The sequence below is a fragment of the Lampris incognitus genome, chromosome 3 (genome assembly GCF_029633865.1).
Source record: "Lampris incognitus isolate fLamInc1 chromosome 3, fLamInc1.hap2, whole genome shotgun sequence".
Classification (NCBI taxonomy): domain Eukaryota; kingdom Metazoa; phylum Chordata; class Actinopteri; order Lampriformes; family Lampridae; genus Lampris; species Lampris incognitus.
In genome coordinates this window covers 58,589,951-58,734,129 of record NC_079213.1, presented here as the reverse complement: position 1 = coordinate 58,734,129, position 144,179 = coordinate 58,589,951, and the positions used below count along the sequence as shown (strand labels likewise).

Sequence of the window (144,179 nt, the reverse complement as noted above, 5' to 3'; positions counted from 1 at the left end):
ACTATAAAGAGACATCACCCTAAAGAGACATCACTATAAAGAGACATCACCATAAATCGACATTACTATAAAGAGACGTCACTTTAAAGAGACATCACTATAAAGAGACGTCACTTTAAAGAGACATCACTATAAAGGACAAAAACAGCAAAACTAGCATGACGAGACCTTGTGTTTTATCTGTGAGGAAATGCCCGGCCACCAGACAGAGGCGTTTGCCCTCTCTCGACATTTTATGAGGCCCTGATATTCATCATGAATCCTATCAAGAATGTCTGTCCTCAATGTCTCAGGTAGCGCTATTCGACATTCCCTAGTAACCATTCCCTTATACTCTGAAAGTTCACTTTTCATTGGAAAATACTCTCTTATGTTACCTGGGACTTTACTCCCGTGTCCAGGCCACCCTGACCTGATGTGTCTGATCAACGTCTGTAGCGTCTCATCCGATGCTGTGGCTGCTCTGATGCTGGCCAGCTTCTGTGGAGTAGCAGGCATGTTCTCAATGACAAGCTCCGATGTAGCAGTCCACATCTGAGTGTGTGTCCCTCTCGTTCTCCATGTGGCGCACAGGGCTCCTTGACAGTGTGTCTGCCACAACCAGTGTCTTTCCAGGTGCATACTCAGCTATGGGTTTAAACCTCATGAGCCGCATAAGAAGTCTCTGGCACTGTAATGGAACATTGTCTAAGTCATTGCTGTTCATTAGTGGGACAAAGGGCTTGTGGTCTGTCACTAGTTTGAAACTCTCGAGGCCATAGAGGTATTTTTCAAACCGCTCGCAGGCCCAAACACACGCCAAACACTCTTTTTCGATCTGCGCGTATCTGGTTTCCACGTCAGTCAATCTCCTGGAGCAGTATGCTACTGGCTTCCAGTCTTCCCCATGGAGCTGCAGTAGCACGCCACCGATCCCATACCTACTTGCATCAGCTGAGAGTGCGGTGGGTTTGTTGACGTCGTAGAATGTCAACACAGGCGATGTCATCAGCAGCTCTTTAAGCCTCTCAAATGCTCCCTGTTGAGCTGGTCCCCAGGTCCATGCTGTCCTGGACCTTAGCAGCTCATACAGTGGCTGGCCCACTGTGGATAGGTTTGGCACATATTTACCGAGATAGTTCACCGTGCCAAGGACTCGTTTCAGGTCCTGCACACTCTGGTGTGGTAAGCTCTCAGATAGCCTCCACTTTGGCTGGATCTGGTCGCACGCCGGAGGCATCGATCACATGTCCCAGGAAGTGAAGCTGTTTCTGCCTCAGCATACACTTTTCCTTGTTTAGCTTAAGTCCAGCGGACTCGACTCTCTCCAGGACTTTCTGAAGCCAAAGGTCGTGTTCGTCCTTGTCCTTTCCGTACACGACTATGTCGTCCATGTACACAGCTGCCCCTTGTCGGCCGTGCAGTGTCTCTGTCATCTTTCTTTGAAATATCTCTGGTGCACTCGTTATTCCAAACGGTAAGTGTCGGAAACAGTACCTGGCGAATGGAGTGATGAACGTCGTCAGCCTGGCACTGTCGCTGTGCAAAGGGATCTGGAAAAATCGTCGAAGCTGGAGAACACCATTGCTCCGCTCAGCTTGGCTATGATCTCCTCCGGTGTAGGTAAGATGAATCTCTCTCTCTTGACCTGTTTATTCAGTTTTTTTAGATCCACGCAAATTCGCACTTTTCAGGACGGGCACCATACGGGCACACCAATCTATCGGCTCTGTTACCTCCTCTATAATGCCGTTCTCCTCCATCCGGCGCAGCTCCTCTCTAACCTTGTGCATTAGCGGTATTGGGACTCTGCGCGCTGTGTGCACTGCATACGGTGTGGCATTGTCCTTTAACTGTATCTTTACAGGCTCGGTCTTGAGAGTGCCATGCTCTCCAAATGCATTATGGACCTCCTCGACTCACTTCACAAGGCCCATCTCTGCTGCAGTGGAACGGCTGAGTAAGTTATTGACACTCTGCCCTCTGATAACATACACTGGGAACGAGTATGACTTGCCCTTGTACATGGTGCACGCTTGAAATTGCCCTTGACAATTCAATTGACCCCCTGGACTGCATAGTGAAATGCTGGTCTGCTTTCGTTCTCTCTCTGGAATTAGCATATTGAAAGTCTCTTCACACATAACACTAGCGTCTGCTCCAGTATCAATCTTAAACTCCACTGGTGTTGCGCCAATGAGAAGCTGCACTGTCCATTTTTCATCACTCAAGTTTGCATTCACGGATCCCAAAAAGTATGCATTCTGCTCATCAGTCTTTGTAACTTCACTCACCGATTTGCTCTTACACATTCTCTCCCAATGTCCATTTTTGTTGCATGCTGATTTGAACGCTGGGCATCTTTCCTGTTTTTTGTGTTGCATGGGAAATGCATTTATACAAAGAACAAAGAAAACAGCACAAACAAAGAAAGAATAGCACAAAGAAAGACGGTTCCCTTCGTATATGCTTAGACCCCAAAAGCTTAATGCCAGCCTTAGGAGATGCCCACACAAGATTCCTACTGTGGAGGAACTGAACCCGAAGTTTGCAAATGCAAAAGTATTCAGCAAACTTGATGCAAAAGCTGGATATTGGTCAATACACCTAGAGGAAGAGTCACAACTGCTAACCACATTCCGAACTCCATTTGGTAGATACTGCTGGAAATGTTTGCCATTTGGTCTCAGTGTCTCTCAAGATCTCTTCCATGCAAAGATGGACCAAATCCGGTAGGGGCTCGACGGTGTCGTCAGCATAGCCGATGATATTGCAGTCTACGGAGCGAGCGAAGAGGAGCATGACAGGAACCTGACCAACCTGATGGAGAGAGCAGCCAAGACGGGTATTGTGTTCAACAGTGACAAGTGCACAATCAAACAGACAAGCATCTCATTCTTTGGCAACCTGTATACAGACAAAGGTATCAAACCTGACTCAGCCAAAATCAGGGACATCCAGAAAATGCCGACACCCCAGAACAAAGATGAACTGAGCAGATTCTTGAGGATGCTGACCTACCTGTCGCCCTACATCCCACAGTTCGCAGACAAAGCACACACACCGAGGGCGCTGCTGAAAGGTGACGTGCCTTGGACGTGGGACACTGACCACCAAAAGAGCTTTGAGGACCTGAAATCAGTTATCACCGAACATGACTGCCTGAAGTACTATGATCCAAGCACACCTCTGACACTTGAGGTCGATGCATCACAGTAAGGACTGGGCGTGGCATTAGTGCAGAACAACAGACCCATAGCTTTTGGCTCAAAGACACTGGACGATTGCCAATCCAGGTACAGCAACATAGAGCGAGAAATGCTGGCCATAGTCTATGGAATGCAGCGATACCATACCTACCTGTATGGGAAGTCATTCATTGTAGTTACAGACCACAAACCCCTCGTTACCATATGCACAAAGCCACTGCATGCCGCCTCGCCACGGCTTCAGCGAATGCTGATAAACACACAAGGATACAACTACGAGGTCACGCATCGACCAGGAAACCAGATGGTCCTGGCAGACACTCTCAGCCGACTACCCAACCCTGAGAACAACAGCAACATCGAGCTGGACTAGCGCATTGACGGAATAGAGGCAGAAGTCGAGGATCCAGAGATGCTCACTGTTGCAATGATAAACTTCTCTCCCAAGAAACAGGACGCACTCCGCACGGAAACCACCATGGACCCCAGACTCAATGCATTGAAAGAGCTGATCCACCGGGGATGGCCAGACAACATCAAATATCTACCAAGACAACTACGTGAGTACTGCGCCAGTATTGGTTGTGGTTGCTATAGTTACCAAGCCTCCCTTCCGGTCTGCCTGCGTTGCAGTCTGGGTTGTTCTTCCTGTTTCAACTAAATGGCTGCTGCCGCACGTTTCCATCTGCGTTGTGTGATTCATTGATGTCGTCTCTCATTACTGGCGTGGTGGCAGCGCTTACCAGACTTACGTCCCGAGGACTGATATTTACCGAACTAATCGCGGTAGCCCTTCCAAGGGAATCACAGGGTAGTTACGTCTACCACCAGACGCAGCTGGGCTAGCTCAGACACAGTTGTGCTAGCTAAGTGGGCAGCATGGCGACACACGGAGCACCGAAGCAGTGGTGTTTAACAAAGACCGAGACGGTGAACTCTTTTGAGAACTGGCGTCAGAACCTGCTTTATATACTGTCGCTCGACGCCGGGTTTGCCCCCTTCCTGCACGATGGCGTGAGTGGGAGAAGAAGTCTAAAACGTCCCCTGTCCGGGGTTTCACAGACGACGGTGAAGATATTCCCTCGCCCCAACGTCGCAATAAAGAACAGAAGGTAACCATGTTAGAGCTAATGTTGGGACAGATAGCCAATTATTGTCCTGTAATCTCTCGTCACAGCATAGTCAGGCACTCCACATCTATTGACGGCATATGGCAAGCTATTCGTTTACATTACGGCTTTCAGTGCACCGGGGCTGTGTCTGAACTCCCCAAGTCAAAGCAATCCATCCCTGTCCGGACAAGGAGGTCATGTCCCCTTTGTAAATGTGCCGGCAGGCCTGATAATCACTTCCTCAGCAAATGTTCCTTTCTGCCCCCCAAAGATGAAATGTACATGGCAAAGTTGCGTCAGGTTTTGGGAGAGCAGGTCGAGACTGATGATGAGGTAGAGGAGTGCGTTAGTGGGGAGCCAGCGCCATCTAGTTGTGTGAAACGTGTAAAACAGTCCTCTTACCTCGATGCCTTCCATGAACACTGCCCTGTGCATCTCACCGTTGATAGTGGGGCAACAGGCAACATGATGAGGGCCTCATGCGCGACCAGGCTGGGCGTCACCGTCACAGGAAGTACGCAGTCCGCATTCCAAGCAGCTGGCTCGTACCTTTTGAAAGTATTGGGAGAGACACGGACACACTTCCAGAGAGATGGCCATGACCTCTATTTTGAGGGCCTCGTCGTTGAGAATCTCGACTCTGACATCCTGGCTGGAATTCCCTTTATGGAAAAGAACGACGTCTCCGTCAGACCAGCCAAACACCACATCTGCTTGGGCGAGGATATATACCGCTACGGCACCCTCCAAACACCGATGGACAGGCATGCCGTACGGCGCGCACACGTGCTCCGGATAAATCTACTGTGTGGCCAGGGGAGTACATCGAGCTCGAGCTGCCTCCTGAGCTGTGCAATGTGGACAGTGAGCTGGCAGTTGAACCACACATCGATGCCTCATGTGACCAGTCTGACACACAGCAGTGGCCTGCCCCAACTTTGCTACGGGGTGAGTCCAGGAAGACCCGTGTTCCAAATCTCACTGGCGAGTCGCAGCTGGTCCAGAAAAGCCACTACCTATGCCGTGTCTGCGCTACATATGTCCCGTCACTCAGTGACGCCGCCGTGCCAGCTGATCCCCCCCAAACCAGCACCGACGACCATGTCAGCCTTGTCCTCTGACCTTGTCGCTCTGGACCCAGATAACATCATGCCTGCTGACATCAGAGATGAGTTCCGCGCCCTGCGTAGAGAGTTTGATGTAGTGTTTGATTCCCACTTTGAAGGATATAATGATGCTGTGGGTCCGTTCCAGGCCAGGGTGAACATGGGACCTGTCCTACCTCTGCCCTTCACCAACAGGTCGGCCTGGCTTGCCATACAGGTCGGGTGCTCTGACCTCAGACGGACCCGCGCTCACCTCCGTCAGGGTACGCGTCCATCCATGAAGCTGACTAACATTCGTGATGTGAATTGTTACCTGAACGTCACCACAGTGGCTAAGGACGGCCTCCTAGTTGTTCGCCGGCACACACCCCTCGCAGCCTCAACGGACTGCATCGTTGTGCCTCAGTCTGTCCTCGATGGCCTACTGACCTCTCCCCATATCAAGCTCGATCACCCCACCAGCACCCAGTTGAAGACAGGTGTGCAACGCTACTTCTACGCGTTGGATATGGACTCTGCTGTGCAACATGTCTCCAGCGGCTGCCACCAGCGTGCAGCTCTGAAGAAAGCCCCTGCGTTCGTATCTGACCAGTCTACAAGTGACCCTCCGGAAGTCGTCGGGTCTTCTTTCGCAGCTGATGTGTTCAGGCGGGACCGCCAGTTCATTCTGATTGTCCAGGAGTGTGTCACGTCTTTCACGCTGTCTTGTCTCATCGACGACGAGCACAGAGACACTCTCGGGGACGCTTTAACCCGCTTATGTATGGGTCTGTGCCCTCTCAACGGCCCCTTTGCTGTGATCAGGACTGACCCTGCCCCTGGTTTTCCTGCATTGGCAGGGGATGGGGCCCTCGCTATGCACAAACTAGTTGTTGAGGTGGGCAACGCCAAGAATGTCAATAAGAACCCAGTCACGGAGAAGGCTGTTCAAGAGATTCAGGGGGAGAATCTTCGTCTCGAGCCTAACTATAGGGCTGTTACTCCCCTGTTACCCTCTGTCACTATGGCCAACCTGAACAGTCGTGTTAGGTCGCGTGGGTTGTCTGCCCGTGAAATGCTGCTTCAGCTTGACCAGTTCTCCCATAGGCAGTTGCCTGTGGTCGACCAGGACCTCATCTTGAAACAACACTCGGAGCATGTCACCAACCATCCGTACAGCATGAAGTCAAAGGTGCCCTCTGGTCGTGTGGCCGTGCCTCCCGCCATTCGACCTGGTGAACTGATGTACCGGTATGGTGACCGGAATAAGTCAAAGGCCCGTGACAGGTACCTCATCACGAGCGTGGATGGTTCATGGTGCAATATCCAGACGTTCACGGGGTCTCAACTCCGTCGCACCTCCTACAGGGTCAGGCTGGGTGACTGCTACAAAGTGGAAGATCCCTCTACAGCCTCTCAACCCCTCGCGGACGATTTCGCGTCTGATGAGGACTTGGACAACCCTGCCCCGCACTGCCCTGGCATACCACCAGCCATTGCCGAGCCCCCACCTGCACCTTGCCTGCCTTGTGATAACGATATGAGGCTGGGGGATGAGACTGTTCCTCCCGTCGAGGTCGAGCCTGGGGGGAGCTCCCCTGGCGAGTGTGTGCCTGCTCTTGCACCTGATGCTGCACCTCGATGCATTTAGAGGACTTTGAACTTTAGGCCAGTTGTTTGTGTGTACTGGTGATAATGTTTTGTCTTACCTTACAGGTCTAGTTATATAGCCTGAGCTGTGATGTTGCCTGGTGTTCTGTGGTGTTATTGTTGTACTGTGTGAAGGGGGGGGTCTTTCTTTTGGAAAAAAAGGGGTGACGCCAGTATTGGTTGTGGTTGCTATAGTTACCAAGCCTCCCTTCCGGTCTGCCTGCGTTGCAGTCTGGGTTGTTCTTCCTGTTTCAACTAAATGGCTGCTGCCGCACGTTTCCATCTGCGTTGTGTGATTCGTTGATGTCGTCTCTCATTACTGGCGCTGGTCATTCAGAGATGAGCTCGCAGTTGAAGCAGGAGTCATATTCAAAGGCAGACAGGTGCTCATCACAGACTCCATGACTGATTCTATACTCGAACAGCTGCATGTAGGACACCAGGGCATCGAAAAGACACGGCGACTGGCGAGAGAAAGTGTGTACTGGATCAGAATGAACGATGACATCGGAAGAGTCTGCAGGTCATGTAGCATATGCGTGGAACATCAGGATGCAAATCCAAAGCAACCTCTCAACCCACACAACACACCGTCAAAACCGTGGCATTCCCTAGCTTCTGATCTATTCGAGATCGATGGACATCAGTATTTACTGATTGTGGACAGATATTCTAAGTTCCCTCTAGTGGATGAAATGCCCATGCCTGTGTCCAGCCGGGCAGTTGCACAAAAAATGGAAATATACATGTCTCTTTTTGGAAGGCCTGACAAGATACTTACAGATAATGGACCCCAGTACACAGGGCACGCGTTCCAGAAATTCACGGCTGACTGGGGAATCAGGCACGTGACAAGCTCACCCCACTATCCAAAAAGCAGTGGATTCATTGAGAGGCATGTGCGACACATCAAATCCATTGTGAAGAAAACCATGAGACAAGGAGGTAACATACAAGTGGCCTTACTACAGGTCAGAGCAACACCCATTGATAGTAAACTACCATCACCAGCAGAACTGATCTTCGGAAGGCCAGTCACCACCCTGCTGCCGAGTCGAGGGGACTCAGGCAAGGAGGAAAACCGACTCCACCTGAAGCAGAGAACAGCAGACGTGAAGGAACATCATGACCGCAGCAGCGGCAGAGAACTACCTCCACTCGGTCCCGGACAGCACGTATCTGTCCTAAACAAGGAAAAAGGGACTTGTTATCCAGCCACCATCGTACAAAAGTGCGATGAGCCAAGGAGCTACATTGTGCAAACATCAAATGGGAACAAACTCAGACGTGGCAGGAGCCACCTGCGGGAAATTCACCACCCCCATGCACTGAGGAGCGCAAGAACCCGCTTCACAGAACCTCAACAGGACACTCATGCAGCTGGAACTTCTTCCAGCCAAACCTGTGAAACACACAAGACAGTACGCACAAGATATGGAAGAGCTGTTTCCAAACCAGCTCACTACAAGGACTATGAGTAGAGACAATCACACACAAAAGGAGGACTCTGAATATGTTTATTGTTTTGTGAGATGGACAATTCTGAGTTGTGTTGTCTTAAAAAAAAAGAGAAGGCAACCTCTGTAATGATTGTACCATGTTGATCAATGATTGTACCACATTGGAATTGTCTGATATGTTGGATTATATAACCGAATGTTCTTGAGTGTTTTGATACTGGAAAAATTGAGAAGTGTTGTTGAATGCACTAGTTGACTGCTACATAGTGATGTTTACACTGATTGATCAGACCTTACATTCTGCACAATTCTGACAAGTGTTATTCGAATGTATGTTATTGCATGCAGTTCTGTCAAGGATGTTTTATTTACATTGTCTGAAGCCAGCAGGACATTCCAGCTAAACAGGGGGGTGTAGTGATATAATATTATGTATAGCCACTGGAACTACACTAGGTGTTATGTACTACCCGGACTGTTATTATGATTACACCACTACCATGCATCGTTATTACGTCTGCCTACTGAGCCACGAATAACCTTAGTTCTATAACCCGGTGTGGTCATTGATTCTCTAGCAATACTACCCCAAGTATTACTTCATATCCGTGTTGATATTCCGCTCCTCATTAGTTGAGCACTCAACACCATTGACGGTTTCGGAAAAAAACGATTTATATATATATATGTGACCCATATGACATATAGGGCTACTAATAGTCATTGATTTAGAGGTGTAGTGACATGCCGCTCCTTCAGGGGCGCACTATGCAACTCGCTAGGGTAGAGACTGCTACACGCAGTCGTCATTTTCTTTTCTCTTGTCTTTTTGTGTTCATCCTGGAAATTGTGCTCTTGAACCGACGACTGAATGTCATTATACATAGCCTCAGAAAGTTAGAGTATTGACATGTTTTGATTGTGAAGAGTGTTATGTATAATCAGAATCTCATCTGTGAGCTTACGAGACGAAGGCCTGTCGAGTTTTAAGTATTGGGAACTCCGGTGAGGTAAAGCAGGGTTTTGTGCTAGCTTATTGCTAACCACTGAAGGGAAAAGATATCGCTGGATCATCATATAGCTGTTAAGATACTCTTCATAAAACCAGTCGGGGTTATAAGAATGTCTAATGTTTGAATAGCCCGTACTTTAGTACGTGTTGTATCATAGTTATGAGAATGTTAATGTTTGAATAGCCCGTACTTTGGTACGTATTGTATCATTGTGTCATGTTGAATGTTTTAGAAGATAGCTCACGCCAGTAGTTAGCGAGTGCTAAGCGCTAGCTTAGTCAGTGAAGCATTTGGGAAATTGTGTTGCGTTAGAGATGCGTGGCACTTACCCTGTTGACGTTAAAGCCATTCGGTTTAAGTGGTTAGCGCACTTAAATGGTTTGTATTGAGGCTACACTGTGACTGCACTGATTTTGTGTAACAGAATTATATATGTGTAGTGATTAAGTAATGATATTGCAGTTCATATACATGTTAATGGAAAGCATATTGCAAGATGCTCTGAATGAAAAGAAATTAATGAGATCTCATGTTAGAAACAGATACAGAATGGAATACTTACTATTCTGCACTATTTGTGTAGACTGGTTTTTTGAGCTACCAGATAGAATTTGGAAGATTGTGACGGTGAGCCCAGCCAGTGAGACTATGGACGATCATAGAAGCGGTGACCTACCGTAGGATCTGTCCCAGGAATGTATGACAAGCCTGAATCATTCATCCAGACACCAGATAAGAACTCTCACACACCAGCCTATTTCCTCTACCAGGGTAGAAATAGTCATCGTTGAAGTATATTCAATACACTCACAGATCAGGAACTGAACTCTTGGACCAACACATACACTCAAGGACAAGGAACTGAACTGTTCTTTCATGTCAAACTGCTAACACTCATTGAGGGTTGTGATTTGACCAAGGTTTTCTTTGGTTTATTATTTTATTTACTTTAAAGAGCTCTATTTTGTTTTATTTCAATTCTTTTATGTAAAAGTCAGCGTTGTGTATATTTTGCTGTTGTGAGGCAATAAAATTGTCAACTGTTCAACAACACATCAACTCCTCTCGTGAGTTAGTTAAGGCAAACCCCTCACCGAACCTAGTTAGATGTTAGCGCATTTACTGCTACCCCTAGTTTGCACTGGAGGCGCTACACAAAACTTGGCGAGCCAGCCAGGAGTGGTTTTGAGCTCCTTGTTATGTGAAAGTTGAGCAGTTTGACACTTTTGTTGCATTCTATCTGTGATCACTGACACCAGCTACCTAGGTTTATTTTTTGGTAATAAGAAAGCCTAAAATATGGCTGTAATTCAATCTGAAAATGTTAAAGTGCCTAATTCTGTCCTAGTTGGAGGCTTGACTGGTGATGAGGTAGACAATGACGTTATGGAGTACTTAGGAGAGTTTGGGTCTATTGAAAGGATAATTAAAGTAACCAGTTCTGAAGCCCAGTTTAAAGATACAGCCATAGTAGAATTCACATCAGGTGAACCCATTCAGTTTCTTCAGGATACCTTGCCCTGCAAAAGACCCAGCCGTAAACCAAATGTTGTCCATCACATTCAGCTTCTGTCTGACCTTTATGGTGCTGACAAAAGTTCAAGCTTAACCCATTCTTACTTAGCCAAACTGCAGGGTATTGCTAAACTAAGTGGAGCAGACTTTGAGAAGCTTCTGCTAAATGAACTGGCTAGAATTCAGAAGTCTTCCAAAAACCATGACACAACTGAACCAGACGTATTAGTAGTTAGCCAGGAACCACAGCCTGCTAGCAATACAGCCGAAGTTGAGCCAACAGCTGACAAAAGTCAAAGTCCTATAAAAATAGGCACTGATTCGACTCATGACCATGACTCACTCCCATTCACTTTGGAGGCACAGGCATCACCCTTACCTAAGAAACAAGTCCTCTACTTACCACCTGACCAGCTCACCACTCCTGAGGTCCACAAAGTAGTGTTTGAGCATGTCGTTAAGTACAGTGAAATCTCTTCCTATTATCATGGCCATGCCAAGCTTAGGCCTTTCTCAGGGAAAATCCCATGCCCACATTCTGAGTCTGATTATGACACTTGGCACAATAATGTTGAGTTCCTTCTCACAGATGCCACTGTGTCTGGCAAACTTACTGTCAGGAAAATAGTTGAGAGCCTTCATCCGCCCGCTGCCAACATTGTTAAGCATCTTGGGCCTAAAGGACACCCTCATGACTATCTTAGCCTACTGGACTCAGCGTATGGCATTGTTGATGACGTAGATTAGCTTTTTGCAGAATTCCTGAACACTAATCAGAACTCGGGTGAAAGGCTTCTAGCTATTTACAGCGATTGCAGACAGCCCTGAGTAAAGTTGTTAAAAGTGGAGGCATTGCAGCTAGTGACTCAGAGCGTCAGCTGCTTAAACAGTTCTGTAGAGGTTGCTGGAATAATAGCTTAATTACCAGCCTCAAGCTTGAGCAGAAGAAGAATGAACCACCCCCGTTCTCTGAGTTGCTACTTCTGGTACGCACCGAGGAGGGCCGGCAAGCTGCTAAGTCCACTCGAATGAAACAGCACTTGGGGTTAGAGATGTAACGGTATGAAAATTTCATATCATGATTATAGGACAAAAATTATCACGGTTATCAGTATTATCGCGGTATTGTTAAAATGTGCTGAAAATGTTCAAAAAGTACTGATGCACACACAGAGATCATTTCACCAAGTTTTATTTTGAAAACCACAAATAAAATTAGCAGCACTATGCACTTTGTTTGCATAAACATTAAAATAATATAAATAAATAAAATAATAACATTCCTTACGTAAACAAATGAAAAAAACCATACAAATGTGCATTAAAGATGTCACCATGTGGCCATGAGAGGTGTGATGAGAACTACAGTGCCCAGCATGCTGTGTACGTAAGAGGAGGGGCACGCAAATCCAGGTTCTGTAGAGAACCTAGGTTCTATGAGCTACGGAGTAGTGCTATATTTACATATTGCCCTCTGACCTCGCCTCTGGCGACGCTAGGCTCTGAAATTCACCGCTCATGCGACAGCATCCCCTAAGCCCCGCCCACAACTGCACTTGACATGCGTCACCACATCACTCGTCAGTTCGACCCACCAAGGCCTCCTTCAAGGGACCTCAGCAAGCGAGCAGGAAAATATAGCACTACTCCGTAGCTCATAGAACCTAGGTTCTCTACAGAACCAGGAGTTCTATTATCGTTACTCCGTAGTGCTATATTTACATATTGCCCCAACTACGGAGTAGCGGCGGACTAATGCCCCTCGCCTGCCACCCGCGCTGAGGACAATAAGGGGAACAACACCTCACACCCAGTACTCAAATCCCCCCTTTGGTCGGCTAGTATATCGTAGAGGGGAGGCTCGCATAAGGGGGCGGGAAAAAAGAGAAAAGGGAACGTAACCGTTCCAACTTTCCATATACATATGCACATAGGCTATATCCTATATATAATATTCTTTTTTTTTTTTAAAGAACTATGTACAAACGTCCGCGCTCCCGACGGGAGATACTTACGTATGGCCGGAGCGCATTACGCATCAGTGCGCCTCGCTGTGCCAAGCACAGCACCGGTCACTGTCATAGCAGACTGGTCAGTTAAATAATGATTAATGAACGAATGTGTCGAAGACCACATTGCCGTTGACATAATAGACTCCATCGCCACACCAGCATAGAGAGCCACCGAAGCGGCTGTGCCCCTCGTGCAGTGCGCTTTAAACCTGGGTACTCCTCTACCAGCCCCCACCTAGGCTCGGGAGATCCCGGAGCAAATCCAATGAGAAAGCCTCTGGCTAGACAGCGCCTCTCCTTTCCTGCCCGTCGCCCCGTAGCAGACAAGGACCTGTTTAGTCTTTCTGAAAGGACCAGTGCGCTCCAGGTACACCCGTAGCGCACGACCCGGGCAGAGGAGATGGAGCCTCCTCTCCTCCTCCGAAGAGGGAGAGGGATAAAAGGCCGACAACACCAATGGCACCCGCTGGTAACGCGCGGTGACATGTTTCGGACGAAACGACGGATTCGGGTAGACTACTCACCTTTGAACTGTCCGCGGCAAATTCGATGCCCTCCGTGGAGAGCGCGCACAGTTCGCTGACCCTACCCAAAGACACCAGGGCCAGCAGGAGCGCCACCTTGGCCAACAGCCACTTAACGTCAGCCGATTCCAAAGGCTCGAATGGCGCAGAACACAACGCCGACAGAACCGGGGATAAATCCCAAGTGGCCGTGCGGTCGTTCCGAACACCCTGCCTGTTCCTCACCCCCTTGAGGAACGCCACCATACGGGGGTGAGAGAAGACAGTGTCGCCACCCAGCCTAGGCATAAAGGCTGAGATCGCTGCCAAGTACCCCTTGATCGTTTCGTAGGCTAAATTGTCAGTCGATCTCTTGTATTCCAAGAACCCCGCAACGTGGGCCAAGGATGCAGACAGAGGTTGCACGCCCTCTCCCACGCACCACCTAGCAAAAACTCTCCACTTGGAGTCGTATTGCGCCGATGTGCTCGGAGCGCGCGCGGCTTGTATAGTGGCCACCGTGGCCTCATCAAAGCCCTCCTCTCTCAGCCTGGCCCTCTCAAAGCCAGGCCGCCAGTTGGAACCCCGCTAGAAGGGGCTCCTGTTGGATAATCCCGTCTGCCTGCGTCAGAGCGTCCAGCCACATCGGGAGGAGGAACTGTGGCGCGCGCACCAATGGAAACCATGTTCGGAAACCAGGGCGCGCCTGGGTTGTTGGGAGCCACCAGGATCACCGACGCGCCCGTGCATCTGATCCGTTCCACCACCGCCGGTATCAGACCCAGAGGGGGAAAAGCATAGAGCAGCTCGCGTGGCCACGGCTCGATGCCCAGCGCATTCACCCCCATAGGCGGGTTGTCGCTCGGGCAGAGCGACTACCATCGTGCGCATTTGGCGTTCCTCTTGGACGCAAACAAGTCCACCTGCGCCACTCCGAACCTCGCCCAGATCATCTCCACGATAAGAGGATTGAGGGACCAGTTGTCCCAGCTGGGCCCGCCGCGCGACATGATGTCCGCTGCCTCGTTCTGGCTGCCAGGCACATGAACTGCCCGAATGGACTGCGCGTTCTGAGGCACCCAACTCCACAGGTCATAGGCTAATGCACGGCACGCAGCGGACCGCGTCCCGCCCTGCCTGTTGATATACGCCACCGTAGTGGTACTGTCCGACCTGACCAGAATGTGTCGATGTCGTAGGAGAGGAGCGAAATGACGCACCGCCAACAGCACTGCCTCCAGCTCCAGCGCGTTGATGTGCGCATTGTGACTCATGGGCCATACTCCACTGATTGTGCCGTGGCCACAGATCGCACCCCAACCTCCCAGGGATGCGTCCGTGAATAGAATCACCTCCTCCGATCTGGGACCGAGGGGAACCCCAACCCTGCATCTGCAGGCCTCTGCCCAGTGATCCAGGTCCAAGCTCACCCTCTCCGGGACCACTAACCTGTGCCGTTGGCGCAGTCGGCGGAACCAACCCTCTCGAATAAGCCAACACTGGAGTCTCCTCATAAAAAGCAGACCCAGAGGCACCACCTGGTGAGCAGAGGACATGATGCCCAGGAGCCGACGCAGTTGACCTACTGTCACCGACCGGCCCGGGGCAAAACTGGCAAGAAGGTCCTCTAACCCCTGCCACCGCTCCTCCGAGACGGAAGCCAGCATCCTCCCTGAGTCCAACGCTAATCCCAGATAGGTGGTTTCGCGTGACGGCCAGGGAGCGCTCTTCTTCCAGTTTACCGTGAGACCCAGGTCTGACAGGTGCGAGACCAGGCGACTCGTGCGTTCCATAGCCAGCCGGTGATCTGGGGCTATCAGAAGCAGATCGTCCAAGTAGTAGGCTATAACGTAACCCTGGGCGAATAGCGGAGTGAGAGCCGCCTTGACGCACATCGAAAAGACCCGTGGGGCCAAACTGTAGCCGAACGGGAGGACTTGGTACTCGTAACACGTTCCCTGAAACGCGAACCTGAGATATTTCCAGTGATGGCCCACTATCGGGACATGGAAATATGCGTCCTTGAGGTCCACAGATGTGAACCAGGCTCCGCTCGATATCATGGCTAGGAGCTGGGGGACCGTCAGCATGTGGAATGATTCTTTGCGCACCCAAGTATTGAACCATTTCAGATCTAGAATCGGCCGCATGCCCCCCGATTTCTTGGGCACGAGGAAATATCTCGAATAAACCCCTATTTCCTCTGTGCCTCTCTCCACCACCTGTATCGCGTCTTTGGACAGCATCTCCAATATTTCCTGCCGCAACACCTCTGCTCCGGCAGGTGAATGGATCAGCGTCTGACGTATGCCCGTGTAAGGGGGAGGACCCTGCTCGAACCGAATCTCGTGCCCATGCCTGACGGTCCGGAGGATCCACTCTGGTACACCCGGCAGCGCCTGCCAGCGTGCGTAATGGGGAGACAGAGGGCGCGTGACGCGTTGTGTCTGGCTGTCGAGAAATAGGCTGTATCGCTGCCATTCCGGTCCAACCTCCGAGCTCTCCACGGAAGTGTTGAGAGGCTCCCAAGGCGGACCGCGTCCCATATGGGGAGCGAATATGTACAGGATTTTGCCCAACAGAAGGTGGGAGCGCGGAAAAATCAGCATCAGCATGCGCGCGCCCAGCACCCTCTCCGACTGGCCACAGACAGCGAGTCATGCGCTCCGGTAACCCTGCTTTACGCACGGGAAAACCCAGCGCGTAACTCTGGACGCCTGTCCGATGGGATAAACTAATTTCATTCCCATCTGACAGCTCATGATTATCCGAGACAGGCATAGATACAGAGTTAAACAACCCATAACCTTGTGTACGGTTTGAAACACAACTGATCTCAGCGGTATAATTCACATAGCCTACACCCTGTGAAGCTAGTGAACCCGTTGCCATATCTGGAACATCTTCGTTTCTTCTGACTTGCTTGCAGAGTCCGGTGGCATGTGACACAACATTACTCACTACACCATGTGCGTGTGGAATAAAAGTAGCATCGACATCACCAACATTATATGACAGACCACCCACCGTAGAATAATCTACAGACGAGGAACACAAAGGATAAAATGCAGAACTGAAATCTTTATTCATCAACATGTTCCCCTCATTGCATGGTAAAACCTTGCCACCAGTGGCCATAACATCAATACCTGCAATGTTCGAACAGGGGGTGTGGGGGTCTGTCGCGCACCGTCAGCAGCTGCGCGGATCTCCCGAGCTAGCACCCCTGGTCTGGTGCTCGTACTTCCGCTTCACGTCAGGCTGAGGACCACCCGCGCCGCCTCCGCCAGCGTGGTGAGACTGACTGTGAGCCCCAGGGGCTGGCGCGGGGCCAGCCGACTGGCTCTTGTCGTAGTTCTTGCGGCGCTTCGAGGCTCCACCTCGCCCCCCCTGCGGCTGGGGCTTCGGAGAGCCTTGAGCGCGTGCCGGAGGCTGCGCGGGACCCTTCTCTTTGAAGGTCTTAGCCAGCAGCTCCGCGTTGGCCAGGTCGTGACGGATCTTTTCCAGTGCTGACTCATCCACACCGAAAAGGCCGTCCGTGTTGATGGGGAGCTTGCGGATCATCTTAACGACCCCGTCCTCCAAGCGACAGTCCTTCGTCCAGAACTCGCGCCTCAGCAGGACTGAGGAGGACAGAGCCGCACCCAGGTTCACCGCGGCATCACGGAAGAACGTGCCGATGATCTGAGAAGCCCTCCAAGCCTCGTCCAGGCGTGAGGCATCGGTGTCGTCATCCCCCCGGCTCTCACTGTCCACCGCCCGCGCCAGATGACCAGCTGCCAGACCAGCTGCCAGACCAGCTGTGGAGATGGCCGCTGCGGGGCGGAGAACACCGAACCAGATTTGGCGCGCGTGGTCATCCATGGACGCTATGTCTGGCGAGGGATGTTTGATCTTCATCGCCGCCTCCTTGCTCTCCGGTTCGCGTAGCTTACCAGGGTAGAGCCGGGGAAAAAGAAATTTCTCCACAGTGGGGGGCGGCATAGAAGCAGGAGACCAGCCGGCAACCGTCAGGTGGCTCTTGGTGTTCACTTTAACAGTGGAGCGCACCTTCTCTAGTTCCGGCCATGTGGCTTTGATGGACTCCGTGATGGGGGGGAAGGGCGGAATGTGCTTATGGTCTTGCGCACCTCCACCGAGGCAGAGAACGCCTGATCCATTCCGGGCGTCACCGAGGCATGGACTGGGGCAGCCCTTGTGTTCCCCGTCGAAGCCAAGGCCCTCTCGAGGAAAAAAGGGAAAAAGTCGTCGAACTTTGCCTCCTCCTCGGACCCTTCCTCAGGGACTTGGTAGGAGCAAGATCCGCCATCTTGAGTAGCAGCCTGCGGAACCGCCGGCGGGCACATGTGGTCCTGGCTCCCAGGGAGCACAGCAGAAACCAACGAGCCCGGCCGGGGAGGGATCTCGAACACACCGGCACCAACCTGAGTGGAAAAGGCGTGTGAAACCCAGCTCGTCCGTCGATTGAGCGGCCATGAAGCGCACACCATGCATGGTGGCGCCTCTAGGCTAGCTGCAGTCTCCCGAACATGAGCCATGCTAGGATGGTCGCTGCAAAAAGGATGGAAATCGCCAGCGTCCTTCTTCCTGTGGCAACAACTGTAAAACTCGGCGAAAAGAACATCAACGTTGTGGAGTTAGAAAACAACGAGACAGGAGACGTGAGAGTAGACGTAGTCGAGGTAGTTTACTAGCTCCAACTTTACATGTCATATATTCGACAACGACACTGAACTCTCTGCTCCGGAAGCGGAAGTGCATTCTCTCTTAGGTGAATGTCTCTAGTTATATAGATGTGGGTCACCACACAGGCCCCCCCAGAATTCACCTACACAAAACAATGCAAAACAGCAAAAGCGCAACTCATGAACATAAAAATAGACTGTACAACAGAACAGTCAATGACATAGTGCAAAGTCACGGGGAAAACAAGTGACGAGTCGGGGGGTGGACCCTGCGGCCATAACGGCTGCGCTTCACAGGAGGGGAAACAGATGGGGCCGAAACCCGGGCCATAGGCGGGGCCGAAGCAGGAACAGAGGCAGGTGCCGGGGCCGACCTAGGAGGGCGTCCCCGCCGCGGGGGTAGGGCCAATTGCATTGGCTCCCCAATGTCCAAGTGAGCAGGCTTGAGACGGTCTATAGCGACCCGCTCCGGCCTGCCCCCCATGTCCACCACAAAGTTCTTATCCCCCGCCTCCAGGACGCGGAAGGGCCCGTCGTATGGGGGCTGCAGCGGGGACCGATGGCTGTCGTGCCTAATGAAGACGTACCTCGCCGATGGCAGATCCTTGGGGACGTAGGACCGGGGGAGGCAGTGTTGAGACATCGGAACGGGAGCGAAGGCACCGGCAGCGCTCCGGGACGCACTGAGGTGAGAGGCGGCCGACCAGGGAGTCGTAGCATCCGGAAGAAACTCCCCCGGAACTCGCAGGGGCTGGCCATACACCAGCTCAGCGGAGGAGGTCTGGAGGTCTTCCTTCGGGGCCGAACGCAGGCCGAGCATGACCCATGGGAGCCGGTCCATCCAGTCGCAGCCAGTGAGGCTTGCTCGCAAAGCGGCTTTCATGTCCCGATGGAACCGCTCACAAAGTCCGTTGCTCTGCGGGTTGTACGCCGTAGTGCGGTGGATCTTCATCCCCAGGTGCTCAGCGACCGCCGTCCAGAGCTCCGAGGTAAACTGGGAGCCCCGGTCGCTCGTGATGTCACCCGGTGTGCCGAAACGGGCCACCCAGCAGCCGATGAACGCCCGTGCTACCTCTGCTGCCGTCGTGGAGGACAAGGGAATAGCCTCTGGCCACCTGGTGGCCCTGTCCACAATAGTGAGGAGGAACGTATAACCACGGGAGGGGGGCAGGGGACCCACCAGGTCAACATTGACGTGGTCAAACCGCCTCTCTGGAACCACAAACGGCGCCAAAGGGGCCTTGGTATGGCGGTGCACCTTGGCGCGTTGGCACGCCACACAAGAGCCGGCCCAGGCTCTAACATCCTTACGGAGCCCAGGCCAAACAAACTTGACGCTCACCAATTTGGTCGAGGCCTTCACTCCCGGGTGGGAAAGGCCGTGGACGGTGTCGAAAACTCGGCGCCGCCAGGAAGTAGGCACCAGGGGGCGCGGTTGACCGGTGGAGATGTCACAGAGGAGGGTGGTGTTGGCCGCGTCGAACGTCACGTCCTCCAGCCGTAGCGCCGTAGGGGTCGACCGGTAGTCTTGAACGGTCGCGTCCTTGGCTTGGTCCGCTGCCATAGCGGCGTAGTCGAGTCCCAAGTGAACGGCGTTAACAACCGCCCGTGAAAGGCAGTCGGCGACGGAGTTATCCTTGCCCGACACGTGTTGTATGTCCGTGGTAAACTCGGAAACCGCCGCGAGATGACGCTGCTGACGCCCAGACCACGGTTCTGAGGTTTTGGCCATACAGAACGTCAGCGGTTTGTGGTCCACGAAAGCGGTGAACTGTCGGCCCTCCAATAGGAACCTAAAGTGTCTGGTTGCGAGGAAGAGACCCAGTAGTTCCCTATCAAAGGTGCTGTATTTGCGCTCGCTCTCACGGAGTTGTTTACTGAAGAACGCCAACGGCTGCCAGCCCCCCCCCCACCCACTGCTCACACACGGCCCCCACGGCGTAGTCGGAGGCATCCGTTGTAAGGGCTATGGGGGCGGCAGGCGACGGGTGAGCTAGCAGCGCAGCGTTGGCCAGCGCGGTCTTGGCGGCCACAAAAGCCTCGTCCATCCCCGAAGACCAGTCCAGCTCGTCCTTAGACTTCTTACCCCGCAGGGCCTCATACAGGGGACGCATGATGTGGGCGGCACGGGGCAGGAAACGGTTATAAAAGTTCACCATGCCCAGGAATTCCTGCAGCGACTGTACAGTGCGGGGGCGGGGGAACATGGTGACAGCCTCAACCCTGGCAGGGAGGGGAACGGCCCCCTGTGGAGTGATGTGGTGCCCGAGGAAGGTGATGGACGACTCCCCGAACTGACACTTAGCTGGGTTGATGATGAGGCCGTGTTCGCTGAGCCTGTCAAACAGCTGTCTGAGGTGCGTCATGTGTTCCTCCGCCGACGCGCTGGCCACGAGGATGTCGTCTAAGTACACAAACAAAAATGGCATGTCACGGAGCACAGAATCCATAAGGCGCTGAAACGTCTGCGCTGCCCCTTTAAGGCCGAAAGGCATACGTAAAAACTCAAAGAGCCCAAAGGGTGTGATGACAGCCGTTTTTGGGACATCCAGTGGGTGGACCGGCACTTGGTGATACCCCCGCACTAAGTCGATTTTGGAATAGATGGCAGCGCCCGCCAGGTGGGTAGAGAAATCTTGTATGTGCGGTATGGGGTACCGGTCGGGGGTCGTGGCATTGTTTAGGCGACGGTAGTCCCCGCACGGGCGCCAACCCCCGTTGGCCTTAGTAACCATGTGAAGAGGGGAAGCCCACGGGCTGTCAGAACGGCGGACAATGCCGAGGCGCTCCATAGTCGAAAACTCCTCCCTGGCTATTGCGAGCTTGGCCGAGTCGAGGCGTCGGGCCCGGGCGTAAACTGGGGGCCCCACTGTGGTGATATGATGTTCCACGCCGTGCTTGGCCACCGCCGAGGAGAAGGTGGGTGTGGTCAGCTCGGGGAAATTTGCGAGCAGGCGTTGGTATGGATCCCCGGTGGAGAGTGTGTTAGCGAGGCACAGCGCTCCAGCGCCCCCAAGCGTGCAGGGGTATGACGCAAAAGAGACGGCATCAATCACGCGACAGTTTTTAACATCCACCAGCAGGTTGAAAGCACAGAGGAAATCCGCACCTAGGAGCGGGGTGGATACAGCAGCCATCACAAAGTCCCAGCCGAAACGTCGGCCGCCAAAACACACGTCCACATGTCTGATACCGTACGTCCGAATGGACGTGCCGTTGGCGGCGTCCATCTGGGGGCCGTGACTGTCGGTCATCGTGTCCACAGCTTGTGCTGGTAGTATGCTGCGTTGAGCGCCAGAGTCAACCAGCAGCCGCCGGCCCGACAAGGAGTCTCTGATGAACAACAGCTTGCAGTCACGGCCGGCGCCCATAGCCGTTAACGAGCGCCGGCCTTGGCGTTTCCCTGAACCCTGTAACTGCAGGGTTTGCGACACCGTTTTGCTTTTGCCCCAAACCTGGCATGGTAATAACAGAGCCCGTCGTCAGGTTGGCGGCGGGCTGTCACCGCAGCCGCGGTGTCCATATAGTCGTACACAGGTGGTGGTGGGGCGGTCTGGTGGGGTAGCAGGGCATGCACAAACTGTTGCCGGTTGGCCAGGAAAACCCTGTCTGCTTCAGCAGCCAGAGAACGGTAGTCCTTGGAGGCGGCGAGAGGAGAACTGGCCAGTGCTGTGCGTACAGGTGCGGGGAGCTGCCTCAGAAAAATGTGTGTGAAAAGAAAGGCCGGATCAGCCGATCCCAGCACAGACAGCATTTTTTCCATTAAATCAGACGGTTTGCCGTCGCCGAGGCCATTCGGGGACAGTAAACGGTCTGCCTTCTCCAGCTCCGACAGTTCAAATAGTTTCAGGAGGAATGTCTTTATAGCATCGTACTTGCCAGCAGCTGGCGGAGCTTCCAACAGCGTCATTGCTCGCGCCGTTGTCGATGCGTCTAACGCCGCCACTACGTGGAAGTACTGCGTTGCATCCTGCGTTATCCCTCTCAGCTGGAACTGGGCTTCCACATGTTGAAACCACGGCCGTGGATTATGCTGCCAAAAGTCGGGTAGCTTCACAGTAGCGGTGTAAATGCTAGCGTTAGCAATAGCCATGTTGTTAGCACCGGCGTCGTCGTTGTCAAACATACTCGTATTAGTTGTTCGATCACGTCGGGGTCACCAATGTGGAGTTAGAAAACAACGAGACAGGAGACGTGAGAGTAGACGTAGTCGAGGTAGTTTACTAGCTCCAACTTTACATGTCATATATTCGACAACGACACTGAACTCTCTGCTCCGGAAGCGGAAGTGCATTCTCTCTTAGGTGAATGTCTCTAGTTATATAGATGTGGGTCACCACACAGTCAACGTTAACACCAGCCATAGTGACGGAGAAAACCGCACTATCGTCAAAATAGAGAAAATAGCTAATCTAGCTAGCAATGAAGAAAAAACCCGCAACAGAGCTCAACGCGACACGTCTTCCCTTGGAGGAGGCTCTAGTCGAACTGACGAGTGACGTGGTGACGCATGTCAAGTGCAGTTGTGGGCGGGGCTTAGGGGATGCTGTCGCATGAGCGGTGAATTTCAGAGCCTAGCGTCGCCAGAGGCGAGGTCAGAGGGCAATATGTAAATATAGCACTACGGAGTAGCGATAATAGAACCATATGTTTTAGCGCGGTTCTGTACTGGGGCATTCTGGGGATTGTCCGGGTCGAGGACTGGAAGCAGATGGCTGAATAAAGCACGTTATTAATCGCGACTCCCTTGCCTGTCGTTTATGCACATGACATGGTGTCAGAAGATCTTCGAATCCACTTACCTCAATAATCGGGAACGGAGTTGGTCCGGTGAGACGAGGAATGGCAAAATTGAATCCCCCCCGAGGCATTTGATTTCACGCAACCGGCGACATGGCCGATTTGGATTCAGAGGTTTTCCCGGTTTCGACTAGCAACCAAGCTAAATGCGGAGGATGGTGAGATCCAAGTCAATTCCTTGATATACGTAATGGGGAAAGATGCAGAAGCTTTTTTTAATTCGTTTACGTTCGAAGAGGCTTCTCACGCTAACGATTATGACAGGGTGGTCAGTAAGTTCAACGAGCATTTCGTACCACGGAGAAATGTAATCCACGAACGAGCATGTTTTCACCAGCGCTCGCAGAGAGCTGGAGAGACTGTCGAGGCCTTTGTGAGGAGTTTATATGAGTTGGCAGAACACTGCGAGTTCGGGGTATTAAAGGAAGTGCATATTCGTGATAGAGTTGTGATCGGAGTTGCTGACCGAGACGTGTCACTGAAGTTGCAGATGGAAGATGAACTCACGCTAGGAAAAGCGGTGCAAATGGCCCGTCAGTTCGAACTGGTTAAACAGCAGAATGCGGAAGGAATTACAGCTCAACTGAATGCAGTTAGCAAAGCACAGGGCGCCAATGCCAACCGCGACCGCAGTAACGCTAGCAACCACTACAATAAGGGTGACGGAAACGCACAGCGGCCCAAAACAGCCTGCCCCCGATGTAATCGCGTGCACAGGCAGCAGCAGGAATGCCCTGCACGCAACAGGCGTTGCAGGAAATGCGACAAGCTGGGACATTTTGCTGCCGTATGCAAAACCAGAGACGCGAGGGAGGTCGTTTACCAGGATGATGCTTATGAGGGCGAAGCGGAAAGTGAAAGCCGCCCCTACTTCCTCGGTTGCATAGAGGGGATGGATTTTGAGAAAAAGTGGCAAGTGGAGTTACCGATCTGCGGCAAGTTGGTTAATTTTAAAATCGATACGGGGGCGGACATCACTACCATGTCACAGACTGCATATAGGTCACTGCCTGAACGGCCACAGCTGGTTAAAACATCAATCGACCTGAGAAGGCCATGGGGAGCACTGCAGTGTGCGGGGAAATTTGTGGCGTGCACGGAGAGACGGGGGAAGATGCACAAAATTGGGATTTTTGTGATAAAAGGGCCAAATGCCAACAATCTATTGAGTCGCAGAGCTGCATGTGAAATGGGCCTAGTTTTTAGAACAGATCAGGTCAGTGAAGATATTTTCGGGGACATTGGATTGCTTAATTGTGAACCTGTCATGATTGAGCTTAAGCCCAATATACCGCCTTATGCCTTCAGCACGCCACGCAGGGTCCCTTTCCCTCTCATGCCAAAGGTGGACGACGAGCTGCAACGCATGCAGTCCTTGGGGATCATCACAGAAGTGACCGAGCCCACAGAGTGGTGCGCATCCATGGTGCCCGTAGTCAAAAAGAACGGCAAGATACGGATCTGTGTGGACCTAAAGCGGTTAAACCAGGCTGTTAAGCGCGAGCGGTTTATGCTTCCCACGCTGGAGGACATTATGCCCAAGTTAGCAGGGGCAGGGGTTTTTACAACGTTAGACGCATCGTCTGGCTTCTGGCAAATTCCGCTAGATCCCAGATGTGTAAAACTAACCACTTTCATTACTCCCAGAGGCCGGTTCTGTTTCCAGCGGCTCCCGTTCGGCATCACATCGGCACCGGAGATCTTCCAGAGGGAAATGTGCATTCTGCTGAGAGACTTCAAGGGCACGGTCGTCGTCATGGATGACATACTCGTGTACGGCAAGGACCAGGACGAGCACGATAGAAACTTGGAGGCGGTACTGCAGACAATCAAATCATCGGGGCTGAAGCTCAACCGGGAGAAATGCTGCTTCAGCAGGAGGGGGTTGCAATATTTCGGGCACATCATCAGCAAAGACGGCATCAAACCCGATCCAGGCAAGGTGAAGGCCATCTCAGACATGCAGAGCCCCGAGAATGTCCCTCAGGTGAGACAGTGGCTGGGTATGGTAAATTATCTGGGGAGGTTTCTACCCGAACTGTCATCAGTGCTACACCCGGTGAGTGAGCTGCTGAAGAAAGACGCAGAGTGGCAGTGGGGGGAGCCCCAACAGCAAGCCTTCACCAAGGTAAAAGCAATGTTGTCTTCCACTCCTGCCCTGGCATACTATGATGTAGCAAGGCCCACGATTGTGAGCGCGGATGCTAGTAGTTACGGGCTTGGGGCAGCACTGTTGCAGGTTTAGGGGGACAAAGTTCAGCCTGTTGCCTTCTGCTCCAGAACTCTCACAGATGCAGAGAAGAGATACTCTCAGTTAGAGAAGGAATGCCTTGCAGGGGTGTGGGCCTGTGAGTGGTTTTCCCGCTATCTGTTAGGCTTAGCTGAGTTTAGCTTACAGACAGACCACAAGCCCCTGGCCCCCCTCATTAATGCATATGATCTGGACAAAGTGCCGCTGAGATGCCAGCGGCTTCTAATTCGTCTAATGCGTTTTAACCCCAGAGCAGTGTATGTTCCAGGTTCACAGCTGGTGGTGGCCGACGCCCTTTCCAGGAACCCACTCCAGGACGGCTGCGGGGCAGACACAGACAGGGATATGCGTGCGCATGTCGAAGCTGTGATCGAAACCAAACTGGTGTCGAGCACGAAGCTGGACATGTTAAAGCAGGCCACGCGTCAGGACGACACAATGCAGAGGGTGATCGGGTACACCAGAGAGGGATGGCCGAGGCACGTGCCCTTTTATCTGCATGACTACCACGCTGCGAGGGCATCGCTGTCCGAGGCAGACGGGCTGCTCCTGTACCAAGACAGGATTGTAATTCCCCCCGTGTATCAGGAAGACATCCTACAACGGATTCACGAAGGGCACCAAGGCCTTACAAAGTGTCGTGAAAGAGCCAGGATGTCTGTCTGGTGGCCCAGCATCGGATCGGACATTTACCGGAAAGTTACACAGTGCACATTCTGCCAAATCAATAAGCCCTCACAATACAAAGAGCCCCTACGTACAACACCACTGCTGCCCGGCCCATGGCACAAGATTGGGGCAGACCTTTGCGAGCAGGATGGAAACAACTACCTGGTGGTGGTTGATTATTATTCCAGGGACATTGAGATCGCCCAGCTACGGACCACCTCCAGTCTACAGGTGATTGAGCAGCTGAAAGGTATGTTTGCACGATGGGGCATCCCTGGGGAACTCATTAGTGACAATGCCACACAGTTTACGTCAGCCGAATTTAGGCAGTTTTGTAGGAACTATGATTTCTGCCACACAACCTGCAGCCCCCACTTCTCCCAGGCAAATGGAGCTGCCAAAAGGGCCGTCGGGACGGCCAAAAGAATTTTGCGGCAGCCTGACCCTCACCTAGCGCTGATGTGCTACCGCGCCACACCAATTGCTGCCACAGGTGCGAGCCCCGCGCAGCTCATGACCGGCCGCCAGATCCGGACCAACATGCCTGTGCTGGAGAGGAAACTCCAGCCACAGCTCTTCAACCACAAGGAGGTGGAGAAGAATGACAGAAGGGCAAAAGAGGTTTATAAGTTTTTCTTCAACAGAAGACACTCTGCACGTGCCCTAACCGAACTGCACTCAGGTGAGAGGGTACGAGTCAAACTAGACGGGCAAAAGGGGTGGAACATGCCCGCAGTCGTGGTGAATCCCTCAGGGGAACCACACTCCCACACGGTGCGTACAGAAGACGGGGCTGTCTTCAGACGGAACCACAGGCACTTGCAATCCGTGCCTGCCCCTGCAACTGTTGCAACCCAACCAGCCAGAGACAGCAATGACTTGCAGCAGGAACAACTCAGCCCACCGGTCGCCACCTCATCGGGCACTCCCACGGAGCCCGACGTGCCAGCAAGGCCCTCTGGGTTCACCATCACCTCCAGTGGCAGAGTTGTAAAACCCCCAAAGCGGTATGATGTTTAGATACTGAGTGAGCAATGGGGCAGAATAATCCCCACACTCAGTCGAAGGGCTGGGCAGTCTACCCCACCCTTCAGGTTAATTTTTGAATTTTGAAGTGCATGTCTTCATTGTTAGCTGGTTATGCTGTTAATTAGCAAATTGCTAATATGGTATTGCTGTTGCTATGTTTTATAATCTAGCAATGTTATTGTTTCCATTGGAACATACATGCTCTTTAAAAGGAGGGAGATGTGATGAGAACTACAGTGCCCAGCATGCTGTGTACGTAAGAGGAGGGGCACGCAACCATATGTTTTAGCGCGGTTCTGTACTGGGGCATTCTGGGGATTGTCCGGGTCGGGGACTGGAAGCAGATGGCTGAATAAAGCACGTTATTAATCGCGACTCCCTTGCCTGTCGTTTATGCACATGACAAGAGGTAACTGCACTTTTGCACATTGCAAATAAGAAAACGGCAACCAAAAAGACATTTCTTCCCATTTTAACAAGTTTTGGATATAATCTGCATTGGGAATGCTGTTTTAGTATAGATAAGCATATGAAACAGTTTTATTTAGCTCAGTGCTCATGTTGAACATTAGGGCTACTGTCACTTTAAGAAGATCGAAAATTTCTGTGTACGTGATCCAGGAAGCGTCTAGATTTGTGAGCGTTGAGTCGGCGGTGATTTTGGAGACTGAAGCTATACAGTTTTCTTACCGTAGCCGTAGTAATAATGTGGCAGTAATAGCCAGCCTTAGTTATAGTTTAGGAAATTATTATTTGATTACTCCTGTATGAAGATTTCGCTGTGGAACCGGAATAAATTTTCGTTTTGTTATCTTTTTACACCGGAGTCCTGTGGGGTTTTTTTCCTTGCTTTTCCTTAAGAACGTACTACGCACGAGTAGCTAACTTTAGCCAGTGGAACGGACCGTCGGCCCTCACAAAGAGTAAAGCCCAATTTATACTCCAAATGTCGGCTAGCAGACAGATGTCTCGACAATTTTGACGTCATGAGACACTTTTTGTGTCTCCCAGGGCTGTCGTGTACACGACATATTTTCTTATGTCGCAGACTCGCGCACATTATGTCGCTTAGCTGTGATTGGATAGTTGGATTGAAGGGACGAGGTGTTCGATTGTTGCCATGGTTTTGCTTGACAGCGTTGTTTACATTACGCGCGCTCATTCATAAAAAGAACACTTGCTACTGTTTACAACACAGCGCGTGACGCGAAACGTTTCCATAGATACCAGGCGACAGTCAGCGACATTGCGACAAGCATAAATGCAACAACTCGAGAGACACTTTTTTGTCTGCCGGGAGACATTTGTCTGCTAGCCGACATTTGGAGCATAAATTAGGTTTAAGGGTGAATCCCAATTCCTTTCTTAACCCTCAAGCTCAACCCGCAGTCTTACTAGCCCTCAAAACCATGTGTTAAGGGATATCTTGCGACTTAGAAATGGGACACCCATTAAATGCAGTTACGTCATCAAAAGTCGTCCATTACCGTCGACATAAAATGACGCTGTGTTTTGGCAAAGCAACAGAACCAGCAACAATGCCGTCTGCAGCTGAAGTGATTTCTTTTGCGTGGGCTTAAATCATTTTCATATCCAAACAGTATTTTGTGTTTTCTTCTATATCATGGTAATGTTTCTACTAGCTATGTGAGAATCTAGTAAGATTACATAAGAACACTCACAATCTGTTACACTCAAACTTTTTATTAAAAAAAGAAAATTTATCAAAAAATACGATATATATATAAAATTGAATAAACAATGTAAACAAACATATTTATATATATATTAAAAAATAGTGGCAAAAAATGGTTGAGAAAATGTAATTGGTCCTCTAGAAACTTCTCATTGGAGGCCCTGAAATGAATCAGGGCCCGCGTTGCCTCTGTGGTCCCTGAAATGAAACAGGGACATCAGTTTCTTTAGGGTTTTTTGTTCACTGTTAAGACTGCCAATGTAATCATAACCCACAAAAGCAGCTATCATCAATTCAACATTGTCCTATACCAGACTTTATCACATTAGTATAGCTGTAAAATAATAACGAGGCAAGAGACGAGCACCGTACGTTTTCAACTCCTTTCTTTTTATCGCACTTCTTCATCACCCTCAGCACCGTACTACACTCAGCAACAATCATTAGGCTACTGCGCCCTCTGGTGGCGTGGTGGTATTGCAATGCATGAACAATGAATGAACCGACTACACAACATATTCCCCCTCTCTTAAGAAGCTTACCCGTACATGAAAATACTATGTCCCATGTCACAGACATCAGTAGAACAATAACTCAAGTGCTATCAGCATCAACACAACTTCCCACAATAGAAATGTTATAATAACCATCAACCACAATAACCATGAACCACAGTTCCACTGTAATATTACTGTAAATAAAATATAGCAGGAAATTTTGAACCTGTAACCCCAAAAATGTTAATCAGTGCAACATAGGCACTTTCAATCACAAGGCACTAAAATCACAGTAACCTGGTATCAATCAAAATCAGTGCAAAACAAACATTTCTTTTTTTTTCTTAGTCACAGCATTGTTTTTTTTCACATTTTAGTATCAACAGTATTTTTTTTTCACATTTTTACATCCACTTATTCTCTCCTCATTTCTCACCGTCCATTGGACTAACTAGTGTTCATAGTCCTTCAGCCAAGCAGGCTCCTTTCTTACTCTCACAGGTCTGTCCATGACCCCAGTGCCAACTGGTTGTTGGGGCGGCTCAGGTTGTCGGGCCGACTCCGGCAATGGAGCAGGGTTGGCAACTGGCTCTGGATCGGATTCCCTGTTTGTTCCGCTTTCAGGGACCAGAGAGAGGTGGGCAGCGTTCCATGTACGCCCATCCTCTAGCACATAAGCACTTGAACCAGCTTTGCGCATCACTCAGGTAGGTCTCTTGAAACTTAGACAGTCCCTTTTTCACATGGAAAGGTTTCCTCACTCTGACTAAGCTTCCCTCTTTGATCTTAGGCACACGTGCTCCCCTTTTCTTGTCAGCTTAGGTTTTCGATGCCTCCTGTTTGGCAGCAACCCGACTGCGTAGTTGTTCCTCCGACAGTGGGTCAGGTTTTCGTGCAGGGCCAATGTTCACTTTGGTGCGCATCAGTCGGTTGTACATGAGTTCATACGGTGACACCCCGGTGGTGCCATGTGGGGTAGCACGGTAGGTGGACAAGAAATCCTGTACGTATGGCTTCCATGGCCTTCTCTCCTGCTCGGCAGAGAGTAGTGTTTCTTTGAGAACGCGGTTCCAGCGCTCCACGGCTCCATTCGCTTGTGGATAGTAAAGAGACACTCTACTGTGTTTAATGTCTCTCGCTGCAAGGTAGTCTGCAAACTCGGTAGAGGTGAATTGTGTTCCATTGTCACTCACCAGTTCGATAGGATTTCCAAACCGGGAGAACACAGCAGACAGGAAGGTAGTGATTGCAGCGGTAGTGATAGTTGAAGTGAAAGCGACCTCTGGCCACTTTGTGTAGTAGTCAGTCAGCGTCACAGCAAAGCGACAGTCCCAAGTAGCTGACTCGAACGGTCCCACTATGTCTATCCCCACTTTCTGCCATGGGGCATCCGGGAGTGGGATGGGCTGGAGAGGAGCAGAATGCGTCTTGGCACTTTTATCATTCATCTGGCACGATCCACATGAGCGGATAGTCTCCTGCACACACATGTCCATACCGGGCCACCAGTATAAGTCCCGTAGCCTCTGTTTGGTGCGGACCACCCCTTGGTGTGTCTCGTGTGCCAAGTCCACCAGCTGCTTCCGTAGGGCAACTGGCACAAGTCGTCGGTGAGGCCCCCTGTAAATAACCCATCCTGTATTGACAGTTCATTTCTCGTGACGAAATATGGTTTGAGCTCATCTGGTAGGGACTTAGCTGTCTTAGGTCAGCCCCTGTTTATCTGTGCTCTAAGAGCTGTGAGCTCAGGGCACGCCTCACATGCCTCCGTAAAGTCTTTTACTGAAAGAGCTTTCAGTTCTGTGTCCAACAGAGCAACAAGCTCCGGCTCGGTCACTGGCTCTGTATCCTCATCTGCAGGGAGGGGCAACCGGGAAAAGCAGTCGGCCGCCTGGTTTTGTGAGCCAGGACGGTACTCCACGTCGTATGTAAAGCACAGTAGTCTCGCAGACCAACGCGCAATACGCATCCCTGCACGGCCCAGGCCTTTTGTTGCAAGTAGTGTGGTCAAAGCCTGGTGGTCCGTGCGTAGTGTAACCCTAGTACCCCATAAGAAGGTCCTCCATTTTTCAGCAGCCCACATGCAGGCCAACGCCTCCTTTTCAACAATGGAGTACTTGCGTTCAGCGGGGTTAAGTGTGCGTGAGGCACATGCAACTGTACGTTCTGTCCCATCCGGGTGTAGTTGTGTCAGTACGGCCCCCAAGCCATAATCGAATGCGTCCGTAGACACGTAGGTGGGGAGGCTGGGGTCGAAGACAGACAGCGCTGGGTTGTTTACAATACGGTCCTTCACCACCTCGAAGCTCTCCTGAGCTGCTGAAGTCCACTGAAATGTGTCCTCACGCAGACATGCTCGCATAGGCTCCAAGAGCGACGCGTAGTTGTTTACGAACTTCTGGTACCACGCCGTGAGCCCTAGAAATGAGCGAAGTGTTGTAGCATCACTTGGCACTGGAGCCTCTGTAATGGCTCTGACGTGCTCGGTGAGTGGCTGCAGGCCCTGGGCAGAGATCGTGTGCCCAAGGAACCGCAGGCTGGACCGGTTAAACTGGCATTTTTCCTCATTTAGTTGGAGGCCGGCGCCCCTGATAGCGGCGAGCACCTCCTGCAGGTTGCAGTCGTGGTCCTCCTTGACCTTGCCATACACTATGACATCGTCCAAGTAGTACTGGACCCCCTTGAGGCCTTTAAGTACGAGCGACATCATCTTGGAGAACGCACTTGGAGCGGAGCACAGCCCGTATGGGACCCGTTTGAACCTGAAAAGTCCGTCGTGCGTTATGAATGCGGTTAAGTCCCGGCTTTCCGGCACTAAAAGGACTTGATGATATGCGTTTGTGAGATCTATGGAAGAATATACAGTAGCACCACTCATCTCGGAGAACAAGTCATCCATGTGTGGAAGTGGGTAACTGTCCATCACTATAGCCTTGTTAGACTCACGTAAGTCCACGCACAGTCTCACCGCACCGTTCTTCCGTCGCGTGACCACGATGGGTGAAACCCATGGAGATGCATCAATCCTCTCTATCACGTCCATTTCTAACAGTCTCTCAAGTTCTGTGGAGACAGCTTGTCTCACGGAGAGGGGAAGTCTCCTCAGCTTCTGTTGGACGGGCTGTACTGCTTCATGCCCTCCTTCACTTTAACACGATGGACAAAACCCTTGGCTAAGCCCAGTTTCACTGGTCCAGTTTTAACCTCTGTCACTGGAGCCGCAGTTGAGAGCACAGTATTATTTACTATAGAAAGTCTCAGTGCCCTGAATAAGTCCATCCCCAAGACAGCGGTACCTGTCTTTTTCACAATGTATAGTGTAGCCGGAACTGTAGTATCTTCGTGTTGCACTGTAGCTGATAGACAGCCTATTACTGGGATGTCTGACTTTGTATATGACACTAACTTAACCTCTGGTTCTGTCAGGGGCACATCGCTGAAATGCTCTCTGTAGACGGGTTCAGGAATGATGGACACAGCGGCGCCTGTATCCACCACTAGCTCCACTGGGCAAGAAGTTGACTTGGCATTAATAGTCACTTCACATGATATTTTCTGAGCTGGTTGGGTTGCATTAATTCCCAGCACTTGCACAACAACTTCACCTACTTTTTTGGTAGACTTTTCACCTGACCTTTCAGAAGATTTACAAACTTCGGCAAAATGACCTACTTTATTGCATTTCCGACAAGTCATTTTCAGGGCAGGGCAGTCTGGAGCATTTGCAAGATGAGTAGACGACCCACACCTAAAACAGCATCTGTCCTGTCTTGGAGTGGCGTTTGCAGGCTCTGCAGAGCGGTTGTATTTCCCTTTATTTTCGAATGGACGTTTAGGCTTCGCCGTTACAGCTTGCACGGGAACCTGGGACTCTGAACCTAGCGTGCGCGCATACCCGATGGCAGCTTCCGCCTGGCATGCAATCTGGAGTGTTTTTTCAAGTGTCAAATTTGCATCTGCTTGTCCTAGCAGTCTCTCGCGTATCTTTGCACAATGGATATGCTCGATGATCTGGTCACGTATCATTTCGTCTCTACTGTTGTCAAACCCACATGTTGTGGCAAGCTCGCGCAGCTCGGCAACGTACTCTGTAATGGACTCCTGCGGTGTCTGTATTCTCTGTCTGAACTTATGACGTTCCACCACAACATTTATGGCTGGGTTGAAGTGTGCACGCAGTGCCATCATTGCTTCTTTGTAAGTCCTACCTGCATTTGCAAGTGTATAAAACACACGCTGGCCCTCTGTACCCAGACAATGTAAAAGAAGTGCACGTAACCTCGTGTCTGGCCAGTCATCACCATCCGCATCAATGGCTAGCAGATCGTTCTCGAACATCCTAGCCCACATGTCGAACGGAATTGCAGGTTGTCCGGCACACGGCAGAAATAAAGCAGGTAAGGGCACAGCTGCAGTCGCCATTTCTCGTCGCCAATTTGTCCTATACTAGACTTTATCACATTAGTATAGCTGTAAAATAATAACGAGGCAAGAGACGAGCGCCGTACGTTTTCAACTCCTTTCTTTTTATCTCACTTCTTCATCACCCTCAGCACCATACTACACTCAGCAACAATCATTAGGCTACTGCGCCCTCTGGTGGCGTGGTGGTATTGCAATGCATGAACAATGAATGAACCGACTACACAACAAACATTATTGATGCATGGGTTCAAAAGTTTATGAAATTGTTGTGGGCTACCTGTAATGTATTAGTTACATTATTAGTTTTTTTCTGTAGCTTATAAGTTGGTTGAGTTCGTTATGAGTTGATATTCAACCAAATAACCTGTATAAATACCGCAATATTCAGCAGAAAGCCACCGCATAACACGGCCTTTTGTTAACGTTAAAGCGAAACAACAGCTGTAACTATCGTTAGATATCAATCTCTACGGCTAGAGGAGACGCCGCTAGCTCGGTCACCTTATAAAAATGTCGGTGCAAACATTTCATGTAGGCTGTATCTTGATAAAACAACTTCATAACTACATTAACACAGAGAAAAATGACTTCTGTAACACGAGGATAGCACTAAATCGCGTGTCCGCACCCGGCACGGATATCGTAAAAATAAATGTTATGCTACACAGAGGTATATAATCCATAACATGACATTAAACTAAGATAATACAGTGGTTTTCGTAATTTTTAGATCTCTATTAACAAAGAAAATACTTAGATTTATAGCTCGCCTTCTTGCCGGTGTTCGCCGCCAGCTTTGAATGTTGATACGCAAGGCATTGTGGGATAGCACTTACTTGCCGAGGGAGGTGCTGGGAAATCTTAAAATTGAGGGATACAGCCCTCAATCTTGTCCCTCAATTTAACACTCTGAGAATTGGGACAGCACTAGCACTTCGCGGGAGCGCGCATTTTTGAGACTGAGGGATAAGATTGAGGGTTAAGATAGGAATTGGGATTCACCCTAAGTCTGAAGTGTGGTCGTATTTTGGTTTTTATAAGAGTGCTGAGGGAAAATTGATCGAAGATGGTTACCCTGTCTGCAGAACATGCAAAAAGAAAATCGCTGCGACAAGATTAGAGGCAACACCTCTAATCTTATGAGTCATCTCCGTGACCACCATCCACAACTTTACAGCGAATGCAAGGTAAGTTAACTTTTAGCTGAATGCATGATGTGGGGACTTCGGAATGGGGGAAAATATCATGGTTTGCATGTCTAACTTGCTAATAGCTTGTCAATAATGTAAACTTGAGCTTTCATGTTACCAAACGCCTCTAGTAGGCAAAAAAAATCTCCCGAGCGCCGTCACTTCCTGTGCCTTCCATGTTTCATTGAGGCAAAACAAACCCACGTTGCATGCTGCGCCTGCGCGCCTGCGTCTGAGAGACTATGCTGGACAGTATTTACCGTTTTTCAAAGCGCGGTAATCAAACACGGTTTTAACGATAATTAAAATTTGAAACGGTAATACTAACCGTCGGGAATTTTACCGTGGTTAATCATTAAACCGGTAACCGTTACATCCCTACTTGGGGTTTCCCAAAACCAAAGCCCAGGCAAATTCTCTTACAGTGGAGGAGTATGCCACTGATGACATGGACATAGCGACTGCTGCAGATGGGGCATCTTCCATTAATGCACGTAAGATAGAAAAGCAACTTGCTAAGTTACAAGTACAAATGGCTTCTCTGAAAGCAACCCTGAGTATTGGTTCAAGCCAGACCCCTGCTAAGCCAAGTAAGAAATTAAAGGCTAAAACCAAGGCCCCTACTGAGGAAAATCCCTTATGCCCAGGCGGGTCAAAACTCGCAAAGAAGCCCCGCCCAGGATATTGTTTTAAGTGCAGTGAGGATGGCTATATTGTGCCTTCCTGCAGTAATGAGACAAATGCTAAACTGGTTGAGACAAAGCGTAAGGAGTTTAAACAAAGACAGCAGGCCTGGGAGGAACAAAATGAGCTTGGTTTAAACTGAGTGCAGTTCCTGAGGAGGGACTGTCAGGAACTGAAACTAAGAATGAATGTCCCAAAGCGAAACTTCAGACTAAAGCATCAATTAGCTCACAAGGCAGAATGTCAACCCAAACTACCTAAAGGCCTTGTAGGACAGACATGTATAGCTAATGTCACTGTGTCAGGAGTTAACTGTAATTGTCTCCTCGACACTGGGTCTCAAGTGACCACTGTATCTGCTTTTTTCTACGACAGAAATCTGTCAGAGCACCACATTCAACCCATCGATGGCCTGGATATTGAAGGTGCTAATGGCCAAAATGTTCCATACTTAGGATATGTACCTCTTATCCTTAAATTTCCAAAGACTTTTGTTGAGTCTGAGCCTGAAGTTTCTACTTTAGCGTTAGTAGTCCCAGACTTGCGCTCTCACTGTGACCTACCTGTACTGATTGGAACAAATGCACTTAACGTCTTGTATAATGAACACTGTCATGGCAAAAAGCCAAGTGACTTGTCTCCTGTCTATGGCTATAGACAGATTCTTTATACACTTAAGCTCAGGAAAAAGGTGAGCTCCACAGGGAGAGTGGGCATAATGACTCTTAAAGGTCAAGTCCAGCAAGTGATACCTGCTCAAGGTAGAGTTCTTCTTGAGGGTTATGTCAAGGCTAATGCCACCAGCGAGTGCGCCATTGTCTAACAGCCAACAACATCTGCCTTGCCTGGTGGAATCCTTGTAGAGTGTTGTCTTGTCACTTTGCCCAAGTAGCATTCCCATAAGTTGCATTGCCATAACACTCCCCTCAAACTGTGTCATTGCAGAGCTTCATACTCCCAAAGATATCTGGGACAACTTACCTGCTTCCAACAGAAACGTTGACACCGTGAAGTGTTGTAATGTCACTTCTCAGTCAGTCAGTGAACATACCAAGTCAGATCTAACATTTGATTTTGGTTATTCTCATCTCCAAGAATAGTGGAAGGATAGGATAACTCAAGAGTCTACGTGCTTATGCTGGTGTTTTTGCCCAACATGACCTGGATTTTGGGCATGCATCCAAAGTGAAACGTCATATAAACCTAAAAGACGAAACACCCTTCAAGCAAATGTCCAGACCAATTCACCCAAATGATTATGAAGCTCCGAGGAAGCATCTGCGAACCCTCCTGGATGCAGGACTGATTCGTGAATCAGAGTCCCCTTACTCTTCACCAATCGTGGTGGTTCGAAAAAAGAATGGAGAAGTCCGCCTTTGCATCGATTATCGCAAGTTAAATGCACTGACGATACGAGACGCATATGCACTTCTCAACCTGGAGGAGGCTTTTTCGGCTCTTGCCGGATCCAAATGGTTCTCCGTAATGGATCTCAAGTCTGGTTATTACCAACTTGAGATGGAGAAGTGTGATAAGCCCAAGACTGGTTTTGTGTGTCCTCTGGGGTTTTATGAGTCCAATCGCATGCCTCAGGACATCACCAATGCCCCCAGTACCTTCCAACGGTTAATGGAAAATGTATGGGCAGTCTTAATCTGAAGGAAGTACTGGTTTTCTTGGATGATGTCATAGTCTTTTCAAGTACATTAGAGGAGCATGAAACCAAGCTTTTATGTCCTCCAGCAATTGAGAGAGAATGGCTTGAAACTTCCCCCAGCAAAATGTCGCTTCTTCCAGAGCTCAGTGCGCTATTTGGGGCATATTGTTTCCAGCAGAGGGGTAGAGACCGACCCTGAGAAAAAAAAATCAGTGCCCTTAGCACCTGGCCAAGGCCTCAAACTCTCAGTGAGCTTAAGTCCTTCTTAGGCTTTGCAGGATATTACCGCCGGTTTGTCAGGGACTTTTCTAAGATAGTCAAACCCTTGAATGATCTTACCAGAGACTATCCACCTTATAAGAAGGGTAGAAAAGCAACACCTTGCCCGGGGGGGGGGGGTATTTCAACCTGAAAGAACCCTTTGCGAACTGATGGACACCTGCTTGCCAAGAAGCTTTTGAGACTATCATAGAAAAACTCACTTCCTCACCAGTGCTTGGATTCGCGAATCCCAAACTACTGTACGTTCTCCACACAGACGCAAGCACTACTTGTTTAGGGGCTGCCCTGTACCAAGAACAAGATGGCGAGATGCGAGTTATTGCCTATGCAAGCAGAGGTCTTTCCCCCAGTAAAAAGCGGTACCCGGCCCACAAGCTGGAATTTCTAGCCCTGAAATGGGCCATTGTGGAGAAATTTCAAGACTATCTCTATGGAAACACATTCACGGTTGTTACGGATAAAAATCCATTGACATACATTCTGAAGTCAGCTAAACTTGATGCTGCCAGTTATCGCTGGTTAGCAGCCCTCTCCACCTTTGACTTTAACATCAAGTATTGTGCTGGAACATGCAACCAAGACGCTGATGGCCTATCAAGGCAGCCTCATGACACCCTGGATGACGACCATGATGCTCTCGAGGAAAGAGAGCGAATGAAACAATTTGCTTCTCACCACCAGTCTTCACCATCTGTCTCTTCCAATCAGCAAGAGCTACCCGCTGACACAGTTAAGGCCTTGTATCACTGTCATCTCTTGGATGAAGCCGACAACAACCTGCCCTCTATCACCTTGGTAGAATCCCGTGCCTTTCATGCTGATGCGATGCCAGACGCGTATGGAGATGAGGGACCAGGTTGTTCCACCATACCTGCCTACAGTGAGGCAATACTCCAACATCATCAAAGGTCTGACCCAGTCATTGGACATGTTTTCAATCTATTGAAGACAGGAGATGAAGCAAATCCCAATCTCGATCCTGAGTCTTCAGAGCTCAAGTTGATGCTGAAAGAATGGAAACGGTTGGAATTGAGAGATGGTCTTCTCTATAGAACTCGTCGATCTGAGGATGACATCGCTTACCAGTTCGTGGTCCCCAAGTCTCCAAGGTCCACCATTCTCACATGCCCTTATGAGGATATTGGGCATATGGGTTTGGAGAGAACCCTTGACTTAGTTAGGTCAAGATTTTATTGGCCTAAGGTGGCAGCAGATGTAGAGAAAAAGATCAAGTCATGTGGATGCTGTGTCAGGAGGAAAACCCCACCTGAAAAATCCACACCGCTTGTAAATATCCAAACAACTCTTCCCATGGAACTGGTATGCATGGACTATTTATCACTGGAGCCTGACAGTCATAACACAAAAGATATCTTGGTTATAACTGATCACTTTACCAAGTATGCAGTTGCCATACCCACCAAAGATCAGAAGGCTACAACAGTTGCGAAGTGCCTTTGGGAGCAGTATTTAGTGCATTACGACTTTCCAGAACGTCTACTTAGTGATCAAGGCAGGGACTTTGAGTCTCAACTCATTGAGGAGCTCTGCACTCTAGCGGGTATCACCAAAGTGCGCACTAGTCCCTATCACCCACGGGGAAATCCGGTTGAACGGTTCAATCAAACACTTCTTGGCATGTTAGGAACCTTGAGCGACAAGAAGAAAAGTCACTGGCGTGACTACGTAAAGCCATTAACCCATGCTTACAACTGCACCAAGAATGAGGTCACCGGGTTCAGTCCATATGAGTTAATGTTTGGGCGTCAGCCTAGGTTACTAGTGGACATTGCGTTCTGCTTGTCTGTTAAAGATGGTGCACCTAAATCCCACTTCCACTATGTGAGAAACCTGAAAGCACGACTCGAGGAGAGTTACCAGATTGCGCGCAAGAATTCGCAAAAGGTTGCTGAACGAAACAAACGCCGCTTTGACAGGGCAGTAAGAGAGTCAACACTAGAGGAAGGTGATCAAGTGTTGGTAAGAAATCTGCGGTTGCAAAACAAACACAAGCTTGCGGATAAGTGGGAATCCACAGTGTACAAAGTCCTGGAAAGTATGGGAGACCTACCTGTGTACAAAGTACAGCCCATACATGGAGATGGTCCTATCCGAACCTTACATAGGGACCTCTTACTCCCTTGTGGTGACTTATCTGAAGCAGAGGAAATTGAACAAGACGAGCCAAAGGCCCGCAGGCCAAGAACCAGGCGTGGTCCACCTCAGCCTCTAGAGGAGCACTCTGAGTCTGAGGATGACTAACCTTTCTTTCCCACCCAGCTGTCTGTCCTTCCTGAGGAAAGATTCATTCATGTGTATGAAATTCCAAGGACACAGAAACCCACTGTAACGCAAACAGCGGATGGTAAATGCTCACCAGCTCTGCCAATGACCTCCCATCCTCAGAACGAATCTCATGTTGGTCATTCTGTGATGCCAGCTGAACCTGTTCAGACGCCCCCTGGTATGGTTGAAGGACAGACGCCAGCCACTAGGTATGAGCAATCCCCTACTGGACAGGATACAACTTCACTTGGCATGATAAATGAAATTCCAGCCATTGCTGACGATGAATATGACACATCTCCTGTTAATCTGGAGGATCCTGAAGATGACAATGCTGTTGAGGAAGTTCAGCAAAATACTGACATGAATGATGAACCAACCTGTAAGACAACTGATAAAGGAAAGGAAAGTGAAGATGTGGCACATGAAGAAACAAATGATTCTACACTTAAATCTGAGAGGTCACGACGGCCACCCAGCCGTTTTCACTGATGAAACCAAGATTGAACTCTTTGGCCTGAATGCCAAACGTCACGTCTGGAGGAAACCAGGCACCTCTCATCACCTTGCTAATACCATCCCTACAGTGAAGCATGGTTGTGGCAGCATCATGCTGTGGGGATGTTCTTCAGCGGCAGGAACTGGGAGACTAGTCAGGATCAAGGGAAAGATGAATGGAGCAAAGTACAGAGAGATCCTTGATGAAAACCTGCTCCAGAGCGCTCAGGACCTCAGACTGGGGCGAAGGTTTACCTTTCAACAAGACAACGACCCTAAGCACACAGCCAAGACAACAAAGGAGTGGCTTCGGGACAAGTCTGTGAATGTCCTTGATTGGCCCAGCCAGAGCCAAGACTCGAACACCATTGAACATCTCTGGAAAGACCTGAAAATAGCTGCACAGCGACGCTCCCCATCTAACCTTACAGAGCTCGAGAGGATCTGCAGAGAAGAACGGGAGAAATACCCCAAATATAGGTGTGCCAAGCTTGTAGCTTCATACCCAAGAAGACTTGAAGCTGTAATCGCTAGGGGCGATCTGTTGTGAGGCAATAAAATTGTCAACTGTTCAACTACACATAAACTCCTCTCGTGAGTTAGTTAAGGCAAACCCCTCATCAAACCTAGTTAGATGTTAGCGCCTTTACTGCTACCCCTAGTTTGCACTGGAGGCGCTACATATATATATAATTAGTTGTATATATAGAACACCGGGGTCATGTATTGGATCAATTTAATACGAAGATTTCTGAATTATAACAAAAATATAATGATAGTGATTTTTATTTGTGGTGACTTTAACATTGATTTGCTGAGATCAAGTGATCATATGAAGACTACAGAATTTGTTAATATGATGTTTAGTTTGAGTTTCTATCCGTTAATAGTAAAACCTAGCAGAATGACAAAGGAAAGTGCAACTTTGATTGACAATAAATATTTTTACAAATGTAACTGATGGAAAGATAAAAAGTGGTGTATTAGTGGCCGGTGAAAGTAATCCTTTGCCTGTCTTCACACTGTTAGAAAGTAACAAGTTAAAATTAGGGGCAAATAGGCAAACTAACAATTGATTAGAATAAAACCACCAAGGCAGTTATGGCTCTTAAGGGAGAACTTTTGGCTCATGACTGGCAGGCATTTAATGTAGAGGACACTAATGATTCATGTGATGCATTTTTGGACACATTCTTGACAATTTATGACCAGCATTGTCCACTGAAAGAGTACAGACAAAATTCTAAAAAGAGGGGAAAACCATGGTTCACAAAGGGGTTTGAAAAAGCTTGTACAAAGAATATTAGGCCCTTCAGGGAATTTATGAAACATCGAACAAAGGAAAAGGAGGACAAGTACAAAAATATAAAAACAGATTAACATTTATTATGAGATCACAACAAAAAGACTATTATAATCAGCTGCTGCAAAAGCATAAATATAATATTAAGGCTACCTGGAGTGTGCTTAGTGACATGATTCAAAATGGTAGGAAAAGGAATTTCCCATCATATTTTGTAAAAAAAAATTATAATTCAGTTATTGAAATATAGAGGGAATTGTAAATTAGTTTAATTATTTTTCTTAATGTAGGCCCAAATTTGGCAAAGGAAATGAACCTTCCTACAGATGAAGACAGTAATGTTGGTTTTGATGTTGGATTTGACAACAGAATTTCAGTGTTCCTGGGTGGAGTCTGTGAGAGTGATGTTGTCGAAGTGGTTAGCAAGTTTAAGAATAAAAAATCCACTGATGGTTATAGTATTGATATGTCACTAACAAAAGACTGTGTCCTCGAACTATTTACTTATACATGTAATAAATCTTTTCTAACAGGTATTTTTCCTGATAAAATGAAAATGATTAAGGTGGTTCCAGTCTATAAAAATGGTGACAAACATGTTGTATCAAACTATAGACCTGTGGCTTTACTACCTCAATTCTCTAAAATACTTGAAAAATTGTTTGTAAATAGACTTGATGACTTTATTGACAAATATGAGTTATTGAGGGACCATCAATATGGGTTTAGGAGTAATCGATAGACATCTTTAGCAGTGATGGATTTTGTAGAAAATATAGCAACAGCAGTAGATAAGAAACAAAACACTAGGTGTTTTTATTGATTGATGTAAAGCATTTGACACAGTCCATCATTCCTTACTCTTGAAGAAAGTGGAACGCTATGGTATAAGAGGTGTCACACAATGCTGGTTAAGAAGGTATTTAAATAATAGGTTTCAATATGTGAACATTGAAAACACTGAATCACATCTAAGAAGAGTAACTTGTGGTGTTCCACAAGGTTCAGTATTGGGACCTAAGTTGTTTATACTTTATTTAAATGATGTCTGTGAATGTTCTCATTCATCCAGATCATGGTTATCCAAAGGAGTTGAATCAAGTGCAACTGGACTTGGTATATATCCGTGAAACTTTATTTAAATGATATTTCTATGGTATCTAATATGTTGAAATTTGTTACGTTTGCCGATGATACAAATTTAGTTTGTTCTGGGGAGGATATGAAAGAATTGCTGAAAACAGAGGGGGAATTGAGAATGTTAAAAATGGTTTGATATCAATAAGTTATCACTAAATGAAAATAAAACAAAATGTTCGGTGATTTTAGGGTTAATCGTGAAATAGAACTGAAGTTAAATGGAGTTGACATTGAAAAAGTATTTGAATCAAAACTCTTGGGATTGATTATAGATCATAAACTCTGTTGGAAGCCACATATAGAATATGTTAAACAGAAATTATCTAAATCTATTGCTATTCTTTACAAAACAAGGTGTCTGCTGATAGTAAATCTGTGTGTATATTGTGTTGTTCATTGATAACGTCATATCTGTCATACTGTGTTGAGGTTTGGGGAAATGTTTATAAAACACATATAGATCTTGTAATTAAACATCAGAAAAGAGCTATTAGAATAACAAATAAAGCTTGTTACCATGAATCTACTAATCCGTTATTAATACGGCCCTGCACCTTAAATTCTTAAGATATTGTGTATTTAAAAACATTGGAAATACTTTATGGGGGTAGAAGCCTTCCTGTTTGTATCCAACAACTTTTTAAACTGAGAGAAGGAAACTATCATTTAAGAGGGGTGTGTATTTCTGAAACATGTAAAGTGAGAAGCAGTGTAAAATATAGATGTGTGTCAGTCAAGCTATGGAGTGATCTTCACGAGGAGCTGAAATTGTGCAGCTCGCTGTTGAGTTTCAGAAAATCTTTAAAATGTAAAATAATTATGGATTACCACTTAGTATAACATTTTCTTTTTTTTTCTTCCTTGTGTAACTCTGATATTCCAGGGCAACTGAAGGCTGTATAGGACAGGCAACAACTAGCCTCGGGCTTCAGCCTGTTCCTTTTTCGGTCATTGATTGAGTTTTGTTTGTTGTTGTTATCGTCCCTTGGTCTGGTGAGGGTGCAACAATTAGTGTACCAGGTAACAGTGAGGTGAGGGTACAACACAGTGAGACATAAACGTATAAATATAATAAAATATAAATATTTATTCACACCATGACAGGACAAGGGAACCGAACGGGTGCCAAAACAACAAACTACTAACGAAAGCACCCCCCCCCCCCCGGCAGTGCTGAAAAGCAGCAAGTCTAAAGACAGAGGGTGGCAACCGCTCCTAACCTAGTGTGTCTAACAGAGGTAAGCTGCGTGATGGGGTGTTTGCCCATGGGCATCTTACCTTGATCCCCTTGCCCAAAAGAACTAAACAACTAAACGCTAAACATAACTCAAAATAGTCAAAATGCAAACAACTGAAAACGGGCCAGACATTACAAAACACAAATTAGCTACGGAGACAAAGACATCAACACAAAGTAACTACAACACACAAACTAAACTAGCTGGCCGGGGAACTGAAGACATGTGGGGGTTTAAATGGGAGACTGCACAGCTGATGGAAATTGGATGATTTGTTGACGGTTGATTAGGCGATGAGGACCACCTGGTGGATACCTGAATGTAGAGCGAGAGTTAAATATAAAAAGGCAACACAAAACAACTATACGGACACGGACACACCCGTGGCCGTAACAGTTGTGGATTGATGTAAATATGTACCACGATGTTTTGTCTTCTTCTTTTTTTTGTCTGTCGCATATGAACACAAATGTTTGACCGAATTCATTCATTCATTCAGTAAAGCCATTTTATGGAACAACAAAGACCTGACAATAAGGAACAAATCTATTTTCAAACGCATCTCCTCTGATTTGGACTTATCTGATAAAGATTTGAACCATCTCTCGTATGATACATTCCTAAGAACCTAGCGGTTTCCTGTACGATCCATTCAGTTAATGAAATACCACTTATTATGAGGTAATGTCAGAATGGACTCTGACCTCATTATAGAGGGTAGTCCATTTCTTGAGAGAAAATGCATCAATAAGTTCATATGAAATGCTCGCCATGCAAAAAGGAAATGTTCTCCCAGAGGAACATTCTTGTGGAACGATTTAATTTATGAAATTGATCGGAAGAAAGCTTGGTTATTGCCACATACATTTTGTATCTCTACTACTACTACTACTACTACTACTACTACTACTACTACTACTACTATGCTGAATATGGAGCTGCCAGGGAAGAGGAAAAGAGGAAGGCCAAAGAGGAGGTTTACGGATGTGGTGGGGGAGGACATGCAGGTCGCTGGTGTGACAGAGGAAGATGCAGAGGACAGGAAAAGATGGAAACGGATGGTCCGCTGTAGCGACCCCTAACAGGAGCAGCTGGAAGTAGCAGCAGCAGTAGTAGGAGTAGTACTACTACTACTACTTTTGGCTGCTCCTGTAAGACTTAGACTGCTTTTGTGGCACCAATTCACCCACCTGACCACCATATGGACACAAGACCCCCCACATGGAGCGAGGTGGAGAGGACGGTAAAGCAGGCAAGATCGATGTCAGCTCCTGGGCCCAATGGTATCCAGTATAGACTCTATAAGAACACTCCCGGAGTCCTGAAATACCTCTGGAAGCTGATGAAAGTGGCATGGCAGAAAAGAGTCATACCCAGGGCATGGCGAAGAGCAGGAGGCATTCTGATCCCCAAGGAAAAGAACTCTTCCTGCATCAGCCAGTTTCGCCAGATCAGCCTTCTTAATGTAGAGGGAAAGATATTTTTTAGTGTGATTGCCCAAAGGCTCTCCACATTCCTGCAAAGAAACAACTTTGTTGATACATCAGTGCAGAAAGCCGGGATCCATGGCTTCTCAGGATGTCTGGAGCATGCTAATATCATCTGGCACCAGATACAAGCTGCCAAGAAAGAACGGAGAGACCTGCACGTGGTTTTCTTAGACCTTGCCAACGCTTTTGGATCAGTTCCTAACAAGATCCTGTGGACGGCGTTTGGTTTTTCCCATGTCCCCAAAAATATCACAGAGTTGGTCAAGACCTATTTTCAGGATCTCCAGTTCTGTGTCACAACACAGAACACCACCACCACTTGGCAACATCTGGAAATAGGCATTATGGCGGGCTGCACTATTTCCCCCCTGGCATTCATCATGGCAATGGAGCTTGTCATCCGTGCATCCCGATGGGTGGTGGGAGGCGAAAGGTCCAGGAATGGCCTGCGTCTTCCACCAATCCGGGCGTACATGGATGACTTGACCACCATAGCAACAACAAAACCATGCACCAGGCGCCTGCTGCAGAAACTCCAGGAGAACATCAAGTGGGCACGAATGGAGTTTAAACCAAGCAAATCTCGCAGCATCTCCATTGTCAAAGGCCAACTAGTAGATGAACGGTTCTTCACCAGTGATCAACCAATCCCCACGGTCCGGGAGAAGCCCATCAAGAGCCTCGGACGGTGGTACAATGCAGACCTCAAAGACACCCAGCAACTGGAGCAACTTCGCCAGGATACAATCAGTGACCTCAGGCAAATCAACAACACTGCACTGCCCGGGAAGTTGAAGCTTTGGTGCTTTCAGTTTGGGCTGCTACCCCGACTCATGTGGCCAATAACTATGTACGAAGTCTCACTATCTCATGCCAATCGCTTGGAGAGGCTAGTGAACTCGCAGGTGAGGAAGTGGCTTGGACTGCCAAGGTGCCTCAGCAGTGTTGGACTCTACGGCAATGGAGCCCTCGCACTGCCAATTTCCAGCCTGGTTGAGGAATTCAAATGTGCCAAAGTGAGGCTGGACATGTCCCTCACAGAATCCCGAGACCCAATAGTGAGAGGAGTTGCTCCAACCCTAGCAACAGGGAAGAAATGGACCCCGGCTGCAGCTGTACTGGAGGCGAAATCTGCCCTCCGCCACCGAGACGTAGTAGGCCATGTTCAACAAGGCAGAGGCGGCCTTGGCCTGGGAATAAAAACATCTACCTGGCAAAAGGCGACTACTACCGAACGGCGAACTATGGTGGTTGAGGAGGTCCGCCGACAGGAAGAAGCAGCCAGATGTGCTAAAGCCGTAGCACAAGCCAAACAGGGTCGCTGGATGAGGTGGGAGGGTGTTGAAAAGAGGAAACTCACATGGAGTGAGCTCTGGAGCATGGAATCAAACAGGCTGAGTTTCATCATCAAGGCCACATATGATGTCCTGCCCTCTCCCACAAATCTAAATCTCTGGTTTGGAGAGAATCCATCTTGCTCCCTGTGTACAGCCCCAGCAACCCTCAAGCATATCTTGGTTGGCTGCAAGGCCAGCCTTACCCAAGGCAGATACACCTGGCGACACAATCAGGTGCTCAGGTGCTTGGCAGCTGAACTCGATTGCAAGAGGGTTTCCATCAATGCCCAACCCTTCAACAACCAGGAAGGGCCCCGGCGTTTCCCAGCTTTCATTCGAGAGGGGGATGAACTGAAGGCCAACCCTTCACTTCCCAACTTAGGCTCACTAAACTCAGCCAGGGATTGGGAAATGCGAGTGGACTTAGGCCAGAAGCTCATCTTCCCGACAGAGATCGCAACAACCACCTTGCGACCAGACCTCGTCCTCTGGTCCAACGCTAACCAGCTCGCTTACATCATTGAGCTCACAGTCCCCTGGGAGGATGCAGTCGATGAAGCGTACGAGCGTAAGAAGCTGCGGTACGCCAACCTAGCAGCCGAAGCAGAGGACAGAGGCTGGAAGGTGAAGGTGCGCCCTGTGGAGGTGGGTTGTAGGGGCTTTGTTGCCAGCTCCACAGCAAAACTCCTGAGGGAACTAGGAGTCAGGGGGCAGGCCCACAGGAGAGTGATCAAAGAGCTAGCCAACACTGCTGAGAGGACTAGCCACTGGATCTGGCTCAAAAGGAGAGACGCCGTCTGGGCTGCCAGGGTGAACAGCTAACCACAGGTCATACACCCAGGACCGATCAACCTGTGGTGGGCCTGCCTCAGCGGAGGGTGTCTTGTGATAAAAGGCCGAAACACCCTGTGATGCTGAGGTACACAACTGATGATGTGTCCTGGTGGTGGCAATGTCACCTTGGCAGACATCTCCAGTTTGATCTCCACTGAATCTGTTGCAGTGCAAACACTAGGGATTTTAACAACCAGTCCTTTTTTTGAATCTTATTGTCATTGCCTCATATGCATGTCTCCTACATACCAGGGAATGAAATTACGTTTCACAAGGACCTCAGTGCCACATAAAAACCAAAAACACAATAAATATTAAAAACAAAAAGTGCATAAAAACAAGAATTACTTCATAGACCTAAACACCACAAGCACACCTGACACAGACAGCGAGTAAGATGGTCAAAAAGTCATTTTGTGGAAGGTCTGAGTGTTCAGGCTGTTGAAGAACCTCACAGCCTGAGGAATGAACCTGTTGCATAGTTTGGTGGAGGCAGCACGGATGCTCCAGTAACTCCTGCCAGAGGGTAGGAGGGTGAAGTGGATGTGGGAAGGGTGAAGTGGATGTAGGAAGGGTGGGAGGGTTCCTTCACGATGCTGAGAGCCTTCTGGGTGCACCGTGCATCATAGATGGCCTCGATGGACGGGAGAGCAGTTCCTATGATCTTTCCAGCCGTCTTCACTATCCGCTGTAGGGACTTACAGTCGAGGGCCTTGCAGTTCCCATGCCAGACAGTGATACAACTGGTCAGGATGCTCTCTATGGTGCCTCTGTAGAATGTGATGAGGATGGATGGGGGGAGACTCGCCTTCTTCAGATGCCGCAGGAAGTGAAGAAATCTTATCTTCACCTCTGCCACCTCCAGCTCCACCTCCTGTCTTTTCATCAGTGCCACTGTCTCCAAACCATATAACATAGCTGGTCTCACAACCATCTTATAAACCTTCCCTTTAACTCTTGCTGGTACCCTTCTGTCACAAATCACTCCTGACACTCTTCTCCACCCACTCCACCCTGCCTGCACTTTCTTCTTCACTCCCCGTTACTTTCAACAGTTGACCCCAAGTATTTAAATGCATCCACCTTCATCACCTCTACTCCTTGCATCCTCACCATTCCACTGTCCTCCCTCTCATTCACGCATATATATTCCCTCTTGCTCGTACTGACTTTCATTCCTCTTCTCTCCAAGTGCATACCTCCACCTCTCCAGGATCTCCTCAACCTGCACCCTACTCTCACTACAGATCACAATGTCATCTGCGAACATCATAGTCCATGCAGACTCCTACCTTATCTCGTCCGTCAACCTGTCCATCACCATTGCAAACAAGAAAGGGCTCAGAGCCGATCCTTGATGTAATCCCACCTCCACCTTGAACCCATCTGTCATTCCAACTGCACACCTCACCACTGTCACACTGCCCTCATACATATCCTGCACCACGCCTACATATTTCTCTGCAACTCCCGACTTTTTCATACAATACCACACCTCCTCTCTCGGCACCGTCATATCTGCTACTACTACTATTACTTTCGGCTGCTCCCGTTAGGGGTCGCCACAGTGGATCATCCGTTTCCATCTCAAATTGTCCTCTGCATCTTCCTCTGTCACACCAGCCACCTGCATGTCCTCCCTCATGTCCTTTTGCAACTGTATTGTTTATGAGGGTGGGGATATCTGCAGTCAATTGAGATGAATTCAGTTGTGTCCAGATGAACCGATTCAACTTTCTGTGAATCTGTTAGTGTGCAACTCCAAAAACTCATCAAAATATCCCAACCACCCAACCACAAATACACACACACACCCCTACCCACAAGTACATCTAAACTTACAATACTGGACAAATCAAGAAATATTATAGTACTTAACTGCCATCCCTGTTAAACATTTAAAAAACAAAGGCTTCAACTACGTAGATAAACATTTTAATTAAGTTTAAAACAACAGAACATCTGAATGTAATTCTAATCATTAAATAGAATTGTGCAGAAAATTAACAATAAAACGAAGTGTAAAACAAAATGAGAGAAATCAGTTCCGGGTGAGAGGATATAACACAAACCTCAGATGATGCTCGTAAAGCTACTTGGAAATACAGCTTGAACAGGGCTGGTCTTTCTAAAGAAACCTCTTCCACATCACAGTAGTTCTTAGTGTTGTACACGTGTGATGACGTAGCCTGAAGTCAAGTTGTACAACTCCAGCTGTCTTATGACAAGAAGTACATATGGGATGATGTAGCCTGAAGTCAAGTTGTACAACTCCAGCTGTCTTATGAGAAGAAGTACATATGTGATGACGTAGCCTGAAGTCAAGTTGTACAACTCCAGCGGTCTTATGAGAAGACGTAGGCAGAAGACATCGAGTGCTGGCACGATCACACAGGAAATTCTGGAAAACAAGAAATAAAGACAGATGAGAGTACTGTAATGCCTAGGACCTCTTCATAATATCATCAGAATGTGCTAACCACCATCCCTCATCTTCCTCATTCATCATATATCCCTCATCATCCTCATTCATCCCTCATTTTTTCACAATAAACAAAACATATATACATATACATATATATATATATATATATATATATATATATATATATATATATATATATATATATATGTATACACACACACACACACAAGTATTTCAATTACAAATGACATGGATATTAAATCAGAATGCAATAGGAATGAAAAAAACACAACCAGGCCAAAAATAAATAAACGATAGGAGAGACATCCTGAATTAAGGCAAGAAAAAAAGAGGGGAAAAACAAACAAAAGAAGAAAAAACATGACTGTGATGCGTGGAGTGCTTACAAGTTCACAGCATTGCTTGTCAACAGGTATTCTAACCAAATGTATCTGTTATTTGCATTTTATGTGATTATGTTACTGTTGTTTTTATGAGCTGGAAACGCCATTAAACGCTCAGTATATAAGAATGGTACTGCCCCTATTTCAAGTGATATTCCTCCACCTTATCAAGCAGCCTATATGATAACTGTTCTAGGGCAGCCAGCTGACCAAGAGAAATGTGCCACAAAGATGGCGCTGGTGCAGAGGAGGCTTTCCATTCTTTGACCACGAGTTTCCGTCCTAACATTAGGGCAGTCTGGATCCAGTCAGCAAGCAGTGGAGTCAAATCACTTAATGCAGAGGGGTCACCCAGAATAAACAGACTGGAAGAGAAAGGAATGCCTCGGTTGGTAATTTTTTTTAAATCGATATGTATAGCAGACCAGAACTCCTGTATTTTTGGGCAACTCCAAAGCATGTGTACTAAAGTACCATCTTTGTCAAGACACCTCCAGCACTCTGAGCTGTCCACCAAACCCACTCTGCGCAGCCTAGATGGCGTCCAGTAGACTCTGTTTATAATTTTGAATTGGATCAACCTTGTTTGCAGTTCCCTTGACATTTTTTCCCATTCATAAGTATTCTTCCCCATTGTTCCTCTGAAAATGAAACCTTTAAATCAGTTTCCCATGTCAATTTTAGGGTCAATATATTGGAATCTGAGGCTGTAAGGATCATAGAGTAGTAGACAGAAGCCTCATGACCACATCCAAAGCTCTTAAGGACACTCTCTAGAGTGTCACCACTAGATGGGGCTATTGACGGCGAGCCGAAAATTTGTACCAGCAGGTGTCTTAACTGCAAATACTTCTAAAATTGAGTGTGTGGTAAGCTGAATTCCTGCCTAAGTGCCTCAAAGAATTGTAATGTTTCTTCCTGATACAGGTCGCCTAGGACTGTGATACCTTTCTGAAAACAGGAGGAAGGATGATTTATCTATACAGTTTGGAATTTAGCCAGATCCCGGCAGACTGATGAAGAAAGGGATCAAATTTAAGGATCTGAGCGATTCTCTTCCAAATCCACTGAATATGGGACAAAATAGGATGTGACCGATACTGTGGGGCTAGTTTGGCTGTGATATAGTTCATGGGTGTAAGAGGAGTGCAAATGGTGCTTTCAAGATGGAGCCACGGGGGAGCTCTCTCCGGGGGCAAGGACCACTGTGCCATATGCCTGAGAGTGAAAGCATAACGGTAAAATAACAGGTTAGGCACTGCAAGGCCTCCTCTGTCCACTGGCCTCTGCAGTTTTCACAGGCTCATTCTTGGGCGTTTATTGTTCCATAAGAATTTATTATGAAGTTGATCAAATTGTTTAAAGTAGTGTAGTGGGATTCGGATCGGGAGAGCCTGCAGTAGGTAGTTGAATTTCGGAGCACAATTCATTTTAAGGATGTTTGCCTTGCTCCACATTGAGAGATACAATGGAGACCAACGCTCTATATCAGCCCGCAGTTTGTCCAATAGGGAGTCAAAGTTTACTTTAATCAAGTAAGACAGTGGGGGGGGGGGTTATTCCAAGGTAATGGATGGCTTTCTTAGTCCAAGCAAAAGTGCCTGATTGGAAGAGGTTTTTGGGGCAATATGGTGTAAAAGGGAGAGCCTCAGACTTTGTCCAGTTCACTTTATAACCTGAAATGGACGAGAACTTGTCAATAATTTCAAATAGGGAGGAAAGAGAGCGTTCGGGATCGGACATTAACAGAAGAATGTCATCTGCATACAACATCAGTTTCTGACATTTGTCCCCAATTTGAATGCCTGGAAATGTAGGTTCTTTACGGATAGCCACTGCTAATGGTTCTAGTGCAATGGCGAAGAGCAGTGGGGAGAGAGCGTCCCCCTGCCTGGTGCCTCTTCTGAGTTCAAATAAGGGAGAGATTATGCCATTGGTGAGCACAGATGCCTTGGGATGGGTGTATATGAGATTAATCCAATCTATGAATTTCTTGCTGAAACCAAAACATTCCAGGGTGGAGAGCAGATATTACCATTCCACCCTGCTGAATGCCTTTTCGGCATCCAGTGAGATGGCAGCCATAGGAGAGGTCTTATCCTGAGTAGCTCACATAATATCTACAAATCTCCTAATGTTGTCTGCTGAGGAGTGGGAGCGTATGAAACCGACCTGGTCAGGATGGATCAAAGAGGTTATAACCCTGTCCAGCCGATTAGCTAAAATTTTAGATATTATCTTACTGTCATAGGAGGTCAAACTAATGGGTCTGAAATTTTTACCATCTAAAGAGTCCTTCCCTTTTTTCGGAATAAGGGTAATAATGGCCTCTGATCGAGAGGGAGGAAGTTTTCCCTTCTCTAAAGCTTTGTTATAGGTGTCTAGGAGTAATGGTGCTAGTTACTCAGCATAAGCCTTATAGAACTCAGCCGTGTAGCCGTCTAAACATGGTGTTTTACTTGAGGGTAGGTGCTTAATAACGTCAGTTATCTCTTCAATAGTAATGGGTGAATCAACATGTTCAAGCTGGTCCTCTGACAACAATGGAAGATTGGGGGTTGACAGATATGAAGTAATGTCAATTTGTCCACCTCTGACTCAGAGGTGTAAAGCTTTAACATAAAAATCTCTAAAAGCCACATTTATCTCGGGATCAGACAGAAGGTGCCCATCTTCCCTCCTAATGGCTGGAATAGTGCTCATTGCTTATTTCTGTTTAATGTATCTGGTGAGTAGTCTACCAGCCTTATCACCCGCCTCAAAATATTTTTGTCTGGCCCGAAAGAGAGAATTCTGCCCTCTGAGTCATAATTGAATTAAACTCATATGTACCTCAGTCTAGTCCATCTGGTAAGATTTTCTGGGGATGTGTTTTTGTTTTTTTAAATTTTGACTCTGCAGTTTTGATGTTTTTCAAGCTCCTTAAGTTTTGCATAATTTTGCTTCTTCTTATATGAAGTGTGTTGAATTATGTGACCTCTCAAAAAGGCTTTCAGAGCCTCCCAGGCTACTCCTGCCGATGGAGCTGTTGGTAAATTGGTTTCTATGTAAAGATTAATTTGTGATCTAAGTGGTTCCTTAAAGGTCTCATCTAATAAAAGGCTGGAGTTTAATGTCCATCTAGTTGATCTAACTGGCATATTAAAGGACAGTACATGAAGAAATATTGGACTATGATCTGAAAGAATTATATTACCAATGTTGCTTGATACTATAGCGGGTATTAGCAACTGAGATACCAAAAAGAAATCTATCCTAGAGAATGAGGTATGGGGTGGAGAGAAGAATGTATAATCCCTTGATAATGGGTTTTGTAGCCCCAAACATCTATCAAACCAGATGCCTTGAACATATCTTTGAGCACCGCATGTGTTGTGAAGGTGTGGGTTGATGGAGAGCTACGATCTAGTATTGGGTCCATTTTTTCAATAAAATCCCCACCCATGATAATTGGATAGTCCCCCATATCATTTAGTTTCTTCTCAAGTAGTCCCAAAAATGCAGGATCGTCTATATTTGGAGCATACACATTTGCTAGTATGATACTATTACCCTGGATCTCACAAAGCATCGACAGAATTCTCCCCGCCTCATCGGCACTCTTTCTTATGCATTTGAATCGTACTTGCTTATTAATTAATGTTGCTAACCCTCTGCTCTTGCTACTGCCACAAGCAGCCTCCACAAAGCCCACCCAGTAAGTACAAAGCTTCTGGGATTCTTGTGCTAGTAAATGGGTCTCCTGCATAAACACTATGTCACATTTCTTTGATTTAATGAAAGTTAATACTTTCTTCTTCTTAATTCTGTTATGGAGGCCTCTGACGTTCCAGCTCATAAACTTCCAACCGTTTTGACTACTGATTGAGATAATGTAAAGTAAGTGTTATGCAAGTTTTGCTGTAACTTCCATAATGACCTATTCATGCATGCCATCACAAAAAAATAAGAGACAAAAAACAAAGAAACTAAACATACATATAATAAAAGCTACGAAAATGCGTCTGCAAAGCCAGACGCCTGAACTACCGTCAGTTTGGTCCGTGATTCTCTAACTTGAAGCTGCGGTAAAGTGCCCTGCCCGCCCCTCCCACCCCGTCTCTGCGCTCGTGTCCAACATCTGGGAGTGCGGATAATACATCCGGCTCTCTGTCTGACACAAGCGGGTCCATACCATTAGTAACAAAGAGCGTGACATGTTGAACTTTGGCAATTATTTACATATTAGACCGAACTAGTCTATACTAAAAAAATAATAAATGAATAAAATAAACTTAACCCAAGACACCAGTAGTAGGAACCAACATACTTTGTATACTTACATACTGTGTACAGATAAAGACATATTTGTATAGATAAAACTTACTACTTCACCTCCAAAATCCAACATTACATAATGGGAATCAGTAGTGTTATTATGTCGTTCAATAAAGGTTTTACTGACCTCACCCTGGTTTCTCTGTCCTGAAAAGCAAAATCAACGTCCACAAAAAGCAGGTAATTTAAAAAGTGTCCACATTCTGGAGCGGTGAGGCGCAAAATGCTGTTAACCCAAAGCAAAGGAACCCCGGGTTATCCAAGGGAGCAAATATAGGCCAGGGACTTTTTATGGTCATCAAATCGGCAAGGACCCTGCACTGATCTCACGGTGAGTAGTGCTGGATAGTCGAGAGAAAATCTCGTGTTTTTCATGGAGCATCTTCTTGCACTTGTTGAACTTTATACGCTTCTCATTAACCAACTTGGAGTAGTCGGCAAAGACCATGATGCGGTGCTCCTTCCAGATAACATTACCCAACTTGCGTGCAGCCTCTGCGATGCGGTTCCGATCCTGGAATCTCAGGAACCTGACAATGATGGGTCTCGCTGGCGAGGGTTGATTAGGAAATGGGCTTTTGCGTAATGCCCCAATCCTGTGTGCTCTGTCAATTCCCAGTCCCCTTGGGAAGTCGACGCTCAAAATTTTGCCTAGGAATGACAGGGCATCACCTTCCTCGCTGCCCTCTGGAAATCCAATGAAACGTAAATTATTCCTTCGCTCCCGGTTTTCAATGTCATCCAGCTTTTGTCGGAGGGCCTCCACTTCTGTGGCTGGGGCTGGGGGGTTAGCTTGCTGCCTTTCGTTTGCATCCTCCAGGAAGCATAGTTGGCTCTTGACTTGAGAAATCTACTACTACTTTCGACTGCTCCCGTTAGGGGTCGCCACAGCGGATCATCCATTTCCATTTCTTCCTGTCTTCTGCGTCTTCCTGTCACACCAGCCACCTGCATGTCCTCCCTCACCACGTCCATAAACCTCCTCTTTGGCCTTCCTCTTTTCCTCTTTCCTGCCAGCTCCATTATTCAGCATCCTTCTCCCAATATACCCAGCATCTCTCCTCCACACATGTCCAAGCCATCTCAATCTTGCCTCTCTTGCTTTGTCTCCAAACCGTCCAACTTGAGTTGTCCCTCTAATATACTCGTTCCTAATCCTGTCCTTCTTCATCACTCCCAGTGAAAATCTTAGCATCTTCAACTCTGCCACCTCCAGCACCGCCTCCTGTCTTTTCGTCAGTGCCAATGTCTCCAAACCATATAACACAGCTGGTCTCACAACCATCTTATAAACCTTCCCTTTAACTCTTGCTGGTACCCTTCTGTCGCACCACCCACTCCACCCTGCCTGCACTCTCTTCTTCACCTCTCTACTGCACTCCCCATTACTTTGGACAGTTGACCCCAAGTATTTAAACTCATATGCCTTCCTCACCTCCACTCCTTGCATCCTGACCATTCCACTGTCCTCCTTCTCATTCACGCATAGGTATTCCGTCTTGCTCCTACTGACTTTCATTCCTCTTCTCTCCAGTGCATACCTCCACCTCTCCAGGCTCTCCTCAACCTGCACCCTACTCTCGACTTGAGAAATGCGGTTGGTAATTTCAGCCAGCTTGCTATCTGTAGCTCTTGTTGTCACCCATAAAGCCTCTAGCTTCTTGTCGTGGGTGTCAGACTTTTCCAAAATTAATGCAGTGAGTTTCGCAAACTCTTTGGCCACTTCACTGGAGATGGCGCTAGCAACGGGTTCATCAGTGTTTGATATGTTGCGAGGCGGCGATACCCTCTGGTTAGCTTGGGTAGCGTTGGCCGCTTCGTTAGCCTTCACCCCGCCGGGGCAAGTTCTTGAGGGATTTGTGGAATTTCTCGTAGCATTTGGCATCATTGCACTATATTGCCAACTTTTTTCCCAATAAGTCAAAGAAAATTGGCTCTTTGTCAGTTTTCAAAGCTAATTATTCGCAGGGCGGGTCACAGCTCCTCCTCACACAGCCATTCTCGTGAACCATGTCACGTGACTCCTCATCATCCTCATTCATGATACATCCCTCATCATCCTCATACATCCCTCATCATCCTCATTCATGATACAAGACAGTAGTGATGCCAGTGTGGTTTACTTAAGACCCCATGTGTATACAATCAACACTGCATACACAACCCACTTAACAACACTGCATACACAACCCACTTAACAACACTGCATACACAAACCACTTAACAATAGTAAATCTTTCTACCAATTCAAATTTCAGGATTTTAGGCATCATCTGAAAAATGATGTTCTGACTGACATGTCGACACTTCATGAAGCCTTGCTCGATGGCAGCAGAGTGAAAACTGATGTTCTGACTGACATGTCGACACTTCATGAAGCCTTGCTCGATGGCAGCAGAGTGAAAACTAACCCATTTGGCTCCTCAGTCTGTCAGAATGTTAATGTTGTTATGCTTAAACGATTGTGATGTTCCAAATGCAACACCGACACATTCACAATGTTTGGAGGAGTTCAGTAAAGTTATACCGCTGAGCAGTTCAAGCAAAATGAAACAGATTTCAATAATCAGATGGTAAAATGAAACAGATTTCAATAATCAGATGGTAAAATGAAACAGATTTCAATAACCAGATGGTAAAATGAAAGATTTCAATAATCAGATGGTAAAATGAAACAGATATCAATAATCAGATGGTAAAATGAAACAGATTTCAATAATTAGACGGTAAAATGAAACAGATTTCAATAATCAGATGGTAAAATGAAACAGATTTCAATAACCAGATGGTAAAATGAAACAGATTTCAATAATCAGATTGTAAATTAAACAGATTTCAATAATCAGACGGTAAAATGAAACAGATTTCAATAATCAGATGGTAAAATTAAACAGATTTCAATAATCACATGGTAAAATGAGAGAGACCTTGTGACTGTTTCAAGGCCACTAAATATAGTAGTCGACCTGTGTGGCAGCGTCTTGCTTCAGTGTTGCTGTGTAAAAAGTGTTGCTTGTACTCATGATTATTTTACTGCATTAAAATGAGTGAAAGTAGGGGTTTTCAAATAGTCTTAACAGTATAGTGTGTATTTTGTATTGTGTACGTAGGTTGTTTATACCTGATCAGTGGCTGATAAGGTATACTGATAAAGTATACTGATAAGGTATACTCTTGACCTTTACCTCTATGATGCACGTTACTTAACAGACCAGGTAGTGGAATGCTGTCATCCCTCTTTCCAAAGTACTTCAGATCCAGACCAGCCTGCTCTCCACTTCACAAGAGAAGAAACACAAACAACCAGTGGAGATGTGGCATCATGGGAACACACATGTTTTATAAGCTTCACAGTTATTTAAGCTAAATCTTTCCAGTATTGTGTTAAAATATGAGATTCCCTGAGGCAGAAGGAAAGCAGGGACACGGCGGTACCTGACATGACCTAATATCACATGTCGTCATGGCGTTTCAGAACAACACTGAGAAAAATGAATTCTTCAAAACCTCCAATCACAGCCCAATGAAGGTGCATGAACTGTGATAAAAGGTGTACTTCGTTCTTAACAAAGTGATGAGCAATTAATTGGACTACCGATATGAACCCCAAAATTATTCATTCATTCATCTTCAGCTTCTCCTCTGGGGTGGGGTCGCGGTGGCAGCAAGCTAAGCAGGGCCCTCTTGATGTCCCTCTTCCCAGCAACGTCCTCCAGCACCTCCTGGGGGATCTCAAGGCGTTCCCAGGCCAGATTGGACATGTAGTCCCTCCAGCGATTTCTGGGTCTACCCCGGGATCTCCTCCCAGTTGGCCATGCCCAGTAAACCTGCAAAGGAAGGCGCCCAGGAGGCATCTTAATCAGATGCCCGAACCACCCCAACTGGCTCCTATGACGCGAAGGAGCAGCAGCTCTACTCTGAGCTCCCTCCGAATGTCTGAGCTCCTCACTGTAATGTCCATGCTTTATAACATGTTTAGTAATGTTTCTGGTGTTAGTTTTAATGTTTATTCTGGTCACAAGGGGGCGCTTTAAGTTAAGTGTTAAGCCCGGAAGTAGGAGAGCAAGAGAAGTGTGTTAGTATGCCATGGCTAGCAGATACACTAGCAGATATACCGTTGTTATTATGCAAATGTTTCACTAAAGATTCCAAAACGCAGCTTCATGGTATTTGAGTTATTATTTCAAAACTTTACATTCACCCTATCTCCAAGGCTGAGCCCAGACACCCTATGGAGGAAACTTATTTCAGCCGCTTGTATCCGCGATCTCACCCTTTCGGTCACTACCCAAAGCTCATGACCATAGGTGGGGGTTGGAAAAAATATTGCCTGGTAAATTGAGAGCTTTGCCTTCTGGCTCAGCTCCCTCTTCACCACAACGGTCCGGTACAACGTCCGCATTACTGCTGATGCTGCACCAATCCGATTGTCAATCTCCCGCTCCATCCTACCCTCACTCGAGAACAAGACCCCGAAATACTTGAACTCCTTCACTTGAGGCAACAACTCAGCCCCAACCCAGAGGGAGCAATCCACCATTTTCCGGTAGAGAACCATGGCCTCAGACTTGGAGGTGCTGACTCTCATCCCAGCCATTTCACACTCAGCTGCAAACCGCCCCAGTGCACACTGGAGGTGCCGTTCTGATGAAGCCAACAAAACCACATCATCTGCGAAGAGCAGAGGTGCAAATCTGAGGTTCTCAAAACGGACACACTCCTTACCTTGGCTGCACCTTGGGATCCTGTCCAAGAATATCACAAACAGAATCGGAGACAACGGGCAACCTTGGCGGAGTCCGACACCCACCGAAAACGTGTTTGATTTTATGCTGAGAATGTGGAAACAGCTCTCACTTTGGTTATACAAAGACCGGATGGCTTGTAGCAACTGCTCCGGTACCCCATACTCCTGCAGTACCCCCCACAGAGTGCCCTGGGGTACACGGTCGTAAGCCTTCTCCAAGTCCACAAAACACATGTAGACTGGCTGGTCAAACTCCATTGCCCCCCTCAGCACTTCTGCAAGGGTAAAGAGTTGGTCCATCGTTCCACGGCCAGGACGGAATCCGCCTTGTTTCTCCTGGATCTGAGGTTCAACAATCGGTCGGCGCCTCCTTTCGAGCACCCTAGAGTAGGCTTTCCCCGGGAGGCTGAGCAATGTGAGGCCACGATAATTGGAGCACACCCTCTGGTCCCCCTTTTTGAATATGGGTACCACCACCCCAGCCTGCCACTCCACAGGTACTGTCCCCGACCTCCACGTGACACTGAAGAGGTGTGTCAACCAAGACAGCCCAACAATGTCCACAGCCTTCAGCATCTCAGGCCGAATCTCATCCACACCCGGCGCCTTGCCACCGAGGAGCTTTTTAACTACCTCAGAGACCTCGGCCAGGGATATGGGTGGTGCTTCCCCTGAGTCTTCAAACTCTACCTCCTCCACTGAGGATGTGTACCCCAAAGTTATTTTTTTATTTTTCATTCCACAGAGAACATTGTGTAAAGATAAAAAAAACTTGAAATCATCGAAAGATTTTAGAAAACAAACCGTGGAACAGGAAAACACACAATGCTTTGAGTGAGGAGTGAAAGTTGCTGACACTTTACTCCAATACTCTGGATGCCACTTTCAGCCCAAACTGGACATTTTTTTCAGAAAAAAAACCCAGTGCAGTGTTGACCCGGGCAGTGTTGACACGTTTTCCTGATTTGACCGAAACAAAGCCCTCTCATTTTCTTTGTTTACAGCTGTTACACAACGCCGTTTTCCATTTAGACATGACTGAAATGATTTGAATAAGTAATGAAGTGACATCATATGGATCACAGACTCACATGTGTTTCTTGGACACATGAACCTGCAGACTGAGCTGAAGTGATGGAAATGTGATCAGTCATCACCACAGTGCAGATGGTGTGTCTATCTCACTGATCTATCCTTTACCTCTGCCTCTTCAGCCACTCTTCTGCTGGCCTGGTCTATTTTCCAAGACATTATAAAACCACATAAAGTAGCCTAATGTATGGCTACATTTTCAGAATGTTTCCATGGGTGGTGTTAGCCATGTGAACATGGGTGGTGTTAGCCATTTGAACATGACTGTTGTATCTCTTGACTTCATGAAAAGAAGCCACTTTATTTTGTCAGTGTATTGTTACAGTGAACATGTTCTCTGCATATAACCATTCTATTGTATAGCAGCAGTGGGCAGCTGCAGCGCCTGGGGACCAACTCCACTTCTTCTTTCCATTGCCTTGCTCAGGGGCACAGGCAGGAGTATTAACCCTAACATGCTTGTCTTTTTGGCCCTGTGTGATGGCCTGGTGAGGGTGTCTCCCCGCCTGCCACCCAATGACTGCTGGAATAGGCTCCAGACTCCCCGCCACCCTGAGAGCAGGATAAGCGGTTCGGAAAATGGATGGATAAGGGCTCTTTGCCTTCCTCAGATTACATTGGTTAAAAGTTGTAACATTTTAAAGGGAAAAAAAAAACAACAAGCATACAAATCCCAGAAAGCTGAATCAGTTCATCTGGACATAATGTTTAGTGGGAGAAACGTTTTATCATCATCTAAGTGACCTCTTCAGTCTCAGCTGACTGCAGGTGTCCCTACCGTTATAAACAATACAGTGACTGCAGGTGTCCCTACCGTTATAAACAATACAGTGGCTGCAGGTGTCCCCAGCCTTATAAACAATACAGTGACTGCAGGCGTCCCCACCCTTATAAACAATACCGTGACTGCAGGTGTCCCCACCCTTATAAACAATACAGTGGCTGCAGGTATCCCCACCCTTACAAACAATACAATGATTGCAGGTGTCCCCACCCTTATAGACGATACAGTGGCTGCAGGTATCCCCACCCTTATAAACAATACAGGGACTGCAGGTGTCCCCACCCTTATAAACAACACAGTGGCATAACAACCCAAGCCAAAGACCAGTTTCATATGCAAATTACCATGATTATTAACTAGAGTTAAAACGACCATGTGTACTATTCACAGCGGATTGGGGAATAGTTGCAATCACAGCATTGTAAGATGGTGATAGATGTACTCCTAGACCCCCCCCCCTCTCGGTTCAGGGATGGCCGTTCCCTCTTCACATAGATCGCCTCTTTGAGTCCCTGTTCAAACCAGCGTTCCTCCCTATCAAGATGTGCACATACTCATCCTTGAAAGAGTGGCCACTGGCCTGTAGTTGTAGACTGTGGAGTCCTGGCCTGTAGATAGTGTAGACTGTGGAGTCCTGGTCTGACGTGTTACCTCTCCTGTGTTGTGTCATCCTCTTGGCCAGCATCTGTTTAGTTTGCTCAATGTACAAGTCACGGCAATCCTCCTGGCACTTAACAGCTACACTATATTGTTCTGTTTGTAGTGGGGGACACGATCCTTGGGGTGGACCAACTTCTGGTGCAGCGTGTTTTGGGGTTTGAAAGAAACCGATATGCGTTGTCTGGAAAATATGCGTCTCAACTGTTCTGACACATTAGACAGCTGTTGTCCTTCTCCTCTCTTCTATCAGCTGGTGCACTGTTTGGGGTCTTCCTGGCTTTGACCAACATCCACTTAGGATAACCACACTTAACTAGGGTCTGTTTAATGTGGGGTCTCCCCTTCCCTGGGCGCTGTGTCGGTGGGGACGTTGTCAGCTCGGTGGTACAGCATCCTGATGACTCCTAGTTTGTGCTCCAGTGGATGATGAGAGTCAAACCTTAAGTACTGACCAGTATGTGTTGGTTTACGGTAAACATCAACAATCACATGTCCCCCTTCACCAGTTGTAATGTCACAGTGCAAGAAGTCTAACCTGTCATTGTTCACATCCTGGTGAACTTGATGTGGTGTCCACAGAGTCCATGTGGTCGGTGAAATGTGGTACATCCTGAGATTTAATTTGTAACTATTTCCCAATCCTCTGTCAACAGCACATGTGGCCATTTCATCTCTCATTAATGGTCACGGCAATTTGCATATGAAACCGATCGCTGGTTTCGGTTGTGATGCAACTTTATCAGTTTGGTTAGATATGCCACTGTCGTTTATAAGGTTGTTTATAAGGTGTACAGTTTATAAGGTTGTTTATAAGGTGTATAGTTTACAAGGTTGTTTATAAGGTGTATTGTTTATGAGGTTGTTTAAAAGGTGTATTGTTTATAAGGTGTATAGCTTGTAAGGTTGTTTATAAGGTGTGTTGTTTATAAGGTTGTTTATAAGGTGCATAGTTTACAAGTTTGTTTATAAGGTGTATTGTTTAAAGGTGTGTTGTTTATAAGGTGTATTGTTTATAAGGTTGTTCATAAGGTGTGTTGTTTATAAGGTTGTTTATAAGGTGCATAGTTTACAAGGTTGTTTATAAGGTGTATTGTTTATAAGGTGTGTTGTTTATAAGGTTGTTTATAAGGTGTATTGTTTATAAGGTGTATAGCTTATAAGGTTGTTTATAAGGTGTGTTGTTTATAAGGTTGTTTATACGGTGTATTGTTTATAAGGTTGTTTATAAGGTGTACTGTTTATGAGGTTGTTTATAAGGTGTATTGTTTATAAGGGTGTTTATAAGGTGCATAGTTTACAACGTTGTTTATAAGGTGTATTGTTTATAAGGTGTATTGTTTATAAGGTTGTTTAAAAGGTGTAATGTTTATAAGGGTGTTTATAAGGTTTATTGTTTATAAGGTTGTTTATAAGGTGTATTGTTTATAAGGCTGTTTATGAGATGTCTTGTTTATAAGGTTGTTTATAAGGTGAATTGTTTATAAGGTCTCTTGTTTATAAGGTGTATTGTTTATCAGGTTGTTTATAGGGTGTGTTGTTTATAAGGTTGTTATAAGGTGTGTTGTTTATAAGGCTGTTCATAAGGTGTATAGTTGATAAGGTTGTTATAAGGTGTGTTGTTTATAAAGTTGTTTATAAGGTTGTTAATAAGGTGTCCTGTTTACAAGGTTGTTTATAAGGTGTATATTTCATAAGGTTCTTTATAAGGTGTATTAATTTATAAGGTTGTTTATATGGTGTATTGTTTATAAGGTTGTTAATAAGGCCTATAGTTTATAAGGTAGTTTATGAGGTGTATTGTTTACAAGGTTGTTTATACGGTGTATTGTTTATAAGGTTGATTATAAGGTGTATAGTTTATAAAGTTGTTTATATGGTATTGTTTATAAGATTGTTTATAAGGTGTATAGTTTATAAGGTTGTTTATAAGGTGTACAGTTTAGAAGGTTGTTTATAAGATGTACAGTTTAGAAGGTTGTTTATAAGGTGTATTGTTTATAAGGTTGTTTACAAGGTATTATTTATCAGGTTGTTTATAAGGTGTATTGTTTATAAGGTTGTTAATAAGGTGTATTTTTTATAAGGTTGTTTACAAGGTGTATTGTTTACAAGGTTGTTTATAAGGTGTATTGTTTATAAGGTTGATTATAAGGTGTATAGTTTATAAGGTTGTTTATAAGGTGTACTGTTTATGAGGTTGTTTAAAAGGTGTATTGTTTATAAGGTGTATAGCTTATAAGGTTGTTTATAAGGTGTGTTATTTATAAGGTTGTTTATAAGGTGTATTGTTTATAAGGGTGTTTATAACGTTTATTGTTTATAAGGTTGTTTATAAGGTGTACAGTTTATAAGGATGTTTACAAGGTGTATTGTTTATAGGGTTGTTTATAAGGTGTGTTGTTTATAAGGTTGTTTATAAGGTGTATTGTTTGTACAGTTGTTTATAAGGTGTATTGTTTATAAGGTTGTTTATAAGGTCTTTTGTTTATAAGGTGTATTGTTTATAAGGTTGTTTACAAGGTTTATACTGTATAAGGTTGTTTAGAAGGTGTACTGTTTATGAGGTTGTTTAAAAGGTGTATTGTTTATAAGGTGTATAGCTTATAAGGTTGTTTATAAGGTGTATTGTTTATAAGGCTGTTTACAAGGTGTATTGTTTATAAAGTTGCTTATAAGGTGTACTGTTTATGAGGTTGTTTAAAAGATGTATTGTTTATAAGGTGTATAGCTTATAAGGTTGTTTATAAGGTTTGTTGTTTATAAGGGTGTTTATAAGGTGCATGGTTTACAAGGTTGTTTATAAGGTGTATTGTTTATAAGGTTGTTTATAAGGTGTATTGTTTATAAGGTTGTTTACAAGGTATTATTTATCAGGTTGTTTATAAGGTGTATTGTTTATAAGGTTGTTAATAAGGTGTATTGTTTATAAGGTTGTTTACAAGGTGTATTGTTTACAAGGTTGTTTATAAGGTGTATTGTTTATAAGGTTGATTATAAGGTGTATAGTTTATAAGGTTGTTTATATGGTATTGTTTATAAGATTGTTTATAAGGTGTATAGTTTATAAGGCTGTTTATAAGGTGTACTGTTTATGAGGTTGTTTAAAAGGTGTATTGTTTATAAGGTGTATAGCTTATAAGGTTGTTTATAAGGTGTGTTATTTATAAGGTTGTTTATAAGGTGTAGTGTTTATAAGGGTGTTTATAACGTTTATTGTTTATAAGGTTGTTTATAAGGTGTACAGTTAATAAGGATGTTTACAAGGTGTATTGTTTACAAGGTTGTTTATAAGGTGTATTGTTTATAAGGTTGATTATAAGGTGTATAGTTTATAAGGTTGTTTATATGGTATTGTTTATAAGATTGTTTATAAGGTGTATAGTTTATAAGGATGTTTATAAGGTGTACTGTTTATGAGGTTGTTTAAAAGGTGTATTGTTTATAAGGTGTATAGCTTATAAGGTTGTTTATAAGGTGTGTTATTTATAAGGCTGTTTACAAGGTGTATTGTTTATAAAGTTGCTTATAAGGTGTACTGTTAATGAGGTTGTTTAAAAGATGTATTGTTTATAAGGTGTATAGCTTATAAAGTTGTTTATAAGGTTTGTTGTTTATAAGGGTGTTTATAAGGTGCATAGTTTACAAGGTTGTTTATAAGGTGTATTGTTTATAAGGTTGTTTATAAGGTGTATTGTTCATAAGGTTGTTTACAAGGTATTATTTATCAGGTTGTTTATAAGGTGTATTGTTTATAAGGTTGTTTATATGGTATTGTTTATAAGATTGTTTATAAGGTGTATAGTTTATAAGGCTGTTTATAAGGTGTACTGTTTATGAGGTTGTTTAAAAGGTGTATTGTTTATAAGGTGTATAGCTTATAAGGTTGTTTATAAGGTGTGTTATTTATAAGGTTGTTTATAAGGTGTAGTGTTTATAACGTTTATTGTTTATAAGGTTGTTTATAAGGTGTACAGTTAATAAGGATGTTTACAAGGTGTATTGTTTATAAGGTTGTTTATAAGGTGTGTTGATTATAAGGTTGTTTATAAGGTGTATTGTTTATAAGGTTGTTTATAAGGTCTTTTGTTTACAAGGTGTATTGTTTATAAGGTTGTTTACAAGGTTTATACTTTATAAGGTTGTTTAGAAGGTGTACTGTTTATGAGGTTGTTTAAAAGGTGTATTGTTTATAAGGTGTATAGCTTATAAGGTTGTTTATAAGGTGTATTGTTTATAAGGCTGTTTACAAGGTGTATTGTTTATAAAGTTGCTTATAAGGTGTACTGTTTATGAGGTTGTTTAAAAGATGTATTGTTTATAAGGTGTATAGCTTATAAGGTTGTTTATAAGGTGCATAGTTTACAAGTTTGTTTATAAGGTGTATTGTTTAAAGGTGTGTTGTTTATAAGGTGTATTGCTTATAAGGTTGTTTATAAGGTATATTGTTTATAAGGTTGTTTATAACATGTATTGTTTATCAGGTTGTTTATAGGGTGTGTTGTTTATAAGGTTGTTTATAAGGTGTATAGTTTAGAAGGTTGTTTATAAGGTGTGTTGTTTATAAGGTTGTTTATAAGGTGTATAGTTTATAAGGTTGTTTATAAGGTGTACTGTTTATGAGGTTGTTTAAAAGGTGTATTGTTTATAAGGTGTATAGCTTATAAGGTTGTTTTTAAGGTGTATTGTTTATAAGGCATTTTACAAGGTGTATTGTTTATAAAGTTGCTTATAAGGTGTACTGTTTATGAGGTTGTTTAAAAGATGTATTGTTTATAAGGTGTATAGCTTATAAGGTTGTTTATAAGGTTGTTTATAAGGTGCATTGTTTGTACAGTTGTTTATAAGGTGTATTGCTTATAAGGTTGTTTATAAGGTCTTTTGTTTATAAGGTTGTTTACAAGGTATTATTTATCAGGTTGTTTATAAGGTGTATTGTTTATAAGGTTGTTAATAAGGTGTATTGTTTATAAGGTTGTTTACAAGGTGTATTGTTTACAAGGTTGTTTATAAGGTGTATTGTTTATAAGGTTGATTATAAGGTGTATAGTTTATAAGGTTGTTTATATGGTATTGTTTATAAGATTGTTTATGAGGTGTATAGTTTATAAGGCTGTTTATAAGGTGTACTGTTTATGAGGTTGTTTAAAAGGTGTATTGTTTATAAGGTGTATAGCTTATAAGGTTGTTTATAAGGTGTGTTGTTTATAAGGTTGTTTATAAGGTGTATTGTTTATAAGGTTGTTTATAAGGTCTTTTGTTTACAAGGTGTATTGTTTATAAGGTTGTTTACAAGGTTTATACTTTATAAGGTTGTTTAGAAGGTGTACTGTTTATGAGGTTGTTTAAAAGGTGTATTGTTTATAAGGTGTATAGCTTATAAGGTTGTTTATAAGGTGTATTGTTTATAAGGCTGTTTACAAGGTGTATTGTTTATAAAGTTGCTTATAAGGTGTACTGTTTATGAGGTTGTTTAAAAGATGTATTGTTTATAAGGTGTATAGCTTATAAGGTTGTTTATAAGGTTTGTTGTTTATAAGGGTGTTTATAAGGTGCATAGTTTACAAGGTTGTTTATAAGGTGTATTGTTTATAAGGTTGTTTATAAGGTTGTTTATAAGGTGTAGTGTTTATAAAGTTGCTTATAAGGTTTATTGTTTATATGGTTGTTTATAAGGTGTATTGTTTATAAGGCTGTTTACGAGGTGTCTTGTTCATAAGGTTGTTTATAAGTTGAATTGTTTATAAGGTCTCTTGTTTATAAGGTCTATTGTTTATCAGGTTGTTTATAGGGTGTGTTGTTTATAAGGTGTATAGTTTAGAAGGTTGTTTATAAGGTGTATTGTTTAAAAGGCAGTTTATAAGGCGTATTGTTAATTAGGTTGTTTATAAGGTGTATTGTTTATAAGGTTACTTATAAGGTGTATTGTTTATAATGTTGTTTATAAGGCTGTTTACAAGGTGTGCTGTTTACAAGGTTGTTTATAAGGTGTATAGTTTATAAGGTGTATTGTTTATAAGGCTGTTTATAAGGTGTATAGTTTATCAGGTTGTTTATAAGCTGTATTGTTTATAAGGTTGTTTATAAGGTGTATTGTTTACAAGGTTGTTTATACGGTGTATTGTTTATAAGGTTGATTATAAGGTGTATAGTTTATAAGGTTGTTTATATGGTATTGTTTATAAGATTGTTTATAAGGTGTATAGTTTATAAGGTTGTTTATAAGGTGTACAGTTTAGAAGGTTGTTTATAAGGTGTACAGTTTAGAAGGTTGTTTATAAGGTGTATTGTTTATAAGGTTGTTTACAAGGTATTATTTATCAGGTTGTTTATAAGGTGTATTGTTTATAAGGTTGTTAATAAGGTGTATTTTTTATAAGGTTGTTTACAAGGTGTATTGTTTACAAGGTTGTTTATAAGGTGTATTGTTTATAAGGTTGATTATAAGGTGTATAGTTTATAAGGTTGTTTATATGGTATTGTTTATAAGATTGTTTATAAGGTGTATAGTTTATAAGGTTGTTTATAAGGTGTACTGTTTATGAGGTTGTTTAAAAGGTGTATTGTTTATAAGGTGTATAGCTTATAAGGTTGTTTATAAGGTGTGTTATTTATAAGGTTGTTCATAAGGTGTATTGTTTATAAGGTGTAGTGTTTATAAGGGTGTTTATAACGTTTATTGTTTATAACGTTGTTTATAAGGTGTACAGTTTATAAGGATGTTTACAAGGTGTGTTGTTTATAAGGTGTATTGTTTGTACAGTTGTTTATAAGGTGTATTGTTTATAAGGTTGTTTATAAGGTCTTCTGTTTATAAGGTGTATTGTTTATAAGGTTGTTTACAAGGTTTATACTTTATAAGGTTGTTTACAAGGTGTACTGTTTATGAGGTTGTTTAAAAGTTGTATTGTTTATAAGGTGTATAGCTTATAAGGTTGTTTATAAGGTGTATTGTTTATAAGGCTGTTTACAAGGTGTATTGTTTATAAAGTTGCTTATAAGGTGTACTGTTTATGAGGTTGTTTAAAAGATGTATTGTTTATAAGGTGTATAGCTTATAAGGTTGTTTATAAGGTTTGTTGTTTATAAGGGTGTTTATAAGGTGCATAGTTTACAAGGTTGTTTATAAGGTTGTTTATAAGGTGTAGTGTTTATAAGGTTGTTTATAAGGTGTACAGTTTAGAAGGTTGTTTATAAGGTGTATAGTTTATAAGGTTGTTTATAAGGTGTACAGTTTAGAAGGTTGTTTATAAGGTGTACAGTTTAGAAGGTTGTTTATAAGGTGTATTGTTTATAAGGTTGTTTACAAGGTATTATTTATCAGGTTGTTTATAAGGTGTATTGTTTATAAGGTTGTTAATAAGGTGTATTTTTTATAAGGTTGTTTACAAGGTGTATTGTTTACAAGGTTGTTTATAAGGTGTATTGTTTATAAGGCTGATTATAAGGTGTATAGTTTATAAGGTGTATAGTTTATAAGGTTGTTTATAAGGTGTACTGTTTATGAGGTTGTTTAAAAGGTGTATTGTTTATAAGGTGTATAGCTTATAAGGTTGTTTATAAGGTGTGTTATTTATAAGGTTGTTCATAAGGTGTATTGTTTATAAGGTGTAGTGTTTATAAGGGTGTTTATAACGTTTATTGTTTATAAGGTTGTTTATAAGGTGTACAGTTTATAAGGATGTTTACAAAGTGTGTTGTTTATAAGGTGTATTGTTTGTACAGTTGTTTATAAGGTGTATTGTTTATAAGGTTGTTTATAAGGTCTTTTGTTTATAAGGTGTATTGTTTATAAGGTTGTTTACAAGGTTTAAACTTTATAAGGTTGTTTAGAAGGTGTACTGTTTATGAGGTTGTTTAAAAGGTGTATTGTTTATAAGGTGTATAGCTTATAAGGTTGTTTATAAGGTGTATTGTTTATAAGGCTGTTTACAAGGTGTATTGTTTATAAAGTTGCTTATAACGTGTACTGTTTATGAGGTTGTTTAAAAGATGTATTGTTTATAAGGTGTATAGCTTATAAGGTTGTTTATAAGGTTTGTTGTTTATAAGGGTGTTTATAAGGTGCATAGTTTACAAGGTTGTTTATAAGGTGTATTGTTTATAAGGTTGTTTATAAGGTGTATTGTTTATAAGGGTGTTTATAAGGTGTATTGTTTACAAGGTTGTTTATAAGGTGTATTGTTTATAAGGCTGATTATAAGGTGTATAGTTTATAAGGTTGTTTATAAGGTGTACAGTTTAGAAGGTTGTTTATAAGGTGTACAGTTTAGAAGGTTGTTTATAAGGTGTATTGTTTATAAGGTTGTTTATAAGGTTTATTGTTTATATGGTTGTTTATAAGGTGTATTGTTTATAAGGCTGTTAATAAGGTGTATTTTTTATAAGGTTGTTTACAAGGTGTATTGTTTACAAGGTTGTTTATAAGGTGTATTGTTTATAAGGCTGATTATAAGGTGTATAGTTTATAAGGTTGTTTATATGGTATTGTTTATAAGATTGTTTATAAGGTGTATAGTTTATAAGGTTGTTTATAAGGTGTACTGTTTATGAGGTTGTTTAAAAGGTGTATTGTTTATAAGGTGTATAGCTTATAAGGTTGTTTATAAGGTGTGTTATTTATAAGGTTGTTCATAAGGTGTATTGTTTATAAGGTGTAGTGTTTATAAGGGTGTTTATAACGTTTATTGTTTATAAGGTTGTTTATAAGGTGTACAGTTTATAAGGATGTTTACAAAGTGTGTTGTTTATAAGGTGTATTGTTTGTACAGTTGTTTATAAGGTGTATTGTTTATAAGGTTGTTTATAAGGTCTTTTGTTTATAAGGTGTATTGTTTATAAGGTTGTTTACAAGGTTTATACTTTATAAGGTTGTTTAGAAGGTGTACTGTTTATGAGGTTGTTTAAAAGGTGTATTGTTTATAAGGTGTATAGCTTATAAGGTTGTTTATAAGGTGTATTGTTTATAAGGCTGTTTACAAGGTGTATTGTTTATAAAGTTGCTTATAAGGTGTACTGTTTATGAGGTTGTTTAAAAGATGTATTGTTTATAAGGTGTATAGCTTATAAGGTTGTTTATAAGGTTTGTTGTTTATAAGGGTGTTTATAAGGTGCATAGTTTACAAGGTTGTTTATAAGGTGTATTGTTTATAAGGTTGTTTATAAGGTTGTTTATAAGGTGTATTGTTTATAAGGGTGTTTATAAGGTTTATTGTTTATATGGTTGTTTATAAGGTGTATTGTTTATAAGGCTGTTTACGAGGTGTCTTGTTCATAAGGTTGTTTATAAGGTGAATTGTTTATAAGGTCTCTTGTTTATAAGGTCTATTGTTTATCAGGTTGTTTATAGGGTGTGTTGTTTATAAGGTGTATAGTTTAGAAGGTTGTTTATAAGGTGTATTGTTAAAAGGCAGTTTATAAGGCGTATTGTTAATTAGGTTGTTTATAAGGTGTATTGTTTATAAGGTTACTTATAAGGTGTATTGTTTATAATGTTGTTTATAAGGCTGTTTACAAGGTGTGCTGTTTACAAGGTTGTTTATAAGGTGTATAGTTTACAAGGTGTATTGTTTATAAGGCTGTTTATAAGGTGTATAGTTTATCAGGTTGTTTATAAGCTGTATTGTTTATAAGGTTGTTTATAAGGTGTATTGTTTACAAGGTTGTTTATACGGTGTATTGTTTATAAGGTTGATTATAAGGTGTATAGTTTATAAGGTTGTTTATATGGTATTGTTTATAAGACTGTTTATAAGGTGTATAGTTTATAAGGTTGTTTATAAGGTGTACAGTTTAGAAGGTTGTTTATAAGGTGTACAGTTTAGAAGGTTGTTTATAAGGTGTATTGTTTATAAGGTTGTTTACAAGGTATTATTTATCAGGTTGTTTATATGGTATTGTTTATAAGATTGTTTATAAGGTGTATAGTTTATAAGGTTGTTTATAAGGTGTACTGTTTATGAGGTTGTTTAAAAGGTGTATTGTTTATAAGGTGTATAGCTTATAAGGTTGTTTATAAGGTGTGTTATTTATAAGGTTGTTCATAAGGTGTATTGTTTATAAGGTGTAGTGTTTATAAGGGTGTTTATAACGTTTATTGTTTATAAGGTTGTTTATAAGGTGTACAGTTTATAAGATGTTTACAAAGTGTGTTGTTTATAAGGTGTATTGTTTGTACAGTTGTTTATAAGGTGTATTGTTTATAAGGTTGTTTATAAGGTGTATTGTTTATAAGGTGTATTGTTTATAAGGTTGTTTACAAGGTTTATACTTTATAAGGTTGTTTAGAAGGTGTACTGTTTATGAGGTTGTTTAAAAGGTGTATTGTTTATAAGGTGTATAGCTTATAAGGTTGTTTATAAGGTGTATTGTTTATAAGGCTGTTTACAAGGTGTATTGTTTATAAAGTTGCTTATAAGGTGTACTGTTTATGAGGTTGTTTAAAAGATGTATTGTTTATAAGGTGTATAGCTTATAAGGTTGTTTATAAGGTTTATTGTTTATAAGGGTGTTTATAAGGTGCATAGTTTACAAGGTTGTTTATAAGGTGTATTGTTTATAAGGTTGTTTATAAGGTTGTTTATAAGGTGTAGTGTTTATAAGGGTGTTTATAAGGTTTATTGTTTATATGGTTGTTTATAAGGTGTATTGTTTATAAGGCTGTTTACGAGGTGTCTTGTTCATAAGGTTGTTTATAAGGTGAATTGTTTATAAGGTCTCTTGTTTATAAGGTCTATTGTTTATCAGGTTGTTTATAGGGTGTGTTGTTTATAAGGTGTATAGTTTAGAAGGTTGTTTATAAGGTGTATTGTTAAAAGGCAGTTTATAAGGCGTATTGTTAATTAGGTTGTTTATAAGGTGTATTGTTTATAAGGTCTCTTGTTTATAAGGTCTATTGTTTATCAGGTTGTTTATAGGGTGTGTTGTTTATAAGGTGTATAGTTTAGAAGGTTGTTTATAAGGTGTATTGTTAAAAGGCAGTTTATAAGGCGTATTGTTAATTAGGTTGTTTATAAGGTGTATTGTTTATAAGGTTACTTATAAGGTGTATTGTTTATAATGTTGTTTATAAGGCTGTTTACAAGGTGTGCTGTTTACAAGGTTGTTTATAAGGTGTATAGTTTACAAGGTGTATTGTTTATAAGGCTGTTTATAAGGTGTATAGTTTATCAGGTTGTTTATAAGCTGTATTGTTTATAAGGTTGTTTATAAGGTGTATTGTTTACAAGGTTGTTTATACGGTGTATTGTTTATAAGGTTGATTATAAGGTGTATAGTTTATAAGGTTGTTTATATGGTATTGTTTATAAGACTGTTTATAAGGTGTATAGTTTATAAGGTTGTTTATAAGGTGTACAGTTTAGAAGGTTGTTTATAAGGTGTACAGTTTAGAAGGTTGTTTATAAGGTGTATTGTTTATATGGTTGTTTATAAGGTGTATTGTTTATAAGGCTGTTTACGAGGTGTCTTGTTCATAAGGTTGTTTATAAGGTGAATTGTTTATAAGGTCTCTTGTTTATAAGGTCTATTGTTTATCAGGTTGTTTATAGGGTGTGTTGTTTATAAGGTGTATAGTTTAGAAGGTTGTTTATAAGGTGTATTGTTAAAAGGCAGTTTATAAGGCGTATTGTTAATTAGGTTGTTTATAAGGTGTATTGTTTATAAGGTTACTTATAAGGTGTATTGTTTATAATGTTGTTTATAAGGCTGTTTACAAGGTGTGCTGTTTACAAGGTTGTTTATAAGGTGTATAGTTTACAAGGTGTATTGTTTATAAGGCTGTTTATAAGGTGTATAGTTTATCAGGTTGTTTATAAGCTGTATTGTTTATAAGGTTGTTTATAAGGTGTATTGTTTACAAGGTTGTTTATACGGTGTATTGTTTATAAGGTTGATTATAAGGTGTATAGTTTATAAGGTTGTTTATATGGTATTGTTTATAAGACTGTTTATAAGGTGTATAGTTTATAAGGTTGTTTATAAGGTGTACAGTTTAGAAGGTTGTTTATAAGGTGTACAGTTTAGAAGGTTGTTTATAAGGTGTATTGTTTATAAGGTTGTTTACAAGGTATTATTTATCAGGTTGTTTATATGGTATTGTTTATAAGATTGTTTATAAGGTGTATAGTTTATAAGGTTGTTTATAAGGTGTACTGTTTATGAGGTTGTTTAAAAGGTGTATTGTTTATAAGGTGTATAGCTTATAAGGTTGTTTATAAGGTGTGTTATTTATAAGGTTGTTCATAAGGTGTATTGTTTATAAGGTGTAGTGTTTATAAGGGTGTTTATAACGTTTATTGTTTATAAGGTTGTTTATAAGGTGTACAGTTTATAAGATGTTTACAAAGTGTGTTGTTTATAAGGTGTATTGTTTGTACAGTTGTTTATAAGGTGTATTGTTTATAAGGTTGTTTATAAGGTGTATTGTTTATAAGGTGTATTGTTTATAAGGTTGTTTACAAGGTTTATACTTTATAAGGTTGTTTAGAAGGTGTACTGTTTATGAGGTTGTTTAAAAGGTGTATTGTTTATAAGGTGTATAGCTTATAAGGTTGTTTATAAGGTGTATTGTTTATAAGGCTGTTTACAAGGTGTATTGTTTATAAAGTTGCTTATAAGGTGTACTGTTTATGAGGTTGTTTAAAAGATGTATTGTTTATAAGGTGTATAGCTTATAAGGTTGTTTATAAGGTTTATTGTTTATAAGGGTGTTTATAAGGTGCATAGTTTACAAGGTTGTTTATAAGGTGTATTGTTTATAAGGTTGTTTATAAGGTTGTTTATAAGGTGTAGTGTTTATAAGGGTGTTTATAAGGTTTATTGTTTATATGGTTGTTTATAAGGTGTATTGTTTATAAGGCTGTTTACGAGGTGTCTTGTTCATAAGGTTGTTTATAAGGTGAATTGTTTATAAGGTCTCTTGTTTATAAGGTCTATTGTTTATCAGGTTGTTTATAGGGTGTGTTGTTTATAAGGTGTATAGTTTAGAAGGTTGTTTATAAGGTGTATTGTTTAAAAGGTTGTTTATAAGGCGTATTGTTAATTAGGTTGTTTATAAGGTGTATTGTTTATAAGGTTACTTATAAGGTGTATTGTTTATAATGTTGTTTATAAGGCTGTTTACAAGGTGTGCTGTTTACAAGGTTGTTTGTAAGGTGTATAGTTTATAAGGTGTATTGTTTATAAGGCTGTTTATAAGGTGTATAGTTTATAAGGTTGTTTATAAGCTGTATTGTTTATAAGGTTGTTTATAAGGTGTATTGTTTACAAGGTTGTTTATGAGGTGTATTGTTTATAAGGTTGATTATAAGGTGTATAGTTTATAAGGTTGTTTATATGGTATTGTTTATAAGACTGTTTATAAGGTGTATAGTTTATAAGGTTGTTTATAAGGTGTACAGTTTAGAAGGTTGTTTATAAGGTGTACAGTTTAGAAGGTTGTTTATAAGGTGTATTGTTTATAAGGTTGTTTACAAGGTATTATTTATCAGGTTGTTTATAAGGTGTATTGTTTATAAGGTTGTTAATAAGGTGTATTTTTTATAAGGTTGTTTACAAGGTGTATTGTTTACAAGGTTGTTTATAAGGTGTATTGTTTATAAGGCTGATTATAAGGTGTATAGTTTATAAGGTTGTTTATATGGTATTATTTATAAGATTGTTTATAAGGTGTATAGTTTATAAGGTTGTTTATAAGGTGTACTGTTTATGAGGTTGTTTAAAAGGTGTATTGTTTATAAGGTGTATAGCTTATAAGGTTGTTTATAAGGTGTGTTATTTATAAGGTTGTTCATAAGGTGTATTGTTTATAAGGTGTACAGTTTATAAGGATGTTTACAAAGTGTGTTGTTTATAAGGTGTATTGTTTGTACAGTTGTTTATAAGGTGTATTGTTTATAAGGTTGTTTATAAGGTCTTTTGTTTATAAGGTGTATTGTTTATAAGGTTGTTTACAAGGTTTATACTTTATAAGGTTGTTTAGAAGGTGTACTGTTTATGAGGTTGTTTAAAAGGTGTATTGTTTATAAGGTGTATAGCTTATAAGGTTGTTTATAAGGTGTATTGTTTATAAGGCTGTTTACAAGGTGTATTGTTTATAAAGTTGCTTATAAGGTGTACTGTTTATGAGGTTGTTTAAAAGATGTATTGTTTATAAGGTGTATAGCTTATAAGGTTGTTTATAAGGTTTGTTGTTTATAAGGGTGTTTATAAGGTGCATAGTTTACAAGGTTGTTTATAAGGTGTATTGTTTATAAGGTTGTTTATAAGGTTGTTTATAAGGTGTAGTGTTTATAAGGGTGTTTATAAGGTTTATTGTTTATATGGTTGTTTATAAGGTGTATTGTTTATAAGGCTGTTTACGAGGTGTCTTGTTCATAAGGTTGTTTATAAGGTGAATTGTTTATAAGGTCTCTTGTTTATAAGGTCTATTGTTTATCAGGTTGTTTATAGGGTGTGTTGTTTATAAGGTGTATAGTTTAGAAGGTTGTTTATAAGGTGTATTGTTTAAAAGGCAGTTTATAAGGCGTATTGTTAATTAGGTTGTTTATAAGGTGTATTGTTTATAAGGTTACTTATAAGGTGTATTGTTTATAATGTTGTTTATAAGGCTGTTTACAAGGTGTGCTGTTTACAAGGTTGTTTATAAGGTGTATAGTTTACAAGGTGTATTGTTTATAAGGCTGTTTATAAGGTGTATAGTTTATCAGGTTGTTTATAAGCTGTATTGTTTATAAGGTTGTTTATAAGGTGTATTGTTTACAAGGTTGTTTATACGGTGTATTGTTTATAAGGTTGATTATAAGGTGTATAGTTTATAAGGTTGTTTATATGGTATTGTTTATAAGATTGTTTATAAGGTGTATAGTTTATAAGGTTGTTTATAAGGTGTACAGTTTAGAAGGTTGTTTATAAGGTGTACAGTTTAGAAGGTTGTTTATAAGGTGTATTGTTTATAAGGTTTTTTACAAGGTATTATTTATCAGGTTGTTTATAAGGTCTCTTGTTTATAAGGTCTATTGTTTATCAGGTTGTTTATAGGGTGTGTTGTTTATAAGGTGTATAGTTTAGAAGGTTGTTTATAAGGTGTATTGTTTAAAAGGCAGTTTATAAGGCGTATTGTTAATTAGGTTGTTTATAAGGTGTATTGTTTATAAGGTTACTTATAAGGTGTATTGTTTATAATGTTGTTTATAAGGCTGTTTACAAGGTGTGCTGTTTACAAGGTTGTTTAAAAGGTGTATTGTTTATAAGGTGTATAGCTTATAAGGTTGTTTATAAGGTGTATAGTTTATAAGGTTGTTTATAAGCTGTATTGTTTATAAGGTTGTTTATAAGGTGTATTGTTTACAAGGTTGTTTATGAGGTGTATTGTTTATAAGGTTGATTATAAGGTGTATAGTTTATAAGGTTGTTTATATGGTATTGTTTATAAGACTGTTTATAAGGTGTATAGTTTATAAGGTTGTTTATAAGGTGTACAGTTTAGAAGGTTGTTTATAAGGTGTACAGTTTAGAAGGTTGTTTATAAGGTGTATTGTTTATAAGGTTGTTTACAAGGTATTATTTATCAGGTTGTTTATAAGGTGTATTGTTTATAAGGTTGTTAATAAGGTGTATTTTTTATAAGGTTGTTTACAAGGTGTATTGTTTACAAGGTTGTTTATAAGGTGTATTGTTTATAAGGCTGATTATAAGGTGTATAGTTTATAAGGTTGTTTATATGGTATTGTTTATAAGATTGTTTATAAGGTGTATAGTTTATAAGGTTGTTTATAAGGTGTACTGTTTATGAGGTTGTTTAAAAGGTGTATTGTTTATAAGGTGTATAGCTTATAAGGTTGTTTATAAGGTGTGTTATTTATAAGGTTGTTCATAAGGTGTATTGTTTATAAGGTGTAGTGTTTATAAGGGTGTTTATAACGTTTATTGTTTATAAGGTTGTTTATAAGGTGTACAGTTTATAAGGATGTTTACAAAGTGTGTTGTTTATAAGGTGTATTGTTTGTACAGTTGTTTATAAGGTGTATTGTTTATAAGGTTGTTTATAAGGTCTTTTGTTTATAAGGTGTATTGTTTATAAGGTTGTTTACAAGGTTTATACTTTATAAGGTTGTTTAGAAGGTGTACTGTTTATGAGGTTGTTTAAAAGGTGTATTGTTTATAAGGTGTATAGCTTATAAGGTTGTTTATAAGGTGTATTGTTTATAAGGCTGTTTACAAGGTGTATTGTTTATAAAGTTGCTTATAAGGTGTACTGTTTATGAGGTTGTTTAAAAGATGTATTGTTTATAAGGTGTATAGCTTATAAGGTTGTTTATAAGGTTTGTTGTTTATAAGGGTGTTTATAAGGTGCATAGTTTACAAGGTTGTTTATAAGGTGTATTGTTTATAAGGTTGTTTATAAGGTTGTTTATAAGGTGTATTGTTTATAAGGGTGTTTATAAGGTGTATTGTTTACAAGGTTGTTTATAAGGTGTATTGTTTATAAGGCTGATTATAAGGTGTATAGTTTATAAGGTTGTTTATAAGGTGTACAGTTTAGAAGGTTGTTTATAAGGTGTACAGTTTAGAAGGTTGTTTATAAGGTGTATTGTTTATAAGGTTGTTTACAAGGTATTATTTATCAGGTTGTTTATAAGGTGTATTGTTTATAAGGTTGTTAATAAGGTGTATTTTTTATAAGGTTGTTTACAAGGTGTATTGTTTACAAGGTTGTTTATAAGGTGTATTGTTTATAAGGCTGATTATAAGGTGTATAGTTTATAAGGTTGTTTATATGGTATTGTTTATAAGATTGTTTATAAGGTGTATAGTTTATAAGGTTGTTTATAAGGTGTACTGTTTATGAGGTTGTTTAAAAGGTGTATTGTTTATAAGGTGTATAGCTTATAAGGTTGTTTATAAGGTGTGTTATTTATAAGGTTGTTCATAAGGTGTATTGTTTATAAGGTGTAGTGTTTATAAGGGTGTTTATAACGTTTATTGTTTATAAGGTTGTTTATAAGGTGTACAGTTTATAAGGATGTTTACAAAGTGTGTTGTTTATAAGGTGTATTGTTTGTACAGTTGTTTATAAGGTGTATTGTTTATAAGGTTGTTTATAAGGTCTTTTGTTTATAAGGTGTATTGTTTATAAGGTTGTTTACAAGGTTTATACTTTATAAGGTTGTTTAGAAGGTGTACTGTTTATGAGGTTGTTTAAAAGGTGTATTGTTTATAAGGTGTATAGCTTATAAGGTTGTTTATAAGGTGTATTGTTTATAAGGCTGTTTACAAGGTGTATTGTTTATAAAGTTGCTTATAAGGTGTACTGTTTATGAGGTTGTTTAAAAGATGTATTGTTTATAAGATGTATAGCTTATAAGGTTGTTTATAAGGTTTGTTGTTTATAAGGGTGTTTATAAGGTGCATAGTTTACAAGGTTGTTTATAAGGTGTATTGTTTATAAGGTTGTTTATAAGGTTGTTTATAAGGTGTAGTGTTTATAAGGGTGTTTATAAGGTTTATTGTTTATATGGTTGTTTATAAGGTGTATTGTTTATAAGGCTGTTTACGAGGTGTCTTGTTCATAAGGTTGTTTATAAGGTGAATTGTTTATAAGGTCTCTTGTTTATAAGGTCTATTGTTTATCAGGTTGTTTATAGGGTGTGTTGTTTATAAGGTGTATAGTTTAGAAGGTTGTTTATAAGGTGTATTGTTAAAAGGCAGTTTATAAGGCGTATTGTTAATTAGGTTGTTTATAAGGTGTATTGTTTATAAGGTTACTTATAAGGTGTATTGTTTATAATGTTGTTTATAAGGCTGTTTACAAGGTGTGCTGTTTACAAGGTTGTTTATAAGGTGTATAGTTTACAAGGTGTATTGTTTATAAGGCTGTTTATAAGGTGTATAGTTTATCAGGTTGTTTATAAGCTGTATTGTTTATAAGGTTGTTTATAAGGTGTATTGTTTACAAGGTTGTTTATACGGTGTATTGTTTATAAGGTTGATTATAAGGTGTATAGTTTATAAGGTTGTTTATATGGTATTGTTTATAAGACTGTTTATAAGGTGTATAGTTTATAAGGTTGTTTATAAGGTGTACAGTTTAGAAGGTTGTTTATAAGGTGTACAGTTTAGAAGGTTGTTTATAAGGTGTATTGTTTATAAGGTTGTTTACAAGGTATTATTTATCAGGTTGTTTATATGGTATTGTTTATAAGATTGTTTATAAGGTGTATAGTTTATAAGGTTGTTTATAAGGTGTACTGTTTATGAGGTTGTTTAAAAGGTGTATTGTTTATAAGGTGTATAGCTTATAAGGTTGTTTATAAGGTGTATTGTTTATAAGGCTGTTTACAAGGTGTATTGTTTATAAAGTTGCTTATAAGGTGTACTGTTTATGAGGTTGTTTAAAAGATGTATTGTTTATAAGGTGTATAGCTTATAAGGTTGTTTATAAGGTTTGTTGTTTATAAGGGTGTTTATAAGGTGCATAGTTTACAAGGTTGTTTATAAGGTGTATTGTTTATAAGGTTGTTTATAAGGTTGTTTATAAGGTGTATTGTTTATAAGGGTGTTTATAAGGTTTATTGTTTATATGGTTGTTTATAAGGTGTATTGTTTATAAGGCTGTTTACGAGGTGTCTTGTTCATAAGGTTGTTTATAAGGTGAATTGTTTATAAGGTCTCTTGTTTATAAGGTCTATTGTTTATCAGGTTGTTTATAGGGTGTGTTGTTTATAAGGTGTATAGTTTAGAAGGTTGTTTATAAGGTGTATTGTTAAAAGGCAGTTTATAAGGCGTATTGTTAATTAGGTTGTTTATAAGGTGTATTGTTTATAAGGTTACTTATAAGGTGTATTGTTTATAATGTTGTTTATAAGGCTGTTTACAAGGTGTGCTGTTTACAAGGTTGTTTATAAGGTGTATAGTTTACAAGGTGTATTGTTTATAAGGCTGTTTATAAGGTGTATAGTTTATCAGGTTGTTTATAAGCTGTATTGTTTATAAGGTTGTTTATAAGGTGTATTGTTTACAAGGTTGTTTATACGGTGTATTGTTTATAAGGTTGATTATAAGGTGTATAGTTTATAAGGTTGTTTATATGGTATTGTTTATAAGACTGTTTATAAGGTGTATAGTTTATAAGGTTGTTTATAAGGTGTACAGTTTAGAAGGTTGTTTATAAGGTGTACAGTTTAGAAGGTTGTTTATAAGGTGTATTGTTTATAAGGTTGTTTACAAGGTATTATTTATCAGGTTGTTTATATGGTATTGTTTATAAGATTGTTTATAAGGTGTATAGTTTATAAGGTTGTTTATAAGGTGTACTGTTTATGAGGTTGTTTAAAAGGTGTATTGTTTATAAGGTGTATAGCTTATAAGGTTGTTTATAAGGTGTGTTATTTATAAGGTGTATTGTTTATAAGGTGTATTGTTTATAAGGTTGCTTATAAGGTGTATTGTTTATAAGGTGTATTGTTTATAAGGTTGTTTACAAGGTTTATACTTTATAAGGTTGTTTAGAAGGTGTACTGTTTATGAGGTTGTTTAAAAGGTGTATTGTTTATAAGGTGTATAGCTTATAAGGTTGTTTATAAGGTGTATTGTTTATAAGGCTGTTTACAAGGTGTATTGTTTATAAAGTTGCTTATAAGGTGTACTGTTTATGAGGTTGTTTAAAAGATGTATTGTTTATAAGGTGTATAGCTTATAAGGTTGTTTATAAGGTTTATTGTTTATAAGGGTGTTTATAAGGTGCATAGTTTACAAGGTTGTTTATAAGGTGTATTGTTTATAAGGTTGTTTATAAGGTTGTTTATAAGGTGTAGTGTTTATAAGGGTGTTTATAAGGTTTATTGTTTATATGGTTGTTTATAAGGTGTATTGTTTATAAGGCTGTTTACGAGGTGTCTTGTTCATAAGGTTGTTTATAAGGTGAATTGTTTATAAGGTCTCTTGTTTATAAGGTCTATTGTTTATCAGGTTGTTTATAGGGTGTGTTGTTTATAAGGTGTATAGTTTAGAAGGTTGTTTATAAGGTGTATTGTTTAAAAGGTTGTTTATAAGGCGTATTGTTAATTAGGTTGTTTATAAGGTGTATTGTTTATAAGGTTACTTATAAGGTGTATTGTTTATAATGTTGTTTATAAGGCTGTTTACAAGGTGTGCTGTTTACAAGGTTGTTTGTAAGGTGTATAGTTTATAAGGTGTATTGTTTATAAGGCTGTTTATAAGGTGTATAGTTTATAAGGTTGTTTATAAGCTGTATTGTTTATAAGGTTGTTTATAAGGTGTATTGTTTACAAGGTTGTTTATGAGGTGTATTGTTTATAAGGTTGATTATAAGGTGTATAGTTTATAAGGTTGTTTATATGGTATTGTTTATAAGACTGTTTATAAGGTGTATAGTTTATAAGGTTGTTTATAAGGTGTACAGTTTAGAAGGTTGTTTATAAGGTGTACAGTTTAGAAGGTTGTTTATAAGGTGTATTGTTTATAAGGTTGTTTACAAGGTATTATTTATCAGGTTGTTTATAAGGTGTATTGTTTATAAGGTTGTTAATAAGGTGTATTTTTTATAAGGTTGTTTACAAGGTGTATTGTTTACAAGGTTGTTTATAAGGTGTATTGTTTATAAGGCTGATTATAAGGTGTATAGTTTATAAGGTTGTTTATATGGTATTGTTTATAAGATTGTTTATAAGGTGTATAGTTTATAAGGTTGTTTATAAGGTGTACTGTTTATGAGGTTGTTTAAAAGGTGTATTGTTTATAAGGTGTATAGCTTATAAGGTTGTTTATAAGGTGTGTTATTTATAAGGTTGTTCATAAGGTGTATTGTTTATAAGGTGTAGTGTTTATAAGGGTGTTTATAACGTTTATTGTTTATAAGGTTGTTTATAAGGTGTACAGTTTATAAGGATGTTTACAAAGTGTGTTGTTTATAAGGTGTATTGTTTGTACAGTTGTTTATAAGGTGTATTGTTTATAAGGTTGTTTATAAGGTCTTTTGTTTATAAGGTGTATTGTTTATAAGGTTGTTTACAAGGTTTATACTTTATAAGGTTGTTTAGAAGGTGTACTGTTTATGAGGTTGTTTAAAAGGTGTATTGTTTATAAGGTGTATAGCTTATAAGGTTGTTTATAAGGTGTATTGTTTATAAGGCTGTTTACAAGGTGTATTGTTTATAAAGTTGCTTATAAGGTGTACTGTTTATGAGGTTGTTTAAAAGATGTATTGTTTATAAGGTGTATAGCTTATAAGGTTGTTTATAAGGTTTGTTGTTTATAAGGGTGTTTATAAGGTGCATAGTTTACAAGGTTGTTTATAAGGTGTATTGTTTATAAGGTTGTTTATAAGGTTGTTTATAAGATGTAGTGTTTATAAGGGTGTTTATAAGGTTTATTGTTTATATGGTTGTTTATAAGGTGTATTGTTTATAAGGCTGTTTACGAGGTGTCTTGTTCATAAGGTTGTTTATAAGGTGAATTGTTTATAAGGTCTCTTGTTTATAAGGTCTATTGTTTATCAGGTTGTTTATAGGGTGTGTTGTTTATAAGGTGTATAGTTTAGAAGGTTGTTTATAAGGTGTATTGTTTAAAAGGCAGTTTATAAGGCGTATTGTTAATTAGGTTGTTTATAAGGTGTATTGTTTATAAGGTTACTTATAAGGTGTATTGTTTATAATGTTGTTTATAAGGCTGTTTACAAGGTGTGCTGTTTACAAGGTTGTTTATAAGGTGTATAGTTTACAAGGTGTATTGTTTATAAGGCTGTTTATAAGGTGTATAGTTTATCAGGTTGTTTATAAGCTGTATTGTTTATAAGGTTGTTTATAAGGTGTATTGTTTACAAGGTTGTTTATACGGTGTATTGTTTATAAGGTTGATTATAAGGTGTATAGTTTATAAGGTTGTTTATATGGTATTGTTTATAAGATTGTTTATAAGGTGTATAGTTTATAAGGTTGTTTATAAGGTGTACAGTTTAGAAGGTTGTTTATAGGGTGTACAGTTTAGAAGGTTGTTTATAAGGTGTATTGTTTATAAGGTTGTTTACAAGGTATTATTTATCAGGTTGTTTATAAGGTGTATTGTTTATAAGGTTGTTAATAAGGTGTATTTTTTATAAGGTTGTTTACAAGGTGTATTGTTTACAAGGTTGTTTATAAGGTGTATTGTTTATAAGGCTGATTATAAGGTGTATAGTTTATAAGGTTGTTTATATGGTATTGTTTATAAGATTGTTTATAAGGTGTATAGTTTATAAGGTTGTTTATAAGGTGTACTGTTTATGAGGTTGTTTAAAAGGTGTATTGTTTATAAGGTGTATAGCTTATAAGGTTGTTTATAAGGTGTGTTATTTATAAGGTTGTTCATAAGGTGTATTGTTTATAAGGTGTGGTGTTTATAGGGGTGTTTATAACGTTTATTGTTTATAACGTTGTTTATAAGGTGTACAGTTTATAAGGATGTTTACAAGGTGTGTTGTTTATAAGGTGTATTGTTTGTACAGTTGTTTATAAGGTGTATTGTTTATAAGGTTGTTTATAAGGTCTTCTGTTTATAAGGTGTATTGTTTATAAGGTTGTTTACAAGGTTTATACTTTATAAGGTTGTTTACAAGGTGTACTGTTTATGAGGTTGTTTAAAAGGTGTATTGTTTATAAGGTGTATAGCTTATAAGGTTGTTTATAAGGTGTATTGTTTATAAGGCTGTTTACAAGGTGTATTGTTTATAAAGTTGCTTATAAGGTGTACTGTTTATGAGGTTGTTTAAAAGATGTATTGTTTATAAGGTGTATAGCTTATAAGGTTGTTTATAAGGTTTGTTGTTTATAAGGGTGTTTATAAGGTGCATAGTTTACAAGGTTGTTTATAAGGTGTATTGTTTATAAGGTTGTTTATAAGGTTGTTTATAAGGTGTAGTGTTTATAAGGGTGTTTATAAGGTTTATTGTTTATATGGTTGTTTATAAGGTGTATTGTTTATAAGGCTGTTTACGAGGTGTCTTGTTCATAAGGTTGTTTATAAGGTGAATTGTTTATAAGGTCTCTTGTTTATAAGGTCTATTGTTTATCAGGTTGTTTATAGGGTGTGTTGTTTATAAGGTGTATAGTTTAGAAGGTTGTTTATAAGGTGTATTGTTTATAAGGTTGTTTACAAGGTTTATACTTTATAAGGTTGTTTAGAAGGTGTACTGTTTATGAGGTTGTTTAAAAGGTGTATTGTTTATAAGGTGTATAGCTTATAAGGTTGTTTATAAGGTGTATTGTTTATAAGGCTGTTTACAAGGTGTATTGTTTATAAAGTTGCTTATAAGGTGTACTGTTTATGAGGTTGTTTAAAAGATGTATTGTTTATAAGGTGTATAGCTTATAAGGTTGTTTATAAGGTTTGTTGTTTATAAGGTGTATAGTTTAGAAGGTTGTTTATAAGGTGTATTGTTTAAAAGGTTGTTTATAAGGCCTATTGTTAATTAGGTTGTTTATAAGGTGTATTGTTTATAAGGTTACTTATAAGGTGTATTGTTTATAAAGTTCTTTATAAGGCTGTTTACAAGGTGTGCTGTTTACAAGGTTGTTTATAAGGTGTATAGTTTATAAGGTGTATTGTTTATAAGGCTGTTTATAAGGTGTATAGTTTATAAGGTTGTTTATAAGCTGTATTGTTTATAAGGTTGTTTATAAGGTGTATAGATTATAAGGTGTTTATAAGGTGTACTGTTTATGAGGTTGTTTAAAAGGTGTATTGTTTATAAGGTGTATAGCTTATAAGGTTGTTTATAAGGTGTGTTATTTATAAGGTTGTTTATAAGGTGTGCTGTTTACAAGGTTGTTTATAAGGTGTATAGTTTATAAGGTGTATTGTTTATAAGGCTGTTTACAAGGTGTATACTTTATAAGGTTGTTTAGAAGGTGTACTGTTTATGAGGTTGTTTAAAAGATGTATTGTTTATAAGGTGTATAGCTTATAAGGTTGTTTATAAGGTTTGTTGTTTATAAGGGTTTTTACAAGGTGCATAGTTTACAAGGTTGTTTATAAGGTGTATTGTTTATAAGGTTTTTTACAAGGTGTATTGTTTATAAGGTTGTTTACAAGGTATTATTTATCAGGTTGTTTATAAGGTGTATTGTTTATAAAGTTGTTAATAAGGTGTATTGTTTATAAGATTGTTTACAAGGTGTATTGTTTACAAGGTTGTTTATAAGGTGTATTGTTTATAAGGTTGATTATAAGGTGTATAGTTCATAAGGCTGTTTACGAGGTGTATTGTTTATAAGGCTGTTTACGAGGTGTCTTGTTTATAAGGTTGTTTATAAGGTGAATTGTTTAGAAGGTCTCTTGTTTATAAGGTGTATTGTTTATCAGGTTGTTTATAGGGTGTGTTGTTTAGAAGGTTGTTTATAAGGTGAATTGTTTAGAAGGTCTCTTGTTTATAAGGTGTATTGTTTATCAGGTTGTTTATAAGGTGTATTGTTTATAAGGTTACTTATAAGGTGTATTGTTTATAAAGTTGTTTATAAAGTTGTTTACAAGGTGTGCTGTTTACAAGGTTGTTTATAAGGTGTATTGTTTATAAGGCTGTTTATAAGGTGTATAGTTTATAAGGTTGTTTATAAGGTGTATTGTTTATAAGGTTGTTTACAAGGTGTATAGTTTATAAGGTTGTTTATAAGGTGTATTGTTTATAAGGTTGCTTACAAGGTGTAGAGTTTATAAGGTTGTTATAAGGTGTGTTTTTTAGAAGGTTGTTTATAAGGGTGTTTATAATGTGTGTACTTTATAAGGTTGTTTATAAGATGTGGTGTTTATAATGTTGTTAATAAGGTGTCCTGTTTACAAGGTTGTTTACAAGGTGTGTTGTTTATAAGATTGTTTATAAGGTTTTTATAAGGTGTATTGTTTATAAGGTTGTTTATGAGGTGCATAGTTTACAAGGTTGTTTATAAGGTGTATTGTTTATAAGGTTGTTAATAAGGTGTATTGTTTATAAGGTTGTTTATAAGGTGTATAGTTCATAAGGCTGTTTACGAGGTGTATTGTTTATAAGGCTGTTTACGAGGTGTCTTGTTTATAAGGTTGTTTATAAGGTGAATTGTTTAGAAGGTCTCTTGTTTATAAGGTGTATTGTTTATCAGGTTGTTTATAGGGTGTGTTGTTTAGAAGGTTGTTTATAAGGTGTATTGTTTAAAAGATTTTTTATAAGGCGTATTGTTAATTAGGTTGTTTATAAGGTGTATTGTTTATAAGGTTACTTATAAGGTGTATTGTTTATAAAGTTGTTTATAAAGTTGTTTACAAGGTGTGCTGTTTACAAGGTTGTTTATAAGGTGTATTGTTTATAAGGCTGTTTATAAGGTGTATAGTTTATAAGGCTATTTATAAGGTGTATTGTTTATAAGGTTGTTTACAAGGTGTATAGTTTATAAGGTTGTTTATAAGGTGTATTGTTTATAAGGTTGTTTACAAGGTGTAGAGTTTATAAGGTTGTTATAAGGTGTGTTTTTTAGAAGGTTGTTTATAATGTGTGTACTTTATAAGGTTGTTTATAAGATGTGGTGTTTATAATGTTGTTAATAAGGTGTCCTGTTTACAAGGTTGTTTACAAGGTGTGTTGTTTATAAGATTGTTTATAAGGTTTTTATAAGGTGCATAGTTTTGAAGGTTGTTTATAAGGTGTATTGTTTATAAGGTTGTTTATAAGGTGTATAGTTTATAAGGATGTTTATCAGGTGTATTGTTTATAAGGCTTTTTACGAGGTGTCTTGTTTATAAGGTTGTTTATAAGGTGAATTGTTTATAAGGTCTCTTGTTTATAAGTTGTATTGTTTACCATGGTGTTTATAAGGTATATTGTTCATAAGGTTGCTTATAAGGTTTATAGTTTATGAGGTTGTTTATAAGGTGTATTGTTTATAAGGCTGTTTATAAGGGGTATAGTTTATAAGGTGAATAGTTTATAAAGTTCTTTATAAGGTGTATTGTTTACAAGGAGTATGGTTTATAAGGTTGTTTATCAGGTGTATTGTTAATAAGGTTGTTTACACGGTGTATAGTTTATACGGTTGTTTATAAGGTTTATTGTTTAGAAGGTTGTTTATAAGGTGTACTGTTTACAAGTTGTTAATAAGGTGTATTGTTTAGAAGGTTGTTTATAAGGTGTATTGTTTATAAGGTTTTTTTTAAAAGGTGTATTGTTTAGAAGGTTGTTTATAACGTGTATTTTTTAGAAGGTTGTTTATAAGGTGTATTGTTTAGAAGGTTGTTTATAAGGTGGGGACACCTACAGTCAGCTGAGACTGACGAAGTCACTTACATGAGTGATGTTTAGTTTTCCAACTAACCGTTGTGTGCATATATATTCAACTTTCTGGGGTTTGCGTACCTGCAGCATTGAGCATGCAACAAGATACAGAGCATTACAAACTCACTGTTTGCGGGAGGGTTGCAGTGGAATGTGCTCCATAGGGTGGAGTACTCGCTCCTCCACAGGTGATGTTCCATGCTTGCCAGCCAGAGGGCAAAACTTGGCCTGAAATAAACACATGGCTACATGAGCTGAGTATAAAGATGTATTTGTGATGCCCCCCAGTCCAGCCCGGGGCAGCAGAGTGTGGGTAGCTGCTTGTGATGTCCCCCAGTCCAGTCCGGGGCAGCAGAGTGTGGGTAGCTGCTCCCGGCTGAACACGTCATTAACATTCTAGATTCATTTTCCACAAACGCTCCCCTCCATTATTACAAGTTTGATGGTGTGTTCAGGTTGAAAATCAGAATGTGTTACCTTTAATTCACTATGGAGGCTGATATTTGTCAAAACAAACAAACAAACAAAATTGATGGATCAAGTATGGCTTAAAAGTTTAGTGGGAGTGAAGAAAGCTGTGAAATGGATACTGCATACCCTCATTCCTGCAGGAGTGGTTTCAAATGGGTCAGTGCTATCTGGTCTTCTGGACAGCTGTTTCTCATTTAGTTGTTTATTCAGCCAGCTTATCACTGCGTAAGACATAAAACACCACAACATATGGACACAATGTTTTCCCAGTTTAATAGAAGTAATTTTTTAATTAAATATAAGATCAATGGAATCTGGAACAACACCTAGCTATCAAACAACACGTCATAACTGCAGGATACCCTAAAAACCACGTGTGGTAAACACCACACATTAATACTATAACATCAAGTTTTTTTCTGCATCCATGTCCAGTAGTAGCTATCGCTTTATCAACAGGCTTCTCATGTCATCCTGGCTATGGAATCCTGTGTAATATGGTCAAACATTATATTCTTGTGGCCTCCGGCTTGTCTGGGCACAGGGAGCATAACTGGCCATGCTCCTGGGTGGGGAGCTAGCAGAGGTCATGTGTCCTGCCAGTCCACTCTGTGCATAACTGTAGTCCACTGACTTCCGGTTTCTACTGCAGCGGTCATACCAGCTTCCTTTTTGTTGGCGTGTGCTATTGACAATGGCATATTTTTTACGATGCCTGCAAGATTTACTATGAATAAATGTTAACGACATGCACAGAACTGTCAACAAACTTTCACCTGCACCTACCAGCAAATGGGTGAAAAGTTTCAAGTTGTACATATCAAGTTATGAGGATGAGTATCCTCACAACTTGATACTTTTGTGCATGTCATTGACATTTATCCATGGTAAATCTTGCAGGCATCGTGAAAAATATGCCATTGTCAAGAGCACACGCCAACAAACAGGAAACTGGTGTGACTGCTGCAGTAGAAACCGGAAGTCAGTGGACTACAGTTATGCAGAGTGGATTGTGTCTGTATATAAAGTAGAAGGGACAATAGTCACCCCCACAATGCTGTTCTGAAGACAACATATACTCATTTTGGTCACTGCTATGTTGCTCGCGTTTGCACAGTCCATGAAACCTGGAAGCAGAGTCTGTGCAGTAGAGAGGAGAGGAAGCGTGATATGCCGGCCCATGTTCATGATGAGCATGCCGCCTGCCTGCCACTCACTGCTGCTGGGAGTAGAGCTGTCAATCAACTCATCCCCAAGCCCAACCATGCCCATCATCAAATAAATTCTCTGAAACAGTTATCAAAATGATGAATATCGGGAGAGATGCTAATATGAAGGGCATGAGTTGAAATGACAGAACCATTCTGAGGGAGGATTCACTGGGTGGCTATTTGAAATGTTTAGTTTGGCCCATGCTCCGTTCACTTGAAAAGGTGTGGACGGGTTTAAAAGTTGTACTGGAAACAACCAATGAAAGGAAGCAGAAATATTTTTACTTCACTTCAGAAGCACCCATGTTATCTTGATGCATGCTCAGTAGTCCAGGTAAGGAAATCAGAGAAAGGTGAATCAGTTCATCTGAACACAGCATTTACTGAGAGAAACGTTTCACTCGTCTGAATGACCTCGTCAGTCTCAACTGACTGCAGGTATTCCCACCCTTACAAACAATACAGTTGCAAAAGCACTGAACCAATGACCAGTTTCATATGCAAATTGTTGTGACCATTAACTAGTTACAATAACCATGTGTGCTATTCACAGAGGACTGGGGAATAGTTGTATTGTAAGATACAACTATAAGATACGCAGCATTGTAAAATGGTGACAGATGGCCAAGAGGATGGCACAACACAGACAAAAGAGCCACTTCGTCAGGCCAGGACCCCACAGTCTACACCCTTCTACATGTCAAGTCAAGTTAATTTTCACAAATTAGCCACAGTTGGCTTTATAGCAACACAACATCCTGTCTTTAGACCCTCACATCAGTTAAGGAACAACTCCCTAAAAAAACGTTAACAGGGAGAAAAAATAGGAAGAAACCTCAGGGAGAGTAACAGAGGAGGATCTCTCTCCCAAGACGGACAACGTGCAATGGAAGTTGTGTTTCCACAATTTACACAATACAACAATTGAAAGAGGATAACAGAATTATAATGGAATAATGAAATATATGAAGAATATCATGAGGAGGGTGCCAGTGGCCACTCATTCAAGGATGAGGATGTGCACATCCTTGATAAGGAAGAACACTGGTTTAATCAGGGACTGAAAGACACCATCATTGTGGAGAGGGAACTACCAACCTTGAACTGGGGGGGGGGGGCTATGAGTACATCTGTCGCCATCTTACAATGCTGTGAATGCAACCATTCCCCAATCCTTTGTGAATAGTACACATGGCCATTGTTCATTCATTCATTCATTCATTCATTCATTCATCTTCAGCCGCTTCTCCGGGGTTGGGTTGCGGTGGCAGCAAGCTAAGTATGGCACTCCAGATGTTCCTCTCCCCAGCAACGCCCTCCAGCTCCTCCTGGGGGATTCCAAGGCGTTCCTAGGCCAGATTGGGCATGTAATACCTCCAGCAAGTTCTGGGTCTACCCCGGGGTCTCCTCCCAGTTGGCCATGCCTAGTAAACCTCAAAGGAAGGCACCCAGGAGGTGTCCTAATCAGATGCCCAAACCACCCCAACTGGCTCTCACTGTACATCAAGAAGCCCACAACCTCCACCTCTCTGCCTACAAAGATGCCCTCACCACTGCCAAGTCTACCTATTTTTCCACCATCATTAATGATTCCCTCCGTAACCCCCGCACCCTCTTCTCCACTGTGAACAACCTCCTCAAGCCCCATGCCGATGCCCTCTCCAACTCTACTCCTGAACAATGCAACTCATTTCTCCAATTTTTTGCCGACAAAATCACCGCTATCAACAAATCACTGTCTCCTGCATCTGACTCAGCAGCACCTATTCCGGCCCCTCTTCTCCCCATTCCTCTTGACCTCCCTACCCCTCGCCCTGATTGCCGCCTCTCCCAGAATGTTCCAGTTGCCCCTACCACTATCTCTGAACTCATCAGCTCATAAAAATCCACAACCTGCTCCCTTGATCCCCTCCCCACCCCCTACTGAAGAAATGTCTCCCTGCCCTATGCCCCTACCTCACCAACCTTTTCAATTCCTCACTGTCCTATGGAATTGTCCCCTCTGCCAACAAAACTGCCGCTGTCACCCCAATTTTCAAGAAACCCGGTCTTGATCCATCCTGCCTCAACCACTACCAGCCAATCTCCAATCTTCCCTTCCTCTCAAAAACCCTGGAATGCATTGTCGCCACACAACTCCAAACCTACCTACACTCCAACAACCTACTCGAACCCCTCCAGTCCGGTTTTCGCCCACTCCACTCCACAGCACTGAAACTGCACTCCTTAAAGTACTCAATGACCTCCTCACCTGTGCTGATACTGGAGCCCTTAACATCCTCATCCTCCTCGACCTGAGTGCAGCCTTTGATACTGTGAGCCGCAACATCCTGCTCACCAGACTGAAAGATGTCGGTATTGAAGGCACCATACTCAGCTGGCTCCAGTCCTATCTCTCCAACAGGTCACACTTCATCTCACTTCACAACCGCTCCTCTGTTCCATCCACAGTCACACAAGGTGTTCCCCAAGGTTCTGTACTCGGCCTACTCCTTTTCATCATCTACATCCTCCCTCTCAGATTCTCCGCCATTTCAACCTGGACTTCCACTGTTATGCTGATGACACCCAGATATACCTCAGCACCAAATCCCCTCACAATCCACCTCTCTCTCACATCGACTCCTGTCTGTCTGCAATTAAAGTCTGGATGCAGCAAAACCTCCTCAAACTCAACAGTGACAAAACTGAACTCCTCTTCATTGGTTCAAAGTCCACTCTCAGCCAAATCAACAACCTCGAACTCACCATCGATGGCACTACTGTCTCCCCTTCCTCCCAGGTATGCAACCTTAGTGTGATCCTTGATCTCACTCTCTCCCTTGAGCCACATATCTGCCAAATGGTCAAATCCTCCTTCTACCACCTTTGCAACATTGCGAAAATAAGACCCTCTCACACGCCCTGCTGCTGAGATACTGATCCATGCCTTCATTTCCTCCCACCTTGATTACTGCAACTCACTCCTCCATGGCATCAGTGCTAAGCTCTATCAAGAGACTCCAATTGGTCCAGAACGCATCCGCCTGACTTTTAACTTTCACCAAATCCTGGCACCACATCACTCCAGTCCTAAAATACCTCCACTGGCTACTCATCTCCCACCAGATCAATTACAAAATCCTGGTTCTTATAAAGCCCTTCTCAAAATGGCTCCCCCATACCTCACCGACCTCCTCTCCCCCTACCAACCCCCTCAGATCCACCTCAGCCTCCCTTCTCTCTACCCCCAGGCCCAACCTCCGCAGCTTTGGTGACCGAGCCTTCTCCATGGCAGCTCTCAGGCTCTGGAACTCACTATCCCAAATCATTAGAGACTCAGAATCCCTCCCACTCTTCCAATCCCATCTCAAGACACACCTCTTCTCCACGGCCTTCTCATGCCCCCCCCCCGTCCTCTCATCCACCCCTAATCTCAGGCAGACTAAGGACCGAGCACTCGACCTGCTCCCTCCCTCAACTCACTCCCCAAGCACATCAGACTCTGCTGTGATCTGCCTACATTCAAGTCATTAATCAGGACTCACCTCTTCAGACATCATGTGTGATTTATGTGATTTATGATGTTTGTTTTTCTTTCCCTTTTGTATCTGTCCAAGTCGAAGAGTACTGTTGGCGTCATGTATGTCTGCCGCTTCTCCCTCTCGTAGCCCCCCCTTCCCATCCACCCCTGTATGTCTGCGTTATGTTTATCTGTTATCTTGTTTCACCCCGTTTATTGTAAAGCGACTTTGAGTACTAGAAAAGCACTATATAAGTTTAATTTATTATTATTATTAGTAGTAGTATTCCTCCTGGATCCGAGGTTTGACAATGGGTTGGAGCCTCCTTTCCAGCACCCTGGAGTAGACTTTCCCAGAGAGGCTGAGCAATGTGTTGCCCCGATAATTGGAGCACACCCTCTGTTCCCCCTTTTTAATATGGGAACCACTACCTCAGTCTGCCACTTCACAGGTACTGTCTCCGACCTACACGCAACACCAAAGAGGCATGACAACCAAGACAGCCCAACAATGTCCAGAGCCTTCAGCGTCTCAGGGCGAATCTCATCTACCCCCGGCGCCTTGCCACCGAGGAGCTTCTTAATTACCTCAGAAACCTCTGCCAGGGATATGGGTGGGGCTTCCCCTGAGTCTTCAGACTCTACCTCCTCCACTGAGGACATGTTAGCTGGGTTCAGGAGCTCCTCAAAGTGTTCTTTCCACTGCTTGACAACATCCCCAGTCCAGGTCAACAGTTCCCATCCCCGGCTGAACACAGCCTGAGTCAAGCCCTGCTTCCCCTTCCTGAGTCACTGGATGGTTTGCCAGAACTTCCTTGAGGCCAACCGAAAGTCCTCCTCCATAACCTCGCCGAACTCCTCCCACACCCAAGTTTTTGGTTCCGCGACCACTGAAGCCGCAGCCCTTCTGGCCTCCTGGTACCTGTCTGCTGCTTCAGGAGACCCCTGGGCCAACCAAGCCCGAAAGGCCTTTTACTTCAGCCTGACGGCTTCCCTCACTGCCAGTGTCCACCAACGGGTTCTTAGGTTGACGCCTTGACAGGCACTGATGACCTGATGACCACAGCTCCAGCCTGGCGCATCTGCAATAGAGGGTTTGAACATCGCCCACTCAGACTCCATGTCCACGAGAACTTCTTCCAGAGGTGGGATTTGAAGACCTCATGGACAGGGGTCTCCGCCAGATGTTCCCTGTTCACCCTCACTACACGTTTGGGTTCGCCAGGTCTGTCCGGCAGCCTTCCCCGCCATCTGATCCAACTCACCACCAGGTGGTGATAAGTTGACAGCTCTGCTCCTCTCTTTACCCAAGTGTCCAAAATATATGGCCGCAGATCTGATGATATGGCCACAAAGTCTACCATCGACCTTTTAAGGTGTTCTGGTACCAAGTACACTTATATGAACGACCTTATGTTCAAACATGATGTTTGTTATGGCCAATCCATGACTCGCACAGAAGTCCAATAACAAGGCACCGCTCGGGTTCAAATCGGGGAGGCCGTTCCTTCCAATCACGCCCCTCCAGGTTTCTCCATCATTGCCCATGTGAGCACTGAAGTCCTCCAGCAGAACTATAGCGTCCCAAGGCGGAGCCCTATCCAAGACACTACCCAGAGACTCCAAGAAGGCCAGATACTCCAAACTGCTATTCGGTGCATACAGTGGTGCTTGAAAGTTTGTGAACCCTTTAGAATGTTCTATATTTCTGCAGAAATATGACCTAAAACTTCATCAGATTTTCACACACGTCCTGAAAGTAGATAAAGAGAACCCAATTAAACAAATGAGACAAAAATATTATACTTGCTCATTTATTTATTGAGGAAAATGATCCAATATTACATTTCTGTAAGTGGCAAAAGTATGTGAACCTCTAGGATTGGCAGTTAATTTGAAGGTGAAATTAGAGTTGGGTGTTTTCAATCAATGGGATGACAATCAGGTGTGAGTGGGTGCCCTGTTTTATTTAAAGAACAGGGATCTATCAAAGTCTGATCTTCACAACATATTTTTGTGGAAGTGTATCATGGCAAGAACAAAGGAGATTTCTGAGGACCTCAGAAAAAGCATTGTTGATGCTCATCAGGCTGGAAAAGGTTATAAAACTATCTCTAAAGAGTCTGGACTCCACCAATCCACAGTCAGACAGCTTGTGTACAAATGGAGGAAATTCAAGGTCATTGTTACCCTCCCCAGGAGTGGTCGACCATCAAAGATCACTCCAAGAGCAAGGTGTGTAATAGTCGGCCAGGTCACAAAGGAACCCAGGGTAACTTCAAAGCAACTAAAGGCCCTCTCACACTGGCTAATGTTAATGTTCATGAGTCCACCATCAGGAGAACACCAAACAACAATGGTGTGCATGGTAGGGTTGCAAGGAGAAAGCCACTGCTCTCCAAAAAGAACATTGCTGCCCATCTGCAGTTTGCTAAGATCACGTGGACAAGCCAGAAGGCTACTGGAAAAATGTTTTTTAGACCGATGAGACCAAAACAGAACCTTTTGGTTTGAATGAGAAGCGTTATGTTTGGCGAAAGGAAAACACTACATTCCAGCGTAAGAACTTAATCCCATCTATGAAACATGGTGGTGGTAGTATCATGGTTTGGGCCTGTTTTGCTGCATCTGGGCCAGGATGGCTTGCCATCATTGATGGAACAATGAATTTCGAATTATACCAATGAATTCTTAAGGAAAATGTCAGGACATCTGTCCGTGAACTGAATCTCAAGAGAACGTGGGTCATGCAGCAAGAGAACGACCCTAAGCACACAAGCCGTTCTACCAAAGAATGGTTAAAGAAGAATAAAGTTAATGTTTTGGAATGGCCAAGTCAAAGCCCTGACCTTACGCCAATCGAAATGTTGTGGAAGGACCTGAAGCGAGCAGTTCATGTGAGGAAATCCACCTACATCCCAGAGTTGAAGCTGTTCTGTATAGAGGAATGGGCTAAAATACCTCCAAGCCAATGTGCAGGACTGATCAACAGTTACCAGAAACATTTAGTTGCAGTTATTGCTGCACGGGGGGGGGGGGGGTCACACCAGATACTGAAAGCAAAGGTTCACATACTTTTGCCACTCACAGATATGTAATATTGGATCATTTTCCTTAATAAATAAATGGCCAAGTATAATATGTTTGTCTCATTTGTTTAATTGGGTTCTTTCTCTTTATCTACTTTTATGTGATGATGTTATAGGTCATATTTATGCAAAAATACAGAAAATTCTAAAGGGTTCACAAACTTTCAAGCACTACTGTAAGTACACACAACAGTCAGAGCCTTCCCCCCAGCGACTTGCAGTTGTATAGACACGACCCTGTCATTCCCCGGGGAGAACTCAAACATGGCGGTGCTCAACCGGGGACTTGTGAGTATCCCCACACCCACCCGGCACCGGTCACCTTGGCCAACTCTGGAAAAGTAACGAGTCCAGCCCCTCTCCAGGAATTTGGTACCAGAGCCCATGCTATGTGTGGAGGTGACCCCAACTATATCTAGTTGGTATCGCTCCACCTCCCGCACCAGCTCAGGCTCCTTCCCTGCCAGAGAGGGGACATTCCACATCACGAGGACAAATCTGCAATGCCGGAAGTCGGTACGCCCCGGTGGGGGAAACACCTAATGTTACACATGGTGGGGGAAACACCTAATTTTACACATGGTGGGGGGAAACACCTCATGTTACACATGGTGGGGGAAACACCCAATGTTACACATGGTGGGGGAAACACCTCATGTTTCAATTGGTGGGGGAAACACCTCATGTTACACATGGTGGGGGAAACACTTAACGGTACACATGGTACACATGGTGGGGGAAACACCTAAGGTTAAGCATGGTGGGGGAAACACCTATTGTTACACATGGTGGGGGAAACACCTTATGTTACACATAGTGGAGGAAACACCTCATTTTACACATGGTGGGGGGAAACACCTAATGTTACACATTGTGGGGGAAACACCCAATGTTGCATGTGGTGGGGGAAACACCTCATGTTACACATGGCGGGGGAACACTTAATGTTACATGTGGTGGGGGAAACACCTATTGTTACACATGGTGGGGGAAACACCTTATGTCACACATAGTGGAGGAAACACCTCATTTTACACATGGTGGGGGGAAACACCTAATGTTACACATTGTGGGGGAAACACCCAATGTTGCATGTGGTGGGGGAAACACCTCATGTTACACATGGCGGGGGAACACTTAATGTTACATGTGGTGGGGAAACACCTAAGGTTACACATGGTGGGGGAAACACCTATTGTTACACATGGTGGGGGAAACACTTCATGTTACATGTGGTGGGGGAAACACCTTATGTTACACATGGTGGAGGAAACACCTCATGTTACATGTGGTGGGGGAAACATCTAATGTTGCACATGGTGGGGGAAACACCTAATCCTAATGTTACACATGGCAGGGGAACACCTAATGTTACATGGCGGGGGAACACTTAATGTTACATGTGGTGGGGGAAACAGCTAATGTTAAACATGGTGGGGGAAACACCTCATGTTTCAATTGGTGGGGGAAACATCTAATGTTGCACATGGTGGGGGAAACACCTAATCCTAATGTTACACATGGCAGGGGAACACCTAATGTTACATGGCGGGGGAACACTTAATGTTACATGTGGTGGGGGAAACAGCTAATGTTACACATGGTGGGGGAAACACCTTATGTTACACAAGGTGGGGGAAACACCTCATGTTACATGTGGTGGGGGAAACATCTAATGTTGCACATGGCGGGGGAAACACCTAATCCTAATGTTACACATGGCAGGGGAACACCTAATGTTACATGGCGGGGGAACACTTAATGCTACATGTGGTGGGGGAAACAGCTAATGTTATACATGGTGGTGGAAACACCTAATGTTACACATGGCGGGGGAACACTTAATGTTACATGGCGGGGGAACACTTAATGTTACATGTGGTGGGGGAAACAGCTAATGTTACACATGGTGGGGGAACCACCTTATGTTACACATGGTGGGGGAAACACCTCATGTTACATGTGGTGGGGGAAACATCTAATGTTGCACATGGCGGGGGAAACACCTAATCCTAATGTTACACATGGCAGGGGAACACCTAATGTTACATGGCGGGGGAACACTTAATGTTACATGTGGTGGGGGAAACAGCTAATGTTACACATGGTGGTGGAAACACCTAATGTTACACATGGCGGGGGAACACTTAATGTTACATGGCGGGGGAACACTTAATGTTACACGTGGTGGGGGAAACACCTAATGTTACACGTGGTGGTGGAAACAGCTAATGTTACACATGGTAGGAGAAACACCTCATGTTACAATAGTGGGGGAAACACCTAATTTTACACATGGTGGGGGAAACACCTCATGTTACACATGGTGGGGGAAACACCCAATGTTACACATGGTGGGGGAAACACCTCATGTCACAATTGGTGGGGGAAACACCTCATGTTACACATGGTGGGGGAAACACCTAAGGTTACACATGGTGGGGGAAACACCTTATGTTACGCATGGTGGGGGAAACACCTCATGTTACATGTGGTGGGGGAAACATCTAATGTTGCACATGGTGGGGGAAACACCTAATCCTAATGTTACACATGGCAGGGGAACACCTAATGGTACATGGCGGGGGAACACTTAATGTTACATGTGGTGGGGGAAACAGCTAATGTTACACATGGTGGTGGAAACACCTAATGTTACACATGGCGGGGGAACACTTAATGTTACACGTGGTGGGGGAAACAGCTAATGTTACACATGGTGGGGGGAACACTTAATGTTACACGTGGTGGTGGAAACAGCTAATGTTACACATGGAAGGGGAAACACCCCATGTTACACATGGTAGGGGAAACACCTAATGTTACACGTGGTGGTGGAAACAGCTAATGTTACACATGGTAGGGGAAACACCTCATGTTACAATAGTGGGGGAAACACCTAATTTTACACATGGTGGGGGGAAACACCTCATGTTACACATGGTGGGGGAAACACCCAATGTTACACATGGTGGGGGAAACACCTCATGTTACCATTGGTGGGGGAAACACCTCATGTTACACATGGTGGGGGAAACACTTAACGGTACACATGGTACACATGGTGGGGGAAACACCTTATGTTACACATAGTGGAGGAAACACCTCATTTTACACATGGTGGGGGGAAACACCTAATGTTACACATTGTGGGGGAAACACCCAATGTTGCATGTGGTGGGGGAAACACCTCATGTTACACATGGCGGGGGAACACTTAATGTTACATGGCGGGGGAACACTTAATGTTACATGTGGTGGTGGAAACAGCTAATGTTACACATGGTGGGGGAAACTATGAGGATGTTTCTCCTCAGTGGGGTAGAAAGGCACTGGTCAGGATTGAGGGGGAATGTAATATCCAGATACCTACATTTTTTGCAGGAAATCGGCTGCATTATGCAAAATTAGAGTAGTGCACTTTTGATGAAAAAATGCTGACAAATCATTTGCATACAGTCCTTAACTGGTGATGCAAATTCAATGTAAAATTAGTAGAAACATCTTCCTTACCATTCTCATTTGTTTTCAGGACTTCTCTGCTTTCATTTAGTTTCTGAATTGTTTGCCCCAGCTGCTCCTTTAGCTTGGAACTCTGTAAATGTCAATATGCAACAACGTTAACATGGCAGAGCCCACCAAGTTAGTTTTGTTGGTATTTCCCAAGTAACTGCCAGCTGTCCCTTCAACTGGCCTCTTGATAACTTTCACTGACAGGTATTTGAACAGTAAAGGCAATTCTAATATATATTACAAGAGTAGTTATAGAATGAAATCATATACAAATTGTTAGAATACAAATAAAACACACACACGGCCAACATTGATCATATGAGGGTGATTGTTCTCCACTGGAGTGTTCTTCTTGGGCATGATCACGTGGTAATAGAGGCCCATATGACATTCACATGTGTGGTTGTGCCTCCCTGGTACCACATTTCTCCTCTTACATCATAGGAGTGAGGAGGGGAGCGGAGGAGATTCCTCTCCTGGTGTGTTGCCTCCCTTCTGCCCAGCTGTTTTCCAGATGTGGCTGAGCCTGGTTTGGTTTGGTTTCTTAATTTACAAATATAAAACATTCAAATAGAAACAAGACATAATCTGAAAAGGAATATGAAGGAAAATTGCCTAAAAACTTTCCAGGGGCTTGAAAAATGGCGTTCTCCAGGCAGAATACTACAAGATACAATCACAGCAGTGCAGTATGCGCAACCTGTGTGTATCTGTCAGTACTTCCACACATAATTCAGCACAGCACCCGACAACCATGCATCCCATAAACACCCATGTAACACAAGTACAATGAATCAGTCATAGTCACCACACACACACACACACGTACATACTATATATATTCAGGTTTCATGTTGTTTTCATGTTGGGTTTTCATGTTAAGTTTTTAATGTTGTGTTTTCATGTTGAGTTTTCATGTTATGTTTTCATGTTGGGTTTTCATGTCATGTTTTTGTGCTATGTTTTCGTGTTATGTTTTCGTGTTGTTTTCGTGTTGTGTTTTTATGTCATGTTTTCATGTTGGGTTTTCATGTCATGTTTTCGTGTTGGGTTTTCATGCTATGTTTTCATGTTACGTTTTCATCTTGGGTTTTCACGTTATGTTTTCATGTTGGGTTTTCATGTCATGTTTTCATGTTGAGTTTTCCTTTTATAAATTCAGATAGATGGATCTATACAGAATGAAACTGAAATGAACTTCAGGTTTCATTCTACCTATAAGCCAATAAAAGAAAATGATTAAAAACATCTTTGCTGAGCGTGTCCGGGTAGCATAGTGGGCTATTCTGTTGCCTACCAACATGGGGATTGGCGGTTCTAATCCCGGTGTTACCTCCATCTTGATTGGACGTCCCTACAGACACAGTTGGCTGTGTCTGTGGGTGGGAAGCCGGATGTGGGAATGTGTCCTGGTTGCTGCACTAGTGCCTCCTCTGGTTGGTCGGGGCACCTGTTCAGGGGAGAGGGGGAACTGGTGGGAATAGCGTGATCCTCCCACGCACTACATACCCCTGGTGAAACTCCTCACTGTCAGGTGAAAAGAAGCAGCTGGTGACTCCACATGTATCGGAAGAGACATGTGGTAGTCTGCAGCCCCGCCCAGATCAGCAGAGGGGGTGGAGCAGCGACCGGAACGGCTCAGAAAAGTGGGGTAATTGGCCAGATACAATTCGGGAGAAAAGGGGAGAAAAAAAAATGCCCCCCCCCAAAAAAAACACCTTTGCCAAAATCTTAATGTTCTCTGTGTTCCTTCTCATTTTGTCTATGGTGTCATTAGGATCAAGTAATTTCAGGAATTCATTATACAAGTCAAGATTAACATTTGGCCAGACAGATGTTACAATTACATACTCAAGCAACAACAGATTTTCTCATCATTCCAGTGAGCATCTTGATGCATGCTCAATAATCCAGGAGAGAAAATCAAAGAGGGTTGAATCAGTTCATCTGGACACAACATTTAATGACAGAAACGTTTCATCAACATCTAAGTGACCTCTTCAGTCTAAACTGACTGCAGGTGTCCCCACCCTTATAAACAATACAGTGACTGCAGGTGTCCCAGCCTTATAAACAATACAGTGACTGCAGGTGTCCCCACCCTTATAAACAATACACTGACTGCAGGTGTCCCCACCCTTATAAACAATAGTGACTGCAGGTGTCCCCACCCTTATAAACAATACAGTGCTTGACGACCCAAACCAACGATCAGTTCCATATGCAAATATGGGTGTGACCTGGTGTGACGACAGCGGTCTAAGCATAAACCAGGGGTGATTCTGTATGTGGCAGGAGTGCCGGAAAAGTTGAGATGCACATTTTCCAAACGCCGCATCACAGTTCTTTTCAAACCCCAAAACACACTGCGCCAGAAGTTGGTCCACCCCAAGGATCGGGTCCCATGGCACAAAAAGAGCAGTAGAGTGTACGCCGTTAAGTGCCAGGAGGATTGCCGTGACTTGGACATCGGGGAAACTAAACAGACGCTGGTCAAGAGGATGACACAACACAGGAGAGCTAACATGTCAGGCCAGGACTCCACAGTCTACACCATCTACAGGCCAGTGACCACTCTTTCAAGGATGAGGATGTGCACATCCTTGATAGGGAGGAACACTGGTTTGAATGGGGAGTCAAAGAGGCCATCTATGTGAAGAAGGAACACCATCCCTGAACCGGGGGGGGGGGGGGGGTGTCCATCTGTCACCATCTTACAATGCTGTGATTGCAACTATTCCCCAATCCTCTGTGAATAGTACACATGGCCATTGAAACTCTAATTAATGGTTACATACATATTTGCATATGAAACTGGTCGTTGGTTGGGGTCGTTATGCCACTGCATTGTTTCTAAGGGTGGGGACACCTGCAGTCGCTGTATTGTTTATAAGGGGGGGGGCACCTGCAGTCACTGTATTGTTTATAAGGGTGGGGACACCTGCAGTCACTGTATTGTTTCTAAGGGTGGGGACACCTGCAGTCACTGTATTGTTTATAAGGGTGGGGATACCTGCAGTCACTGTGTTGTTTATAAGGGTGGGGACACCTGCAGTCACTGTATTGTTTATAAGGGTGGGGATACCTGCAGTCATTGTATTGTTTATAAGGGTGGGGATACCTGCAGCCACTGTATTATTTATAAGGGTGGGGATACCTGCAGTCACTGTATTGTTTATAAGGGTGGGGACACCTGCAGTCACTGTATTGTTTATAAGGGTGGGGATAACTGCAGTCACTGTATTGTTTATAAGGGTGGGGACACCTGCAGTCACTGTATTGTTTATAAGGGTGGGGATACCTGCAGTCATTGTATTGTTTATAAGGGTGGGGATACCTGCAGCCACTGTATTGTTTATAAGGGTGGGGATACCTGCAGTCACTGTATTGTTTATAAGGGTGGGGACACCTGCAGTCACTGTATTGTTTATAAGGGTGGGGATAACTGCAGTCACTGTATTGTTTATAAGGGTGGGGACACCTGCAGTCACTGTATTGTTTATAAGGGTGGGGATAACTGCAGTCACTGTATTGTTGATAAGGGTGGGGACACCTGCAGTCTCTGTATTGTTTATAAGGGGGGGGGACACCTGCAGTCACTTTATTGTTTATAAGGGTGGGGACACCTGCAGTCACTGTACTGTTTATAAGGGTGGGGACACCTGCAGTCACTGTATTGTTTCTAAGGGCGGGGACACCTGCAGTCACTTTATTGTTTCTAAGGGTGGGGACACCTGCAGTCACTGTATTGTTTCTAAGGGTGGGGACACCTGCAGTCACTGTATTTTTTCTAAGGGTGGGGACACCTGCAGTCACTGTATTGTTTCTAAGGGTGGGGACACCTGCAGTCACTTTATTGTTTCTAAGGGTGGGGACACCTGCAGTCACTCTATTGTTTATAAGGGTGGGGATACCTGCAGTCACTGTATTGTTTATAAGGGTGGGGATACCTGCAGTCATTGTATTGTTTATAAGGGTGGGGATACCTGCAGTCACTATATTGTTCATAAGGGTGGGGACACCTGCAGCCACTGTATTGTTTATAAGGGTGGGGATACCTGCAGTCACTGTATTGTTTATAAGGTGGGGACACCTGCAGTCAGTTGAGACTGAAGAGGTCACTTAGTTGAGTGATGAAATGTGTCTGTCAATAAACGTTGTATCCAGATGAACTAATTCAATCGTCCTTGACATTCCTATGAGCCTATTACAGAAGAAATCAAAATTTGCAGAGTCCGTCTGCAAACAGTGATTTCAATCAAAAAGAGGAAAATTGAATTAGACTATTACATCCTACACAATAACAGACTCCTGATTTGCGTTGGCACAAATCTGGTGAGTAGAGAAATTTCAGCTCAATGTCACAGCAACAAAGGATGGTGTCGATGACAGGTTTCATTCTATATATTCAACTTTTCCTTCAACATATTACAAACCCCAATTCCAATGAAGTTGGGACGTTGTGTAAAACGCAAATAAAAACAGAATACAATGATTTGCAAATCCTTTTCAACCTATATTCAGTTGAATACACTACAAAGACAAGATGTTTAATGTTCAAACTGAAAAACTTTATTGATTTTTTGCAAATATTCACTCATTTTAAATTTGATGCCTGCAACACATTCCAAAGAAGCTGGGGCATGTTCACCACTGTGTTACACCACCTTTCCTTTTAACAACACTCAATAAGCGTTTGGGAACTGAACACAAATTGTTGAAGCTTTGTAGGTGGAGTTCTTTCCCATTCTTGCTTGATGTACGACTTCAGTTGCTCAACAGTCCGGGGTCTCTGTTGTCGTATTTTGCACTTCATAATGCGCCACACATTTTCAATGGGAGACACGTCTGGACTGCAGGCAGGCCAGTCCAGTACCTGCACTCTTTTACTAGGAAGCCACACTGTTGGAACACATGCAGAATGTGGCTTGGCATTGTCTTGCAGAAATAAGCAGGGACGTCCATGAAGAAGACGTCGCTTGGATGGCAGCATATGTTGCTCCAAAACCTGTATGTACCTTTCAGCATGAATGGTGCCTTCACAGATGTGCAAGTTACCATGGGCACTAACACACCCCCATACCATCACAGATGCTGGCTTTTGAACTTTGCGCTGATAACAATCTGGATGGTCCTTTTCCTCTTTAGCCCAGAGGACACAACATTCATAATTTCCAAAAACAATTTGAAATGTGGACTCATCAGACCACAGCACACTTGTCCACTTTGCGTCAGTCCATCTCAGATGAGCTCGGGCCCAGAGAAGCCGGCAGCGTTTCTGGGTGATGTTGATATATGGCTTTCGCTTTGCATGGTAGAGTTTCAACTTGCACTTGTAGATGTAGTGACGAACTGTGTTAACTGACGATGGTTTTCCGAAGTGCTGCTGAGCCCATGTGGTAACATCCTTTACAGAATGATGCCGGTTTTTAATGCAGTGCCGCCTGAGGGGTCGAAGGTCACGGGCATTCAATGTTGGTTTTCGGCCTTGCCGCTTACGTGCAGAGATTTCTCCAGATTCTCTGAATCTTTTGATGATATTATGGACTGTAGATGATGAAATCCCTAAATTCCTTGCAGTTGTACGTTGAGAAACGCTGTTCTTAAACTGTTGGAATATTTGCTCACGCAGTTGTTCATAAAGTGGTGAACCTCTCCCCATCCTTGCCTGTGAACGACTGAGCCTTTCAGGGATGCTCCTTTTATACCAAATCATGATACTCACCCGTTTCCAATTAACCTGTTCACCTGTGGAATGTTCCAAACAGGTGTTTTTTGAGCATTCCTCAACTTTTCCAGTCTTTTGTTGCCCCTGTCCCAGCTTCTTTGGAACGAGTTGCAGGCATCAAATTCAAAATGAGTGAATATTTGCAAAAAACGATAAAGTTTATCAGTTTGAACATTAAATATCTTGTCTTTGTAGTGTATTCAACTGAATATAGGTCAAAAAGGATTTGCAAATCATTGTATTCTGTTTTTATTCACGTTTTACACAACGTCCCAACTTCATTGGAATTGGGGTTTGTATATGTGCATGATTTTGTTCTATATAGTCAGGGTTTGTTCTATTTAGTCAGAGTTTGTTCTGCAGAGTCAGGGTTTGTTCTATAGAGCCAGGGTTTGTTCTATATAGTCAGGGTTTGTTCTATAGAGTCAGGGTTTGTTCTATATAGTCAGTTCATTCTATATATGTATTCAGGTTTTAGGGATGTAACAGTACGGCAGGACAGTGGTTAGCACTTCCGTCTCAAGATAACAGAGTCTTGAGTTCCAATTTTGGGGTGGGACATTTCTGTGTAGAGTTTGTGTGTTTGTACATTCTTGTGGGCTTTCTTTGGATTCCCCGACATCTTCCCAGTCCAGAGACGTGTAGGTCAGTGAAATTGTCCGTGTTCACCATGCGATGAACTGGCAATCTATCTAGAACCTGACCCTGTCTTGTGTCCAATGCATGTGTGAATAATATTGAGCAACCCTGACCATGAGTAACAGTACTGGATCAGTATACATATTTACTCATTAAAACATACCTGTTCATCCTTACGCACGAGTTCAAGTTGAGCATCCTGTAGTTCTTTTTTGACATTTTGCAGTGTTTCTGAAGTATCCTTGATCACCTTTTCCTGTGACACAGTGACTCTGTTTTTGATTTTGATTTTTTCAAGTAGGCTTCGAAGCTCTCCCTGCAGCTTTTTAATGATGCCATTAGCCTAGTGAAAGGACAGACATCATTAGCACCATTACTTAAAGTTATGCCAGTATGCACTTTCAAAGGCAAACTCATCAATGAGCAGTTACGGCACGTGCAAGGTTTAGCTGATGTAATCACTATTGTGTTGCAAATGTAGTACAGTTCATTTCAAGTCCAAATGTAAATGAGAATGTAGCAAACTTTTTCAACAAAATTTAAGCCCACAATTTCAGCAAAAGTGAGTCCTGTGAAGTATATTTTGCACGCTTCAAAATGTACAAGGTAAACAGTGGACAATTTAATTAGCTCATGGACTTTAGGGATAGGCATGTGGTTCTAAAATGTGACCATCATGCAGCATCACCAACCTTAATCAGCTCTTCAGACAGTGACTTCACTGTTGCTTCCTGTTTTCTTATTTGATGTTCTTTACTTTCAAAGTTTCCCTCTATTGAGTCCTTCAACACAAAATCACACACAACTAAATACACGGATAAAATCATGCTTTACGTGCACTTCAGTGTCTCTGGTGCAAATTATGACAAAACCTGTCTATCAAGTAGAGTGTAGCCTGGATGTGGCTGTGTGTTGTCGAGTCCTACAGACGGGAGAACATAAGTTTTTAACTCTCACCAGACTTCTCTAAAACCACTGTATAATTTCAACTTTGGATAACACTATTTTACGGGTCTAAAATTAGGTGAAAACTAGGTAGCAACTTCTCTGCAATTTTGTGGTTAGTAGATGAAAACTAGGCAGCGATTTGGCTTCAATACTTAGTAAGTAGATATATCAGACAGTAATTTCATGGTAGGTAGATGAAAAGTAGGTAGCAATTTCTCATACGTTTTCCATAAACAACTCTGATCAGTATTTTGTAATACCCGGAAATTATTCAAACATAAATTCAGTCCAATAGTCTAATAGGAGAAAATTGCTGCCCTAGCTGAGGACCACCTTGCCTTTCCAGCCCAAGACCATCGCAGTGAGGACCACGAGCCGGCGCCAGCAGCCAGCGCCATCCTGGCCCCGCGGAGGAGACAGGACCGGGGCACATACACAGACCTCTACCAAGCAGCATATAACCCCTACACCTCGTCTCTGTACCAACCCCTCCCCCTTACTTATTCCAAAGGACCCAGCTTCAGCCTCTGCCCTCCTGGACCGACAGGGGGCACCATGGACACCAGGCCAGGAGCGCTGGCGGTGCAGAAAACCAGGCCACTGGCAGAGGGAGTGTCCGTTAATGGAGGTGGGCCATGTAGTGCAGGTTCTTAGCCCTGTCAGCCCCCTCGGCCAGTCCAGATGAGAGATACCACGTGCCGGTAGGTATGCAAGGGGGTATATATATCGGGCTTTAGTGGATACAGGCTGGACGCAGGTGCTGATCCATCAAAGCCTTTCTTCGGCTCGGGACTTAGGTGAAGGCATCGTGGGTAGAAATTTGGTGTGTGCATGGGGATATTCATAAGTATCTGGTGGTGACCATTGAAACAAGATATCGGGGGGAAAGAAGCATAAAGTCCAGGCCACATAATAAAAGCCTAATAAAAAGGGCCTGTCACAGCCCCTTTTATCAGGCATATGAGTCATGCGAGGGGGAGTCTACAAGGACTCCGGTGGTCCACCCAGTGAAGGACTTGCCCACCAAGCAGACTTGGAATGACACACTGTACTTTGCCTTTGACTGTAATAACCATCGATGTTCAACAGGTGCACCTAAATGCCGCGCTCACTCATCCCTATTTTTCACTCATTAAAGGCTGGCTATATCGCATGAATCACGACACTCAAACCGGGCTAGAAATCATGCTATTGTTAACAGGGAACTGATCTTCCAGGCTGCACAGAACAACCCCATGGCAGGTCACCTTGTTTATAATAACACACTTGAACGGATAATGGCTTGATTCTACTGGCCAGGGATTCACAGCGATGCAAATCAGTGGTGTGCGTCTTGCTGCAAATGTCAATGTTAAACCTACCACCCACCACCTGTCCCAGCCACAAAAGTGCCATGGCGCCCATTACAATTAACTGAGATCCTGTTGAAATGTATTCGCATGGAACTCGTTGGGCCATTAGACAGGAGCGCACACAGATATGCTTTGTGTTGGTCATAGTGGATTACACAACATGCTACCCTGAAGCCATGCCATTGCGCAGCATCTTGGCTAAAAGTGTTGAATAGGCACAGTTTTATTTTATCTCCCACGGCAAAATCCCGAAAGAGATTCTGATGGATCAGGATACACTGTTTATGTCATGCACACTATGTGGACTATACGAATTAATGGGCATAAAATCGATCCGCATGAGAGTGTATCACCCCCAGACAGACAGGCTTGTGGAGAGATTCAATAAAACATTCAAAAACATGATTCGTTAGTTCATGCACGAGGATAGCTGCAATTGGGATAAATGGTTTGATCCTCTGTTATCTGCAGTGCAGGAGATTCCCCAGGCCTCCACAGGTTTTCCCCCTTTCGAATTACTGTTTGGCTGAACACCGAGAGATGTGTTGGACCTGATTTAAGAAAACTGGGAAAGCAGTCTGAGCACCAGTAAAAACGAAATACAATATGTCCTAGACCTGAGAGCAAAACTCCATACACTAGGACAGTTACCATGAGAGAATTTGCTCCAGGCCCAGGAACAACAGCAATGCTTGTATAACAGAGGAGCACGACTCTTATCAATTTGCACCAGGAGAGAAAGCCCTTGTATTACTTCCAACGTCCAGCTCCAAATTATTCTCCAAGGGCCCTTCATGGTCACACAGCAGGTGAGGGATGTTGACTATGAGGTTGTGCGCAATGATAGTGGAGGCGCAACACAAGTTTAATACCTCAATCTCCTGGAAACATGGACAGAGGCGGTCCCGGTTTCTCTGCCCACAGAAGTATTAGAGAGGGATGAGTTAGGGCTTGAGGTACAAAAATCAAACAATCCTGCCTCCTTCCATTGTAAGAATCATCTCTCGCCCTGCCAGAAAGCCGGGGTTGCCTTGTTGCAATAGCAGTTTGCTGATGTGGTCTCCTCCCTGCCAGGACACACAAACCTCATACAACACCATATAGCAAGATCACCAGGCGTGACAGTGTGCTCATGTCTGTACTGGCTGCCTGAACACAAAAAGAAAACTGTTCAGGCAGAAGTCAAGGCCTTGCTGGAAATTGGGGTAATAGAGGGGTCTAGAAGTGACTGGTGTAGTCCCATCATCCTTGTGCATAAATCCAATGGGTCTATGTGTTTCTATGTAGACTACTGCAAGGTGAACAATATGTCAAAGTTTGATAGCTATCCAGTGCCTCGGTTCAAAAAACTCCTGGACCAGCTCAGCATGTCTTGCTTTTTTACAACACTGGATTTAACCAAGGGCTACTGGCAGATTCCCTTACCATCAGAGACTGAGGACAGGATGGCTTTCTCTACACCGGATGGTATGTACCAGTTCATGACACTTCCGTTAGGGCTGTTCGGGGCTCCAGCCACCTTTCAAGGACCGGGTTCTGCAGCCGCAGGCTGTGTATGCTGCCGCCTACTTGGATGATGTTATTATCCACAGTAGCAGTTGAAAGCAGCATATGCAGCAGGTGGAAGCGGTGCTTGACTCCTTGAGGAGGGCGGGGCTCACGGCACCCAAAGAAGTGCATGGTTGGGCAGCGGGAGGTATGGTATCTGGGGTACCACTTAGGCGGTGGGCATGTGTGTCCCCAGATAGAGAAGACAGCACCGATGCGGCCAGCCCAAGGCCTGAGATGAAAAGCAGGTGAAGGCATTCCTGGGACTGGCTGGCTACTACAAGCAGTTCATCCCCACCTTTGTGGCGCTGACTAATCTCCTGACCAAGCTCACTCGAAAGGCTGTCTCAGATCCAATCCAGTGGATGGACCAGTATCAGGTAGGGTTTAAGAGGGCTAAAAAGGCCCTGTGGGGGGAGCCTTTTGTCTTACAGACTGATGCGCTGGACAGAATGCTGGGGGCTGTTTTGTCCCAAGAGGTGGAGGGAGCCAATCATATGGTGCTATACATAAGTCATCAGTTGGCAGAGAGACAGATGAAGTACAGCACCATAGAGAAGGAGTGCCTGACCAGGTTCCCTCTGCTTCTACCTCCTGGGGCGCTCATTCACCCTCTGTTTGGACCATGCCCCGCTCCAGTGGCTCCACCGCATGAAGGATGCCAACGCGCAGCTCACCTGTTGGTATCTGGCATTACAGACTTTTGAGTTCAAGGTGGTCCAAAGCCCAGGGGCAGATGGTCATGGGCGATTTCCTGTCCCATTCAGGGGGTGGGGGTTTGGCCACTGGCCAGATGTTACCCTGGCCTAACTTGGGTGGTGGGGATATGTGGTTTAGCCTCAGCTGCAAGCGGAGAGAGGGAGTGTGACTCGTGCGAGAGTAGACGCAATAGGGAGGCTGATTAGGGATCAGCCTCTGGTGTGCCAAATTACCTAACAATGCTTTATATACTGTAGTGAAACCGGGTCCTGGACTGACACTAACACAGACGCGAAAACAGGAACACACGAAAGAGAAAGTGAGCCAGACGCCGCTCTGAAACAGAGAGAGAGAGAGAGAGAGAGAGAGAGAGAGAGAGAGAGAGAGAGAGAGAGAGAGAGAGAGAGAGAAAGCGAAAGAGAGCGAGGCAGCAGGCTGCAGCACCACAGTGCCATAGACACTAGGAGACTTTTTAAATTAGACGTAAAAAAAAAAAAAACCTGTGTTCAGTTGAAACTGTGTCCATCCTTCTGTCTTCCATCCTGAACTGTCTCCCGTGGCAGCAGCAACTGCCACAACTTGTTCAAACACAAAGGCTAATAAAGCATATTTCACTTTCCCAAGAGTGGAAACCAGGACAATTTTCTTTTTTAAATATTGTCAGAATTTGCTTTGTTGTGCGATTTTGAGACTCATGCCGTTTTACCATATTTTCCAACTCCCTCTCCCTGAGCACAGCAAGAACTGCTAACTACACAACGCTATACATGAGATTTAGAACATTAATATATCAGCAAACAACTATTTTCTATGTCAAGAGAATGGCGTTATGGCGTCCTGAGCACAGAATGAAGTCCCATCCCGTGTGCATGTTACTGTATCATATGTGTATGTTACTGCATCACATGTGCATGTTAGTGCACCGCATCTGCATGTCAATGCATCACATGTGCATGTTAGTGCATCACACCTGCATGTTAGTGCATCGCATGTGCGTGTTAGTGCATCACATCTGCATGTTGGTGCATCGCATGCACATGTTAGTACATCACATCCGTACGTTAGTGCATCGCATGCACATGTTACTGCATCACGTGCACATGTTAGTGCATTGCATGTGCATGTTACTGCATCACATGCACATTAGTGCATCACATGCATATGTTACTGCATCACATGTGCATGTTAGGGCATCGCATGTGCGTGTTAGGGTATGTGAGGTAGCTAGTCTTAGCAGGATAGCTAGCCAGCTAATAATTATGTTACATGGATTTAGGTCACTCGGCAGATGGAAGAAATAGCTCCTCACCTCGCTGAATACGTTACTAGTGTTGATAAACTAACTCTTCTTCTTCCAGCTTGTTCCCTGTTTCTCAAGCGTCGCCACAGCGGATTGTACAGTTTTCATCGGTACCCGGTGAGGGCACAGCACCAATGGCGGCTGTTGCTAACCCGGATGTTGCCAACCTCAGCCAATCCCATATGGAGCCTCAACTGATCCGGTATGGTCTTGTCAATCCGCATAATGATTTGGCAAAATTTTCCGCCGGATGCCCTTCCTGACACATCCACTAACCCTATGGACGGTTGATAAACTAACTGTAAACTGTGAAAATCAATACTCCAACCAACAAAATAACAGCCAAGAATGTGATGAGATGGGGGGGGGTTGTTTGGTTTGGTCTGGGATGCTTGTGCTGCATGTCGTCTCTAACACCTGTAAGCTTATGTCTGTGATATTGTGGCAGTTAAAGATGACAAACTGACAAAGTTGCTGTGGCTAAAAGTGAGGTTTTAGTGAGCTAAAAGCCTCCACTGCCTGCTGGCTGAATACCCCATACCTGTTGAATAAAACTGCCAACTGAACGCCGTGACGAATAAAGAATCTTTAAATCTCAGTCTAAGTACAATTTTCAAACAATGTAGGATAATTAAACCAACAGCAGCATGCTCTCTTAAGTAACTCAACATACTTTGTAATGTTATCCCATTCTGCTGACAGGAACAATCATGAATGTTGCTGATAAATATCGAGGAAAGCTTCACACTGTCCAGTGGCACAAGCCTAGATGACCTTTTATAGAAAACCATCAGGTACGTCTTAAAACAGCTATATCATTTGCTCCATGTTTTTTTCTAAAAGTTATTTCAAAGTTTAGAGGCCTAAAATGCTAATGTTTTAAGACATAAAGGTTTGTACACTACAGTGTGACGTGCAGTTCTTACCTTCTGCTGCTGAGTGGCTTCAAGAACCTGTTTTGTGCGACACATTAGTTGGTCCTTGTCTTTCATCTCCTGCTCCAAAACAGCCATTCGCATCTGCAGTTGGCTGATCACACGATCCTTCTCATGGCACTCAGTGTCCAGGGTGCAGTTCTCCCTCCTCAGAGAAATAACTTGCTGCTTTGCTCGCTGACATTCCTGTTAGCACATGAATACATCAGATATACATACGCAGTGTCATGAAAAATCATTTACCTCCTTCCACATTTCCTCTAGTTTTGTACATTTGTCACACTTAATGTTTTCAGATTTTCATGCGAAATGTAATAAGATGAAGAGAACCTCAGTAAACACAAAATTCTGTTTTATTTTTGTGGATTTTTCCCCCTTTTTCTCCTCAATTGTATGCAACCAATTACCCCACTCTTCTGAGCCGTCCCGGTCGCTGCTCCACCTCCTCTGCTGATCTGGGCTGCAGACTACCATGTCTCCTCCGATACATGTGGAGTCACCAGCCGCTTCTTTTCACCTGACAGTGAGGAGTTTCACCAGGGGGACGTAGCGCGGGGGAGGATCACGCTATTCCCCCCAGTTCCCCCTCCCCCCCCGAACAGGTGCCCCGGCCGACCAGAGGAGGCGCTAGTGCAGTGACCAGGACACATACCCACATCCGGCTTTCCACCTGCAGACACAGCCAATTGTGGCTGCAGGGACGCCTGACCAAGCCGGAGGTAACACGGGGACTCGAACCGCCAATCCCCATGTTGGTAGGCAACGGAATAGACCGCCAAACCACCCAGACACCCCACAAAATTCAGTTTTAAATGATAATCTTATCCAAGTAAAAAGGTTATCCAACAGCAACTGACCCTGTGTGAAAATGTATTTCCCCCCTTAGTTAATCAACACAATAATTAAATTTAATTGATCATTGGATTCAATTAGATCAGACACACCCAGGCTTTATTACTGTCAACCTTGTGGAATCTAAACATGATTTATATAGAACCTTACTCTCAACGTGAAGTAGGCTACAAGGTTTCAACAACTAGCAAAAGAAATTCCAGGACAGAGGAAGAAAAAAAATTGTTGAGGTATACAAGGTTGAGGTGTCTGGAGAGGGTTCCAAAGCCATTTCTAAGGCTGTGGGACTCCAGTGAACCTCAGTGAGAGCCATTGTCTCCAAATGGAGAAAACTTGGAACAGTGGACAATATTCCCAGGAGTGGCCGCCCAATCAAACTTCCTCCAAGGGTGCAGCGACGACTCATCCAGGGAGTCACAAAAAAACCAAGGACAACCTCTGGAGAGCTGAAGGCCTCTCTAGCCTCAGCTAAGGTTACCGTTCATGATCTGACAATAAAGAAGAGACTGGGCAAAAATGGAATTCATGGGAGAGTTGTAAGGCACAAACCACTGTTATCTAAAAGAAACAATAGTGCTTGTCTCACATTTTCAAAAAAAGCCCATTGATGACCCCAAAGCCCTTTGGGATAATGTCCTGTGGACAGACAAGTGAGAAGAGGAACTTGTTGGAAGATATGGGTACCATTATGTCTGGTGTAAAAGAAACAGCATTTCACAAAAAGAACATTATATCAACAGTCAAACATGGTGGTGGTAATGTGATGGTGTGGGAATGCTTGGTTGCCTCAAGGCCTGGAAAAAAAAAGAAAGAAAAATTAAGATTTTGTAGTGGCCTAGTGAAAGTCCTGACTTGAACCACCCCATTGCGAGGCTGTGGCAGGACCTTAAATGAGCTGTTCATGCTCAAAAACCCTCCAGTGTCGCTGAACTTCAGCAGTTCTGCAAAGAGTGAATCAAAACTCCTCCACAGCAATGTGAAAGAATGACCTCCAGTTACAGCAGGTGGTGGCTGCAGTTGTTGCTGCTAAAGGTGGCACAACCAGTTATCAGTTTCAGGGAGGCAATTACTTTTTCACATGGGTGATATGGGTTTTGGATAACGTTTTTCCTTCAATTAATGAAATTATTATTTAAAAACGATATTTTGTGTTTACACAGGTTCTCCTTGTCTTATATTTTGTATGATAATCTGAAATCATTCAGTGTGATGAATATGCAAAAATAGAGGCATTTGCAGTTGGAGGTGTTTGGTTGTGGTGAGGGGGTCTGTGCCTTGGCCATAAGAGCCAATCCACAGAGAAAGCAACCATCCATTTTGAAAAATAACCCAGTGAGCATAAACAAAAGACTCTCATGTTTATCATCCAGAGAGGCCATCTTTAACGAAGCAGCCCCCCATACCAGGAAGCCTTACAAACATGTGGATATGATTTCAGACTCAAGTACAATCCACCACCAATTAGTGACAGCCAGCAACAACAACAACAAAAAAGCACAACAGAAGGCGGAATATCACCTGGTATAATCCTCCTACAGCGACACCGTGGCCTCTAATATTGGAAAACAATTTTTCAAGCTTTTGGATGAGTGCTTTACCCCAGACCACCAATTGAGGAAAATATTCAACAGAAACACAGTCAAAATGAGCTACAGCTGCATGCCAGATGTTCAGCAGGTTATTTCATCCCACAACACAAGCATCATGACCAAGGCACAGACCCCCTCACCACAACCAAACACCTCCAACTGCAACTGCCGTGTTAAGACCTCGCGTCCTCTAGAAGGAAAATGCCAGACAGAGGGAGTCATTTACCAGACATCGGTGACAAGAAAAGATAACTACAATGTAGACACTTACGTGGGATTAACAGAGGGCCCTTTTATAATTAGGTTTAACACCCATATGATTTACTTCAGAAATGAGCACACGAAAAATGCAATGGCCTTAAGCCGCCACATTTGGTCATTGGTAGACAAGAGTATCAGTTACTCCCTCTCATGGAAAACCCTTGCAAAGAGTAGTGCATATTCAGTTAGAGGTAAAAGAAGTAACCTGTGCTTGGCAGAAAAATAGATATGTTCACCTTGAATAATAGAAACGAATTGGCCACCAGTTGTTGACACCGAAAAAAATATCTCCATTGTAACTATAAGTAAAACGTCTTTATTCCCCCCCCCCATTAGATGATACACATATATGACATTTATTAGGCATTTTTAAATATGTTTTTTTTACTATGCTATTTTAAATATGGGTTTTCTAAATATGTTTTTTTAACTACCTGTCCTTCCAACTGTGCCCCAGCACCACTCCAATACATAATTCACATAAGTTACCTTATTATATTTCTAATGTAGGCCATTTCAACAGCGCCCTGGCCCCTAAAATGCTTTTCAAAACAAACCCCAGTCCCATTGGTTGTAATGCTTTCTACCCCTCCATTGGTTGCTGTGCATCATAAGTACCTACCCCATTGGCTGTTATAATTTTAGTGTTTCCCCATCTGATTGGTTTGCTGTCCAACCGAAATTAGGGGCGTGACGCTGGGCAACATAACTGTATGAGTCTTTGTGAAAAAAACATTAGCAGCTGATGAGTGCGAGACGCACGAAACAGGCCTGTACTGCTATGTATTAAAATCTTTTTTTCTGTATCCGTGTTGATATATATATATATATATATATATATATATATATATATATATATATACGTATATAAAATATAGTGGGTTTTCTTTTGGAAACTGTCAATGGGGATGATAAAAGTGCTCAACAACTGAGAAGCGGAATATCAATATAGATGTAGGAAAAAAAAGTAAAAGTTGAAGCAATTGAATTGAAAGTTGAAGCAATTGAAATGAACAAAAAACATATTGACTTTCTGGACATCTCAATGGACCTTAGGAACGACACATACAAGCCGTACATTAAGCCCAACAACACTCTGCAGTATGTCCATAGAGAAAGCAACCACCCACCCTCGATCTTGAAGAACATCCCAGAAAGCATTAATAGAAGACTCTCAAAATTGTAATCTAGCGAGTCCATCTTCAATGACGCTGCACCTCCATACCAAGATGCATTACAAAAGAGCGGTTACAACTTTAAGCTCAAGTACAACCCACCATTAAACATTGACTGCCAGCAAACCAACAAACGTAGCAGAAAATGAAACATCACCTGGTACAACCCATCCTACAGTGATACCGTGGCCACAAACATGGATAAGCAGTATTTTTAACTTTTGGGTAAGTGCTTTGCCCCAGACCACCAACTGAGTAAGATATTAAATAAGAACACCACCAAATTAGTTACAGCTGCATGCCTAACATTCAACAAACAATATCGTCCCACAACACAAGAATCATCAACAAATCAATGACACCTTCATCACAACCGGACTCCCCCAACTGCAACTGCCGTGTGAACGACTCACGCCCCCTCAAGGGAAAATGCCAGACGAAGGGCGTTATCTACCAAGCTACGGTGATGAGAGAGGACAACGACACAACAGAGCCATATACGTGGGTCTAACAGAGGGGACGCTCAACAAGAGGTTTAATGCACACGTGTAGCTTTAGAAACAACCGTTTAAAGAATGTCACATGTTTAAGCCCTTATATTTGGTCATTGGCAGACAGAAACATTAATTATTCAACCACCTGGAAGCAAAGCATATTCAACCAGTAGTAGAATGTGAAAGCTAGGTCTCACTGAAAAACTAGAAATGTCCACATTGAATAACAGGAACGAATTGGCCAGCAGTTGCAGACATAGATTTACGCACCTATTTTGTAATTATAAATAAATCATGACAATAGACAAATTCCACAAATACCCCCCCACCCCCCCACTGGACCATTCACGTGTTTTTGGTATTTTTGAATGTCGCACCTCTCCCTTCCCCATTGGACGTTGTGCATGTGATGTGCATGACGAGGCAGTAAATGGTATGTCCTTTACCAAGTAGCTTTATTGACAGCTGAAGATGCTTATGACATGAAACGGGCTTATACTGTCTCATAGAGAATTTACTTGACTCACTGGATTATTTTGCTCCTTATTTGTTGAGCACTTCCCTACCGTTGAGTGATTCTTTTAACGAAGACACACACACATATATATATATATATATATATATATATATACACACACACACACACACACACACACACACACACACAGCGTGTGTGTGCGTTTTTTTCTTCTTTTTCGGAAACCATCAATGGTGTTGATGAAAGTGCTCAACTAATGAGAAGCGGAATATCAATATAGATGTAGGAAAAAACATTTAATACACAGCAGTACAAGCTTGTTTTGAATATCAATATACACTCACCGGCCACTTTATTAGGCACACCTGTCCAACTCCTCGTTAACGCAAATTTCTAATCAGCCAATCACATGGCAGCAACTCACTGCATTTAGGCATGTAGACATGGTCAAGACGATCTGCTGCAGTTCAAACCGAGCATCAGAATGGGGAAGAAAGGTGATTTAAGTGACTTTGAACGTGGCATGATTGTTGGTGCCAGACGGGCTGGTCTGAGTATTTCAGAAACTGCTGATCTACTGGGATTTTCACGCACAACCATCTCTAGGGTTTACAGAGAATGGTCCAAAAAAGAGAAAATATCCAGTGAGCGGCAGTTCTGTGGGCGAAAATGCCTTGTTGATGCCCGAGGTCAGAGGAGAATGGCCAGACTGGTTCGAGCTGATAGAAAGGCAACAGTAACTCAAATAACCACTCATTACAACCGAGGTATGCAGAAGAGCATCTCTGAACGCACAACACGTCGAACCTTGAGGCAGATGGGCTACAGCAGCAGAAGACCACACCGGGTGCCACTCCTGTCAGCTAAGAACAGGAAACTGAGGCTACAATTCACACAGGCTCACCAAAATTGGACAATAGAAAATTGGAAAAACGTTGCCTGGTCTGATGAGTCTCGATTTCTGCTGCGACATTCGGATGGTAGGGTCAGAATTTGGCGTCAACAACATGAAAGCATGGATCCATCCTGCCTTGTATCAACGGTTCAGGCTGGTGGTGGTGGTGTAATGGTGTGGGGGATATTTTCTTGGCACACTTTGGGCCCCTTAGTACCAATTGAGCATCGTGTCAACGCCACAGCCTACCTGTGTATTGTTGCTGACCATGTCCATCCCTTTATGACCACAGTGTTCCCATCTTCTGATGGCTACTTCCAGCAGGATAACGCGCCATGTCATAAAGCTCGAATCATCTCAGACTGGTTTCTTGAACATGACAATGAGTTCACTGTACTCAAATGGCCTCCACAGTCACCAGATCTCAATCCAATAGAGCACCTTTGGGATGTGGTGGATCGGGAGATTCGCATCATGGATGTGCAGCCGACAAATCTGCAGCAACTGCGTGATGCTATCTTGTCAATATGGACCAAACTCTCTGAGGAATGTTTCCAGTACCTTGTTGAATCTATGCCACGAAGGATTAAGGCAGTTCTGAAGGCAAAAGGGGGTCCAACACGGTACTAGCAAGGTGTACCTAATAAAGTGGCCAGTGAGTGTAGATGTAGGGAAAAAAAACTTTTAATACATAGCAGTACAAGCTTGTTTCCTGCTATGTATTAAAAGTTTTTTTTCCTACATCTATATATACATATATATATTATATAGTATATATTTAAATACACGTGTATGTATATAAACATACATGCTCTTTGGCTGTTTGTTCAACCAATGTTCTCTACTTGTATTCGAATCAGTAGAACTGTCTTACATTACCTCTTCACCAGCAGCAAATTTTATTTTCAGATCCGTGATGCACGCCTCATTCTTGTATTTCCTCTCCGTCAGCTCTCGGTTGCAGGCCTCTAGTTCAGCAATCTTGCTTTGAAGCTGCTGGGTGGTCTTTTTATGAGTACTCTCCAGTTCTTGGCGTAGCTGCTCATTTTGCTCATGAAGCTTGGTTTGCATCTGCAAGAATTGATAAAATTCTATTTAGTAGTCCAGCTTATCAATGACTATCTTGTAAATACTTTTAAAACATGCAAAACAATGACTAGATTAGATTAGATTGTTTTATTAGCCACATGACCAAGGCCGGTGGAATTTGTTTTTGGTACACAAACTCTGCAACACAATGAGATGACATGTCGGTATTACTGACTGAAGGAAATCAACAGAAATGAAAAAGATAAGTGCCATTTTCACCACTGGGGGGGTAATGAGATCACAGGGAAACCATTCAAAAATTCAGCAAAGAGATAACCACATCATTATAGCTACACCAAGGTGTCATCAAAGGCTCATTCCAAGGGAAAACGTTGACTTTGTCTTTATAATGGGTAAAATGTGTGATATTTAACGTCACTAGTATAATTTCATATCATTAGGTTCATTAGTTTCCGTGAGAACGGAAAAGATGGGCTAGCCTTTGCTCCCCACAAGATTCAGTGAGCCTTGGGCGGCCACGCCCCTGTTGCCAGTTCAGCAGTTGTCCTCCTTGGACCACTTTTGGTAGGTACTTATCACTGCATATTGGGAACAACCCACAAGACCTGTCGTTTTGGAGATGTTTATGACCCCGTCAGAACCCATCAAAATTTGGCCCTTATCAAAGTCACTCAGATCCTGACACTTGCCCATTTTTCCTGCTTCCACAACACTTTTAGAACTCACTGTTTGCGTGCTGCCTAATATATCCCACCCATTGTCAGGTGCCACTGTAACGAGATAATCAATGTTATACACATACTTGTCGGTGGTTTTAATGTGCCTGCTCGCCCACCCGCCCACCCTTTATGAGGCTAAATTCCTCTCAGACAAATAATTTTGTGATTATGGATCCTCATCCACTGATCACTTCTTAGAAGTTAACAAACTGATGCTGTTTCTCCTTCATCGCTTTGGGAAACACTGAAAGTTGTTTTTTGTTTGTTTGTTTGAGAGGGGGGTGCTGATGTAATAGCACTCTATTTCATCATGAATGGATGTCTGGGTCTTGGATGACAATGAACACAACTGTGATCACCAATAATGTGTTAGGCATCATGAAGCTGACAAAACCCAAAATCTTTTGAGATTTTAGCTTTGAGCGCTGAAAGAAGGCAGAAAAAGTGAAACAGACCGAGAAAGCTCTCCTGGGAAAAGTCACATCGACTACAGAGAGCTTAAATGTTCACTTGTTTGATCAACAAAGCACCCAACATGGATGCATTGATACTAGCAAGCATTAGAAATATAGGACAGGAGGGCGTCCGGGTAGCGTAGAAGTCTATTCTGTTGCCTTCCAACATGGGGATCTCGGTTCGAATCCCCGTGTTACCTCCGGCTTGATCGGATGTCCCTACAGACACAATTGGCCGTGTCTGTGGGTGGGAAGTCGGATGTGGGTATGTGTCCCGGTCGCTACACTAGTGCCTCCTCTGGTCAGTCGGGGCACCTGTTTGGGGGGGAAGGGGGAACTGGGGGGAATAGCGTGATCCCACGCGCTACATCCCCCTGGTGAAACTCCTCACTGTCAGGTGAAAAGAAGCAGCTGGTGACTCCACATGTATCGGAAGAGACATGTGGTAGTCTGCAGCCCCGCCCAGATCAGCAGAGGGGGTGGAGCAGCGACCGGAACGGCTCAGAAAAGTGGGGTAATTGGCCGCATACAATTGAGGAGAAAAAAAAAGGGGGGGGGGTCCCAAAAAAGAAAAAGAAAAAAGAGAGCGATGTAGGACAGGGCAAGTATATATGGTGCAGGTTGTAAAGATTACTTTACCTCGAGAGCTTTCTCTCTCTCGGTCATCAGGTCCTGAGAGTGGCGGCTGGACAGGAAGTTCTTCTGACTTGTCCATTCTGACTGCACCTTCTCCAGCTCTCTAGTCTTCTCTGATAGAGCCTGAAAGACAAATGAAAAGAACTGTAGGTTTCCTGTTTCACATTCCAATGACAGCCCTGTGGAAAACAATCTGAGTTTTATACAAACCCCAATTCCAATGAAGTTGGGACGTTGTGTAAAACGTAAATAAAAACAGAATACAATGATTTGCAAATCCTTTTCAAGTTATATTCAATTGAATACACTACAAAGACAAAATATTTAATGTTCAAACTGATAAACTTTTTTTTTTCAAATATTCATCCATTTTTAATTTGATGCCTGCAACACGTTCCAAAGAAGCTGGGACAGGGGCATGTTCACCACTGTGTTACACCACCTTTCCTTTTAACAACACTCAATAAGCATTTGGGAACTGAGGACACTAATTGTTGAAGCTTTGTAGGTGGAATTCTTTCCCATTCTTGCTTGATGTACGACCTCAGTTGCTCAACAGTCCGGGGTCTCCGTTGTTGTATTTTGCGCTTCATAATGCGCCACACATTTTCAATGGGAGACAGGTCTGGACTGCAGGCCGGCCAGTCTAGTACCCACACCCTTTTACTACGAAGCCCCGCTGTTGTAACACGTGCAGAATGTGGCTTGGCATTGTCTTGCTGAAATAAGCAGGGACGTCGCTTGGATGGCAGCATATGTTGCTCCAAAACCTGTATGTACCTTTCAGCATTAATGGTGCCTTCACAGATGTGCAAGTTACCCATGATGCCATGGGCACTAACACACCCCCATACCATCACAGATGCTGGCTTTTGGACTTTGAGCTGATAAAAATCTGGATGGTCCTTTTCCTCTTTAGCCCAGAGGACACGACGTCCATGATTTCCAAAAACAATTTGAAATGTTGACTCGTCAGACCACAGCACACTTGTCCACTTGGCGTCAGTCCATCTCAGATGAGCTCGGGCCCAGAGAAGCCGGCAGCGTTTCTGGGTGTTGTTGATATCTGGCTTTGGCTTTGCATGGTAGAGTTTTAACTTGCACTTGTAGATGTAGCGACGAACTGTGTTAACTGACAATGGTTTTCCCAAGTGTTCCTGGGCCCACGTGGTAATATGCTTTACAGAATGATGTCAGTTTTTAATGCAGTGCCACCTGAGGAGTCGAAGGTCACGGGCATTCAATGTTGGTTTTCGGCCTTACCGCTTACGTGCAGAGATTTCTCCAGATTCTCTGAATCTTTTGATGATATTATGGACTGGAGATGAGGAAATCCCTAAATTCCTTGCAATTGTACGTTGAGAAATGTTGTTCTTAAACTGTTGGACTATTTGCTCATGCAGTTGTTCACAAAGTGGTGAACCTCACCCCATCCTTGCTTTTGAACGACTCAGCCTTTCGGGGAAGCTCCTTTTATACCCAATCATGACACTCACCTGTTTCCAATTAACCTGTTCACCTGTGGAATGTTCCAAACAGGTGTTTTTTGAGCGTTCCTCAACTTTCCCAGTCTTTTGTTGCCCCTGTCCCAGCTTCTTTGGAACATGTTGCAGGCATCAAATTCAAAATGAGTGAATATTTGCAAAAAACAATAAAGTTTATCAGTCTGAACATTAAATATCTTGTCTTTGTAGTGTATTCAGTTGAATATAGGAAGAAAAGGATTTGCAAATCATTGTTTTCTGTTTTTATTCATGTTTTACACAATGTCCCAACTTCATTGGAATTGGGGTTTGCAGAAAAAGAACAAGTAAGGTTTGCATGATTATTTTAATAATAATAATAATGATAATAATGATAATAATAATAACCATAGCATCAAAAGCCCATGTCCAGTAAAGTGGCGTCATTGGAAGCTGGGGCTTTCACAGCAGATCATTTACGAAGTGGGATGATAATAAGGACCAAACATACCTGCTGGGTGTAGCTCAACTGTGAAGAAAGGTCAGCTTGAGTCTTTTTAAACTCCACCTCCAGCAACTGCTTCTCTTCCTGAAAGGATCACAGAAGTGGCCTTTATTTGATAATGTCTTAGATAAAGACACACACTTTGAATACATCTGACTGCCTTGATACATGACCACATGATTTTAATCATGTAGTCATCTCAAAATGTATTAGGAAGTTCTGTTTAAACACTGGGATTGTTCACATCTCCAAAAAACTGTTATAAATATATATATTTGGATGATTTTATGCTACCATTCCTGTTTATGTTTTCTACATAAGGCTGCGTTTTTTTTTTGTTTTTTTTTTTACTGTTCCGTACTGTTCCTCTAATTTGGCTTGTCCAACCCTCTATTGTTGGGTCCTGCCATTGCATGATCCTTACAGCTGTGAGGGAAGATGAAGACCACCACCTGCATCCTCCCACAGAAGCATAGTCACTTCTTCCCACGCAGCAGTGACAGGATTCATTAGAGCAATGTAACATGTGGAAGTTCATGCCATTTCCCCTCTGTCAGCCCACAGCTGTACAGGAACCGCAACACCTGTCTGAGTCAATATCCACTCTTGCAGGGAACTTTACCCATCTAGGAACATCGCCAACTATTGTTCCTCTGACAACTCATAAATATAAATACAGCCTAACACGGTTTCCAAAAAAAAACCAAACAAAACAAAACTGATTCACTGCCACTCAGAGAGGCAGAAACAGTCAGGAACAAGTGCCGGTGTTTTTCATGCACTATCCCTGTTGCAGACAGAGATAAAGTTTAAAATCCGTTATCAGTGAGAGAATGGTGAGTGGGGGCTGTCCACTTGAGAGTTGACTACGCCCGCATGGCAGCTGACCAGGCCACCGACCCACACATGCAGGCTTTCAGGTCGGCTGTCACAGGGCTGCAGTTAGAGGACGTGGCTTTCGACAATGCTTGCACCATGCTCCCGTGCAATGTCTCCATGGGTCAGCCCTGGCCCATCTTTCCCACAGGATGGGAGGCAGTGTGTTTTCCACGCTGTCCGTGGCCTTTCCCTCTGGGCAAAAAGCTGTCTCAAAGACTGGTGGTGGCCAAGTTCATCTGGCACAGGCTCAGAAAAGATGTGAGAGACTGGCCTGACACCTGTACGGCATGCCAGAGCTCTAAAGTGCACCGTCACGCCAAAGTCCCCCTGGCACAGTTTCCTGTGCCCGAAAAGAGGTTTGACAAGGCAGTCTGAGTACATTTACTCAATAATTCAAGTCAAATCTCAGGGGCTTTTTCAGAACCAAATCTCATTATGTGCAGCAAATATGAAATCAAGCTTTTGTACTATTCTATTATGCTAACAAAGTTAAAACGACTAACCTTCAAAAAGGAGAGACATGCTGCTAGATAGTCTTTCACTTCTTCGTCAGTGCCCTCAAGAAGCCTTAGCGTCAAATGGTTAAGGTGTTTAAATGCATTAGCCTCCACAATACTTAAGTTGGCAGAGCCTCCGAGCACAGGGGACCGACAGGACAACTGCAGCAGAAACCTGTGGAAACATGACAAACACACTTCTGACTAGAAGTCCTTCACTGCTGTAATTATCAAGGAAGTACTTGAGTAATTGTTAAAGTAATGTCTTACTGAGCAGTGGAAGCAAACCCATAATTTATCAATGACTAGTCAATCTAAGGAGCATGTCCAGGGTAAATTTCAAAGCCCCCTCCAAAAAAACCTTAGTTCACTTAGTACTTCAACTTCCAATAAGCAAGTACTTCAACTTCTAGCAACCAAGTACTTCAACTTCTAGCAACAAAGTACTTCAACTTCCAATAAGCAAGTACTTCAATTTCTAGCAAGATTTCACAAATAAAGGAGAAGCATTTGCCAGCACCAGTACTTCCCAAAAGTTGGGTTCCCAAAAGCATATAACTGAAGCTCTCAGCAGTAAGTGCCTATGGTGTGGTGTGGTGTGGTATGGTACGGTATGGTGTGGTATGATATGGTGCGGTGCGGTGTGATGTGATGTGGTATGGTGTGGTGTGGTGTGGTATGTTGTGGTGTGGGGTGGCGTGGTGTGGTGTGGTATGGTGTTGTATGGTATGGTGTGGTGTAGTGTGGCGTGGCATGGTATGGTGTGGCGTGGCATGGTATGGTATGTTGTGGTATGGTATGGTATGTTGTGGTGTGGCATGGCGTGGCGTGGTATGGTGTGGCGTGGTGTGGCGTGGTATGGTATAGTATGGTGTTGTATGGTATGGTATGGTTTGTATGGTATGGTACGGTACAGTGCGGTGCGGTGTGGTGTTGTGTGGCGTGGTGTGGTGTGGTATGGTATGGTAGCTGAACTGCTTTTAAAAGCAAACAGATAAAAGAGCACTGATCCAGTCATTTACCATGGTGTATAATACACATTAATATTTGGAGTAAGCAAATCTGCCTTATAAGAAAAGTACTGATTTAAAAGCTACAATATGTTTATAATCAAAGGATAAAAAAGCTATTTAGTTGGTACCCCCCCATACAGACACACACACACACACACACACACACACACACACACACACACACACACACACACACACACAACATTAAAGCTAGGAATACACTGTATGCAGGTTGACGATATCACTTAACTGTAGTACTGAAAAGAAATTAAATGATTATAATTTAATGCACATTACTACCCAAGTTAACTGACATCAGCGAGCAACAAAAAACAACACAACTGTAGTTTATGTCAGCAAATGGATGCAATGCATTTCACTCATAACATTACATGTCACTGATGTGGTTATTCAGTCAAATGAACCAGGTGTGTGTCTGTACCTTGTGGATGGATGGATGGAACCAGGTGTGTGTCTGTACCTTGTGGATGGAGGGATGGAACCAGGTGTGTGTCTGTACCTTGTGGGTGGATGGATGGAACCAGGTGTGTGTCTGTACCTTGTGGGTGGATGGATCGAACTAGGTGTCTGTCTCTACCTTGTAGGTGGATGGATGGATGGAACCAGGTGTGTGTCTGTACCTTGTGGGTGGATGGATGGATGGAACCAGGTGTGTGTCTGTACCTTGTGAATGGATGGATGGAACCAGGTGTGTGTCTGTACCTTGTGGGTGGATGGATGGATGGAACCAGACGTGTGTCTGTACCTTGTGGGTGGATGGATGGAACCAGACGTGTGTCTGTACCTTGTGGGTGGATGGATGGAACCAGGTGTGTGTCTGTACCTTGTGGGTGGATGGATGGATGGATGGATGGATGGAACCAGGTGTGTGTCTGTACCTTGTGGATGGATGGATGGAACCAGGTGTGTGTCTGTACCTTGTGGATGGATGGATGGAACCAGGTGTGTGTCTGTACCTTGGACTGTCTGACTCTTGTTCTGATATGCAGAGGTTCAGCAGGCCGATGAACTTATCAGGAAATGATGCATAGTCTATCAGCAGCCCCTGCTCAGCTTTCAAACTTAGCAAACACACAACAGAGTCTGGAGTGAGCAGAAGTATCATATTGCCTTGCTCATGATACACCTTTCATGATGTTCAACCAGGATTACACTTCCTTCTTAAATACACACCTCTGGAAGTCCTCCTCTGATATGGACAGACTGAACAGGAAATACGGATCAGCGTCATCTGTGAGTCTCACAAGGAGATCCTGAATGAAAACATCCAGTTAAAACATGAATCCCTGCAGCTGTCAGGTCCACACAATGCATTACATGATGTGTTCTACCACCAGAACCACCGGGTTCCACCCCTACCCAACACCACCATGGCCTATTCTGTCAAGATAAACACCAGCTGTAATATAGTATATGTTAGTCTGTCTGTTAAAAACTAACTGACACCAGAATTAACATTTTAACAATGTTAACAGTTTTTAAACACTTTCAACTTCAGACAGACATGGTGGAACTTGAGTAGCAACATAGAAAAAGTGAAGATATGACTGAAAAACAAAACGGACAACACAGGCTGCTAATCTAACACATGTAATGTAACTGATATTCTGGTGCAGCATCGTTGTCCAAGTCTCCTGCAGCGTTTATTCAATATGCTGGACTACAAGAGACACTGGTCTAATCAAACTCTTCTTTATTACAAGCAGGCCAACAGGGCAGTTACAGCAACCACAAGCAACGTCCCACTTTCTCCTTTTTTTCCTCTCACTTTTCTGGTGTGCAGTCAGTAAAGGTGCCAAGGGGGAACACACTACAGGAGGAACCAAAAATCATCCAAAGGGGAATCATACACGTGGATGCAAATGTACAAGATAATAACATACCAATGTACCAAATGATAATACACTATTACAAACTAAGGCTACAGTAACAAGGTCTATAAAACGTGGTTGGGGGGGGGGGCAGCGTGACCAGTAACGTGGTCGGGGGGAGGGGGAACTGGGGGGGGGAACAGCGTGATCACCCACGTGCTACATCCCCCTGGTGAAACTCCTCACTGTCTGGTGAAAAGAAGCGGCTGGTGAGGAGACATGTGGTAGTCTGCAGCCCTCCCCGGATCAGCAGAGGGGTGGAGCAGTGACCGGGACGGCTCAGAAGAGTGGAGCAGTTGACCGGATACAATTGGGGAGAAAAAGGGGGGAAAAATCCAAAATAATAATAATAATAATAATAATAATAATAAACATGGAGAGTGCTACAGATCATTCTTTTGAAAACATGTCCATTCAGCACCTCTTGCACGCCCAGGTGTCCTGAAACAGGGATATCTCCTCTGTTGGTCTTCCTGGGCTTCTCCCAGTTCGTTGCCTGACAAGGTTTTCACTGTGGACTTTTTCCTCATCTAAAGTGATGGTCTAAAGGTTCACTGCACAGAATGTAATGTGATCTTAAACCATCTAAGACTACATTGTGATTCTGGACTATAGAATTAAATCTGACTTGAGCTGAGCAGATCTCACAGCACAGCTAAACCATGACCATTCAGCAGCGGGCTCAGGACAGAATGTAATAGTCATCTTCAGCAGTGTACTTTGAAGTAATATGAAAATTTGGGAGAACTCCATTGGGGACACTATTGTGTGAATTCAAATATCTGAATTTTCAAATGAAGACGCCTCTTGCTGTCATCTTCCAATAGATGTGCATTTGATGCCAAAACATTCATCAAGACATAACTTTGCAAATAGAAGTCATGCAACGTATTGATTTTCCACCATTTTGAATTTTGCCAAAACCTTTTTTTTTTTTTTTTTTTTTTGCTTAACCTACAGAAGTAATCCAGTCTTCACTCAATGTGGCTCATGTCTGGACTGCTCTGACTTGAAGACTAAATACATTCTGGGTTGGGTCATTTGGCCACAATCATTTGTCAAAGTTCAAAAAAGTTTTGTGGGCAGGGCCCATTTTCAGATACTATCTGCTATAACTGATGAACACACTTTCATATACTATCTGCTATAACTGATAAACACACTTTCAGATACTATCTGCTATAACTGATGAACACACTTTCATATACTATCTGCTATAACTGATGAACACACTTTCAGATACTATCTGCTATAACTGATGAACACACTTTCAGATACTATCTGCTATAACTGATGAACACACTTTCAGATACTATCTGCCTTAGTGAAGTGCCTTAGTGAGCTCGGCAAGGGGGCTTGCATCGACCAATACTTTTAAAGAAGTAGGCCAAACCAGTCGAGTGAAGCCCGGAGGCAGGAGAACCCCCACAGTCCTCAGGATATCAGCACCCCAGACGAAGTTCAGCTTTCCATAGATCCTCCAGTGGACTCCGGTCTGGAGCCTGGCCAGCCACAGCCAGCAGCAGAGAGGAAGACGGAAGGAAGAAAACCTCAAATCCTGTGGCCCAAGTCCAGCCAGAAGATTGAGTGGGAGACCATCAGCTCTGACCTTGTCCTCTTGCTAGAAGGTCAAAAGGGAACAGTTGAAAGAAAACTGGAGAACATGGGAGCCATAATTTACAGCTATAGCGTAGAGAGATTTGGGGTAAAGGAGAGGATACCCAGTAGGCAAAAAGACCCTTCAACCCAGCCCAAATCCAGGAGGCAGCGGGAAATTGACAGGTTGGTGAAGGAGAGAAGACAACTGAGGAAGCAGTGGAGGAAGGCCACAGAGGGAGAGAGGGTTGGGCTTGACGCACTGCAGGCTGAAATAAAGCAGCGTTTGACAAAGCTGCGAAGAGCAGAACACCTCAGGTGAAAGCATAAGAGGAAAGAACGGGCTAGGACTCGCTTATACAGCAACCCTTACAGCTTTGTCAAGAGCCTTTTTGACAGCGAGAAGAATGGGAGCCTCAGAGTCCCCATACGAGATCTGGAAGAGCACCTAAAGAAGACCTACTCTGATGTCCGGAGACATGAGCCAGTCACCATTCCGGATGACATGCCACCAATTCACCCACCTGACCACCATATGGACACAAGACCCCCACATGGAGTGAGGTGGAGAGGATGGTAAAGCAAGCAAGATCGATGTCAGCTCCTGGGCCCAATGGTATTCAGTATAGACTCTATAAGAACACTCCTAAAGTCCTGAAATACCTCTAGAAGCTGATGAAAGTGGCATGGCAGAAAAGAGTCATACCCAGGGCATGGCGAAGAGCAGGAGGCATTCTGATCCCCAAGGGGAAGAACTCTTCCTGCATCAGCCAGTTTCGCCAGATCAGCCTTCTAAATGTAGAGGGAAAGATCTTCTTTAGCATAATTGCCCAAAGGCTCTCCACATTCCTGCAAAGAAACAACTTTATCGATACATCAGTGCAGAAAGCCAGGATCCATGGCTTCTCAGGATGTCTGGAGCATGCTAATATCATCTGGCACCAGATACAAGCTGCCAAGAAAGAACGGAGAGACCTGCACGTGGTTTTCTTAGACCTTGCCAACGCTTTTGGATCAGTTCCTCACAAGATCCTGTGGACGGCGTTTGATTTTTTCCATGTCCCCAAAAACATCACAGAGTTGGTCAAGACCTACTATCACGATCTCCAGTTCTGTGTCACAACACAGAATACCACCACCACTTGGCAACATGTGGAAATAGGCATCATGGCGGGCTGCACTATTTCCCCTCTGGCATTCACCATGGCAATGGAGCTCGTCATCCGTGCATCTCGATGGGTGATGGGAGGCGAAAGGTCCAGGAATGGCCTGCATCTTCCACCAATCCGGGCATACATGGATGACGTGACAACGAAACAATGCACCAGGCGCCTGCTGCAGAAACTCCAGGAAAACATCAAGTGGGCACGAATGGAGTTTAAACCAAGCAAATCCCGCAGCATCTCCATTGTTAAAGGCCAACTAACAGATGAACGGTTCTGCACCAGTGATCAACCAATCCCCACAGTCCGGGAGAAGCCCATCAAGAGCCTCGGACGGTGGTACAATGCAGACCTCAAAGACACCCAGCAACTGGAGCAACTTCATCAGGATACAATCAGCGGCCTCAGGCAAATCAACAACACTGCTCTGCCTGGGAAGTTGAAGCTCTGGTGCTTTCAATTTGGGCTGCTACCCTGACTCATGTGGCCAATAACCATGTACGAGGTCTCACTATCTCATGCCAATCGCTTGGAGAGGCTAGTGAACTTGCAGGTGAGGAAGTGGCTCGGACTGCCAAAGTGCCTCAGCAGTGTTGGACTCTACAGCAATTGAGCCCTCGCACTGCCAATTTCCAGCCTGGTTGAGGAATTCAAATGTGCCAAAGTGAGGCTGGACATGTCCCTCACAGAATCCCGAGACCCGGTAGTGAGTGGAGTTGCTCCAACCCTAGCAACAGGGAAGAAATGGACCCCAGCTGCAGCTGTACTGGAGGCGAAATCTGCCCTCCGCCACCGAGATGTAGTAGGCCATGTTCAACAAGGCAGAGGCGGCCTTGGCCTGGGAATAAAAACACCTACCGTAGCACCGTAGCACTCACATGGAGTGAGCTCTGGAGCATGGAATCAAACAGGCTGAGTTTCATCATCAAAGCCACATATGATGACCTGCCCTCTCCCACAAATCTAAATCTCTGGATTGGAGAGAATCCATCTTGCTCCCTGTGTACAGCCCCAGCAACCCTCAAGCACATCTTGGTTGGCTACAAGACCAGCCTCACCCAAGGCAGATACACCTGGCGACACAATCAGGTGCTCAGGTGCTTGGCAGTTGAACTCGAGCGCAAGAGGGTTTCCATCAATGCCCAACCCTTCAACAACCAGGAAGGGCCCCGGCGTTTTCCAGTTTTCGTTCGGGAGGGGGATAAACTGAAGGCCAACCCTTTACTTCCCGATTTAGACTCACTAAATTAAGCCAGGGATTGGGAAATGCAGGTGGACTTAGGCCAGAAGCTCATCTTCCCGACAGAGATCGCAACAACCACCTTCTGACCAGACCTCGCCCTCTGGTCCAATTCTTGCCAGCTAGCTTACATCATTGAGCTCACAGTCCCCTGGGAGGCTGCAGTCGATGAAGCGTACGAGTGTAAGAAGCTGCGGTACGCCAACCTAGCAGCCAAAGCAGAGGACAGAGGCTGGAAGGTGGAAGGTGCGCCCTGTGGAGGTAGGTTGTAGGGGCTTTGTTGCCAGCTCCACAGCAAAACTCCTGAGGGAACTAGGAGTCAGGGGGCAGGCCCACAGGAGAGTGATCAAAGAGCTAGCCGACACTGCTGAGAGGACTAGCCACTGGATCCGGATCAAAAGGAGAGATGCCGTCTGGGCTAGCAGGGTGAACAGTTAACCACAGGTCACACACCCTGGACCAATCAACCTGGATGGATGGAAGGATGATGAGTAATACAAAGAACAATATTTCATTTGTGAAAAACAATCGCTAAGACTAAGATGTTCTGTTAGCTGCTCTTCATCAACACTGTGCCAGACTGGACTTAGTTGACAAAATGAGATTTATTTATTTTTTGCTTTTTATTGTGGGTGATGTGCACACATTCTTAAAATGTTCATTTTTTAAGAGCCATACCTGAGAGAAGGGAGATGTTTCAGTTAAACTGGTAAAGCAGACTTAGTATGAACAAGTGGTCTGATAGCTCGTCTGCACTGAAACAGACCAGAAAGAAAGACCAGTCCCCTTACAGGGTCAACACCAACACAACTGAGATCTTCTGATGCTGGCTCAGTCACACACAACTGAGCTCGGTGACTTTTAGAATAAGTATACGTGAAAACACAACGCCAGTTGTGAACGAGGCCAGAGAGTCATGGAGAAGTTGTCGGACCCTGTTCCGGGGTATCTGAGGCGGTGCTGGTCTTCCTAACAACCCAGACTTAAACTTCGTCTCTTTTCACACGTCAAAACTCTGCAAGCATTTATTTTTATGTCGGAATGTGAACTGCAAAATGCAGCAAAAATGGACACAATGTCACAAGACCATTCGCGCTGATCCCCATGAAGACACACTAAAGTACACATGAGTACACATGAAGGCACACTAAAGTACACATGGAGCCACACTAAAGTACACATGAAGGCACACTAAAGTACACATGAAGGCACACTAAAGTATACATGGAGGCAAACTAAAGTATACATGGAGGCACACTAAAGTACACATGAAGGCACACTAAAATACACATGTACACATATGGAGCTGCTAAATGTTGATGCCGAAAACGTTTCACAACATTGTGGGTAAACTCGCTAGTTTAGATAACCAGCTAGTTTAGTTTAGGTAAATAGCAAGTATTGCAGGTAAACTAGCTAGTTTAGGTAACTAGCAAGTATTGTAGGTAAACTAGCTAGTTTAGGTAACTAGCAAGTATTGTAGGTACACTAGCTAGTTTAGGTAACCAGCTAGTTTGGTTTAGGTAACTAGCTAGTTTGGCTAAGGTAACCAGCTAGTTTTGGTTTAGGTAACTAGCTAGTATTGTGGGTTTTATCTGACAAACACACAACCCTGCCCTGCTAGAATAATGCTGCAAGCTTACCTTTCTTCACCATCACTGCACTTTATGTTTACTTGTAGAGTTTTGTTAAAAAGCTTTTTCATGATGAGAGACTGAATCGTAGCACAAGCCAAACAGTGCCACTGGATGAGGTGGGAGGGTGTTGAAAAGAGGAAACTCACATGGAGTGAGCTCTGGAGCATGGAATCAAACAGGCTGAGTTTCATCATCAAAGCCACATATGATGTCCTGCCCTCTCCCACAAATCTAAATCTCTGGATTGGAGAGAATCCATCTTGCTCCCTGTGTACAGCCCCAGCAACCCTCAAGCACATCTTGGTTGGCTACAAGACCAGCCTCACCCAAGGCAGATACACCTGGCGACACAATCAGGTGCTCAGGTGCTTGGCAGTTGAACTCGAGCGCAAGAGGGTTTCCATCAATGCCCAACCCTTCAACAACCAGGAAGGGCCCCGGCATTTTCCAGTTTTGTTCGGGAGGGGGATAAACTGAAGGCCAACCCTTTACTTCCCGACTTAGACTCACTAAATTCAGCCAGGGATTGGGAAATGCAGGTGGACTTAGGCCAGAAGCTCATCTTCCCGACAGAGATCGCAACAACCACCTTCTGACCAGACCTCGTCCTCTGGTCCAATTCTTGCCAGCTCGCTTACATCATTGAGCTGACAGTCCCCTGGGAGGATGCAGTCGATGAAGCGTACGAGCGTAAGAAGCTGCGGTACGCCAACCTAGCAGCCAAAGCAGAGGACAGAGGCTGGAAGGTGAAGGTGCGCCCTGTGGAGGTAGGTTGTAGGGGCTTTGTTGCCAGCTCCACAGCAAAACTCCTGAGGGAACTAGGAGTCAGGGGGCAGGCCCACAGGAGAGTGATCAAAGAGCTAGCCGACACTGCTGAGAGGACTAGCCACTGGATCCGGATCAAAAGGAGAGATGCCGTCTGGGCTGCCAGGGTGAACAGTTAACCACAGGTCACACACCCTGGACCAATCAACCTGTGTAACACCCTGTGATGCTGAGGTACACAACTGACGATGTGTCCTGGTGGTGGCAATGTCACCTTGGCAGACATTTCCAGTTTAATTCCCACCGAAACCGTTGCAGTGCAAACACTAGGGATTTTAACAACCAGTCCTTTTTTTGAATCTGATACTAACTGCTATAACTGATGAACACACTTTCAGATACTATCTGCTATAACTGATGAACACACTTTCAGATACTATCTGCTAAAACTGATGAACATACTTTCAGATATTATCTGCTATAACTGATAAACACACTGTGCAATACTCCCCTCATTCTGCACACCCATGCAGGGTGTGACTCCAAGGACACATTCAAAATGTGACGTCCATTGGTCGATAGCTGGTCCTCCTTGTGCCCCGTAACTGCTGCTTGCAGCTATATTTTCTATTGTTACACAACAAATAATGTACTGATGGCATCATGTGTAAAACTTAATGGCACTAGTGCCACCAGTCAGAGGTGTTAGCCTGCAGCGCTGAATACACACTCCATTTAGTAGGATCAGCAAGGTGTAACAAGCCGAAACAAAGTGTGAGGATGTATCCTTGTTTGATGTACAAGCATGGAAATCGTGTTGCCATGGAAACTAAAACCGGTCATTAAAAAGTATAGTATCTATTGGACCACAAAATGTCCCTATATTTTTCTGGATTTTAGCTCATTTAAAAAAAAAAAAAGGTTTACTTGTAGGCTTGTGTTCTTCAGGGCTGATGCCAGTGTTGTAGTACTCGAGTCCAGGACTCGGACTCGAGTCCGACTCGAGTCCTGATTTTCATGACTCGTGACTCGACTTGGACTTGAGCACTGATGACTCGGACTTGGACTCGGACTCGCGAATTTACTGCATTCGGACTCGGAAGTTGGAGACCCGGACTCTGACTTTTTAATTGATAAAGACTGTTTTTGTTAGATTTTTTTTAAATAATAGGCCCTATTAAAATATATTGATAGCTATATTAATACTGTAACATTATTCAATTCCGTGTAAGGGCAGGCACGTGTGTTCCACCTACATGCGGATTCACGTGGCGTGCATACCGTCATGTTCAGTAGCGCGAAGATGCCTAAAGAGACGCCCCGAATTGTGCTCTTTGCTTACACAGATTTTACAACAAATTCCAGCAAGATCACTGCTAGATGTTCAATATGTAAACAAACTATTGAGGAGAAGACCGGGACAACCTCAAACTTCAACAGACATCTCTCAAGGATGCACCCAGAAAAGTAAGTGATATGCAGTCAGTTGATGATATGGTTGGTGATCAGTTAACGTTAGCTAGCTGGCTATCTAGCTACGGTAACAATAGCCTCTGAAGTAACTCAACCACTGGTCCAAGATGTTGGGTCAGGTCGTGTGGTGGGTATATCATATCACTAGAACCAAGTGAAATTGTACAGGTAAGTTAAGTAACGTTACTGTTAGAATGCTAATGCAGCATTGCACAGAAAAGTCACAGTACGGTTCGCTTTCGGTACGAGCGTGCCATCCATCTCACTAATGATGAGTTGGTAAGTAACACGCAGCGTCTTCGTGTTATAGGGAGATTAAAACTGATTTTTCTTATTTATCATTTAGCTAATTACCAAGTAGCATAAACTTAACGGAAAAAACACACCACTCTGAACTACCGTGTTAGCATTAATCTTAACTAGCAATAACAAATCTGCACATTGCAGATCTCCGCCATGAATATTCTCCAAGTGCGGAGAAGGAAGAAGTCTAGCCTATATGCATCCACAAATAATGTTGATAAAATGTGCACAACTTTACAATGCAAATAAAAATAATTGTAGGCTATTACTCGCTAAATGGACTAATTGAAGAAAGCTAATGTGGATGCCGCCACTGGTTTTCTTGAGAGCTGGAGACGGTACGAGATTTGACGGATGTGGCATTTCCTCCCCGATGTACCGAAAACTACCGAACCGTATGGTGATTGGTGACACCGCATAGGCTACTGTAAATATGGGGATATTTTTCTTTGCATATATGCAGCATTGGGTGTGCCAAATTCTAAAAATAGACACGCGCGACGTAGCTTTTGAACAGTACTATGAACTGGCTCTATCTTCTAACAAAATCACACCCTCCCTGACCCATACAGAATAAACATACAGACTCACGGAGGATAGAGAGTTAAAGCTCAGCTAGGTAGCATGTAACATACTTAAGTCAATAATTAAATGACTGGGTTTTGCTAATTAATCCCTGTCCTGTTAGTCTCATAAATTATGTATCTTTTCTCATACTTTTCATTTATCCAGCTAGTTTACATTAGTTAATCTACTAATATGGTAATGTTAGTTATATAGCTAACTAAATATGTAACTTAACTGGTTATGGTTCAAACCACTATGTGTATAATGTGTAACATTTGTATTGTTATTGCATATTGTTATAGCTATAACGTTACACATTTTTTGCTGTGAGAAAGATTACTTGAAACAGTTTGGCATCAGCAAGCTAAAGTGTGTATCCTATCTTCCCCTAGGTTCCAAGAATACCGTGCCTCCACTGCTTCAGATGCGATGCCAGCTGCTCCAGGTCAGAAGACTATCACATCATTTTTAAATGATGGACAGCAAAGGATGTACGACCTCAAACATCCACGTCAGAAGGCTATAAGTGATGCCCTTGTAAAAGATCTAATCATTAAGTGCTGCTTGCCACTCTCCATCGTTGACAACGAGGACTTCAAGCACTTCCTGCATGTCCTGGACCCTCAGTACCGGCCCATAGCAAGATCCACAATTTCCTCTGTGACCATTCCAGGAATGGTGGAAGTCAAGAAAGAACAGATAAAGAACCAGCTGGCAGAAGCATCGAGTGTTGCTGTTACCACAGACATTTGGAGTGATCGAAAGATGCAGTCTTTCCTTGGAGTGACAGCACACACAGTGGCAATGGATAAAAAAAACAGGAACTCAGCCTTCAGTCATATCTTCTTTCCTGCAAAAGAGTGCATGGGAAACACTCAGGAGAGAAGATTGCAATGATGTTTGAATGCTGTGCTGAAGAATACCTGATTAAGGACAAGATCAACTTTGTCATAACTGACAATGCATCCAACATGAGAAAAGCTTTCCAGGCCAGCTTTCCCCTAGAGGATCCTTGTGATGCTGAAGCTCATGATCCCAGCACATTTGAGGAGGATGATGAAATATGGCAAGACCTGATGCCAGAAGATCAACAGACAGTCAATGACACTTTGGCTGAGAACTGTAAGATGCAGAGACTATCATGCTTCACACATTCACTGCAGTTGGTCATAAAAGATGGTCTGAAAGACACCAGTGGGCTGTCAAGCACCCTAGCAAAGCTATCCCGTGCAGCCAACCTCCTCCACAGTGGCACCTCGTTTAAAGACTGCTTTGAAGCGTTTCTGGTAATGCAACAATTCCAACAGCGAATGCCACACGATGGAATTCCACTCTGAAGCAGGTGAAGGCTTATGTGCATTTAGACATGCAAAAGCTGTCCAGTGTGTTGGAATCAGTGGGGCACAAAAGCCTTATCTTATCCCCGCGAGAGTATGCTCAGCTTAAAGAACTGATCGAAGTTCTTGATCCGTTCTTAGAGGCAACCAACCTAACTCAGGATGAGACTACTGTCACCGTCAGTGTGATTGTGCCCTGTGTCCTCACTCTGCGCTGTTACCTGCAGGAAATAAGAGGAAAAGCCAGATACTGTGGGCCTCTGGTGAGAGCTCTGGAGAGCTCCTTGAAAACAAGGTTTGCAGAGGTTTTCAGTGCAGTCAAGATACCAGGATGTGAGCCGGCTGAAGGAAGAGGCCCCACCAAATTTCCTTTCACCAATGCCTACTTCATAGCATCTGTGTTGGACCCAGCATTTGGCTTCCAGCGGCTAGAACATGATGTGCAGCTGGACAGTGACATCAAAGATGTGCTGAAGACTGAGATCAAAGGTGAGAAATGTTTTGATTAATGTTAGTTAAGTGATTAACTATTTGATTGTTGTGATGTTTATATCATTGAAGGTGTTACAATAAAGCACATAGACATGTCATTTGTCATGTAGGCCTAGTCAATAACATATTTGTAATGAGTCCCCCATGCCCCCCTCTCATTTCAGAGTATATAAAGGCAGAGGGTGACAAGCAAGCGGTATCAACAGCAGATGCAGCGGAAGCAACAGGACCAGGGGAAGGTGAACTTTCAGAGTCTCCTCCTGAGAAGCAGTTGAGAATGTTCTCCCACTATAGGAGGACTCCCTCCTCCACCGAGAAGAAGCCGTCTGGCCAGGCTCAGTTGACTGCATACCTCAGCTTGATCGCTGAGCAGGACTCTGACTCAGTCCCGTGCCTCAGGTTTTGGCAGCAAAACAAATCCAAATTCCCTACCCTCTATCAGATTGCCACACAGGTATTCTCTATCCCTACCTCCAGTGCGCCCATTGAAAGGGTATTTAGTCATGGAGGCATTTTGATGAGGCTTCACCGTGCAAGGTTGAGTAGTTCCATGCTGTCAGATCTTATGTTTTTGAAATGCAACGTGTATGCTTAAAACTAGTGCCACCAGCCTTTTGTTCCTAACTATTCCTGAGAGACAATGTCTTTTGACTAGTTTTTATGAATGTATTGTATGCTGTGGAACTTACTTCTGTATACTGTTTCCACCATTTGCTAATATCATGCTATTCACAGCTATCAAATGTGTTTTGAAGCACATCCAGTGTTCAGAATGCCAAAGAAATTCAGACTGTTCTAAAAATGTGTGTGTGCGCGCATGCTTGCGCGTGCATGTGTGCGAGTGTGTGGGTGTGCATTTGTTTGGCTATCGTGTCACAAAGTAAATAAACTCCCTTTGAAATGGTGACAGCTGTGTCATTTTTGTTTAATGTAGACCTTTTTTATTTGTATGTCAGATCTTTGACTGTGCCCGAGTGGATCACTGGAGCCATCTTGGAACTCGACTCAGACTCAACCTTGATGACTCGGACTCGGACTAGGGTAATAGGGACTTGACTCGGACTCAGGTAATGGGGACTCGACTCGGACTCGACTTTTCTTTGGTGACTCGGACTTGGACTCGAACACTGGGGACTCGAGACTCGACCTCGAGGTTTAGTGACTCGACAACAACACTGGCTGATGCTTATAGTTGCATTTTCAAAATACCGACAGAAAATGACAATAGGTAGGCACGAGTGTCCTATGACAAACAAATACATAATATTCAATATTCTTTATAAAAATCATTAATCTAAACTTCGATTCTAAACATTAACACAATGGCCTAATGGGCTGATCTAGGTGATGAATACCTAGATCAGCCCATTAGGCCTAACTCACAACAGATAGTGCGAGCTTTATGAGGTCATTTAACACTGACAATACCTTAATGCCAACATCTTTTTTGCTTTCTTCCAAGTGTCTACTCACCTTTTTGTGAACAGGACTTGTGGTTAACTGAAGTTCAATGACGACGCGGATATTTGCTTTCCTGTAAAACAAGACATTAACTTGTAAGGGTCAATACAGTTAGTGGCCTTTCTTAAACATGAAGAAATGGCTGTTCTTCAATTATCTGTGGATCTAAGCAGTTCAGGCCAGTATGGTCCAAGTCCAGAACAACCCAAACACTGGGAGGGATGCCTCTGTTTGTCTCCGATGCAGATCTGAGCAGTTCAGACCATTATGGTCTAACTCATCCCATTTTAAAGGCAGAAAGTGTCATCTCCAAAGCCTGTTTTTACCACCTTGAAAAAGTGAACCATTGGAGCCAAAGAGGAGCTAAACGGCTGTTTTCTCTCTGAATGCTGTGATAAAACAGCCTAGAAGTGGAAATGCATTAAGAAAGTGTTATTATTTTCTCTGGGCGGGGATTTATCTATTAAATCAAGTATGAGAATGTCACTATTGGTGCTTAGTAGTCTGTTGCCCTGTGATGGCCTGGCAGCCTGTCCTGGGTGTCTCTCCGCCTGCCGCCCAATGCTTCTCAGTATCCCGCGACCCTAAGAGCAGGACAAGCGGTTTGGATGATTGATGGATGGATGGATGGAAGGATGATGAGTAATACAAAGAACAATATTTCATTTGTGAAAAACAATCGCTAAGACTAAGATGTTCTGTTAGCTGCTCTTCATCAACACTGTGCCAGACTGGACTTAGTTGACAAAATGAGATTTATTTATTTTTTGCTTTTTATTGTGGGTGATGTGCACACATTCTTAAAATGTTCATTTTTTAAGAGCCATACCTGAGAGAAGGGAGATGTTTCAGTTAAACTGGTAAAGCAGACTTAGTATGAACAAGTGGTCTGATAGCTCGTCTGCACTGAAACAGACCAGAAAGAAAGACCAGTCCCCTTACAGGGTCAACACCAACACAACTGAGATCTTCTGATGCTGGCTCAGTCACACACAACTGAGCTCGGTGACTTTTAGAATAAGTATACGTGAAAACACAACGCCAGTTGTGAACGAGGCCAGAGAGTCATGGAGAAGTTGTCGGACCCTGTTCCGGGGTATCTGAGGCGGTGCTGGTCTTCCTAACAACCCAGACTTAAACTTCGTCTCTTTTCACACGTCAAAACTCTGCAAGCATTTATTTTTATGTCGGAATGTGAACTGCAAAATGCAGCAAAAATGGACACAATGTCACAAGACCATTCGCGCTGATCCCCATGAAGACACACTAAAGTACACATGAGTACACATGAAGGCACACTAAAGTACACATGGAGCCACACTAAAGTACACATGAAGGCACACTAAAGTACACATGAAGGCACACTAAAGTATACATGGAGGCAAACTAAAGTATACATGGAGGCACACTAAAGTACACATGAAGGCACACTAAAATACACATGTACACATATGGAGCTGCTAAATGTTGATGCCGAAAACGTTTCACAACATTGTGGGTAAACTCGCTAGTTTAGATAACCAGCTAGTTTAGTTTAGGTAAATAGCAAGTATTGCAGGTAAACTAGCTAGTTTAGGTAACTAGCAAGTATTGTAGGTACACTAGCTAGTTTAGGTAACCAGCTAGTTTGGTTTAGGTAACTAGCTAGTTTGGTTTAGGTAACCAGCTAGTTTTGGTTTAGGTAACTAGCTAGTATTGTGGGTTTTATCTGACAAACACACAACCTTGCCCTGCTAGAATAATGCTGCAAGCTTACCTTTCTTCACCATCACTGCACTTTATGTTTACTTGTAGAGTTTTGTTAAAAAGCTTTTTCATGATGACAGACTGAATCGGAACCTCTTCCGGTTGGTTTGTCTGTAGCTTGTCGGTATCCAGTAACACGTTAGCTGATTGATGACAGCATATAATCGGACAAAACGAATCCTTCTAGAAGCAACAAAAACGACGAGAACACAAGCGTCTGACTCCACCGTTCACAAGTTCCCGCTGACAACTGACGACGAACCCTCTTCTTCTCTAAGACTGACAATCTGGACACAACAGAGGCTCGTGCTGCCCTCTATCGGTAGGATGTCCACTCTACTCCTACGTCCCTTAAGCAGCTACGCCCCCATTGGGCAAGAGAAGACAGTCTCCGGCCCAATGTCAGGGCGCATCCTATTTCTCCTCAAAATGCAGCCTTCTCGCTTTCCTGGAAAAGTTACACAAGGAAACGTGGACGGTTTTTCCCCCACTCATCGTCGTTGCCGGTGACGATGACGGCTGTTGCAGCGAGAAAAGCTGGAAAAGATGGATGCAATCTATCTATCTAGCCATCCATCCATCCATCAATGCATGCATCCATGTCTTGGAGAAAACAGGTCCTTTCCCACGCGGCGCCCCAAACTCGACCCCGCTGAGTGGACGAGTTGAGGTCCGGCGGCTGAGTCAGTCAGCACGCTTGACTGCTGAAACTGAATAGATGATTTCCCCACCCACAGAGTAATGGCACTGGACAACAATGCTCTCAAACGATCTGCTTCCTGAAAAAATCACAAATGATAGACAATGTCATGATGAAAGCAAAAATAATTTCAGATTTGCTGTATCATGTAGGAATTTGGAGTAACATTAAAATAACTTTTATTTAAAAGAATTTTTTCCCCTCTTTTTCTCCCCAGTTGTATCCGGCCAATTACCCCAATACTCCGAGCCGTCCCGGTCGCTGCTCCACCCCCTCTGCTACCACATGCCTCCTCCCATACATGTGGAGTCACCAGCCGCTTCTTTTCACCTGACAGTGAGGAGTTTCACCAGGGGGACGTAGCGCGTGGGAGGATCACACTATTCCCCCCAGTTGTAGGCAAAACATGTGAGCAGTACATGATGTCTAACTCGGAACAAGTGGTTCTGTATTTTTCTACTACATTTCCCCCCTTTGAGGATATCATGCTCACAAAATAAAGTTTAAAATGAAGTGGGCAAAAATATTTCAATTACACTCAAACACCAGGCCCGAACCTCAGACCAGAAGGTCATTCTGGCTGGGAGCGACTCTCAGCTGAGAGAGTGAGCACAGAAGACCACATGACAAGCACTTTCTCAACCACTGGTCAGGCCACGCACTCGTCATGCAAGGTCACTGCATAAGGGACTCGGTCTCAGATGGTCGGTGTAGTTGAGGGCGTTAAGATAGGGTGCAAGTGGACTTGATGTAATGCGAGACGCAAAAAAGACCAACACAACAAAATGATTCTAATAAGAAACATAACCAAACAATGGATAACATGTCTTAGCAAGTAATGTGCAGATAATCAAAACACAGTTTTTTTTTCTTCCATTTTTCATAAACACTCATCCTCGTTATGATAGGGCGGAATCCACTCTGGAGTTGGGAAAAGGTCAGGAAAATCAGGAATCGGGAACAGGACAATTTATTCAATTTATTTGTCATTTCATCTTATGTACTAAGTAAACAAAAGAAACTAAATTCTGTTTCCTCCAGCCCACAGCAGTGCAATGCAAAAGACAAAAACACATATCCAAAAACATACAAAAACAACACCACCAAAAACATACAAAAACAGAGAACAAAGCAACAAAAAAAAAAACACACAAACAGCCAACAACACAGTCAACCCAGTATAACACAGTCCAAAACCTCCACCGTCCAGAGAATGAATGCCAGCTAGGATGACTGTCTGTATGAGCGAGCAGTGAGCTTAGCCTGCTCCGCCTCTGCGTCCCGTCAGACCACCCTCCGTGTTTCCCCCTCAGGCGCAGTTCCAGGCAGGGCCATGGTCCCTGGGCCCATCGGATGCAGCAGATCAGGTTCCCTCAGCCGATCCAATGCCAGCTCTCCCAGCCAGACACCCTCGACACACCTCCCCCACACTCCACACGACGACACAAACGAAGACGCAGAAAAAACAAAAACAAAACACTGCACAATAGACGCTACGCGAGACCGCACCAGACTGTTTATCGATTCCTGGCCACCAAACAGGCAAGGCTCTTCATCTTCACGGTACTCAGGTGCCCCTTGTGCAGTTCCTCCAGTACTCTGGTGCGTAGCTTGGGAGGAATCATGACTCGTGAACCCCACATTGGTGTTCCCCAACACACTG

General features: G+C 43.2%; 1 protein-coding gene and 1 long non-coding RNA gene across 2 annotated transcripts; both read right to left on the bottom strand.

Annotated features, from left to right (window-relative positions):
* Window positions 1–43,856: 43,856 nt before the first annotated feature.
* Window positions 43,857–57,952, bottom strand: LOC130110761 (uncharacterized). Its single transcript, XR_008810061.1, has 3 exons — window positions 57,861–57,952; window positions 49,602–49,930; window positions 43,857–44,183 (listed from the first exon to the last, which is right to left on the bottom strand). It is a non-coding gene; the product is annotated as an uncharacterized LOC130110761 (long non-coding RNA).
* Window positions 57,953–88,371: 30,419 nt separating this feature from the next.
* On the bottom strand, window positions 88,372–142,034 carry sass6 (SAS-6 centriolar assembly protein). The gene is made up of 14 exons (XM_056276752.1): window positions 141,827–142,034; window positions 140,083–140,143; window positions 127,339–127,418; window positions 127,122–127,226; window positions 125,138–125,306; window positions 123,762–123,839; window positions 121,791–121,910; window positions 119,807–119,998; window positions 113,175–113,369; window positions 107,094–107,183; window positions 106,565–106,744; window positions 100,035–100,116; window positions 88,846–88,940; window positions 88,372–88,476 (listed from the first exon to the last, which is right to left on the bottom strand). The coding sequence occupies exons 1-14, from the start codon at window positions 141,886–141,888 to the stop codon at window positions 88,372–88,374; spliced, it is 1,614 nt and encodes a 537-aa protein (XP_056132727.1). The 5' UTR covers window positions 141,889–142,034.
* Window positions 142,035–144,179: the final 2,145 nt, after the last annotated feature.

Excerpts from the sequence above, each read along its gene's own strand:
- sass6 (XM_056276752.1), bottom strand. The coding sequence starts at position 141,888 with ATGAAAAAGCTTTTTAACAAAACTCTACAAGTAAACATAAAGTGCAGT. Across the intron at positions 107,184-113,174 it reads AAGCCACTCAGCAGCAGAAG|GACTCAATAGAGGGAAACTT; the intron begins GTAAGAACTGCA and ends TTTGTGTTGAAG. Across the intron at positions 88,941-100,034 it reads CCTGAAAACAAATGAGAATG|TGATAAGCTGGCTGAATAAA; the intron begins GTAAGGAAGATG and ends TGTCTTACGCAG.